The sequence below is a fragment of the Condylostylus longicornis genome, unplaced genomic scaffold (assembly GCF_029603195.1).
Source record: "Condylostylus longicornis isolate FDR11 unplaced genomic scaffold, ASM2960319v2 ptg000062l, whole genome shotgun sequence".
NCBI classification, from domain to species: Eukaryota; Metazoa; Arthropoda; class Insecta; order Diptera; family Dolichopodidae; genus Condylostylus; species Condylostylus longicornis.
Genome location: NW_026578030.1, coordinates 787,747 through 923,796, shown reverse-complemented (window position 1 = coordinate 923,796; position 136,050 = coordinate 787,747). Strand labels below are relative to the sequence as shown.

The following is a 136,050-nucleotide window of genomic DNA, read 5'->3' as shown; positions in this document are numbered from 1 at the left end:
GTAGGGGGTCGTGCAAAATTTTAAAAAATTTTCGATTTTTTGACAAGGTAAGGGGGTCGTGCAAAATTTTAAAAAATTTTTGATTTTTTGACAAGGTCGGGGTGTCGTGCAAAATTTTAAAAAATTTTAGATTTTTTGACAAGGTAGGGGGTCGTGCAAAATTTTAAAAAATTTTTGATTTTTTGACTAGGTAGGGGGTCGTGCAAAATTTTAAAAAATTTTTGATTTTTTGACAAGGTAGGGGGTCGTGCAAAATTTTAAAAAATTTTTAAAAAATTTTTGACAAGGTAGGGGGTCGTGCAAAGTTTTAAAAAATTTTCAATTTTTTGACAAGGTAGGGGGTCGTGCAAAATTTTAAAAAATTTTTGATTTTTTGACAAGGTAGGGGGTCGTGCAAAATTTTAAAAAATTTTCGATTTTTTGACAAGGTAGGGGGGTCGTGCAAAATTTTAAAAAATTTTCGATTTTTTGACAAGGTAGGGGGTCGTGCAAAATTTTAAAAAATTTTCGATTTTTTGACAATAGGGGGTCGTGCAAAATTTTAAAAAATTTTTGATTTTTTGACAAGGTAGGGGGTCGTGCAAAATTTTAAAAAATTTTCGATTTTTTGACAAGGTAGGGGGTCGTGCAAAATTTTAAAAAATTTTTGATTTTTTGACAAGGTAGGGGGTCGTGCAAAATTTTAAAAAATTTTCGATTTTTTGACAAGGTAGGGGGGTCGTGCAAAATTTTAAAAAATTTTCGATTTTTTGACAATAGGGGGTCGTGCAAAATTTTAAAAAATTTTTGATTTTTTGACAAGGTAGGGGGTCGTGCAAAATTTTAAAAAATTTTCGATTTTTTGACAAGGTAGGGGGTCGTGCAAAATTTTAAAAAATTTTTGATTTTTTGACAAGGTAGGGGGTCGTGCAAAATTTTAAAAAATTTTCGATTTTTTGACAAGGTAGGGGGTCGTGCAAAATTTTAAAAAATTTTCGATTTTTTGACAAAGTAGGGGGTCGTGCAAAGTTTTAAAAAATTTTTGATTTTTTGACAAGGTAGGGGGTCGTGCAAAATTTTAAAAAATTTTCAATTTTTTGACAAGGTAGGGGGTCGTGCAAAATTTTAAAAAATTTTCGATTTTTTGACAAGGTAGGGGGTCGTGCAAAATTTTAAAAAATTTTCAATTTTTTGACAAGGTAGGGGGTCGTGCAAAATTTTAAAAAATTTTCGATTTTTTGACAAGGTAGGGGGTCGTGCAAAATTTTAAAAAATTTTCGATTTTTTGACAAGGTAGGGGGTCGTGCAAAATTTTAAAAAATTTTCGATTTTTTGACAAGGTAAGGGGGTCGTGCAAAATTTTAAAAAATTTTTGATTTTTTGACAAGGTCGGGTGTCGTGCAAAATTTTAAAAAATTTTAGATTTTTTGACAAGGTAGGGGGTCGTGCAAAATTTTAAAAAATTTTTGATTTTTTGACTAGGTAGGGGGTCGTGCAAAATTTTAAAAAATTTTTGATTTTTTGACAAGGTAGGGGGTCGTGCAAAATTTTAAAAAATTTTTAAAAAATTTTTGACAAGGTAGGGGGTCGTGCAAAGTTTTAAAAAATTTTCAATTTTTTGACAAGGTAGGGGGTCGTGCAAAATTTTAAAAAATTTTTGATTTTTTGACAAGGTAGGGGGTCGTGCAAAATTTTAAAAAATTTTCGATTTTTTGACAAGGTAGGGGGTCGTGCAAAATTTTAAAAAATTTTCGATTTTTTGACAAGGTAGGGGGTCGTGCAAAATTTTAAAAAATTTTCAATTTTTTGACAAGGTAGGGGGTCGTGCAAAATTTTAAAAAATTTTTGATTTTTTGACAAGGTAGGGGGTCGTGCAAAATTTTAAAAAATTTTCGATTTTTTGACAAGGTAGGGGATCGTGCAAAATTTTAAAAAATTTTCAATTTTTTGACAAGGTAGGGGGTCGTGCAAAATTTTAAAAAATTTTCGATTTTTTGACAAGGTAGGGGGTCGTGCAAAATTTTAAAAAATTTTCGATTTTTTGACAAGGTAGGGGGTCGTGCAAAATTTTAAAAAATTTTCGATTTTTTGACAAGGTAGGTGGTCGTGCAAAATTTTAGAAAATTTTCGATTTTTTGACAAGGTAGGGGGTCGTGCAAAATTTTAAAAAATTTTCGATTTTTTGACAAGGTAGGGGGTCGTGCAAAATTTTAAAAAATTTTCGATTTTTTGACAAGGTAGGGGGTCGTGCAAAATTTTAAAAAATTTTCGATTTTTTGACAAGGTAGGGGGGTCGTGCAAAATTTTAAAAAATTTTCGATTTTTTGACAAGGTAGGGGGTCGTGCAAAATTTTAAAAAATTTTCGATTTTTTGACAAGGTAGGGGGTCGTGCAAAATTTTAAAAAATTTTCAATTTTTTGACAAGGTAGGGGGTCGTGCAAAATTTTAAAAAATTTTTGATTTTTTGACAAGGTAGGGGGTCGTGCAAAATTTTAAAAAATTTTCGATTTTTTGACAAGGTAGGGGGTCGTGCAAAATTTTAAAAAATTTTCGATTTTTTGACAAGGTAAGGGGGGTCGTGCAAAATTTTAAAAAATTTTTGATTTTTTGACAAGGTCGGGTGTCGTGCAAAATTTTAAAAAATTTTAGATTTTTTGACTAGGTAGGGGGTCGTGCAAAATTTTAAAAAATTTTTGATTTTTTGACAAGGTAGGGGGTCGTGCAAAATTTTAAAAAATTTTTAAAAAATTTTCGATTTTTTGACAAGGTAGGGGGTCGTGCAAAATTTTAAAAAATTTTCGATTTTTTGACAAGGTAGGGGGGTCGTGCAAAATTTTAAAAAATTTTCGATTTTTTGACAAGGTAGGGGGTCGTGCAAAATTTTAAAAAATTTTCAATTTTTTGACAAGGTAGGGGGTCGCGCAAAATTTTAAAAAATTTTCGATTTTTTGACAAGGTAGGGGGTCGTGCAAAATTTTAAAAAATTTTCGATTTTTTGACAAGGTAGGGGGTCGTGCAAAATTTTAAAAAATTTTCGATTTTTTGACAAGGTAGGGGGGTCGTGCAAAATTTTAAAAAATTTTCGATTTTTTGACAAGGTAGGGGGTCGTGCAAAATTTTAAAAAATTTTCGATTTTTTGACAAGGTAGGGGGGTCGTGCAAAATTTTAAAAAATTTTCGATTTTTTGACAAGGTAGGGGGTCGTGCAAAATTTTAAAAAATTTTCGATTTTTTGACAAGGTAGGGGGTCGTGCAAAATTTTAAAAAATTTTCAATTTTTTGACAAGGTAGGGGGTCGTGCAAAATTTTAAAAAATTTTCGATTTTTTGACAAGGTAGGGGGGTCGTGCAAAATTTTAAAAAATTTTTGATTTTTTGACAAGGTAGGGGGTCGTGCAAAATTTTAAAAAATTTTCGATTTTTTGACAAGGTAGGGGATCGTGCAAAATTTTAAAAAATTTTCAATTTTTTGACAAGGTAGGGGGGTCGTGCAAAATTTTAAAAAATTTTCGATTTTTTGACAAGGTAGGGGGTCGTGCAAAATTTTAAAAAATTTTCGATTTTTTGACAAGGTAGGGGGTCGTGCAAAATTTTAAAAAATTTTCGATTTTTTGACAAGGTAGGGGGTCGTGCAAAATTTTAAAAAATTTTTGATTTTTTGACAAGGTAGGGGGTCGTGCAAAATTTTAAAAAATTTTCGATTTTTTGACAAGGTAGGGGGTCGTGCAAAATTTTAAAAAATTTTCGATTTTTTGACAATAGGGGGTCGTGCAAAATTTTAAAAAATTTTTGATTTTTTGACAAGGTAGGGGGTCGTGCAAAATTTTAAAAAATTTTCGATTTTTTGACAAGGTAGGGGGGTCGTGCAAAATTTTAAAAAATTTTTGATTTTTTGACAAGGTAGGGGGTCGTGCAAAATTTTAAAAAATTTTTGATTTTTTGACAAGGTAGGGGGTCGTGCAAAATTTTAAAAAATTTTTGATTTTTTGACAAGGTAGGGGGTCGTGCAAAATTTTAAAAAATTTTCGATTTTTTGACAAGGTAGGGGGTCGTGCAAAATTTTAAAAAATTTTTGATTTTTTGACAAGGTAGGGGGTCGTGCAAAATTTTAAAAAATTTTCGATTTTTTGACAAGGTAGGGGGTCGTGCAAAATTTTAAAAAATTTTCGATTTTTTGACAATAGGGGGTCGTGCAAAATTTTAAAAAATTTTTGATTTTTTGACAAGGTAGGGGGTCGTGCAAAATTTTAAAAAATTTTCGATTTTTTGACAAGGTAGGGGGTCGTGCAAAATTTTAAAAAATTTTTGATTTTTTGACAAGGTAGGGGGTCGTGCAAAATTTTAAAAAATTTTCGATTTTTTGACAAGGTAGGGGGTCGTGCAAAATTTTAAAAAATTTTCGATTTTTTGACAATAGGGGGTCGTGCAAAATTTTAAAAAATTTTTGATTTTTTGACAAGGTAGGGGGTCGTGCAAAATTTTAAAAAATTTTCGATTTTTTGACAAGGTAGGGGGTCGTGCAAAATTTTAAAAAATTTTTGATTTTTTGACAAGGTAGGGGGTCGTGCAAAATTTTAAAAAATTTTCGATTTTTTGACAAGGTAGGGGTCGTGCAAAATTTTAAAAAATTTTCGATTTTTTGACAAAGTAGGGGGTCGTGCAAAGTTTTAAAAAATTTTTGATTTTTTGACAAGGTAGGGGGGTCGTGCAAAATTTTAAAAAATTTTCAATTTTTTGACAAGGTAGGGGGTCGTGCAAAATTTTAAAAAATTTTCGATTTTTTGACAAGGTAGGGGGGTCGTGCAAAATTTTAAAAAATTTTCAATTTTTTGACAAGGTAGGGGGTCGTGCAAAATTTTAAAAAATTTTCGATTTTTTGACAAGGTAGGGGGGTCGTGCAAAATTTTAAAAAATTTTCGATTTTTTGACAAGGTAGGGGGTCGTGCAAAATTTTAAAAAATTTTCGATTTTTTGACAAGGTAAGGGGGGTCGTGCAAAATTTTAAAAAATTTTTGATTTTTTGACAAGGTCGGGTGTCGTGCAAAATTTTAAAAAATTTTAGATTTTTTGACAAGGTAGGGGGTCGTGCAAAATTTTAAAAAATTTTTGATTTTTTGACTAGGTAGGGGGGTCGTGCAAAATTTTAAAAAATTTTTGATTTTTTGACAAGGTAGGGGGTCGTGCAAAATTTTAAAAAATTTTTAAAAAATTTTTGACAAGGTAGGGGGTCGTGCAAAGTTTTAAAAAATTTTCAATTTTTTGACAAGGTAGGGGGTCGTGCAAAATTTTAAAAAATTTTTGATTTTTTGACAAGGTAGGGGGTCGTGCAAAATTTTAAAAAATTTTCGATTTTTTGACAAGGTAGGGGGTCGTGCAAAATTTTAAAAAATTTTCGATTTTTTGACAAGGTAGGGGGGTCGTGCAAAATTTTAAAAAATTTTCAATTTTTTGACAAGGTAGGGGGGTCGTGCAAAATTTTAAAAAATTTTTGATTTTTTGACAAGGTAGGGGGTCGTGCAAAATTTTAAAAAATTTTCGATTTTTTGACAAGGTAGGGGATCGTGCAAAATTTTAAAAAATTTTCAATTTTTTGACAAGGTAGGGGGTCGTGCAAAATTTTAAAAAATTTTCGATTTTTTGACAAGGTAGGGGGTCGTGCAAAATTTTAAAAAATTTTCGATTTTTTGACAAGGTAGGGGGGTCGTGCAAAATTTTAAAAAATTTTCGATTTTTTGACAAGGTAGGTGGTCGTGCAAAATTTTAGAAAATTTTCGATTTTTTGACAAGGTAGGGGGTCGTGCAAAATTTTAAAAAATTTTCGATTTTTTGACAAGGTAGGGGGTCGTGCAAAATTTTAAAAAATTTTCGATTTTTTGACAAGGTAGGGGGTCGTGCAAAATTTTAAAAAATTTTCGATTTTTTGACAAGGTAGGGGGTCGTGCAAAATTTTAAAAAATTTTCGATTTTTTGACAAGGTAGGGGGGTCGTGCAAAATTTTAAAAAATTTTCGATTTTTTGACAAGGTAGGGGGGTCGTGCAAAATTTTAAAAAATTTTCAATTTTTTGACAAGGTAGGGGGGTCGTGCAAAATTTTAAAAAATTTTTGATTTTTTGACAAGGTAGGGGGTCGTGCAAAATTTTAAAAAATTTTCGATTTTTTGACAAGGTAGGGGGTCGTGCAAAATTTTAAAAAATTTTCGATTTTTTGACAAGGTAAGGGGGGTCGTGCAAAATTTTAAAAAATTTTTGATTTTTTGACAAGGTCGGGTGTCGTGCAAAATTTTAAAAAATTTTAGATTTTTTGACTAGGTAGGGGGTCGTGCAAAATTTTAAAAAATTTTTGATTTTTTGACAAGGTAGGGGGGTCGTGCAAAATTTTAAAAAATTTTTAAAAAATTTTCGATTTTTTGACAAGGTAGGGGGTCGTGCAAAATTTTAAAAAATTTTCGATTTTTTGACAAGGTAGGGGGTCGTGCAAAATTTTAAAAAATTTTCGATTTTTTGACAATAGGGGGTCGTGCAAAATTTTAAAAAATTTTTGATTTTTTGACAAGGTAGGGGGTCGTGCAAAATTTTAAAAAATTTTCGATTTTTTGACAAGGTAGGGGGTCGTGCAAAATTTTAAAAAATTTTTGATTTTTTGACAAGGTAGGGGGTCGTGCAAAATTTTAAAAAATTTTCGATTTTTTGACAAGGTAGGGGTCGTGCAAAATTTTAAAAAATTTTCGATTTTTTGACAAAGTAGGGGGTCGTGCAAAGTTTTAAAAAATTTTTGATTTTTTGACAAGGTAGGGGGTCGTGCAAAATTTTAAAAAATTTTCAATTTTTTGACAAGGTAGGGGGTCGTGCAAAATTTTAAAAAATTTTCGATTTTTTGACAAGGTAGGGGGTCGTGCAAAATTTTAAAAAATTTTCAATTTTTTGACAAGGTAGGGGGGTCGTGCAAAATTTTAAAAAATTTTCGATTTTTTGACAAGGTAGGGGGTCGTGCAAAATTTTAAAAAATTTTCGATTTTTTGACAAGGTAGGGGGTCGTGCAAAATTTTAAAAAATTTTCGATTTTTTGACAAGGTAAGGGGGTCGTGCAAAATTTTAAAAAATTTTTGATTTTTTGACAAGGTCGGGTGTCGTGCAAAATTTTAAAAAATTTTAGATTTTTTGACAAGGTAGGGGGTCGTGCAAAATTTTAAAAAATTTTTGATTTTTTGACTAGGTAGGGGGTCGTGCAAAATTTTAAAAAATTTTTGATTTTTTGACAAGGTAGGGGGTCGTGCAAAATTTTAAAAAATTTTTAAAAAATTTTTGACAAGGTAGGGGGTCGTGCAAAGTTTTAAAAAATTTTCAATTTTTTGACAAGGTAGGGGGTCGTGCAAAATTTTAAAAAATTTTTGATTTTTTGACAAGGTAGGGGGTCGTGCAAAATTTTAAAAAATTTTCGATTTTTTGACAAGGTAGGGGGTCGTGCAAAATTTTAAAAAATTTTCGATTTTTTGACAAGGTAGGGGGTCGTGCAAAATTTTAAAAAATTTTCGATTTTTTGACAATAGGGGGTCGTGCAAAATTTTAAAAAATTTTTGATTTTTTGACAAGGTAGGGGGTCGTGCAAAATTTTAAAAAATTTTCGATTTTTTGACAAGGTAGGGGGTCGTGCAAAATTTTAAAAAATTTTTGATTTTTTGACAAGGTAGGGGGTCGTGCAAAATTTTAAAAAATTTTCGATTTTTTGACAAGGTAGGGGGTCGTGCAAAATTTTAAAAAATTTTCGATTTTTTGACAATAGGGGGTCGTGCAAAATTTTAAAAAATTTTTGATTTTTTGACAAGGTAGGGGGTCGTGCAAAATTTTAAAAAATTTTCGATTTTTTGACAAGGTAGGGGGTCGTGCAAAATTTTAAAAAATTTTTGATTTTTTGACAAGGTAGGGGGTCGTGCAAAATTTTAAAAAATTTTCGATTTTTTGACAAGGTAGGGGTCGTGCAAAATTTTAAAAAATTTTCGATTTTTTGACAAAGTAGGGGGTCGTGCAAAGTTTTAAAAAATTTTTGATTTTTTGACAAGGTAGGGGGTCGTGCAAAATTTTAAAAAATTTTCAATTTTTTGACAAGGTAGGGGGTCGTGCAAAATTTTAAAAAATTTTCGATTTTTTGACAAGGTAGGGGGTCGTGCAAAATTTTAAAAAATTTTCAATTTTTTGACAAGGTAGGGGGTCGTGCAAAATTTTAAAAAATTTTCGATTTTTTGACAAGGTAGGGGGTCGTGCAAAATTTTAAAAAATTTTCGATTTTTTGACAAGGTAGGGGGTCGTGCAAAATTTTAAAAAATTTTCGATTTTTTGACAAGGTAAGGGGGGTCGTGCAAAATTTTAAAAAATTTTTGATTTTTTGACAAGGTCGGGTGTCGTGCAAAATTTTAAAAAATTTTAGATTTTTTGACAAGGTAGGGGGTCGTGCAAAATTTTAAAAAATTTTTGATTTTTTGACTAGGTAGGGGGTCGTGCAAAATTTTAAAAAATTTTTGATTTTTTGACAAGGTAGGGGGTCGTGCAAAATTTTAAAAAATTTTTAAAAAATTTTTGACAAGGTAGGGGGTCGTGCAAAGTTTTAAAAAATTTTCAATTTTTTGACAAGGTAGGGGGTCGTGCAAAATTTTAAAAAATTTTTGATTTTTTGACAAGGTAGGGGGTCGTGCAAAATTTTAAAAAATTTTCGATTTTTTGACAAGGTAGGGGGGTCGTGCAAAATTTTAAAAAATTTTCGATTTTTTGACAAGGTAGGGGGTCGTGCAAAATTTTAAAAAATTTTCAATTTTTTGACAAGGTAGGGGGTCGTGCAAAATTTTAAAAAATTTTTGATTTTTTGACAAGGTAGGGGGTCGTGCAAAATTTTAAAAAATTTTCGATTTTTTGACAAGGTAGGGGATCGTGCAAAATTTTAAAAAATTTTCAATTTTTTGACAAGGTAGGGGGGTCGTGCAAAATTTTAAAAAATTTTCGATTTTTTGACAAGGTAGGGGGTCGTGCAAAATTTTAAAAAATTTTCGATTTTTTGACAAGGTAGGGGGTCGTGCAAAATTTTAAAAAATTTTCGATTTTTTGACAAGGTAGGTGGTCGTGCAAAATTTTAGAAAATTTTCGATTTTTTGACAAGGTAGGGGGGTCGTGCAAAATTTTAAAAAATTTTCGATTTTTTGACAAGGTAGGGGGTCGTGCAAAATTTTAAAAAATTTTCGATTTTTTGACAAGGTAGGGGGTCGTGCAAAATTTTAAAAAATTTTCGATTTTTTGACAAGGTAGGGGGTCGTGCAAAATTTTAAAAAATTTTCGATTTTTTGACAAGGTAGGGGGTCGTGCAAAATTTTAAAAAATTTTCGATTTTTTGACAAGGTAGGGGGTCGTGCAAAATTTTAAAAAATTTTCAATTTTTTGACAAGGTAGGGGGTCGTGCAAAATTTTAAAAAATTTTTGATTTTTTGACAAGGTAGGGGGTCGTGCAAAATTTTAAAAAATTTTCGATTTTTTGACAAGGTAGGGGGTCGTGCAAAATTTTAAAAAATTTTCGATTTTTTGACAAGGTAAGGGGGTCGTGCAAAATTTTAAAAAATTTTTGATTTTTTGACAAGGTCGGGTGTCGTGCAAAATTTTAAAAAATTTTAGATTTTTTGACTAGGTAGGGGGTCGTGCAAAATTTTAAAAAATTTTTGATTTTTTGACAAGGTAGGGGGTCGTGCAAAATTTTAAAAAATTTTTAAAAAATTTTCGATTTTTTGACAAGGTAGGGGGTCGTGCAAAATTTTAAAAAATTTTCGATTTTTTGACAAGGTAGGGGGTCGTGCAAAATTTTAAAAAATTTTCGATTTTTTGACAAGGTAGGGGGTCGTGCAAAATTTTAAAAAATTTTCAATTTTTTGACAAGGTAGGGGGTCGCGCAAAATTTTAAAAAATTTTCGATTTTTTGACAAGGTAGGGGGTCGTGCAAAATTTTAAAAAATTTTCGATTTTTTGACAAGGTAGGGGGTCGTGCAAAATTTTAAAAAATTTTCGATTTTTTGACAAGGTAGGGGGTCGTGCAAAATTTTAAAAAATTTTCGATTTTTTGACAAGGTAGGGGGTCGTGCAAAATTTTAAAAAATTTTCGATTTTTTGACAAGGTAGGGGGGTCGTGCAAAATTTTAAAAAATTTTCGATTTTTTGACAAGGTAGGGGGTCGTGCAAAATTTTAAAAAATTTTCGATTTTTTGACAAGGTAGGGGGTCGTGCAAAATTTTAAAAAATTTTCAATTTTTTGACAAGGTAGGGGGTCGTGCAAAATTTTAAAAAATTTTCGATTTTTTGACAAGGTAGGGGGTCGTGCAAAATTTTAAAAAATTTTTGATTTTTTGACAAGGTAGGGGGTCGTGCAAAATTTTAAAAAATTTTCGATTTTTTGACAAGGTAGGGGATCGTGCAAAATTTTAAAAAATTTTCAATTTTTTGACAAGGTAGGGGGTCGTGCAAAATTTTAAAAAATTTTCGATTTTTTGACAAGGTAGGGGGTCGTGCAAAATTTTAAAAAATTTTCGATTTTTTGACAAGGTAGGGGGTCGTGCAAAATTTTAAAAAATTTTCGATTTTTTGACAAGGTAGGGGGTCGTGCAAAATTTTAAAAAATTTTCGATTTTTTGACAAGGTAGGGGGTCGTGCAAAATTTTAAAAAATTTTCGATTTTTTGACAAGGTAGGGGGTCGTGCAAAATTTTAAAAAATTTTCGATTTTTTGACAAGGTAGGGGGTCGTGCAAAATTTTAAAAAATTTTCAATTTTTTGACAAGGTAGGGGGGTCGTGCAAAATTTTAAAAAATTTTTGATTTTTTGACAAGGTAGGGGGTCGTGCAAAATTTTAAAAAATTTTCGATTTTTTGACAAGGTAGGGGGTCGTGCAAAATTTTAAAAAATTTTCGATTTTTTGACAAGGTAGGGGGTCGTGCAAAATTTTAAAAAATTTTCGATTTTTTGACAAGGTAGGGGATCGTGCAAAATTTTAAAAAATTTTCAATTTTTTGACAAGGTAGGGGGTCGTGCAAAATTTTAAAAAATTTTCGATTTTTTGACAAGGTCGTGCAAAATTTTAAAAAATTTTCGATTTTTTGACAAGGTAGGGGGTCGTGCAAAATTTTAAAAAATTTTCGATTTTTTGACAAGGTAGGGGGTCGTGCAAAATTTTAAAAAATTTTCAATTTTTTGACAAGGTAGGGGGTCGCGCAAAATTTTAAAAAATTTTCGATTTTTTGACAAGGTAGGGGGTCGTGCAAAATTTTAAAAAATTTTCGATTTTTTGACAAGGTAGGGGGTCGTGCAAAATTTTAAAAAATTTTCGATTTTTTGACAAGGTAGGGGGTCGTGCAAAATTTTAAAAAATTTTCGATTTTTTGACAAGGTAGGGGGTCGTGCAAAATTTTAAAAAATTTTCGATTTTTTGACAAGGTAGGGGGTCGTGCAAAATTTTAAAAAATTTTCGATTTTTTGACAAGGTAGGGGGTCGTGCAAAATTTTAAAAAATTTTCGATTTTTTGACAAGGTAGGGGGGTCGTGCAAAATTTTAAAAAATTTTCAATTTTTTGACAAGGTAGGGGGTCGTGCAAAATTTTAAAAAATTTTCGATTTTTTGACAAGTTAGGGGGTCGTGCAAAATTTTAAAAAATTTTTGATTTTTTGACAAGGTAGGGGGTCGTGCAAAATTTTAAAAAATTTTCGATTTTTTGACAAGGTAGGGGATCGTGCAAAATTTTAAAAAATTTTCAATTTTTTGACAAGGTAGGGGGTCGTGCAAAATTTTAAAAAATTTTCGATTTTTTGACAAGGTAGGGGGTCGTGCAAAATTTTAAAAAATTTTCGATTTTTTGACAAGGTAGGGGGTCGTGCAAAATTTTAAAAAATTTTCGATTTTTTGACAAGGTAGGGGGTCGTGCAAAATTTTAAAAAATTTTCGATTTTTTGACAAGGTAGGGGGTCGTGCAAAATTTTAAAAAATTTTCGATTTTTTGACAAGGTAGGGGGTCGTGCAAAATTTTAAAAAATTTTCGATTTTTTGACAAGGTAGGGGGTCGTGCAAAATTTTAAAAAATTTTCAATTTTTTGACAAGGTAGGGGGTCGTGCAAAATTTTAAAAAATTTTTGATTTTTTGACAAGGTAGGGGGTCGTGCAAAATTTTAAAAAATTTTCGATTTTTTGACAAGGTAGGGGGTCGTGCAAAATTTTAAAAAATTTTCGATTTTTTGACAAGGTAGGGGGTCGTGCAAAATTTTAAAAAATTTTCGATTTTTTGACAAGGTAGGGGATCGTGCAAAATTTTAAAAAATTTTCAATTTTTTGACAAGGTAGGGGGTCGTGCAAAATTTTAAAAAATTTTCGATTTTTTGACAAGGTAGGGGGTCGTGCAAAATTTTAAAAAATTTTCGATTTTTTGACAAGGTAGGGGGTCGTGCAAAATTTTAAAAAATTTTCGATTTTTTGACAAGGTAGGGGGTCGTGCAAAATTTTAAAAAATTTTCGATTTTTTGACAAGGTAGGGGGTCGTGCAAAATTTTAAAAAATTTTTAAAAAATTTTCGATTTTTTGACAAGGTAGGGGATCGTGCAAAATTTTAAAAAATTTTCAATTTTTTGACAAGGTAGGGGGTCGTGCAAAATTTTAAAAAATTTTCGATTTTTTGACAAGGTAGGGGGTCGTGCAAAATTTTAAAAAATTTTCGATTTTTTGACAAGGTAGGGGGTCGTGCAAAATTTTAAAAAATTTTCGATTTTTTGACAAGGTAGGGGGTCGTGCAAAATTTTAAAAAATTTTCGATTTTTTGACAAGGTAGGGGGTCGTGCAAAATTTTAAAAAATTTTCGATTTTTTGACAAGGTAGGGGGTCGTGCAAAATTTTAAAAAATTTTCGATTTTTTGACAAGGTAGGGGGTCGTGCAAAATTTTAAAAAATTTTCGATTTTTTGACAAGGTAGGGGGTCGTGCAAAATTTTAAAAAATTTTTGATTTTTTGACAAGGTAGGGGGTCGTGCAAAATTTTAAAAAATTTTCGATTTTTTGACAAGGTAGGGGGTCGTGCAAAATTTTAAAAAATTTTCGATTTTTTGACAAGGTAAGGGGGGTCGTGCAAAATTTTAAAAAATTTTTGATTTTTTGACAAGGTCGGGTGTCGTGCAAAATTTTAAAAAATTTTCGATTTTTTGACAAGGTAGAGGGTCGTGCAAAATTTTAAAAAATTTTTGATTTTTTGACTAGGTAGGGGGTCGTGCAAAATTTTAAAAAATTTTTGATTTTTTGACAAGGTAGGGGGTCGTGCAAAATTTTAAAAAATTTTCGATTTTTTGACAAGGTAGGGGATCGTGCAAAATTTTAAAAAATTTTCAATTTTTTGACAAGGTAGGGGGTCGTGCAAAATTTTAAAAAATTTTCGATTTTTTGACAAGGTAGGGGGTCGTGCAAAATTTTAAAAAATTTTCGATTTTTTGACAAGGTAGGGGGTCGTGCAAAATTTTAAAAAATTTTTGATTTTTTGACAAGGTGGGGTAGGGGGTCGTGCAAAATTTTAAAAAATTTTCGATTTTTTGACAAGGTAGGGGATCGTGCAAAATTTTAAAAAATTTTCAATTTTTTGACAAGGTAGGGGGTCGTGCAAAATTTTAAAAAATTTTCGATTTTTTGACAAGGTAGGGGGTCGTGCAAAATTTTAAAAAATTTTCGATTTTTTGACAAGGTAGGGGGTCGTGCAAAATTTTAAAAAATTTTTGATTTTTTGACAAGGTGGGGTAGGGGGTCGTGCAAAATCTTAAAAAATTTTCGATTTTTTGACAAGGTAGGGTAGGGGGTCGTGCAAAATTTTAAAAAATTTTCGATTTTTTGACAAGGTAGGGGGTCGTGCAAAATTTTAAAAAATTTTCGATTTTTTGACAAGGTAGGGGGTCGTGCAAAATTTTAAAAAATTTTCGATTTTTTGACAAGGTAGGGGGTCGTGCAAAATTTTAAAAAATTTTCGATTTTTTGACAAGGTAGGGGGTCGTGCAAAATTTTAAAAAATTTTCGATTTTTTGACAAGGTAGGGGATCGTGCAAAATTTTAAAAAATTTTCAATTTTTTGACAAGGTAGGGGGTCGTGCAAAATTTTAAAAAATTTTCGATTTTTTGACAAGGTAGGGGGTCGTGCAAAATTTTAAAAAATTTTCGATTTTTTGACAAGGTAGGGGGTCGTGCAAAATTTTAAAAAATTTTTGATTTTTTGACAAGGTGGGGTAGGGGGTCGTGCAAAATCTTAAAAAATTTTCGATTTTTTGACAAGGTAGGGTAGGGGGTCGTGCAAAATTTTAAAAAATTTTCGATTTTTTGACAAGGTAGGGGGTCGTGCAAAATTTTAAAAAATTTTCGATTTTTTGACAAGGTAGGGGATCGTGCAAAATTTTAAAAAATTTTCAATTTTTTGACAAGGTAGGGGGTCGTGCAAAATTTTAAAAAATTTTCGATTTTTTGACAAGGTAGGGGGTCGTGCAAAATTTTAAAAAATTTTCGATTTTTTGACAAGGTAGGGGGTCGTGCAAAATTTTAAAAAATTTTTGATTTTTTGACAAGGTGGGGTAGGGGGTCGTGCAAAATTTTAAAAAATTTTCGATTTTTTGACAAGGTAGGGGATCGTGCAAAATTTTAAAAAATTTTCAATTTTTTGACAAGGTAGGGGGTCGTGCAAAATTTTAAAAAATTTTCGATTTTTTGACAAGGTAGGGGGTCGTGCAAAATTTTAAAAAATTTTCGATTTTTTGACAAGGTAGGGGGTCGTGCAAAATTTTAAAAAATTTTTGATTTTTTGACAAGGTGGGGTAGGGGGTCGTGCAAAATCTTAAAAAATTTTCGATTTTTTGACAAGGTAGGGTAGGGGGTCGTGCAAAATTTTAAAAAATTTTCGATTTTTTGACAAGGTAGGGGGTCGTGCAAAATTTTAAAAAATTTTCGATTTTTTGACAAGGTAGGGGGTCGTGCAAAATTTTAAAAAATTTTCGATTTTTTGACAAGGTAGGGGATCGTGCAAAATTTTAAAAAATTTTCAATTTTTTGACAAGGTAGGGGGTCGTGCAAAATTTTAAAAAATTTTCGATTTTTTGACAAGGTAGGGGGTCGTGCAAAATTTTAAAAAATTTTCGATTTTTTGACAAGGTAGGGGGTCGTGCAAAATTTTAAAAAATTTTTGATTTTTTGACAAGGTGGGGTAGGGGGTCGTGCAAAATCTTAAAAAATTTTCGATTTTTTGACAAGGTAGGGTAGGGGGTCGTGCAAAATTTTAAAAAATTTTCGATTTTTTGACAAGGTAGGGGGTCGTGCAAAATTTTAAAAAATTTTTGATTTTTTGACAAGGTAGGGGGTCGTGCAAAATTTTAAAAAATTTTCGATTTTTTGACAAGGTAGGGGGTCGTGCAAAATTTTAAAAAATTTTTGATTTTTTGACAAGGTAGGGGGTCGTGCAAAATTTTAAAAAATTTTTGATTTTTTGACAAGGTCGGGTGTCGTGCAAAATTTTAAAAAATTTTCGATTTTTTGACAAGGTAGGGGGTCGTGCAAAATTTTAAAAAATTTTCAATTTTTTGACAAGGTAGGGGGTCGTGCAAAATTTTAAAAAATTTTTGATTTTTTGACAAGGTAGGGGGTCGTGCAAAATTTTAAAAAATTTTCGATTTTTTGACAAGGTAGGGGGTCGTGCAAAATTTTAAAAAATTTTCGATTTTTTGACAAGGTAGGGGGTCGTGCAAAATTTTAAAAAATTTTCGATTTTTTGACAAGGTAGGGGATCGTGCAAAATTTTAAAAAATTTTCAATTTTTTGACAAGGTAGGGGGTCGTGCAAAATTTTAAAAAATTTTCGATTTTTTGACAAGGTAGGGGGTCGTGCAAAATTTTAAAAAATTTTCGATTTTTTGACAAGGTAGGGGGTCGTGCAAAATTTTAAAAAATTTTTGATTTTTTGACAAGGTGGGGTAGGGGGTCGTGCAAAATTTTAAAAAATTTTCGATTTTTTGACAAGGTAGGGGATCGTGCAAAATTTTAAAAAATTTTCAATTTTTTGACAAGGTAGGGGGTCGTGCAAAATTTTAAAAAATTTTCGATTTTTTGACAAGGTAGGGGGTCGTGCAAAATTTTAAAAAATTTTCGATTTTTTGACAAGGTAGGGGGTCGTGCAAAATTTTAAAAAATTTTTGATTTTTTGACAAGGTGGGGTAGGGGGTCGTGCAAAATCTTAAAAAATTTTCGATTTTTTGACAAGGTAGGGTAGGGGGTCGTGCAAAATTTTAAAAAATTTTCGATTTTTTGACAAGGTAGGGGGTCGTGCAAAATTTTAAAAAATTTTCGATTTTTTGACAAGGTAGGGGGTCGTGCAAAATTTTAAAAAATTTTCGATTTTTTGACAAGGTAGGGGGTCGTGCAAAATTTTAAAAAATTTTCGATTTTTTGACAAGGTAGGGGATCGTGCAAAATTTTAAAAAATTTTCAATTTTTTGACAAGGTAGGGGGTCGTGCAAAATTTTAAAAAATTTTCGATTTTTTGACAAGGTAGGGGGTCGTGCAAAATTTTAAAAAATTTTCGATTTTTTGACAAGGTAGGGGGTCGTGCAAAATTTTAAAAAATTTTTGATTTTTTGACAAGGTGGGGTAGGGGGTCGTGCAAAATCTTAAAAAATTTTCGATTTTTTGACAAGGTAGGGTAGGGGGTCGTGCAAAATTTTAAAAAATTTTCGATTTTTTGACAAGGTAGGGGGTCGTGCAAAATTTTAAAAAATTTTTGATTTTTTGACAAGGTAGGGGGTCGTGCAAAATTTTAAAAAATTTTCGATTTTTTGACAAGGTAGGGGGTCGTGCAAAATTTTAAAAAATTTTTGATTTTTTGACAAGGTAGGGGGTCGTGCAAAATTTTAAAAAATTTTTGATTTTTTGACAAGGTCGGGTGTCGTGCAAAATTTTAAAAAATTTTCGATTTTTTGACAAGGTAGGGGGTCGTGCAAAATTTTAAAAAATTTTCGATTTTTTGACAAGGTAGGGGGTCGTGCAAAATTTTAAAAAATTTTTGATTTTTTGACAAGGTAGGGGGTCGTGCAAAATTTTAAAAAATTTTCGATTTTTTGACAAGGTAGGGGGTCGTGCAAAATTTTAAAAAATTTTCGATTTTTTGACAAGGTAGGGGGTCGTGCAAACTTTTAAAAAATTTTCGATTTTTTGACAAGGTAGGGGGTCGTGCAAAATTTTAAAAAATTTTCGATTTTTTGACAAGGTAGGGGGTCGTGCAAAATTTTAAAAAATTTTCGATTTTTTGACAAGGTAGGGGGTCGTGCAAAATTTTAAAAAATTTTCAATTTTTTGACAAGGTAGGGGGTCGTGCAAAATTTTAAAAAATTTTTGATTTTTTGACAAGGTAGGGGGTCGTGCAAAATTTTAAAAAATTTTCGATTTTTTGACAAGGTAGGGGGTCGTGCAAAATTTTAAAAAATTTTCAATTTTTTGACAAGGTAGGGGGTCGTGCAAAATTTTAAAAAATTTTCGATTTTTTGACAAGGTAGGGGGTCGTGCAAAATTTTAAAAAATTTTCGATTTTTTGACAAGGTAGGGGATCGTGCAAAATTTTAAAAAATTTTCAATTTTTTGACAAGGTAGGGGGTCGTGCAAAATTTTAAAAAATTTTCGATTTTTTGACAAGGTAGGGGGTCGTGCAAAATTTTAAAAAATTTTTGATTTTTTGACAAGGTGGGGTAGGGGGTCGTGCAAAATCTTAAAAAATTTTCGATTTTTTGACAAGGTAGGGTAGGGGGTCGTGCAAAATTTTAAAAAATTTTCGATTTTTTGACAAGGTAGGGGGTCGTGCAAAATTTTAAAAAATTTTTGATTTTTTGACAAGGTAGGGGGTCGTGCAAAATTTTAAAAAATTTTCGTTTTTTGACAAGGTAGGGGGTCGTGCAAAATTTTAAAAAATTTTTGATTTTTTGACAAGGTAGGGGGTCGTGCAAAATTTTAAAAAATTTTTGATTTTTTGACAAGGTCGGGTGTCGTGCAAAATTTTAAAAAATTTTCGATTTTTTGACAAGGTAGGGGGTCGTGCAAAATTTTAAAAAATTTTTGATTTTTTGACAGGGTAGGGGGTCGTGCAAAATTTTAAAAAATTTTTGATTTTTTGACAAGGTCGGGTGTCGTGCAAAATTTTAAAAAATTTTCGATTTTTTGACAAGGTAGGGGGTCGTGCAAAATTTTAAAAAATTTTTGATTTTTTGACAAGGTAGGGGGTCGTGCAAAATTTTAAAAAATTTTCGATTTTTTGACAAGGTAGGGGGTCGTGCAAAATTTTAAAAAATTTTCGATTTTTTGACAAGGTAGGGGGTCGTGCAAAATTTTAAAAAATTTTTGATTTTTTGACAAGGTAGGGGGTCGTGCAAAATTTTAAAAAATTTTCGATTTTTTGACAAGGTAGGGGGTCGTGCAAAATTTTAAAAAATTTTCGATTTTTTGACAAGGTAGGGGGTCGTGCAAACTTTTAAAAAATTTTCGATTTTTTGACAAGGTAGGGGGTCGTGCAAAATTTTAAAAAATTTTCGATTTTTTGACAAGGTAGGGGGTCGTGCAAAATTTTAAAAAATTTTCGATTTTTTGACAAGGTAAGGGGGTCGTGCAAAATTTTAAAAAATTTTTGATTTTTTGACAAGGTCGGGTGTCGTGCAAAATTTTAAAAAAATTTTTGATTTTTTGACAAGGTAGGGGGTCGTGCAAAATTTTAAAAAATTTTCGATTTTTTGACAAGGTAGGGGGTCGTGCAAAATTTTAAAAAATTTTCAATTTTTTGACAAGGTAGGGGGTCGTGCAAAATTTTAAAAAATTTTCGATTTTTTGACAAGGTAGGGGGTCGTGCAAAATTTTAAAAAATTTTCGATTTTTTGACAAGGTAGGGGATCGTGCAAAATTTTAAAAAATTTTCAATTTTTTGACAAGGTAGGGGGTCGTGCAAAATTTTAAAAAATTTTCGATTTTTTGACAAGGTAGGGGGTCGTGCAAAATTTTAAAAAATTTTTGATTTTTTGACAAGGTGGGGTAGGGGGTCGTGCAAAATCTTAAAAAATTTTCGATTTTTTGACAAGGTAGGGTAGGGGGTCGTGCAAAATTTTAAAAAATTTTCGATTTTTTGACAAGGTAGGGGGTCGTGCAAAATTTTAAAAAATTTTTGATTTTTTGACAAGGTAGGGGGTCGTGCAAAATTTTAAAAAATTTTCGATTTTTTGACAAGGTAGGGGGTCGTGCAAAATTTTAAAAAATTTTTGATTTTTTGACAAGGTAGGGGGTCGTGCAAAATTTTAAAAAATTTTTGATTTTTTGACAAGGTGGGGTAGGGGGTCGTGCAAAATCTTAAAAAATTTTCGATTTTTTGACAAGGTAGGGTAGGGGGTCGTGCAAAATTTTAAAAAATTTTCGATTTTTTGACAAGGTAGGGGGTCGTGCAAAATTTTAAAAAATTTTTGATTTTTTGACAAGGTAGGGGGTCGTGCAAAATTTTAAAAAATTTTCGATTTTTTGACAAGGTAGGGGGTCGTGCAAAATTTTAAAAAATTTTTGATTTTTTGACAAGGTAGGGGGTCGTGCAAAATTTTAAAAAATTTTTGATTTTTTGACAAGGTCGGGTGTCGTGCAAAATTTTAAAAAATTTTCGATTTTTTGACAAGGTAGGGGGTCGTGCAAAATTTTAAAAAATTTTCAATTTTTTGACAAGGTAGGGGGTCGTGCAAAATTTTAAAAAATTTTTGATTTTTTGACAAGGTAGGGGGTCGTGCAAAATTTTAAAAAATTTTTGATTTTTTGACAAGGTCGGGTGTCGTGCAAAATTTTAAAAAATTTTCGATTTTTTGACAAGGTAGGGGGTCGTGCAAAATTTTAAAAAATTTTCGATTTTTTGACAAGGTAGGGGGTCGTGCAAAATTTTAAAAAATTTTTGATTTTTTGACAAGGTAGGGGGTCGTGCAAAATTTTAAAAAATTTTCGATTTTTTGACAAGGTAGGGGGTCGTGCAAAATTTTAAAAAATTTTCAATTTTTTGACAAGGTAGGGGGTCGTGCAAAATTTTAAAAAATTTTCGATTTTTTGACAAGGTAGGGGGTCGTGCAAAATTTTAAAAAATTTTCGATTTTTTGACAAGGTAGGGGATCGTGCAAAATTTTAAAAAATTTTCAATTTTTTGACAAGGTAGGGGGTCGTGCAAAATTTTAAAAAATTTTCGATTTTTTGACAAGGTAGGGGGTCGTGCAAAATTTTAAAAAATTTTCGATTTTTTGACAAGGTAGGGGGTCGTGCAAAATTTTAAAAAATTTTCAATTTTTTGACAAGGTAGGGGGTCGTGCAAAATTTTAAAAAATTTTCGATTTTTTGACAAGGTAGGGGGTCGTGCAAAATTTTAAAAAATTTTCGATTTTTTGACAAGGTAGGGGGTCGTGCAAAATTTTAAAAAATTTTCGATTTTTTGACAAGGTAGGGGGTCGTGCAAAATTTTAAAAAATTTTCGATTTTTTGACAAGGTAAGGGGGTCGTGCAAAATTTTAAAAAATTTTCGATTTTTTGACAAGGTAGGGGGTCGTGCAAAATTTTAAAAAATTTTCGATTTTTTGACAAGGTAAGGGGGTCGTGCAAAATTTTAAAAAATTTTTGATTTTTTGACAAGGTCGGGTGTCGTGCAAAATTTTAAAAAATTTTCGATTTTTTGACAAGGTAGAGGGTCGTGCAAAATTTTAAAAAATTTTTGATTTTTTGACTAGGTAGGGGGTCGTGCAAAATTTTAAAAAATTTTTGATTTTTTGACAAGGTAGGGGGTCGTGCAAAATTTTAAAAAATTTTCGATTTTTTGACAAGGTAGGGGGTCGTGCAAAATTTTAAAAAATTTTCGATTTTTTGACAAGGTAGGGGGTCGTGCAAAATTTTAAAAAATTTTCGATTTTTTGACAAGGTAGGGGATCGTGCAAAATTTTAAAAAATTTTCAATTTTTTGACAAGGTAGGGGGTCGTGCAAAATTTTAAAAAATTTTCGATTTTTTGACAAGGTAGGGGGTCGTGCAAAATTTTAAAAAATTTTCGATTTTTTGACAAGGTAGGGGGTCGTGCAAAATTTTAAAAAATTTTCGATTTTTTGACAAGGTAGGGGGTCGTGCAAAATTTTAAAAAATTTTTGATTTTTTGACAAGGTGGGGTAGGGGGTCGTGCAAAATCTTAAAAAATTTTCGATTTTTTGACAAGGTAGGGTAGGGGGTCGTGCAAAATTTTAAAAAATTTTCGATTTTTTGACAAGGTAGGGGGTCGTGCAAAATTTTAAAAAATTTTTGATTTTTTGACAAGGTAGGGGGTCGTGCAAAATTTTAAAAAATTTTCGATTTTTTGACAAGGTAGGGGGTCGTGCAAAATTTTAAAAAATTTTTGATTTTTTGACAAGGTAGGGGGTCGTGCAAAATTTTAAAAAATTTTTGATTTTTTGACAAGGTCGGGTGTCGTGCAAAATTTTAAAAAATTTTCGATTTTTTGACAAGGTAGGGGGTCGTGCAAAATTTTAAAAAATTTTTGATTTTTTGACAAGGTAGGGGGTCGTGCAAAATTTTAAAAAATTTTCGATTTTTTGACAAGGTAGGGGGTCGTGCAAAATTTTAAAAAATTTTCAATTTTTTGACAAGGTAGGGGGTCGTGCAAAATTTTAAAAAATTTTTGATTTTTTGACAAGGTAGGGGGTCGTGCAAAATTTTAAAAAATTTTCGATTTTTTGACAAGGTAGGGGGTCGTGCAAAATTTTAAAAAATTTTCAATTTTTTGACAAGGTAGGGGGGTCGTGCAAAATTTTAAAAAATTTTCGATTTTTGACAAGGTAGGGGGTCGTGCAAAATTTTAAAAAATTTTTTTGGCAAGGTAGGGGGTCGTGAAAAATTTTAAAAAATTTTCAATTTTTTGACAAGGTAGGGGGTCGTGCAAAATTTTAAAAAATTTTCGATTTTTTGACAAGGTAGGGGGTCGTGCAAAATTTTAAAAAATTTTCGATTTTTTGACAAGGTAGGGGGTCGTGCAAAATTTTAAAAAATTTTCAATTTTTTGACAAGGTAGGGGGTCGTGCAAATTTTAAAAAATTTTTGATTTTTTGACAAGGTAGGGGGTCGTGCAAAATTTTAAAAAATTTTCGATTTTTTGACAAGGTAGGGGGTCGTGCAAAATTTTAAAAAATTTTCAATTTTTTGACAAGGTAGGGGGTCGTGCAAAATTTTAAAAAATTTTCGATTTTTTGACAAGGTAGGGGGGTCGTGCAAAATTTTAAAAAATTTTTTTGACAAGGTAGGGGGTCGTGAAAAATTTTAAAAAATTTTCAATTTTTTGACAAGGTAGGGGGTCGTGCAAAATTTTAAAAAATTTTCGATTTTTTGACAAGGTAGGGGGTCGTGCAAAATTTTAAAAAATTTTCGATTTTTTGACAAGGTAGGGGGTCGTGCAAAATTTTAAAAAATTTTCAATTTTTTGACAAGGTAGGGGGTCGTGCAAAATTTTAAAAAATTTTTGATTTTTTGACAAGGTAGGGGGTCGTGCAAAATTTTAAAAAATTTTCGATTTTTTGACAAGGTAGGGGGTCGTGCAAAATTTTAAAAAATTTTCAATTTTTTGACAAGGTAGGGGGTCGTGCAAAATTTTAAAAAATTTTTGATTTTTTGACAAGGTAGGGGGTCGTGCAAAATTTTAAAAAATTTTCGATTTTTTGACAAGGTAGGGGGTCGTGCAAAATTTTAAAAAATTTTTTTGACAAGGTAGGGGGTCGTGAAAAATTTTAAAAAATTTTCAATTTTTTGACAAGGTAGGGGGTCGTGCAAAATTTTAAAAAATTTTTGATTTTTTGACAAGGTAGGGGGTCGTGCAAAATTTTAAAAAATTTTCAATTTTTTGACAAGGTAGGGGGTCGTGCAAAATTTTAAAAAATTTTTGATTTTTTGACAAGGTAGGGGGTCGTGCAAAATTTTAAAAAATTTTCGATTTTTTGGCAAGGTAGGGGGTCGTACAAAATTTTAAAAAATTTTCCATTTTTTGACAAGGTAGGGGGTCGTGCAAAATTTTAAAAAATTTTCAATTTTTTGACAAGGTAGGGGGTCGTGCAAAATTTTAAAAAATTTTTGATTTTTTGACAAGGTAGGGGGGTCGTGCAAAATTTTAAAAAATTTTTGATTTTTTGACAAGGTCGGGGGTCGTGCAAAATTTTAAAAAATTTTCGATTTTTTGACAAGGTAGGGGGTCGTGCAAAATTTTAAAAAATTTTCGATTTTTTGACAAGGTAGGGGGTCGTGCAAAATTTTAAATAAATTTTTGATTTTTTGACTAGGTAGGGGGTCGTGCAAAATTTTAAAAAATTTTTGATTTTTTGACAAGGTAGGGGGTCGTACAAAATTTTAAAAAATTTTCGATTTTTTGACAAGGTAGGGGGGTCGTGCAAAATTTTAAAAAATTTTCGATTTTTTGACAAGGTAGGGGGTCGTGCAAAATTTTAAAAAATTTTCAATTTTTTGACAAGGTAGGGGGTCGTGCAAAATTTTAAAAAATTTTTGATTTTTTGACAAGGTAGGGGGTCGTGCAAAATTTTAAAAAACTTTCAATTTTTTGACGAGGTAGGGGGTCGTGCAAAATTTTAAAAAATTTTTGATTTTTTGACAAGGTAGGGGGTCGTGCAAAATTTTAAAAAATTTTTGATTTTTTGACAAGGTAGGGGGTCGTGCAAAATTTTAAAAAATTTTCGATTTTTTGACAAGGTAGGGGGTCGTGCAAAATTTTAAAAAATTTTCAATTTTTTGACAAGGTAGGGGGTCGTGCAAAATTTTAAAAAATTTTTGATTTTTTGACTAGGTAGGGGGTCGTGCAAAATTTTAAAAAATTTTCAATTTTTTGACAAGGTAGGGGGTCGTGCAAAATTTTAAAAAATTTTTGATTTTTTGACAAGGTAGGGGGTCGTGCAAAATTTTAAAAAATTTTCGATTTATTGACAAGGTAGGGGGTCGTGCAAAATTTTAAAAAATTTTCAATTTTTTGACAAGGTAGGGGGTCGTGCAAAATTTTAAAAAATTTTTGATTTTTTGACAAGGTAGGGGGTCGTGCAAAATTTTAAAAAATTTTCGATTTTTTGACAAGGTAGGGGGTCGTGCAAAATTTTAAAAAATTTTCAATTTTTTGACAAGGTAGGGGGTCGTGCAAAATTTTAAAAAATTTTCGATTTTTTGACAAGGTAGGGGGTCGTGCAAAATTTTAAAAAATTTTCGATTTTTTGACAAGGTAGGGGGTCGTGCAAAATTTTAAAAAATTTTCGATTTTTTGACAAGGTAGGGGGTCGTGCAAAATTTTAAAAAATTTTCGATTTTTTGACAAGGTAGGGGGTCGTGCAAAATTTTAAAAAATTTTCGATTTTTTGACAAGGTAGGGGGTCGTGCAAAATTTTAAAAAATTTTCAATTTTTTGACAAGGTAGGGGGTCGTGCAAAATTTTAAAAAATTTTCGATTTTTTGACAAGGTAGGGGGTCGTGCAAAATTTTAAAAAATTTTCGATTTTTTGACAAGGTAGGGGGTCGTGCAAAATTTTAAAAAATTTTCGATTTTTTGACAAGGTAGGAGGTCGTGCAAAATTTTAAAAAATTTTCGATTTTTTGACAAGGTAGGGGGTCGTGCAAAATTTTAAAAAATTTCCGATTTTTTGACAAGGTAGGAGGTCGTGCAAAATTTTCAAAAATTTTCGATTTTTTGACAAGGTAGGGGGTCGTGCAAAATTTTAAAAAATTTTCGATTTTTTGACAAGGTAGGAGGTCGTGCAAAATTTTAAAAAATTTTCGATTTTTTGACAAGGTAGGGGGTCGTGCAAAATTTTAAAAAATTTTCGATTTTTTGACAAGGTAGTGGGTCGTGCAAAATTTTAAAAAATTTTCGATTTTTTGACAAGGTAGGGGGTCGTGCAAAATTTTAAAAAATTTTCGATTTTTTGACAAGGTAGGGGGTCGTGCAAAATTTTTCGATTTTTTGACAAGGTAGGGGGTCGTGCAAAATTTTAAAAAATTTTCGATTTTTTGACAAGGTAGGAGGTCGTGCAAAATTTTAAAAAATTTTCGATTTTTTGACAAGGTAGGGGGTCGTGCAAAATTTTAAAAAATTTTCGATTTTTTGACAAGGTAGGGGGTCGTGCAAAATTTTAAAAAATTTTCGATTTTTTGACAAGGTAGGGGATCGTGCAAAATTTTAAAAAATTTTCGATTTTTTGACAAGGTAGGGGGTCGTGCAAAATTTTCAAAAATTTTCGATTTTTTAGCAAGGTAGGTCGTGCAAAATGTTAAAAAATTTTCGATTTTTTGACAAGGTAGGGGGTCAGAGGTTTACAATGGATGCTTATATGCTGACCATGGTGCATTGTTACCTAATCTATACAATCTACAAAGATATGTTAAATTTGCTTTATAAAAGCTCTTGTACTCTTATAAATCACATTTTTTTTCAATATTATTAAAGAAACATACTTAATTATCTATTTAATTACAACTGGTATTCTCATAACTTTGAAAATTTTAACATTTTAAATTCTTTATTATAGAAAAAAATTCAATTTTTTAAACATCTAAATTTCTAAATCATCTTCTCATTCATTTATTCCTTTTTATATTTTTTTAACAATTTCAAATATAATATTATTTTGATATGGATTGCTTGTTGTGCCTTCTGTGCTGTTATTTTAAACATATTCTAAAATATTCTCCTATTACTTAAAATGATAAGAGAATACAAAAAAAAAAAGAAACACAAACAAAAAGGAAAATTAAATCAAAAAAAAAAGAGAAAGAAAAACCAAAATAAAGAAAAGACTACGAGAAATAAAACAAAAAAAGAATAAGAAAAAACACAAATACTCTCAAGTATATTTAAATTAGATTATAAAGCAAAAATATGTCAATCAAATGTTTCCTTTCTATAACAAAAATACCAGAGCATACAATAAAGAATACATACTCCATATTATATCTCTATGAATGTAATGTATGTAAATGCAAATAAAATATGGGTTTTTAAAGAACGGAATGGAAGCAAAAGCAACCAGTTTTCTCATTATAATTCATAAATCTAATATAGATACGAGTACAAACATAATGTATATAATGACAAAAGAGGGCTATAGGATACAACAAGAAAATTATATGTATAGAGAAAGGGAAAACAGGCAAATTGAATTGAGAATGAGAATGAATGGAGGCTACAAGATATATAATATACAATTTATACATTATAAGACATACATACGTTATATGTATAGACACATAATATACATTTTGATAAATTTAAATAATAATAGTCGAAAGGAATTTTAAAAGATATATAGATACTATAGGACATTTATTTGCTTAATTTGATTGTGCATATGTGTTTGATGAGAAAAGATTTACGATTATTATTAAGGTTTCTATTATTATGTTATTATATGTATAATAAAAAAAATGGAATAATATGAGGGAAAAAGAGAAAAAGAAACCGACTTGGATAATAAAATTTTTATGGAATTAGGTATTATTAAAAACCAAAATAAAATTATAATAAGACTATATTAAATTTGTATTTAATTATAAAATAATTTCGTATATTTTATAGAAAAGGATAACACAAAATGTTCTTTTGAACTTGTATGAAGATGCTAATTTAACTTAACAATTTAGTGTATATACGTGTCTTAAATTGTATAATAAAACTATTAAATGAGCTAGATTAAATCCTTGAACTTAATTGAAAAAAAATTTAAAAATAATTTGTTATTTTTGCAATTTTTCGCACGCTTATATAGAACATTAAACCTATAATCCTTGTGTTAAAGTCTTTTTGGTTTCTTTGTTAAGAAAGTGTATGATACGGATTATAATAGTTCACACAGATTTTTATAGCAATTTAAAAATTAGATACAGATTCTGAGATTATTTTAAATAATAATGAGCTTAAATTATATTGTATGCAAGTAGGCGATATTAAGCAGTATGGATGAGTATTGAAGTAGGTGTACGTAACATGCACACACTTAGTTTTTAAAGAAGACTAAAAAAATATTTGTAGGTTCACTATTTTATTGTGAGTTTTTTTTTTAATTTTAAAAGCACAATATTTTTTTTAACGAAATATTCTTATTAGTAAGTCTGTTCCTTTACGTCTCCGTTTACAAAATTTCAATATAATAAATTGATTTTTTTTTCATTTTAAACATATAGATCCGATTTAAAAGATTTTATATTGTAAAGGAAGATTTTGTGTGTCGAATCTTAAAAATGCTTTAATTTTTAATAATTTGCTAAAACCATGTGCTGAAACCGAATTTCTAATCAACCAAATACAGACAGTCGGATAGTTAACTTTTCTATTTGAAAATATTATCATAGAATGACAGCTTGTCAAGTTACATTTTCAGTTAAAATAACAAGTTTAAATTCTATACAAAGTCTTACCGTGTTCATCATCTGTATCATTAGATTACATCATCTATCTGATAGATCAGATTTTATTACTGTTGAATATATTTTTACGCGGCCTTTTTGACCAAACAATTAAGAGCTTTTTTCAGATTTTTTTTCTGCTCATTTTTTATGGTAAGGTTTAATTTCCAATATTTCGGTTCTAATCAGGAGCATCACCGAGAAACATAGTTGTATATTGTCATTGTAAATTGGAAAAAGGGGACGTTATTTTCAACTCTTACTCTTAATTTTAATTGTAATAAATTATATACAATTTTTTTATAATGAACTATAATGCTTCATTAAAAATTCCTCACTGATACTTAAAATCACACTACTTTTTTTTAAAAAACATGCATGAACAAGAAGAATAAGACTCCAATTTTTTTCATAAATATGCAGTTATAGATAAAGTATTCCAAAAAATAATTCTTTTTTTAGTACACTACATAAAGAAATTTATACAGAGTAGATTTTAGTATACCAAAGAACTAAATTCACAATTTTTTTGATATTTCTGGCAAAGGCAAACAGCTACAATGAAAATTATTAAATTAGAAAATATTATTCAATATATTATTAAATATTTAAATATTTTTAAATGATATTCATTAATTTTTTTGTATTAGAAATTTGAATTACAAATTTAATTTGAAATTTTTTTTTCTACTGTGTAACACATGCAATTACACAAATATTAAATTGATGTTGAAAAATTTTTGGCAAATTTAATTTCTCTTACAAATCTCCTCATACATTTTCTTGCATCCTAGTAAAATTATGAAAAAAAAAACAAAACTGAATACAATTAATATATACGTATATATACACGTATATATATATATATATATATATATATAATACGTCATATACTTAAAATATTAAATGTTTATTTATAGATTATTCATAAAAAAAAATTAAATTTCTTATTTTTAATTTTTATTTTGTTCTGTTTCTTTTGTTTTCTTATACTTTTAAGGATTTAAATACAATGATAACGGTATAATAAAATCATTTATTATTGTTGTAAATGTATACATGTATATGTATGTATATACATATATTGAAAATATACATTTGGGTAGAAAAAAAAAATTAATAGAATACTCGAAGGAATAGGCATTTTTTTTTTCTTGAAACTTTCAACAAGGAGTAAAATAACAAAAAAAAATAATAATAATAAGAATAAAATAACATAATAAATAAAACAAAACAAAGTGAAGCAAACAAAAAGAATAAAGAATTATTTGTGTATTTATGTTTCTTGGTTAAATAAAAGTAAGAGAAGGAAATCAGATTTAAAATTATGAATTATTCTAATTCTTATTATTGTTTTTTGTGATTGAATTGGGTTTTCAGTTCAAATTACGAAATTTTATGAATTGAAAACACAAAAACAAATATGTATATTAAAAAATTTGTATTTAAAGAAAAGAGAACTTGTTGCAAGAATTTAATTTCTCTTGGTTTTTTTTATGGTATAAATGTTTGGTAGGGTATAGTTATACTTTGTTGTTAAATTAATCTTGATAAAGAACTGTAGTAGAAATTTATTTTACAGAATAAATAAGAAATGGAACAGATTTTCTCATTTCTTCTTACGTCGACCCAAAGAATCCTTGGTAATTCTCATCCCTACCTTCATCAAGACTGTATCCAGGCCACTGAAAAATATTGACAGTATAGGAGTCATCTTTAGTTGCGGGACCTCTATCGAAGTCACAAAACTCCTTCCTAAGTATCTCAATCACACGTGAGCCACCGGTTCGCATTGATATAATAAATGCTTCATCGATTCATCCTCTTGTAGACAAAGATGACAGATTTCATTCTTGATCTTAACCATACTTTTGAGGTGGATAATCGATAGGCAGTGTCCAGTAAGTACGCCCCCCAAATACCTCAAACCTGGAGGAACGAGTATGGCTAAATCCCAGCCCCCTCCCTCCCCCCCCCACGTTCAAATACGACATACATTTCTTGGAATGAGATAGGGCTGGGTAATTGTCTCAATTATCGACCTTTGACTGTTTCTCCCAATCAGTCAAGAAGCGCAGTACCGTTGCTACTGGCATACAACAAAATCATTTAATATTAAACGTTAAGCAAACGCAAAAGAACTTGGAAATAATTAAAGCACTTAAATTTTTTTCACTTTATTTAAAAAAAAAAGGCATTTCATAAAAAATATATTTTTCAAAATCGACAAGAATTTTTGTAACCTCAGACGTATACCCGCATCAAAAACAATAAAAAATTAAATATAAAAATTATCCTTGTTGTTTTATTGAAAATACTTTGTAAACACAAAAACACACTTATTAAAGGTATTAAAATTTAAAATAAAAATCCTTTCCAAAATTTATTAAAATTTATCTAAATCATAAAAAATGAACACAATGTACTAAAACAAAATAGAAAAAGAAAAATAGCAAAGTCACAAATTTTAATTTTTACATTAATAAAAAATTATAGAAATTTTATAACAAATTTTAGAAAAGTTAAAAAGGACTCTTCTAAAATTTTGTTTACAAAAAAAAAAATTAATCAAAATTTACCTCACTAATTAAATAAATTACAAATAAATTGATGTAAATGTCTGCTTAACAATACCTACATATTATGTATGTATATATATATACTTAAAAATTTACAGGTTATACAAGAAATTTATTAAATTGAAAATAATTAATTTATTTATATGAAAAGTTAACAAACAATGGTAATTTTCGGAAGTATATAAAAAATTTTGAAAGAATATATTCATATATATATATATACTTGTATCTATATTTCAAAATAAAATATAACAATGAATTTGACTTTAATGTTGAGAGATTTTTGAAATTAATTGCACGATTAATAAACATTATGAATGAATATTATTGTTGTCTACTTCTTATTTTTACAAGTTTCTAATTAAAACAAAGCTCAAAATTATTTTAAATTTTAGAACAATATTAACTGTAAGGCAATTAATTCCTCCAATTGTCAAAATATTTGAAAAATTTACATTTTGTGGTTTTTGATGATTCTTTAACATATTTTTAAATATAAATTTTAATGTTATAAAATTAGTGATTTAAATTGTTTTTGTTAAAGCAAAAACTAAATTTAAATTTTTGCCCTTTATTCATTTGAAGAGGAGCGTATACAAAACCTCATTCACAAAAATTTTATTAAAATTTTTACTTAATAAACGATGAGAAAATTCTATCATACTGCAATTCTTATATACTATTATAATTTATTATCTTTTAGTATAGTCTTATTCTAACTTTTCTTTTTAAGACATCATATATTCTACTTTCATAATCTTAATACATACTTATTATCATTATTATAACTACAGTAAATCCTGTAATGCAGACAAAAAACAATGATACTAAAGATTTTTAAGCAAAAATTCATATAAGAATATTTTCGATCTTTTTTTTGTTGAAGAGAGATATGGGCGTAGGAATTTCCTTCTTCTAACTACCACAGCCAGTCATGTCTTATTGTAGCCCTCCCATATCGCACTTACACTACTCCCATCCCATAAGCAAATACCCGGATATATCTCTCAGGGAGTTGAACGCGAGCTCCACAACACTGAGAGAGCCTCGCCTATACTATTTACACTTGGGGGTCAGAGGAAGATAGCCATACAGAATATGTATGGCCGTCTCCTTATCACTCCCGCAGAACCTACAGAAAAGGTAGTCCGATTTGCCCAGTTTGTACAAGTGATATTTCATCGGATATATTTTAAACACAGAAAATAACCTGATATAAATATTTAGCAACAAATTAGAATTGAGACTAATAAAAAGAACCATACTTTTACGCATTCAAAAACCCAATTACAATATTGCAAATTTCATTGATATTCAACAAAATGTGAAAATAATTTAAAACAAAAACAACTTAATACCTTAAGCATTAAAAAGAATTGCAAAGTTCTGGTATATTTTGGAGTACATTTTGCAATTTAATGGCATAACAGTTGAAAACAGTATAGAAATGGTAAATATAAACTAAATTTTAAGTAGTATACAATATGAGTTTTTGTGATAGAAATAATGAAATGCTGAGCATTATATCCTATTTGCTAAATTTTAAACATCTAAAAAAATATTTTGGGTCAGTCTAGAGAAATTCAGACAATGGAAATCAATAAAAATTTTTTTTCTTATTTCAAAATTTCTGAAGATCTCTTTTAACAAAAATTTATCAAATTTTTCCTTAGACATTAAGACTTAAAATGGCAATTTTCAGACTTAAAATTATTTATACTTAAAATATTTAAAGAAAAAAAATTTTGTCTACTTAAAATCTAAAATCTATATGTAACTATAAATATAAAAATTTAAATTGAAATCCACATAATATAGACGACATAATTTTGAATTTTTTATTAACCTTAAACGTAACCATAAATTAAATATTTCATAAAATTTATCAATACTTATCTCTGTTTTTTATAGGTTTTTTAACTCTTTAGTAAAAAAAATTTCCTTTATCAATAAAACTTTTTAATAAGAAAAACAGTAAGAAGAAAACTTAAAGAAAAAAAAAAACAATATAACCACTTAACTTTATGACAACTTTCATAAAATATATTGAAAAATTTATAATATAAAATAAATTTTAATAGCTAATAAACTGATTTTTTCTTTATAGAAAAAATTTGTCATATTTCGGGACCAAAAATATAAAAAGAAAAATAAAAGAATTTGTTATGAAAAGATTTAAAACAAAGAAAGGGTTAAAAAAAATTCTAATAATTTGTTATTTTTTCAATTTATCTTTTTTCACCTGATCCCTACACCATCCAAGATTCCGTAGTGAATCAGTACTAATCTAGTGGGCGAAAGTGAACAAATTCCTTATTAAATACCAATATTATTTCTTCTATTTTTATTATAGAAATCAAAGAATGAAAAAAATTTTATGGAATCTTTTGTTTTTTAGAAAAATTAAATTAATTGGAATGAGATAAGAAAAACATATTTTATAGAAAATATGCCTAAAAGTATTAATATAATTTTGAATATTATTAAAAGAATATTAAAGAATTTGAAATGAATTCAATTTTTTTCCCGGTTCAAAAGTTGAAAATAAAATTCGTAAAGAAAATATTCACCTCGAAGGCTATTCACGAGAACAATTTAAATAAAATTTTAATTCAAAAACAAAATTGAAATAAGAACGTAAATAATTGCATATTTTCAGGATAAAAGAAAAATTAACTTCTCATTTGTTATGTTGCTTTATTGCGTTATTAATTCTTTCCCTTTATTTTGTTTTTTTTTTAGAACAAAGTAAATTTTGTTTTAAAAATAATTTTTTTACAAAAAATAAAAGTCAGAAAAAAATTTAAAAATAAATAATTTTTCTTTCAAAAAACAAAAAAAAATTTCTCTTCTCTTTTTTTGATTCAAAAAAACTTTTTATTAATTTCAATTTTTTTTTTTTTGCTTAATTTCTTTCATTTTTCTTTTGTAAGTCAATAAATTATTTTAATTGGAATTTGTAAAACAAAAACGAAAAATAATAATAATAATATTTTAATCCTTCTTATATAATAAAGAATAATAATGAAAATAACACCACAATTTCCACAAGTAAATATGCTATTGGTATCGAAAAATTCAAGAAAACAAAGACGTAAAGCAAATAATTTTCTAATGCCTGGCTTAAATTGTATTGATTATGGTCGAATTAATGAAATTAATACATTTTATTTATTATGTCAAGATCAACGTGATTGGTATCGTGATCCATATAACAAATTACAGCCAATAAGTTTTTTTCAAAGAGCTACCCCAAAACATGGTGAAATTAAAAGTCCAAATACAATTTATTGTGAACAACCAAAACATTGGGTTATTGAATCACAACCGGCTGTATATCCATTACCCGATTATATTAAAAATTCCATTTTACCTATAACATTACGAGGACAATATGATGCAATGCCATGTAATAAATTTAGAAGATAAATTATTATTTTTAATGAAAATTCAAATTTCAATTTAATTTTGAATTAAATACTTCAAGAAATCATCAGGAAATTTTTGAATTAATTACTCTGTTCCTATAATTAGCAATTAATAATTAGACATGCATAGACACACATAGCTATTTTAAAAATTATTTAAAAAAAAAATTAGCTATAATCGAAATTTAAATAAATATTTTTTGTATAAAAATTAAATTATTAAATTTGTTTTAATAAAATTATTAAATTTAAAATCAAATTGTAAAATGTCAAAAAAAATTTGAATTGAATACTATTTGTAGTGAATTATTTCGGCAGAATTGTTCAATAAACAATCCAAAAGAACACTAAAATCGATTTTGATTTCTGAAAATTTTCAATCAAAGAGTGTCAAAATTATGGGATTTATCAATTTTCCGACAATGTGAAAAAGTTGCAGTCCATGATGGCAGAGCTGGTAAGGACTACACCTATTTTAGTTGTAAGTCCACTAACATTCTAATAATAAATTAATTCATTCATCTCAAATATTTGATATCCCATTTGAGGCACCACAAAATTTAACCACCACTTACTCTTCATGTGGCTACGATACTTTGCCAAATTCTTATCCACTATACCAGGATCCACATGAAGGATTAGGTGATATCTTCTAAAAATCTTAAACAAAGCTTCGTAGTCTGAAGTTAAGCTCTCACTCTCAATAAATATTTTAATGCTTAATTTAATCTTTCCGTCATGGTGCACGTTATAGGCCGCATCATGCAAGTAGCTCGAGTACAGTTTCATATTATCGTAAATCACCCAATCCCTAAATCAATAGAGTACGTATATGTAGTGCCAACCTCCTCGACAACATTTTTAGTCTTGCGACCTATAAGAGGCAATAATGGAGATTGACGAATTTTTATGAGGAGAACTGACTAGAGTTCAATTGAGGAGGAAGATCAGTATTAATGAAAATATTTTATTATCTATACCAAAAATTATTATATTAACACATACATACATACATATACCAATATATATAATAATTATTTTTATATATTTATAGATGTGATGTCATCATTATGTAAAAATCATTTTCTTCAACAATTATATCGTAAAATTGATGGAGCTGTATTATTATCCCAAAATGAAAGGAATTTAGATTGCATGATTACATTTCAAACGCATTCAATATTACAACGTTTTATGTTACGATTTGATTTATTACAATTGGATTGTAATGATCATTTATATGTTTATGATGGTGCCCATGCTGTTGGTTCACATAAGGTTAGTATAAATATAAATGTTTTTTTTTTTTTGTTTTTTAATTAACAAGTCATATTATTTTTATATATTAATTTAATTTTTTTGGAATGTGCTCCAGTAATCATTTTTAATAATATTTTGAATATAAAAGAATAATATAAGCAATTGCAGACGTTTAAAGAGTTGATTTTGTTAGAAAATTTGTTATGATTTCAAAAATTTATACTTATTTATTTAATGATTATACCTTCGTGAAGGGTATATTAACATTTGGCATGGTAAAATTCTATTTTGATTTAGACATATTCGTCCTTTCGTCCGTCCATCACTCGCAGTAACTCAAAAAAGAATAACACAATCGACACCAAATTTTCACAAGTTGTTTCTGTTTTGCCAAGGACGGCTGCTATTGCAATTGGACCAATTCGAACAACGGGTTCGAGTAGTTGCAATTCAACTCAATGAGGATATTTTAAATATTTCAAAAATGAATAAAGATATTAGTATCAAATTTTATAAGGTTCATTTTACATATATTCCAAAAATTTCAAAGAAGTGACTGCATTTATTCAGGTAAATGCTACAGAATTGCAAAAGCTAAATTTAAATATTGAAGTTTGGCAGCAATCATGGGTTAATATCTTCACATATCCCTAAAGTTTCTATAGAATGCTTTCACAGATTCGATTCATTGCTACGCAACAATGAAAGGTGCAAGGTATATAATCAGTTGAAAACCAACTGAAACGTTTTTACTTATTTTCATTTTAGTTTGTCCGAATAATAAAAACTCTTAAAGTAATGTCATTGTTCTTATATAGTGAACTCATAAGTCATAAGATATATTTGATGAACTAATTATAATGCCGAATTTATTATTTTAAAATTTTATATTTAACAATAAATCATCATACCATTCCATTTATTCATTTTTATATTATAAGGTCTTCAAAAGTGGTCCCATTATAAAATCATTATATAACGTTTATGTAAATAAATTTTTTTCTTTTTCAACATTGAAAGCAAATAAAACTCAGACATGGTCATAGAAATGAAAAAATATAAAAAAAAAATCTAAATGGAAAATTATTTAAAAAATCAAAACAAAAATTAAAAATAAAATAAAAAAAAAAAAAAAAACAAAACTTAAAATTTTTGGCTGATGGACACTTTTTTTTTCTCTTGTTCTTATCTTTTATCCTTTATTATATTCTTTTAAAAATATTAGATGATATCCTGATATTAAAAGCCTGATGAAGGTTTACTTCACAAAAAATAAAAAGAACAACTAAATCGTAAACTATTTTTTTTTTTAATTTCTATTCTTTCTTTTACCCAAAAAAAAAAAAAAAAATTGTACCATAAATGTACAATTTCACTTTATTGTTAATGGTCCGCTCATTGCTCTTTTATTTTACTGTATAAATGTATAACCAAGCGTATATATACATTTATTTAGCATAACAATAGAATTTGCATTCTTATTGAATGAAATCTCTTTTACTGTTATACACTACTCGTATAAAATATCAAATTTTGTGTGTTTTACAATTTTAAATATTACAAAAAAAAAAACATATTATTTAAATAAAATAGAACTTTAGCTTAAGAATATATTTTTAAAAGTAAATAAGACCAGTGCTTATGTATACACAATATAGTGGACAATATAAAATTTAGTTTCGCCAGATTCTTTAATAAAAATTTTTTATTTGCTGTTAAGTAGTAAAAATCTATTTGCTTTGAATCTCTTGTACTTATATAAAAGATTTTAAAATTAATATTTTGAATCATATAGGAATAAGACTCAATGGCAAGAGGAGGGACAAATTTGACAAGTGCATTCCAATTTATATTTTAAATTATAGAATTGAAAATATATTAATACACATAGGCTTTTAATATATCACAAAAAATACAACAAAATCCTTTCAAAATCCGTATAATGCTTTCCGAATAATATTTTCCAAAAACTAATGTTCTAATAAATTCTCATTATTTCTATAATTGAACAACTGTTAATTACGAGTATAATTTTCTTGCCAAACAATATTTTATAATATCAAACTTTAAGTGATTAGATTATACCATTGATTATTTACTTGAATATGTTTGAAGATGTATATGAAATCGACCCTTTATAAATTTTGATTATCCAAGTATTTATTTTTCTCGCAAAAATATTTAATTAAGTACTCCAAGAACCAGAGTTCAAATACAATAATAATTCAAGAAAAATTTTCACTGAATAGCGCAATATATTTAAAGCTTATAGCTAATTCATTATATTCAAGTAATGAAATTCAAGTTCATTAAATTCAACTTCAAAATTAATCCAATTGAAACTAAGATTCATTGATCGGTTCACAGACAGTAAAGAAGCTTTTGTGTAATTGTGAAGCAAAAAAGCTTTGTGTAATTACTATATCTCACTTGTTTTATGAAATACTGCACTCTTAATTAGATTTTAAATTTTTATTAAAATAAAATTTTATAAAAATAATTGATTTATTGAAATTGATTTCGAAAATATTGTAATTGAGATTTAAGAATACCCACAAATTTATTGAAAAATAATAAAATTCAAAAGAAGAGCATACATAAATCGGAAACGTTTTCTATGTTCCGTAATACATGAACAACACAAAAAAAAAGAGTAAATGAAACAACAAGAAAAAAAAATAAGAAAAAAATTTGTTCCATTTTTATTTTATTTTTCCATTGTTCCCATTTTTTTTTTATCTCTTATTTTTCCTATATATTCCAGATTATCCTCTTTTTCTAAACATTTTTTTTTTACAAAAAAAAAAAAAAAAGCTAAATCTCAAAATATAACGATCCTGGTGCATTATCCCAAAAAAAAAAAAAAACATAAATGCAAATATAAACTTAAATAATAAAAAAAACAAACGAAAAAAAGTAGAATTCATAATGTCATCTCTAGGATATGCGTACTTATCATTCAATGGGCGAACAAATATGTTATAGCTAGTTGTGGGACTGACTATGACTTTAATTGCGCTGGTTTTGTTTTACAAACGATTACAAAGTTGGTGGCAAATATACTTGAACTAGTTTCTATATCTATTTAAGTTGTATGGGAACTATCACATTGAGTCAAGAAATTTCAACGATTTTTATACATATAACAGCCCCTATAATATATTTGCTCGCCCGAAATTTCAAAAATATAGCTTCGATAATTTCTTAGATAATTTCTGAATCTAACTGAAATTTCTGAACAATTTTTGTACTGTCTCCATCACATCCAATTTTAATATGGTTCTGACACTTACTATTAAAAATCATTTGTGAAAATTTGATAAGCTTAGCTCAATTCATTTTTGAGTTATAGTTGGGACGGACGGAAGGAAGGACAGACACGAAAAATATGTTCAAATCGACTCAGAATTCGACACTGCACTATACGTTACAAACTAGGCGTTTGCGTTACAAACGGTAAGACAAATTTATAATGCCCTTCGAACATACATTCGTACGGGTATAAAAAGTATTTTTTAATATGCACATATAGAAAATATTATGCAAAAAGTGCATAATAATAAGAAAAAAATAAATTTTTTGTTTGTGAAAAATGAAAAATTCTAGAGTAAAGCTGGGTATTTTTGTAATATAAAAATTTTTTTCTTGTACATTTTTTTTTTTTTTGGATATTAAAATAAGATTTTCCAAAAAGCAGCAAAATCATTTACTTATTTTTTTTTCTATTATATCTTTACAATATGTGTTTTTTTTTGGAAGACACGTTTATCAAAATGAAGGCTATCATACGTATTATACACAATAATGGTGATTGTACTTTTCTTCAATAGATACGTTGTGTTTTCTTTGTTGTTATAACAAATGGAAAATCAAATCTAGTGTGTAATATAAGAAAATATAAATATATGTACATATATGTATGTTTATGCAGATGTGCATTTACATAATATTACATAATATCTATTTCATTTCCTACACATTTAACTAATTTTCTTCCAATGTTAAGAGAATATTATACAATATACAATAAAAAAAGATAAAATGGCATTAAAATATCTTATTCTTATATTCCGACTTTATTTTTATATACATATCTCTTAATAATTTTCAATATATGTACATACATGTATATACTTAAATGTTTAAAATACAAAATCAATTGAAGAATATTTTATTCTTATTTATATAAAGTTTAGCATAATGATTTGCAATGTTTAAGTTGAAGTGAAATTTTTTCTGTTTCTTCATGTCCACTTTAAGATGAAAAAAACTTAGTTGTTCTTTAATAGGGAAAGGTATAGTAATAGTGAGATGTAGTGTCTAATTGTATTATATAATAAAATAAGTGAGATGTGGAATGTAAGTGTTATAATAAAGCCCTAGAGCAATATGATACACCCATTGTTTTTGAAGAATTTTCAGCTCACTAAAATGAATTGCTTCTAATAATATACAATTTTGCTTTAAATTGGAAACCATGAATAAGTATAGACAACGTTGTCCAATATTTAAAAATTGATATTGAAAACACCTAAAATTCGTAATCTCTGCTAAGAAATCAAAAACTGATTGAAAAATAAAGGAGCATTTAAGCTCTTTATCTATTTCTTATTTATCAGCAGTAATATGACGCGCTATAATTAAAAACTATGTTGGATTATTTGTCCTTTGCTTCTACATACAACAAAAGTAATTTAAAAAATTCAACAAATATATTATTCGGTCTATTAGATACAATTTAAAACTTGAAATATTTATAATAATTTAAGATATTAGAACACAAAAGCTTTCTTAATACAAAAACGAAGACCGCAATGAACTAAATAAATTTAAAGAATTTTAAAGAATGTCATACTTGCAAATATTCAAATCAAAATTTCTACAAATAAAGCTTGTAAAATTATGGAAAATTTCATAAATAAGTGAATAGGCTGTTAATATTTTCTTAAAGTATTAAATAAAAATACAGGGGGTTTAACATAAAGTGGCAAATAAGGCTGATTCTTTGAACAATTTCCAGCAAAAAAATTGTAAGGGGGAGGGGTGCAAATGTACTCATTTTCGAGCTATAGTCTGTTAAAAAAGAAAGGTATCCATATAAATAAATTATTACATTTTCGGAACCATGCGCATTACGGGGGGGGGGGGGGAACCATGGAGTAGCGATGTATATGAAGATAAACTGTTCTTGTTTTTCATTAATATCCAAATATTGATACAAGTATATTCATGCATTTTGTGTATAGCTACTTCAATAGCGTCATATATTTGTACAGCATGTTTTGGTTATTGAAGTTTAAAAAGTTAAAAATGAATCGTCGAAAAATGACATTTAAAAAAAAAAAAACAAAATCAAAAAGCACACATTTTGCTTCTTATTTCATTTTCATCCTTTTATTGAACTTTTATCTACATGTACCTAAACACAGATATAATGTACATTATTTACGTATGGTTAAAAATTATTAAAAAGTTAAGCATAACATGCACACATTTATGCAACCTATTACTTTTATGCAACTCATTGTGTTACATTTTCTTCTTCTTCCATCTTCTTTGAGTTCTTCTTATTTGAAATTTTAAATAAACATAAAATTCTTAAATGAAAAATTACTTTCAGTATACTATTATATAAATTTGTATGTATATGTTTATACTACATCTACGTAAATATCATTTTGTATTTATAATAGGGTGAATCATAAAAAATATACTTGATAATTTAAAATAATTTTTAAATGAAATTTATTATGAATTCTAATTAAATTGTTAATTGAAGCTTCTGAAACTGAACCAGTTTGCATCACACTATCGATTACTTGTATTTATATACATTCACAAATTAATATTGAATACAAGTGAAATAGAATTCAATATATGTAGATAAGTGTGAGATTTTTAAAATATTTGCGTATCTCTTCACAGGTCATAACTTCCAGATCGTTAGACTTAAGATTCAGGCTCCCAATAAATTTTAACAGGTCCGTCATGCACAACAATTCATGAGAATCCAAGTTCAAAACCTCGAGAAATTCGTATCTAAAGCGAGCTAAGCCATCACACTCAATTTGGACATGAGTGGAGTTCTCTGTATTCCGGTTACAGAATTTACATCGCTGCGTATTTAACCTGCAAATTTTTTGTAAATAAGAGTTAAAGGGTGCACACTTAATGACAAACCACGATAGAACCCTCAGTGAAGAGCAGCTCCGTCTTACAATGTCAGGAATGTCCGCGATCAGTCGGCCAAAGAAGTCTTTGGACATCGATAAGTCCGCACGGACAGCCACGATTTCGGCCTCTTCACTTCCAGGTATTCCTGTATAGTCAGGAGTCCACATAAAAGTGACTTTGTTATTGACGCTCAGTCTTTCCAGATTGTTGAAGCAACTCCAGACTACCTTATAAATAGTATCCTTTCTTGCGATATAAACAATATAAACACTTTTTTGAATTAAAATTCGTACACTTAATGCTTCGTACACAGCTTTTCTAAGCTCTATTATTAAATGAATTCACCCTATAGAGTTTGTTCCATTTAAAACAATATGCATCTACATGCATACATATGTACATTGTATAATACGCTATTGTCCTGTATAATTGCAATGTACAATTAAATATCGCGTTCTTTATTATCATATTAAAATAATGGTTCCATTGAGTTTTTTAAAATTATATTGAAGCTCCCAGTACATTTAAAAATTTTTTTTATATTTTTTTTAATGTTGTTCACAAATTATAATAGTATTTTTTTTTTTTTTGCTCATCAAAAGCCTCTCTTCCCATAGTATTGTTTGCCATATATTATACAAGAAAGAGAAGAAAAGAAGAAACGCCTTGACTTTTATATTCTCGATTACAAATATTACAGTTCGTTGGCCATTTTCAAGTCCTTGTTGCACAAAAAAAAACATATTCTCTTTGATTTTTTTCGTATTTTTTTTTTGTTTCTTATAACTTTCGTCTTTTTCTTATAATTGAACAAAAAAAAGAGGTTCTTTTGCACTTAAAGAAAATTTCAAAAACTGCAATAGCATATTTATGTGAACATTATAATAGAAGAAGAGAGAAAAAGAAATTATTTTTTTTTTTATAATAATAATATGAAGAAAAGAAAGAAAGATATTTTCTTAAACTTCAGGAACTAATTTAAATTATTTCCGGACACTTAATTTTGTATTCTGAAAATGATGTTGTAATATTTGAAAAAAAAAGAATAAAAAAAAAGACAAAAAATAGTCGATAAGTATTAAAACATTCCCATCATGTCGATGAATAGCTTTTATGTGACATATGAGAAGGAATTTTTCACCAAAAATTTATTAGAAATACAATTTTGTATTTTTAATATTGTGGCTAATATTATATGTTTAAAATATAATTATAGAATAGGGGACGTATTGGATATTTGGTAAATTTTAATATTTATTTTCTGCTCAAATTTATATACATATTCGAACATCGAAACAATGTAAAATGAGATTTGAATACTTCTAGACTTTTTTATATATACATATTTATATAAATACAGGGTATCAAAGTTCATTGCTATATGCCATTGTATAGGCCCTCATGAGTAGACAAAACTTTTGTATAGAGATAACCTTCACAGCTCAAAAAGCTCGAAGTTGCAGTGTCTTAACGTTAATTTCGACTGATTTTTTTATTTTTTTTAAATTTTAGGTATAACTCGTGGATGTGTAAGACAAACGCATTAATAAATATGATTTGGAAAACTCAGAGTAAGGGATCTCTTAAGAATATCAATATTAGCTATAATCTGTTCAGATTTTGGAATCACATGACTTTAAAGTTCGAAAAAATTTGAAATTTTAATTTGAAATTTTTAAAAATTAAAAAATGGTGATTTTTTAGATCACGTAACATTGGAGCTTATTCCAATTTTAACAAAGCTGGCAACCTTGCTAACTGCGCTTCAATTTGGTATATGAGTCAACACGCTACCTGATCTGGTTTAGGTGTTATTTAAAAAAAATAGAGCATTTTTATTATTTAAAAAGTGATTAATTTTTTTTTTACTTTTTATTATTATCACATTATTTTCAATGACTTTGAAATAATGCACAACAACCATGCAAAATGGTGTTATACAAATGGTAAAATGTTCTGTTTTGCAAATGTTCAACTTAACAATCGAGATTCCCTTGCATTTGCTAAAGTAATGGCCTGAAGAATATCATATGGTACCTCTCATTGATACACAGCCCTGTAAGTCAGTTGGGATTTCAGTTAAATGTTATGTAATAACATACTATAATAAAATAATGAACCGATATATATATAATCTCAAAATGGATTCTATTTTAAAATTTTTAGCAAAAAACTTTAAATTTTTCAAAGTTTGAAAAAATTTTGAAGTTTTTTCCTTTTATGATATTAAAACTGTATTCGCTTGACTTTAAAATCCAAACCTCAAAAAATACTTTGCCACAAAATGGACATTCTTTCAATATTCATAAACATATTAGTTAAATATTCTAATTTTAAAATAAGTGAGAAATATTAACATATTCTTTATAACATCTTAAATAAAAATTAGGGTAATGAAATGAAAATTCTAATAAGAATCTTTCATCAATACTATTCAATTTATTTCGGCTTAAAGCATTTTCGCATAATACCAAAGCCTTGAGAATTAACGTTAACGATAACCTAAGTCTTATTAAGTAAAAATTATAATTAGATCCTTAAAGAAAGATATTATGTATATTAATATCGTTAATGAGGCAATATTAAGAAAAATAATAATAATTCGAAAAATATATTAAAAATTTTCAATTAAAATGTAAATTCAATTCATTTTTATAATGTATTAAAATTATTATTGAAGACCATTAAATGGAAATTATAAAAACAATGATAAAATATATAAAAATTCTTTAATAAAAAAAAAAATATTTTAATCCTTTATTTTTTTTCATTTTCATTTTTGTTTTTAATTTATATCCTTTTAATATTATCTATTATAATACCCTATTAACATTACATAGTAATAATTTTCTTTTTCGCAATTAAAAGCTTTCAATGCTATTTTTACATGAACATATTTCTCATATATATATATATACATATATATATATATAAAGTAAATAGTTTCATTAATTTCGTATTGGATCAAATTCTTTGAATATATTTTCATTATAAATATATTTATTATTATAAATATATTAGTACTTAAATATATCCTTTATTGGAATTACATACATGCATACGAGTATGAAGTATATTTATAATAAATCCTTTTTTTTTAAATTGCTCATTTCGATCCTCAAATTACGAACTTTTTTTTTTATACAAAATAAATATTGTTAACATGAAATTACTACTTAGTACATACATACATACATAATTATATATATATATATATATATATAATATGTATTTTACTGCTACAATTATTATCTACTATTTACTCTATATTAAATCTATTATAATACTCTTTTTCTAGTTAAAAGGATTAAGGATTTACACGAAAATAAAATAGAAAATACGTGACATTTTTTTGTATAATACTATTAAAACCGTTATTAGCCATCATCATCGTCATTGTTATTACAATTGTTGTCGTTGTCATTCCCCCGTTATAATGATTATATACAAAGAGAACTACACATCACATACATACAGTGAAAATATTATTATATATATAGAACAATATTATAGATGTATATAGGAATTTATATTTAATACTAATATATGAAGTATATAACTACTCTAAATCTGTTCGAAGAACACAAACAAAATTAATTTATTCAAAAAAGGAAAAGAAAAAAAAAAGGATAGAAAAGAAAAATTTTGAAAATAAAAAAAATAAGAAAAAACCAAAAGAGAGGACAAATAACATTTAAAATTTTCGAATTGAATTTTTTGGTTTTGTGTTTTGCTTTGGTTTTATTCACTTTTTCTTGTTTTTGTTTTTTTTTTTTGTATTTGCTTGTTAAATTTTATTTTTCTCGTTATTTTTTGTTTTCGTTTTTTTTCGGTTATTTTGTTTTTTTTTTTTTATTTATGGTACGGGAAAAATACTTTAAAGTTTAGTGGAATTTCCCCATAGGCAAGGAATCATGGTAATGCTAAAAACAATGTGAATATTTCAGGTTTCAAATTACAAATACACCAAAAAAAAAAATAAAAAATAAATTTTAGAATAAACCATCCATGCTAATATTAGGATTACAAACTTTAAGACTGACCAGCAATCCTTAAATTGTTAAATATACTAAAAAATAAATTTATTATTAAAAAATTTTTTTGTAATTAGAATTTGAATTAAAATATGAATTAAAAATTTAATAACTTAGTCGCTGGAATTCGGTTCGTATTTTCTACATTAAATACTGTGAAAAGGCTTTTTAATAAATTATAATTCTAGAATTTTTCTAGAGGCTCTTACTTAATCAATTAATTTAAAATTAATTATTATGAAATAAACAGTAACAGCTCGAGAAATGTACAACAGTAAAGTATAATACATAGGTCATATGTAAGAAAAAAGATTCTAGTCTTACACATTTGACTTTCATGTGACCTTCAAGGCTTTGACAATTTAAAAAATTAGGCTTTTAAGGATTACATAAAATTTTAATTTTGAAGATGTCTTCCCTTTTATCGTTTTTAATACTGAAAAGTTTCTTGTCCGATCACATTTAGGCTATGACTTCACATTTGGAAAAAAAAGTCTTTGTTGTCATTTGCAGTTCCTTATTTTTTTTTTCCTAAAAAATTCTGGCGTATGCTCTTAATACAAAATATTTTAATATAAATTTTTTTTTTGCCGTTATAAAAAACATAACAATTTATAAAATAACGATTTTAACCTTTAAAGGGTTAAAAAATAAAATTTTTCGGAACATTTGCAAAAAAAAAAATTTAAAAACAAAACACCAAAGTTGAGAACAAAAATTAAGCGTGCAAAAGTTTTGTCCTGTGTATTTGGAGAAAAAAAAAATTTAAATAAAAATTATGAATTCTTTTGGTTTTTTTTGGTTTTGTTTTTTATTATGATTTTTTTCCGTATAACTTTTAATTTCCCAATTTCCAAAACAGGTTTCGTAATTTTTTCCTTCTAAAATTTGCTTTTAACATTCAATAATTAATTTTATATTCGAATTTAAAAACCAAACAACTAAAAAAAATAGCCCTTGCTTTATAAATTATTGTTAAACTAAACTATTCATCCCGTCCTTCCACTTTTTTATACATATAATATTATATGAACATATGATATATGTCTTCCCCCAAAATTTGAAAAATAAAGGCTAAAATAAAAAGTGAACATTCCTGTTTGTCTTGCTAGCCAGAAGTTTTACTTCTTGTTATTCCCATTCTTTCTATGATATTTTTTTTATAAAAAATGTATCTTTTTTACTATCTACCACACTTATTATTCATCACACTTATTATTCACCACACTTATTATTCACCACACCTATTATTCCACCACACTTACTATTCCACCACAGTGCTTATTATTAATCAGCAAGTACTGCCAAAAATTCAAATGAAATGAATAGCAATACAAAATGCATGAAAGTAAAAAAAAATATGACATTATCAAACATTTTAATAAATCTTTCCTACTTCATTTTTAATTGAACATTGATGTTTGAAAAATATCATCACTTCTTTAAAAATTTTTTATTTAATTTTAAAGAACACGCATTTAACCAACAGCGGTAAAATAACCTAAAATCCTATTTTACCAGTGGTGGATGTTTTTAATATCATTTATTTTCGCGTGTGTCTGATATTAGAAGCAAAATACTGAACACCTGATTTTGCCTTTTTGCTGTTGTTCTGATGGGAACTCGTAGGAAATTATCAGCTTCTGGTGTTGACCGATTCCGTTCTGTTTTTACAATCACACGGAAATAGAATTTTAACAAAATTTTACTTAAAACCAATTTTGTTTATTACACATTTCATATGTCCAACTTTTTACAACATAATTCATTGGTTTCATTAAAATATTTTAAAAATAATTTAGAAAATTAAACCTTGTTTTTAGTTTCAAGATTTTAAATTTCTAGTTGAAATCTCAAAATTATGTTTTTTTTATTAAAAACCATTATTAAATATTTTAGTAACGTATACACATACATACATGATATAATAATATACACAAAGTACATCCCTGGTGTAAAACAACATAAACTAAATAAAACATGTGTACATTGTTTATGTATGCACCTGTTTGTGTGAACATATTTGAATTAAAACCTCAACATAATACAGTTATGCAATTTTTTTTGACTCTTTTGAAATCTCCAATAACAAAAAAATTAGTTACATGTATGTATGTATATAAAATATGTTTGTAATTATTATGTATGCCTTTGAAACGTACGTTTATATAGAAACAATGTAAGAACAAACGAAAAATATTTTGTTTTTGAATTTACTTTTCCTCTGATTTAACCACATAAATAAACGCCAAGTCCTATGCGTCAAAAAATTTTGTTTGAAAAGAAAGGTAAAAGCTACATTACATTATTATATAAAGGTATAAATTCACGTCCATACATAGGCTATAATACCATATAGTTCAGTTGACAGTTGTACCTAACCTACATAAGTATTGTATTTACATACATATGTGTATGTGTGTATAGTTTTTGTAATTTTAATTTCTCATATATTTTTGGACAGATTTGTGGTTACAGGGCCTTTACCCACATGCATAATATAATATGTATGACAGGGAATCTATATACCCTTTTTCCTTTAATTTTTTTTTTTATTTTTTCTTTATTATTGGAATCGTGTTTTTTTTTTTTTGCTCCCTTATCTCTTTTGTACCCGTTCCAATTCCTGTTTTTTTTTGCTTTTTCTGTAGGTATTTTTGTGCACCCGCTATCTCATATTGGTTGAATGTTTTAAATGTAAAATTTTTTGTTTGTATTTTTTTTGTTCTTAATTTCACTACTCAACCACACTAAGTCCTTTTTTTGTTTAAAATTCAGTTATACTTACAACCATACCTATGTAAACTCATATAAAAAAAAAATGTTACTCCTTGTTCTCTCTTTTTTAATCGCCAAAACATAAAAAAAAAGCAGGGAAGTTTTTCATTTTTGCTTAAAAAGCTGAAAAATAAACGGGCCAAAAATATATGAAAACTCTTAAAGGACAAACAGATTTGTGTTGAAAAACACATTTAGCAAAAAAGAAAAAACTAAAAAATTACTTTAATTTCACAAATACTTTATATTTTTTTCTGTGCCCCAATATTTACTATCTATGCATAGTATGTTATGTACACATATACTTATTATTACATACCTATTTTGATTTTATGTTATAACTGCTTGCCTACTCTATATTTTGCCTTTTACATTTGCACATATTGCTGTATATACAACAATATGTGCAAATGTAATGTACATTTTACATATGATATAATATATATGTATGTGTCACATGCTCATACATTTGATATATAAAATATAAAAATAAAAAAAAATTAAAATAAAACAAGAATAAAAAATAAAATCCCCAGAAATGGAACACCGCTTAAGGTAAGACACATAATATGTTTAAATATATGCACAAATACTATTCTGGTTATATTCAATTATAATATTATATATATACTATATTATAAAAACAAAATATGTATTAAATTTATATAGGAACTATAATGCTCATGTATAAAATATATAGGAATAAAAAAGAATTAAAAATTAAAATAAAAATTATAAAATTAAAAAAAACCAAACACAAACACAAATAATATTTTAACTATTCCAATATAGTATAAATATGAGTAAAATATTATTTATTACTCTTAACTACTAACACTGTACATATAGATATATTGATTAACAAATAAGCGTATAACAAAATTTTACACATTATTTCTAATTTCTTTTTAGAAAAACAACTTTTCACGAATTTATTAATCATACCCCTGTAGCTCAGTTTATAGGGCGTCCACCTAGAAAGCGGTAGATCACTGGTTCGAGACCAGTTCGAGGACAAATAAATTTTTTTTGATTTTTTTGCATTGACTGGGTTTTTTGATCACGCTACTTATTTGTTTCCACAGGAACTTTAGATACATCTTACACAGTTGTTGATTAAATTTGCGTTTACAGTTCTGATTGCGAGAGATCTTATTAGTCAAAACTGCACCACAATAAAACTACAGAAACAGCCCTTCCAACAAAAATTCTAGCTTCAAAAAATTTGATTTACATATATTATAAAATATACGCAACAAATATACTTAAAAAAAAATTATATTATTACAATCAGTATGAAGTTTAATTTTCCGATCTCCGAAATCAAGCTGGAAAATTATATGTAAAGTAGTTATAATTCTCTAAAAATAATTTCAAACATTTAATCCAGGAACAGATTAAAAATTATATTATAGTTCATTTATATACTCATATCTTTAAAATTTTATTATCTTTATCAAAGAAATGTGTATCACAAATTATAACAATATATCAGTATATTTAAAGTATACGTTTACTCTCCAACGCAAGTTCCTATATATAATTAAATATAATTAAATATTTTTATATAAATAATCCTAAATAAGATTATTTTTCAATAAGCAAAACTATTTTTTCACTGAATAGCTTATATTTTTATTTTTATTTATCATATTTATTTTTTAATTTAATAAATAATAAATTTATAATTATCTTTTATAAGAAAATTATAAATAAATCAGCACAGATTTCATTATTCTCATCAAATACGTATATATTTAATATAAAAAAAAAAAAAACAAAAAAAGACTAATATTCATAATAAATTTATTATTCATACATACAAACATACATTAATAAAAATACCATACATAAATATATTTTTTGTTAAAACTTCATTTTTTTATTGTTTTCTTCCAACACAAAACAAAAAATTCAATTCATTTAAGATGGAAAAAAAAAACAAAAATCAAAATGAATCAAAAACGAATTTTTTTTATTTCATTGGCCGTCAATAATGAATAATAAAAATCTAGAAAAAAATCAAAATTTTTCCTTTTCATTTCAATTTTTCTTACAATCAATCTTAACCCAAAAGAGCAAATAATCACATAAACAAATAATAAAATGCAGAGGAAAGACAAGAAACGGAAAAAAGGAGGAAAAAAACAAATCCTTAATTAAGAAATATTTTCTATTTCTATTATAGGATCAAATCAATCTCCTTAAGAAGCAAGCACACATCACATCAAAATTAAAACTCATCATCTCATCATTTAAAAGAAAACAGAAAAGGAAAGCCTTAACATATTTTTTTTCTTCTTTAAGATCGCTTATATTATTCTCTATAATCACTATGCACACAGACATATCGTGCATAAAAATTTGTATATACGTTATTATAATAAAAATAAATAAATTAAAAACCAAATAAATACATAAAACATACATTTATACGAGTATAAGAATACAACATACAAAATGTGTGTAGTATGAACATGTGTAATTTTTATATTTTTTCCCTATTTTATCCCTTTTTTTTGTTGTTGTTGTTGTTTCAATATTGCTCATTTATTGTTTATTTTATTTAATTTATAGGCCGATTTATCATGCCGTAATACAAAACAATCAGTTGGGTCAATTTTCACACGAACAAATTTCGTAACATTAAAATATGTCACCGATAATTGGGGTACTGATGCAAATGGTTTCAAGTTAGTTATAACAGCAGTCAAGGATTCAAGTAATTATATAATCATTTATTATATTATTTTAATGTTATTCTTAACCTAATACATAATTATATACATATATAATATGATTTAAGGTACAATACAAAATTTAATTAAAATTTTCTCTTTTATTTCTTATCTTTTTTTTTTTTTTAGAACATTCTTGTAAAGATTTTCGTTGTGAATATCGTGATTTTTGTATTCATCCAGATTTAGTTTGCGATAATGTTAATCATTGTGGCGATAATTCTGATGAATCAGCTAGCAATTTATGCCAAAGTAAATATTAAAAAAAAAAAAATGTAAAAATTTTTACTTTTTTTATCATTTAATTTTTTGTTTTTAGATCAAGAACAAACAACGCTACTTGGTCTTGAATTAACTTGGTTTGTTTTAATTGCTGTCAGTAGTTTATTAGTTATATGCGCATGTATAGTTGGTTGGACAATTTGTTTATGTCGACGAACACCAAGAAATCAAAATCAGAATTCAATACAACGTAATTATAAATTAATCAATATAATTTTGTTATAAAAGAAAATACTAATTTTTTTTTTCTTTTAAATCTATTTTTATAAATTGATTTATATAATAGTTCGACATACAGCCGAAACAAATGGTTCATCGAAACATTTACATGGAACATTACCACGTGAACATACAGCACTGCCACCGATTTCGGGAAACTTGTATCACCCTGCGGGACCATTAGGGTACCTCCGCATTCAACACAAATTATTGATGATGGCCAAAGTCCGTCCCATTTGGTATCTAATAAATTTAGGCAATTAGGTCCTGATTTATCACAAACAACAACAACAACAACAGCATCAGCTAATTCGAATGCTCAAAAAGATGAATGGTTCGTTTAATTTGAAGTTTATTGAGATATAGAAAAATAAATGCATACATACATAATATATATGAACGGAGAAAAAAAATATATATGATTAATTAAAATTTACCAATAAATTTAAAAAAAAAAATTATTATATACTTTCCATATATAATATTTTTGTCATAATAACATAATATTAAAATTATATTAATGAAGACGTAAATAATATACTCAAAAAAAAAGACTTAAATTAATATTTCTTTATCAATTAAATTATACTCAAAAGTACGATACTTACTTATAAGAAATAAAATTAATTAATCGGAAATTTTAAAAGAAATCTGAGATAATTACAGTTTCACAGTTAAAAAAAATATTTAAAGCATTCATTCTCCCAAAAATTTAAAAAACAGTTAACGAAATAAGTATTAAAACATGAAGTCTTTTCCAAAATTATATTCAATAAAATGTTTTCTAAAATTTTCAACAAATATTATTTTCTCTTAAAAATTATTAAAATCAAACAAAAAATTTAAAAAAAAATTCTTTTAAAAATGGAAAATGTTTTCCCGAACTCGACATAAGCCGAATATAATTGACATTTTTTTATAAAATTAATTTAAGTTTTTCTTAGAATGAGCAAAGCAATAAACATTTTAAATTTAAACAATAAATTGATAAAAACAAAAAAATTCATGTAGTTGGAAATTATTTTTTCTTCATTATTAAAATTCTAATTTTTAAATAAATTTTTGGGTAATTCAATCAAAACATAATAGCAACAATGCAAAATCAATAATAATTTTAAATAAATTAAATAATTCAACAAACTGTTTGCAAAACAAAAAAGAAAAATATCAAAGGAGGAAAAACAATATTTACAGTATTCAAAAAGGTACGTATATATACAATTATTTGCAAATATTTAACATATTATATAAAATGTATAAAAAATCATTTATTTCTTAAATATATGTATGTACATATTTCATTACCAAAATATTATACGATGTTATTAAATTATATGTATACAAAATAATATTTTGAAGATTATGTACATAATTATAATTGGACTTAAAATTTAATAATTCACCACAATGACACAATTCTTTTGGTTTATGAGCAAGCCTAAATTTTATATAATTTTGTAATACTAACATAAAAAATTTAATTGACATATTTCCTCAGATATTCAAATATCGTGTTATAATATAACTTCATAAAATTATTAAAAAAAATTGAAAGTAAAAGTGAGAATTTTACAAATTTTAAAATTGATTATAAAACTAATAGCAAAGTTAACTCAAATATTTTTTAATTACTTTAAGTAATTAACTATACACCCTACAGATAGTTAAATATTTAAATAAACTACAATAACAATATTTTGCTTCATTGTATACATGTTTTCACTAATTTTAATGGCCATATATAATAATGGCAAAATATATATATATATTTTTTAATTACATTACTCAATCAATTAAATTTTAAAACAAAAATTTATGATAATATCTATATACAAGCAATTTATAAATTAATAATAACAATAATACATTTTATATATTGCAATAACAAATTAATAAAACAATATTATTCAACATATGTATAAATAAAATAATAATAAAATATTTTAATTTTTCAGAATTCATGAAGTCTTCATTAAAAAAACAACAAACCAGAAAACCGCTTCAATATTTCTCAAAAACGATATTCGATTTAAAACGTAACATAAATTCGAAATTACAAAAAACAAAAACATTTGAATTATTATATAACAAAATAACAATATATATATATATATAATTCGTATGTATATCGAATATATATATATATATATATGTATTTGAATAAAGAAACCAAATAAAATACAAAAAATCATCAATAATTTTGTAGAATTAGAAATATTTATAAAAACAAAATAATAATAAAAAAAAAAATTAATTATACAATTAATAAAATAAAAAAATTAAAATTTAACATCATATCAACGAACGTTTTTTAAAAATATTTTGACCACGCAGGGTGTATTATTATTTTTGAGAGATTTTACTATAATAGTAATTTGTGTACCCAAAATAACAACTAATTTATACTAACTGTTATAAAACTGTAAAATAAAACAAAACAAAAAAAAAACAGTTAGGTCTCTCAATAAGATGGTAATCGGATAACCATCATTACTTTTTTGTAAATATATAAAATTAACATGTAACTGTAAATGTATATGTATATTAATAAATCAACATATTTTATTAATTATTATAAAAATATTATTATTACTCATGCATACATATAGTATATACACATCTATACATTTACATCATAAAATATCTTTTTAAAAATAAAATTATAACATTAAGAAAAAATTATTAGAGAAAAATAAATATAATATATATATACATATTTCTTTTTTTTTTTGATCTATTATTTTTAAAAAAAAGAAGAAATTACATACTATTAGACATTAATTGAATTTAGAATAAAAAGCAAAAAAAAAATTAATTAATTAAAATTGGTTATAAAATTTTAAAATTTAGAAATTAATTATTATTATCACAGAAAACAAAAATATCAAATTGAAATAAAATGCAAATGTATAGATTTTGTCATTAATTATATGAGATTAATTTTCTTAAAATAATTTTGTTTTCTTTTTTACAAAATACTACAAAATTTTAATAATTTTTATTTTTCATTAAAATTCCTTTCTTATTTTTACTTTTATGTCATAAAACTATATAATGTATATTATTTATTTGCAATAGAACTCAATTTTTTTTTTGGTTATCCAAATAAATGAACTCAATTTCATATTGATTTGAATGCAGATCATTTATTAATTGCATTATACTTCTGCTAACATTCTGCTAACATCAAATGTTATTTCAACGAACTTAACAGATTTAATCTGAATTCAAAAATTTGTTGATCAATCGTTTCCATTTCTCATCGTTATCGTCAATACCTACAATATATAAAAATAATTTTATTATATTAAAAATTATTTATATTCTTGATAAGAGATAAACAAAATAAAAATACAAAAATAACCAAAATAAATGTTAATTGCAATCAAAAAAAAATATTCCCATAATGGTTAGAAAATCAATTCAGTTCAAATAATATTTTCAAATGTAGGTAAATATAAAAATCAAAACTACCATTACAAAATATACAAATTAAAATTAATTATAAACGAGTTCAATTGTAATTTTTAATAATTTAAAATCATTTTGTAATATCATTTAATTATGAAATATATTTATTATACATATTATATTTCTTATATTATTTCTTATGTATTGTAGATTATTATATTAGATTAATAAAAAACAATATTAGTAAATAGTTAATATAGTAAAAATAATATCGTAAAAAATAAATTATCATGTACATCTACAGACGGATCATAAAACTTTTATAATGTAATAATGAGAGAAAAAAATTTAAAAATTCTCTTTTTCAAAAAAAAAACACATTGTTCATCATTAAATAATAAATATTAACGTAAAAAATGTAAAAATGAAATGAAAAACGAAAAAAAAAATTGTTATTTAAATAAATTTTTTTTTTTTTTTAACTAAACAATATAAAATTGTAACACTGTTGATCTGTCTAAATATAATTATAAAAAATAAATTAATTATAGTAAAAATTTACTAAAATAAATATATAGTGAATTAAAAAAAAATTCTTTTTTTTTGATATTATATAAAAAAAAAAATTAATACATTAATTTGGAAACAAATATAGAAAAGAAAACATAAACTATATAGAAAAAAAAAAGATTAGTATATAAAATAATAAAAAATCTTATAAAAATAGAAGAAAGAAAAAAAATTCAGTTAATATTAAAAATTATAATAAAAATCAAAGCGAAAAAAACAAAAAAAAAACACTATAAGTGTTTATAAATCCAAAAATCATTTAAAAATTAAAAAAAAAATTAATATAGAAAATTATGTATATATATATATGTATGTATATACATATATACACTCATATATAAAGTACTTTTTCTGAAAAATTTATTAAATATTATTAAATATTAAAAATTTATATAGCAAAAACAAGTAAAAAATAAAATTAAATTTAATATACAAAAACAAAAAATCATAGCATTTAATAGAAGTTGATAATGAATTGAAAAAAATAATGAAGAAAATAAACTATCAAAAATTAATAAAAAACAAAAAAAAAGCATAAAAAAAATTTAATTATTATTAGAATAAATTAATTTAATAAAAAAAAAAGCAAAAAATATATATATATAATACAATAATATCAATAAATACAAAAATAAAACCTAAATGTTAAATATGAAAAGAAGACAAACAAACAAAGATTAATATTACAACAATATTAATAAATAAGAGCAAAAAGAAATATCAAGTATTGGAAATTTAGATGAAAAGAAAAAAAAAATAATATTAAAATAGTATGAGATTAATATTAAATAATAATTAATAATAACAAAAATTTTAAACTTATAAAAAAGTAAAATAAAAATTATTAAAAAAATTTAATTTAATTTGCAAGAAAAGAACAAGTTTACAAGTTTATATAAAATCAATATAAAAATTCTATATCAAAAATTAAAAAAAAAAAAAAAGGAAAATCTCTATATTGCTTTTTCAAAAAGAAGAACAAAACTAATAATAATAATAATGATAATGTATAAAAATAAAAATATTGATTAAAATATAAAATTATGTAATTTTGAAAAATAAAAATTTTGGAAATAAACAAAAAAAAAAAATTAACTTAAAATTCTTACAGAATAAAAGACACAAGAAAAAAAGAAAAAAATTTGAAAACTTTTTAGAAAATTTTTAACTCGAATGAATAGCTAAATTTTTTTTTACATGAGTTTTATTAAATTCATTTAAAGAGAATTTTTAAATACTTAATATTTAATTTTTTGTTTTAAAACCCAAACCGAGACTTCATCAAAAGATTTTCCAATTTTAAATAAAATATTTTCAAATTCATGATGTGTGAATTTTCTTTCCAAATCTGAAATATAAGATCTTAACATCCAAAAAAGATTTTTCACTTATTAAAATTTATTCACTTATTATCTATAAATTTTAAGATCTTACAATTAATATTCTTTAATTTAAATGAGAAGCGCGCAGTGTAGCAGTATTTTGGGATTTTTGGGAATAATTTAGAACTATGTATTTTAAAATTTTTAAAATGTGAAATAGAGGAAATACTTAAGTATTCATAATAAAATTTATTTCATACCAGTTTTCTTGTTTAATATTACCATTTTATTTATTTAATAAATTCTCTTTTTGAAAATTAAAAAAAAAACTTAAATGATGAAAAAAAAAAACAAACAAAAACAAATTCTTTAGAACAAAAAATTTCATTAAAGAATAAACAAAATTTTAAATTGAAATTTTTAATATAACAATAAAAAAAAAACACAATATTTATTAACAAAATTTAAACAAAATTCAAAAAGAAAGCAAAAATATATACAAAACTTGTTTAACTAAAACTTCATTATGAAAATTACAAAAAAAAAAAATAAAACTAATAAACTTTATAATTATATTGCATTGAAACTTAAAAATAAAAAAAACAAATGTAAAAACATAAAAAAAAAATTAATTTAAATAAAAATCCAAAATTTTTGAAAAGCGCAAATTTTCAACAGACATTAAATAAAGAATACAAACAACAAAAAAAAAAAATAAGAAAACTACAATTAAAACAAAACTCAAATATTTTTTCTTTTTTAATATTCATATTTAATACAAATCTTTACATATACAAATATACATAACGTACATATTGTATATATGTATAAATACATAATTATATTATGTAAAACAAGGGAAATACAAAACATAAATTACGAAGATGACAATACTTTAAATGCAAATATTAAGAAAAGTAAAAAAAAAAAAAATAAGAATAAAATAATTACATTAAAAAATTATTAACATTTTAAGGCAAAACATGAAGATATAAAACAAATACACCTACAATACAATTCATAAATATACAACAAACATAAAATTCATAAATATACATACAACAAAAACAAAATTCATTCATCAATCATTCAAAAATCAACATCATACATAAAAAAAAAAAAATGTAATAATAAAAATAAATTTTCAAAACCATCAAAACACCGCATTTAAGAATAACAAAAAAAAAAACAAAAAGAAAAAACTGTTTCTAAAATATTAATAAAAATTATACTTATATACACTTATATAATAAATAAAAATATACAATGATATATACTCATACAATATACATTTGGCAATTTGCCATTAATTTTTTTTTTATTCCCTATTTATTTCTTTTAATACCTAATTTTTCAGTAAAAATAAATTAATTTATTTAAAATTCTTAATAATAAAATTTAAACTTAAATTTTATTTTGTTACAAAAATTGTGAAAATTTTACAAAAGAAGAAAAAAAGGAAAACAATTATATAAAATGTCAATTATAAAATTAAAATATTTAATTGATTTCGAAATTTTAAATAACATTGATCGTTATATTAAAAATATTGCTTTTTTAATTTAAATTTTAAAAGAAATTTATAAAATAAAATGTTTAAAAATTTAATAACAACAAAAACTAAAAATTAAAATTTTTCCAAAATAAAAAATTTGTTGAAAAAATATTTAAAAATTTAATGCATACTTTCAGGCGCTATGCAAAAATATTTTTCACAAAAAAATTTATAAAAACATCAAAATAAAAAAAAGACTAATTTTTTTTTTATTTCTTTGGAAAAATCATTAATTTTGTTTTTGCAACAAAAAAAATTTTAAAAAATTAAAAATTTAAAAGAATATAAAATGCAAATATGTATTTCTTTTATTATTATATTAAAACAGTGAATAATATAATAATTTCGAAAAATTTGTTTTTGTTTCAAAAAATAAATCTCTCGAATTTAATAATTTTAAGAAAAAATTAAAATAAACGTGCATATAAAAAAACACTTTGTCTTTTTTAAAATGTAAAAAAAATATTTCGAAAAAAAAAATTAATATATCTGTCACTTATTATTTAATTAAAAGTTACATATTATGTACAATATATTAAAGCTATTAATATACATAATGTATTAATAATTAATTAACATAATGATAAAAATGTAAAAATTGACAATTATTATTTACAAATACTTGTATGAAAGAATATTTAAATTACATATATCTTACTGAAATAAATTATAAAATTGAAAATGAGAGTAATGAATTTCAAAATGAGGATATTTAACCCATTATTAACTATATTAATTACTGTATATTGATCAAAATTTATTCAAAAAACAATTCAGAAAGGAATTGTCCGATGAAACTTTAAAACCTGGGCAAATATTGGTATACTAGGAAATAAAGGGTTAATTTCAGATTAAAAATATATTAGATTTTTATTAAAAATTCCCATTTTTAAATTTATTATCAACATTTAAATTTCTAATAATCTTATTTTAAAATTAAAAAGATATGCAATATTTTATATTATAATTTATTGTTTTAATTAAAATTTTTTATTTTTTTGTTTGTTGTAATTAACTATAAAATTAAGGTTTGTATTTTTAATTCAAATTTGTGATTTTTTATTCAACTTGCTTATAAAAATATTATAAAAATATAGTAAAATGAAAATATTTTATTACTAAAATGAAAAAAAAAAGAAAATATATTAAATTTGTTAACTATTTTAAATAGTAGAATTAAATATTGAAAAAAAAAAACGAAAAAATGATGTATAGAACACTCTTACATTTATTCGAGTTGTATTCAACTCTTTTTTTTTCTCTCTCTCTCTCTCTCTGAAAATTTGTTGTGAATATAATTAAATTCATTTAATATTTTATAATTATACATATATATAAATATATTATACAAATATTTTCGAATTTATAACTGTTATTATTTATATATAATAGTTAATAAATTATGCATTCATTCGTATAATAATCTAACACCAAAAATAAGGAAAAAATAAATCCAAAAAAAATATTGAAAACTTTTTGTTATTAATAACATCTTTTATAAATTTTTATTCTTAATATTACATTTTATATTATATTCAATATTTATATTAATTTAGATATTATAACAGAATGTTAAAATACAAATTATATCCCAGATTAATTTCAATTGATATATTATATACTATATTTTTTTTTAAATCAGTTTCATAAAAAATTACAAATATGAATTTTACATACCAACCTTAATTACACGGTATGTATGATAACTTATAATATACAATTATGTATACATAATATTATTATTAGTATTATGTATATATGAATGATAATCATATTACAATAGTAAGAATTCTAAAACGACCATAGTAACGATCTGTCTATTATGAATTAAAAGAAAAACAAAAAATATAATTAATTATATATTCATTCAAAAAGAAGAAAAAAACAAATTATAATGGTAAACTATACAATTTTTTAAGAAAAATATATGAGAAAACCAAAAAAAAAATATATATATATATACATGTATTCAAAAAACAAAAAAGAATAAGAAAAATCTTCTGTTTTTTTTTAAATACGAAAAAAAAAACTTTACATTAACTTCCAGTATTCATAAATAATATACACATACATACATACATATACAATTATACATAATAAGAAAAACAAAAAAAAAAAAATGTTTTACACAAAAATATTAAAAAAAGAGGAAAAAAGAAACGAAAAATTACATAATATTTTCAAATTCAATTATTATAGATAACAACATTTTTCTTATTTCTTTTTGGCGCAATTATTCAAAAAAAAAAATTAAAGTAATAGTTAAAAACGTTTTAATGTATAATTAAAATTAAAACAAAATGAAAATATTAAAAACGTGTATTTGAAAAACATTAAATTGCAAAAAAAAATAACAAAAACAAAAACCAAAATGAGATTTGTTAATTTTCTTTTCAATTTATTCCCTATACAATCTACATAATAAATATAATAATTATAAATAATACCCTTATTTATATTATTAAAATAATTATAATTTAACATTTAAAATCAAACCCTAAAATCTTAATATATAATAATTTTAATTTTAAGTTTTTTTTACCATAATAATAAAATATAACTTCAATAGACAAAATAAAATAAACTTAAAATCAATTTAAAAACTTATTTTTCATATCTTCTATAGACCTTTCTTAAATTCTTAATTTTGTACAAAAAAAAAACATCATTATATTATTATAATGTTTTCTATATTAAACTAAGTTTTCTCAACAATTTTTCCCAACTTTATATTAAAATTTTACTCCATTTTAGTATTTCCAAAATCAATTCTTTTGAATATCTTAATTCATGTACTACATGCAAAATAAATTAATTAACATTAAAATTCTTAGATTCGTGTAATCTTGGAACTATTTATTAATTTATATAATGGAACTATTTTATTTTTAATATTTTGTAATTAAAGGATGTCAAAAAATGTATTTTACAAATATTTTGGCAATTTACAAATAATTTAATATTTAAATTCATTTTCATTGAAAAAACATTTTAATTCAAAAAAATTCAAATCTATATTTGTTTTATATTCATAATATTATTATACATAATTTTCAATATATCATTTAATAAACTATAAAGAATGGAGTAAAAATTTTTACAAAAAAATTATTTTATAATAAAAAAAATAAAAATTAATTAACAATACCACAAAATAAAAAATTTGTTTACCACAAAATAAAATATAAATATCAATAACAATATTAATTCTAAAATATTATTAAAGGCTATTTTGATAAAAAAAAAGTGTTCAATTTTTTTTCTATCAAATCTTACTTTAAATATTGTATTACAAAGACAAAATATATAATTTTAATTTAAAAACAAACAAACAAAAAATGTTACTTTTTAAAGCAAAAATGTTACTTTTCCGTGTTCTGTACAATTATTTATTAAAATATTTTTAATTAATAATAATGAAAAACAATATATAAATTAAAATTTAAATGAAAAAAAAACCCATAAAATAAGTTTAATAATTTAATATAATAGTTTTGTAATATACAAGTAATATAAAGTAAAAAACAAAAAAAAAAATAAAATAAATTAACTATTTATATACACAACAAAAAAAAAAAAAAACAAGAAAATTATTATTTTAAATAAAATTAAGAATAAAAATAATATAATTAATAATATTCTATTAGAATCTACATGTATTTATTATGTTTTTATATCTTAATATGAAATAAAATACGAAAATGTATAAAATATAATTTTGAAAAATATATGTATACATAGTAAATATTAAAAATATATATACATAGATGTATATACATATATCCACATATTTATAAAATTACATAAAAAAAAAATAATTCAATTTTTAGTAAACGAAAAACTAAAATTAAAATATAAATAGAAAATTTCAAGCGATCATAATTGAAAGATAAAAAAGGTAATTTAAAAAATTAGAAAGAAAATTTTAAAATTTTTATTTCCATTTAAATTGATTTCACTTCCTTGTGTATGTATATACATAATTATATAATTCATATTTATATACATACAAAATAATATGTAACAGGCTTTTGGCTTAACAAAATTGAAAAAACAAATATGCAATTTTATTATTATGTATTATTATTATTATTATTATTATAAAATTAGTAAAATTATAAAGAAAAAATTTAGAATGTTAATAACTTTTGGTTTCTTTATAAAATTATTTTTGGTTTTATATAAAATTAAAATAATTTTATAAATAATTTGAATTACTTATATTATACCGTACCGTAAATTATTATTTAACTTAATTCAATTCAAAATAAAAAAAAAATTAAATTCTCAAAAGATTTTCAAAAAAAAAAGAAAATGAAATCTTCAAATCCTCAAATTTATTACACTAAAGTTTAAAAACTTTCAAAGTATTTCTTGAAATATGAAATAAAAATTTTAAAGTAACAAAAAAATCATATTGAAAAATTATTTAAAATTTATTTTTACGCACCTTTTAGTTTTATAAATTAAACTGTCCAAAAAATATTATAATTGAACGATTCTAAAAGATTATTTTTATCTCATGAAGAATTCAAAAATAGTTCTTTTCTCCTTATCATTATTATAGCATTAAATACATAATTAAAATTAAGTCCTTTATCATTTTTCAATATTTTAAACAGCTTTTTGGAATCTTATTAATCTCAATCAAATATTTGAGAAATTGTTTAAAAACTACATACCTACATTTATATATTAAAAAAAAAAAAGAAAAAAAAATTAAGAAAACCGATGATGAAATTTCATATGAAATCATAAAAAAATTGCTTAGCTTTGTGTTAAATTGCTGTTGAATGTATTGAACCTAAAAAATAAAATTCAAAAAAAAAAAAACAAAATTAGTAAAAGTATTGAAAACAGAAAAAGAAACAATTATATATAATAAAAAATTAAAATTCCAAAAAATATAATTATAACAAAACAAAAAAAAATTAAAAATTAATTTAAAAAGGAAAAAACTGGTAAAATAAATAAAGAAAAAAATTTAAAAAAAATATATATATAAATATTGTTGAATTTTTATTTTACATTTTAAATAAGGTACCTACCTACCAAGCCATGACTTGAATTAAAATTTCTTACTCTAAAATCTTTGAAAACATGCACTGAAAGCTCGAAATCTTAAAAATCTTTTGGCACATACTTAGAAATCAGCAGGAACTGAATATTTTACTCTCTCATATTTGTAATAACAAGTATATTATATGTACATATGTAATTGTTCCATATGTAACAATTTTCTTTTATGCTCTTCTTCTAACTTATGGTATTCTTGTGTAAACTTTAAAAATTCCTTTAAAACTTTATTCCTATAGAAGCCATAACTGTAATTTTCAAACATGCTATTTTTGCACATTTTGCAGTTTATATTAGATCCCAGTCACATATAACTGAATTATTGAAAATCACAGACGCCATATTTCCTTTTCTTATTCACGAAATACGAACATTTTTTAAGCTTTCCATTATACATAGGTAATGAGATACTCTGTACATATCTCATACATATGGTCATATGTATGTATTTATGTATATAGAATTAGCGTCCAATTAAAAAACTACTGTTGAATAATTTGGAGCAAAAGGTTTTTGTTTCTGTAAGTGGATCTTTTGAATTTCTATTTTTCCAGTAATAATAAAAAATGCTAGAACGGAGCAACAATTATATGTACATTAATACTTATGTTCAAATTAAGTACAAAATGTATAAAATTTTAATAAAATTAAATACTACATACATGTATACGTACCAATTCAAAATTACATAATTATGAACGTAATGTAATGTGTCCATCATTTATAAACATGTAATAAAAATTTATTTTAATTTAATAAACAATATTCTAGATAAAGCTCATGATGATGATTCTAGATGAAATTCACAAATATTTAAATTTGAATTTTGAAAACCAACAAAAATTCATTGAAAATTCCAAATTCTCAGTTGAAAATTAAATTCATAAATGACGTCAAAATATACCATTAAGCTATATAGGCGCTATCTACTTTTCGAACTTGTTATTACAAACAAAATTCAATTTTACTATGTCTCCAGGTCATGTAATATAAAAGAATACGTGTCCATATGACATATAACTGTCGTTATATATTTGTGAATGTCAAAAAAATTTAGATATTATTTTGAATTGGTCAGATTTGATTATTTAGGTAAAAAATATTGGGCAGATTTCAAAATAATTAAATAAAGTAAAAATCTAGTTACTAAAGAAAAATATCGAATAAAATAATAAAGATTTATTGTTTGATTAATACTCGTACCTATATTTAAATCAATTCCATGCATTGTTGAAATTTATAATAGGTCTGTCTCGTATAAGAAACTTTTTAAAAACTATAAAAGTTGGAAAATGAGAGAAAATGATGACGTTCAAAGTTTAAAGTCTGTCAAAAAATATGTTTTTCTTGGTTACGTCAAAAAGTTTTATTTTCCAAAAAAAATTTTTTTCATCAACAATAATTTTTTTTCAAAACTTTTTAATTAAAAGTAAACAAAATTTTCGGTTTTTTGTAAACCCAAAAGTATTTGTTTATATTTGATAATTTTTTTGAAATTTGTCGTTTATCAGCTATTTATAAAGCTTTCAAAAGTTTTTTCAACTTTTTCATCTGGTTTATTAATTTTCCAAATGAGAATATTTTTCTTTTTGTGAGAAATTACATCATTGTTTCTCTTTTTAAAGTTTTTTCAAGTTTTATACCGGACAGATCTAGTGTGTACCCTATATGAATTTTGAATACATACATATATCGTCGCGGAAAATCGCTCTTGTCCTGTTTTCACCTTAACTTTGATTACATTTCAGATTTTTATCAGATTCAGATTTAAAATCAAGATTTAATATGGTGCATAATAGACATTGTCGCGCACATAAACAATCAAACTTTTCATTTTAAAAGTTTAGCAACTTAAGGTATGGTTATGGTGTGTAACGTTACCTAACCTTAAAATTTAACTGTAAGCTCCTTACATCTCTCATTGTACATTGTATACCAGTTCTAGTTAAAAAGAGTGCTAAAAGAAAATATTTGCGTGCTAAAGCCATTACTTTGCCTGTCATTGAAATTTCATACGATAGTTCTTTTGCATATCTGAATATATTCCCTATAATCTACGAAATTTTACAAAAATATACATATATTCTACATGTACAACGTACAATGATGCACGTTTGATAATTTTATATATGTGTGTACATACGTTGTACACATATGTATGTAAAAGTGGTTGTATGTAAATACATATGTATGTACTTTATTGTTTTTTCCATTTCATTCTACTTTATCCATTTATTTAGCTTCAATAATGATTTATAAATATAATTACATAAAATTACTACTTATTTTCTCAAAACTAAATGTGAATACTTAAATGAATAAATTAACCAAGTGAAATTTTGTAGACACGATAAATAAAAAATTTCCAATTGAATGCACAAGATATTTACAGAAGTTTGTTTTGCGCGTGTGAGAGAGTAAAATTTTCTATATTTTTCTTAATTCGACGACTGCCTGTATACCTAATGAAATTTGCCATAGAAAAATATTAACATACATACATATGTATGTATGTAATTAGATTCCCTTTTTTAAGAGTTTACTCCATACAACATACATTGTAATGTTATATGTAGTAAACCTACTTACATATATACACAAACATATGTATACATAATATATTTAAGTTTTCAAAACAATCCTCGTAGAAATTAATTTGAGTAGATCCCAAGGTACAATTAATATGTACAGTCCATATTATATTGTGTAGGTACCTAAGTATACTATTCTTCAACTTTTCATCAAAATGGGAGCGATTGGTTTTTGCTATGAGTTATAAATGAGTATATTAATTTTATTCCTGCTGTCCATTTTATATATGTACATATGCTTCCCGCGTGTTTTATTTTAAATTACACTAAATTAATTTTTGCCCCTTAGATTCCATTAATGTTATAGAATACATTTTTTTAGGTTTTTATATTATAACAATTTACAATATGTAGAATATTTATTTTGTCTTAAATGTTAAACAAAAATTTGAATTAACTGTGTTAAAAGATTTTTTTATTTTTACAGTACTTTATTATTTATATATTTTTATTATAAATGATTTTATTCTTTTTAATTTAATTCTATATTATTTTTTTTTTTATAATTTTTCATGTGTATATATATATCTATATGTATATATATTATATAATTTCTTCTGTGATTATTCTTAAGATTTAAATATTTAAATAATTTAACTAAGAAAAGATATTTACTTTTCATTTTAAAACATTTAATTTTATTCATGTATAAATTAAATTTCTGATTTAAAAGATTATTTATATTAATTCTTAAAGCTAAACTAATTTTGATTATTTTTTTTTAATCTTCTTTTTTTTTTTAATTTCAAGTAAAATTTTTAATTTATTAAAACAATAAATCCGAGTATACAAATTTTTTTAATTTATAAAATGGCAATCTCTGAGATTTTAATTTTTTAAATAATGGAATTTTTTTTTAAATTTTGTCAATATGTAAATAATTTAGTCGAAAAAAATGTAAAACAAAAAAAGTTATCATTAAGATAAAATATCTTAGACCTGCAAGATGATATCTAAGAGTTAAGCTAAACGGGGCTATGTTTTAACTGCAAAAATCAAAATGTCTTTTTTCCATTTAATTTTGTTGTCCTAGAATTTTAACATTCCAATTTTTTTTTTTTAATTTTAATAGATATTAGAATAATTATTGCATTTACTTAAATTATTTGATTTTTTAATAATTACATATTAGGATTAACTTATTTTTTTCTTTTTTTTTTCTATTCTTTAGCTTAATATTGCTAAATTTAAAATTTAAATTCTTACAAAATTACTTTTACATTATATATGTATGTATTTTGATTCTATTTAAACTTGATTTGATATAATGTTGGGAATAAATATCGCCATTCTTTAAGCCTATATATAAACTAAACGGGCTACAAAATGACCATGAATTAGCTTAGCTCAGTTTGCAGTTGATTTTCAATGAAATGGCAGTTTTTAGAATTTTAATTTATTCAATATTTTTGTTAATTTAATAATTTAGTATGTTTATTAATATTTTAGATTTGATCATTTGTTAAGAGCATTTTGGTTTTTATAATTTTGTAAAATTAATCAATTGTAATGAATTGGAATAAAAAAAAATGATATTATAAACTTTTTGTGAACTTTATGAAAGTTTAATATAATGAAGTTTTTTTAGAACCTAATAATAATTCTAAGCACTTAGTTATGAATTTAACTAATACTATGAGTTCTTATATAAGGGAAAAATATGTTAATTATGTATTATAGTAATTGGTAATGTTATAAAACTAAGTACGTTTATTAGTAAAAATTTAAAATAAATACATCAAAAATAAAATTTATTTTGTTTACTGGCTATTATTAAATAGTTTTCCGAAAACTGCCATAAATAATTTCGGTATCTTTGTTTAGTGAGTTTTGTACAAAAAGTCTTTTTAAGTTTTTTCTTATATAAATGTAAGAAATATTTTGAGTTAATTTTTTACAGTTCTATTCAATCCTATTAATATCTTATTTTATATATTATAATTTCTAGTGTATTTACATAAAAAATAGATTCATAAATAAAAATTATCTTAAATTACTAGCTAAAAATTTTCTTGATATAGTAAATTACTTGAAAGAAAAAAAAACCTAACTAAAACTATCATGCACATAAGCAATTTGATTTGCCAAATGTGATTGAGGTTCATATTGCTGATGATGTTGCAAATGAGCAGCAGCAGCATGTTGTTGCATTTGATATTGCTGGGGATAATATGCTTGTTGATGAGCAGCAGCTGCTAGATATTGTGAATGAGGCTGAAAATTAAATTGTTGAGGATGATATTGCTGAATTTGTAGTTGTGGTGTTGGCGCTTGTAAATGAGCCGTAGCCTGATGATGATTATATTGATGTTGAAAACTATGATAATGTTGTTGTAGCTGATGCTGCTGAAAGCTTTGCTCAACTTGTAACTGATCTGCTTGTTGTCCTAAATCTAGAGAATGAGTTAATTGGAAGGGATGATGAAGATGATGACCATGATGTAAATGTTGCTGTTGTGCTGTGTATTGCGGCGGTGGTGGTGGTGGCGCATGTTGCGGATGATGTAAATGCTGTGAATGATGTTGTTGATGCAATTGAGGATGTTGTGTTAGGGTAGGTTGTAATTGCTGCGGTTCTGATATTCGATGTGGAAGAGGATCATTTAGTTTTCTTTCTGGAAGAGATGGTAAAAGAACATGATGTTGAGGTTCTGGTTGCGGTTGATGCGGCGATATATGCTGTTGTGCATTATTTTCATTTTGAACACTATGTAATTGTTCATACGACATTGTTTGTAAGTGCACTTGTTCTTTCTCATTTTGTAATTTGCGTTGCTCCTGTTTGAGTTCTGCATACTGTAATTTACGTTGCTCTTGCTTAAGTTCTGCATACTGCAATTTGCGTTGCTCCTGCTTTTGTTCGGCATACTGCAATTTTCGCTGCTCTTGTTTTTGCTCTGCATATTGTAATTTGCGTTGTTCTTGCTTTTGCTCTAGATATTGTAATTTACGTTGTTCCTGCTTAGGATCTGGATACTGTAATTGGCGTGGTTCTTGTTTGGGTTCTAAATACTGTAATTTGCGAGGCTCTTGCTTGGGCTCTACATACTGTAATTTGCGTGGCTCTTGAATGGGTTCTACATGTTGTGACTTCCGTTGCTCATGTTCTGCATACTGTTGTTGCTCAAAACTTTGGTTTGCTCTCGAATCCCTATTAGAATGAGTGTCTTGGAGATGTTGTATTGGAATTGGTTGAAGCATTAATGATTGTTTAGCCTTTGCCTCTTCTTCTTTTGCAGTATTTATTTGTTTGGGGGTTTGCTCATTATCTTTTAAATTTGATTCAATTTTGTTATTTACTTCTTTTTCAGGATTTTCTTTTTTTACAACACTGGGTTCCTTTTTAGGTTCAGACTTTATTTTTGTCTCATTTTGACGATCAAGATCTTTTCTTTCTGCATCAGTTTTATTCTTATTTAAAATTGTATACAACTGGGACGTTTCCATTTCGCGTTTGTTAGAATCAGGATTCTGTGTACAAATTTTTTTGTGATATCTTAAATTCTTAATGTGGTTGAAATATTTAGAACAAAAATCGCATTTGTAAGGTGGAACCTGGTTGTTATGAGCATTTCGTTCGTGTTCAATTTTTTCGTATTGCTTTATAAAGCGTTTTGAACAAAATTGGCAAGCAAATCGTTTATCACCAATGTGGAATTTAATATGATTTCGTAATGAATTTTCTTCAACGAAGGAAGCGTTACATAAATGACAACGAAATGGCTTTTCGCCGGTGTGAGTACGAACATGTCGTTCAAGAAAGTAACGATGTGAAAAGCTTTTTCCACAAAATTCACAGTTTAATCCAGCACTATGAATACGTTCGTGAGCTCTAAGTGAATCTTTTCGTAAATAAACTTTTGAACATGTCCGACATGAATAAAAACCATCTTTGTTAGGAACTAAAGGTGCAGCTTGTGCTCTTGAGGTGTTGCCGGAGCTTTGTGTTTTACTTTTATTTTTGTTTGAATCAAATACATTATTTAGCTTTTGTTGGAAACTTCTGGGATTAGGCTTAAACATATCTAAGCCGACTGCCCTCATATCATTTTTATTGCATTCTAAATCAGACCCTGGTTCAATTTTTATTCGTGGCATGCCGAAATTGAAATCATCTCTTGAAATCTTTTGGGGACTTCTTTTATTGGCGCCGGATCTCTGTGAGTTATTTGATTTTGTTGGTCTATGCTGAGGTGGAAGCGGTTCCCTTAAAGGAATCATTGGCTCGGCAAGGTATTGGAAGCTTTCATCATATTCGTCTGGTTTTTCTTTTTTAATGGAATGATTTAATAACGTTTCCCCTTCGGGAGTTGTGCGTGGTGCATTTGTAATTGCAGAATTTTCTGTTAAAAGATTCTTTATTATTGGGAAGTCATTAATATCACTAGCATGAAAAGAATTTTTAAATAAATGTTCGCTGAAGCTTTCACCATTGTCTTCTCCGGGTACAAAATGTTCTTCTGTTTTATTATTCATTAAATTCAAATTATATTGCTCAGGCTTAATTTCAGATAGCCTTACATTATGAACACGGATCAAGTGTCTGGAAAGATTTTTTTTCCATTTGAAAGTCATAACACAAATTGTGCATATGTATGGCCTTTCATCTGTGTGTACCTAGAACACATGCAAAGAAAAATAAAATTTTTGCAATCACATTTATAAATTTATTGTGGTACTTACCTTTAAATGAGTATTTAATTTCCATTGTTTTGTAAAGCCCTTATCGCAAGTAGGACATTTAAAATTTTTCTCGGTACACTTATGAATCAAATCAATATGTTCCTTCAATGATTTTGAATATTGGTATGATTTATCACACATATGACAATGGAAACGGCCATCATTAGATTTATTCCAATTTGCATCCAAATGCATCATATTTTTATTATGACCATTCCAATTTGATTCGACACTATTATGATTTATTTTTTCATTATGATCATTACCATCATTTGAATTTTCAAAATCATAAAACATTCCAATATCTGGAACGCACTCAATCGTATTACCCTCGCCATCTTCTCCATCGTTATCATTATTTCTACTGTCATATCCGCTGTGATTTCTAAATGTTTTGTTGCCAATAAAATTTTGATGGTGGGTGGATATTGACCTATTATTAGTAACGTCACCATTACCATTAATGTAATTAGAATGTATATTATTTTTTTTAAAATCAAAATTTTTAGAGTTTTCAAAATCATAATCATTATTTTCAAATGAATCATAATCAGCTAATATTGGATTTTTGTCTTTAAATTCTCTCTCTTCATATTCTTCGTCACTTTTGCAATCACTTGAAGCATCAGAATCAAGTTCTTCTACTTTAGGTATTAAATGTTCAACCATATGTTCAATGAAAATTTCTAAATTTTCATGATCATCTTGACAAAATTTACATGTTAATGTATATTTCCCATTTTCAACAAAAATTTCGCCACATTTCTCGCGAAAGTCGTCATTTGCCAAGGGTTTAATAAATTTTAAGCAATCGAATGCCCTTGGGTCAATTTCGTCAATTGTGGTGGTAGGGGGGCTGACCACAAGACTTTTTTCTGATAAATTTTCCTCAAAATTCATTATTTTTTATATTATTATTAATTTCATTTGTTTTTAGTATTTTTTTTACAATGATATTTTTAAAACACATTCGATGAATATATTTTTTTTTAATTAATAAAAAAAAAAATAAAATACAGGTATGTTGTTGTCAACAATTTTTTTTCAACACTAAAAAGATTGAAGAAATGTCATATACTCATATCAATCATTAATTGGGGTGCGTTTTTCTTTTTTTGTTTCATATTCATTTTGCTTTTAAACAAATGTCAATTGAATTTTTATTTGAATATTATTGGAATTTATTGTATTGCAGTTTATTTGAATTTTATAAAATTATGATTAATTATTTTCTTTTTCTATTAATATATGTATGTCACTAAGTATATATTTGAAAATTAAACAAAAATTATATTTGTTTATTAAGAATATTTTTGTTTGCAATTTTTAGGTATGACAAAATATGGCAGCACTGTTGACAAAAAGAAATTTTTTTAAAAAATCATTTTAAAATGTCAATGTCAATTTTTTATGACATTTGATTGCTGAAAAAAGCTGATTGAGCTGAATACTAAATACACACTTACACACAATTTTGTTGTCAAATAATAAGTTAAAGCAAAACAACCATGAGCCACTTTTTTATTCTATTTTGTTTTTATATGATGTTTGGTTTTTATTTTCTTCTTATTTTATAATACTTTACGAAAAAAAAAAATTAAAAAGCGGAGTAAATTGAGTGTGGAAAGAGCAGTTTTAAATCAGCTCTGTCAAATAAAAGTTCGTAGAAAATTTTTGGGAACGGAATGTTTGAAAAAAATTTCAATGTTTTAAAGTGAAATGATCCATTGTTGTTTATTATTATTATTTGAAATTCGAAACAAATATAAATTTTTAATTTCTACAATTTTTTATAAAAGATATTTAATATTAAAAATATAATTTTTTAATTTAAAAAAAATATATTTGAATAAAATGCGTTTATTATTATAAAAATAAGTTTTTTTTTGAAACATTTCAAATAAAAGGCAACAAGAAAAAATTTTAAAAAAGAAAAAACAAAAATGTCGTCATTGAGAAATTTTGAATTCTATCAAAATGCAACAAAGTGTAATTAGAGACATTCCGAAATAGAAAATTGAAAATAAAAAATATTTTACAATTTTATCGTTTTTCATTATGTTTGAAGTAAATTTGTAAAAACTCTTGGTATACAATTATCTTGCATAAAATTTGACAACGTGGATTTCTTAACTATAGTAAATTAAATATTTTTTCGTTTTTTTGTGTTTAAATGAAATGGAAGTCAAATAATATGAATATTTTGTGACTATTTCACTCACCATAAATATTTTATAATTTTTATACATGAAAGCTGAAAAATAAAATTATCGACAAACAGGAAATAAGGGCATATATACATAAACATACCAAATTCTTATGTACTACATATAACTAGATACAAGTTATTCTAATTTTTCTTTTCTTTTTATGTAAAACCAAAAACAACAAAAAAAATAAAAACAATAAAAGCAAGAGCAACGATTCAAAACATAAGGGTACGCCTAGAGATTTTTTTTTTATTTTGATTTTTGGGTGAAATATAGTAAAACAAAAACCTTGAATGAATGTGCCAAAATTATAGAGGCAGCAATAAGGAAACAAACAGAGAAAGAAAAAAACTATGTTCATATGAAGATATACCGAACGTAATAAGGGTACCTACCTACCTACCTAAAAAAGAAAAAAATAAACAACATAAAAATATATGTACATATGTATGTATGTAACTATATATACAGCTAACAACTCAAAATATACATAGCCTCTTTCGGATATAAAAAATTGTTTTTTTTTTTTTTTTTGTTTAATCAGAATATATTCCAATTTTTGATTTTGAGATTTTTATTTATGAACTTGGAATTCAAAAGTTTATTCAATTTTTCTGATGTTTTAAATTTTGTGTTAAATTGAAAATAATTTAAAAAAACAAATCAAAAATATAAAAATATGGCAGGACATATTGTTAAATGGTGGAAACATAAAATTCTTGGTGGATATCATAAATTTTCTGGTAAGTTTCTTTCACTTATATTTTAAATAATTTTTTAAATTTAATTATTTTTTGTTTATATAGGGTACAGGTTTAGTTTCTATTTAAGTTTTGTAATATTTTTAACTTAATTATAGTAATTAATATAGTAGATTGATAGGAAATTTAATTTATTTTTTATAATCAATAAAATTCATAAATATCAACAAATTTTTGAGGATTACAATGAAATGCAATACAGTGTAATTATTTACTGTTACAGCACTGCTATCATTGTTAGAATTAGTTGATTTTTTCTATTCTTTTAGAATTTAAATTTTAAATTAATAAAAGTTTAAACACATTTTTCAATTGCAGCCCCACGTATTGCTACATATAATCTTCATCTAAGTATATTGCTACTTTTTTTAAATAATACCTATATTTCCTTAATTTTAAATTTTTTATGCTTATAAGCAATAAAACCAACATAAAAATGTGATTTCTTAAAATTTCTTATTATTTAAACGCTAATCTGGTAAGAGTTTAAAATAGAGGGTCCAACTTTTACGAATAAAACTACTTACGATTCAGTAAAATCACAATTTTACTGATCATTTGGAATCAAATTTTCAACATTTGCTTATTTTAAATAACTAAAAAGGTAGGTACCTAATTCGTGTATTCCTTACAATTTATTTCCGAAAGATTTCTTAATGTTTTTAATATAAAAATTATTGACAAGTTAAGATTGTAAATTTTTGAAAAATCTCTTATAAGTAATTATTCGAATTTTTTGATTAAACTTTATAAAAGTAAAAGGTATATGCATATAATATCTACTTAAAATTTTGAAACATCGTGAAGTTGAATATTTATTTCGAAATAGTTTATGATTATAGTATGTACCTACTTGCTACGACCGTTCACTGTTTGACAAATTATTAGGTTTGACAAATAAGTAGTTCCTTTAAAATTCCCATGGGAATATATAAAATTAATCATATTTTTATTATATTTGCTTGCTACCAGACTTTAGGTCCGGTCCTTGATTTTCTATAATCAGTATGTAAAAATTTCTATGGATTAACTAGATACAATATTAAGCAAAATATTTTCAATTGGTGATCTCCTATTGCAAAAAAGAGATTTCTAAAAAGATTCTTAAACTCTTACAATCGAAGGCTATAGTTATGTCATAAAATGTAGGTTATTTATAAGCACCTATTTACTTCATTAATTCCTTAGCAATTCATATTAACGATATTATTGTGTAAAATAATATGCGTATGTATGTATGTATGCGTCTACATTTTTTTGTTTTACTTGAAATATACTGTTGGCCGCGTTTTTACATGAAATTTATAATTATAATAATTGGTAAATCTAGCCTAACTTCTACTTAATTGTATCTGGAATCAGAATGTACATAAGAAACGCATAATATATGCATCCCAATTGGAATGTGATCATATCTATTAAGACTACTTATGCATACTTTCATGCATTTTTAATTTACTTACCATATTTTTTTTTTTTTATAATTATGCAACATTTTTTTATTATTGTTATTATTTTTATACATTTTATTAAAATATGTTTAAATATTATATTAGATAGCCAGGGTTTAAATCGGGTTTAAATTGTATAATTTTAATGATGATGATGATGTTGACGACGTTGATGATGATCATGATTATGATCAAGAGATTGTAGCGGCAAAATTATAAATTATCATAAGAAGATATATTAGTGATGCTATTGCACTTTGCCGGCCATCTTGTAATGGATGCCGCTCTCTGATGATGATGATCAGATGTAGAGTCTTCTTTTATATGAAGTTGTTTTTTTTTCCTGTTATTTTTTTTTTTTCTTCAATATTTTATTTTTTCACTATTGAATAGCATACAAATTGTAAATATGTATAATATGTTTGAATATATAAGTTTGCATGGTTATGCATTTGTATATAGTTACAGAGGGTATACTTGCCACTAGTGAGTTGTGAACAATTTCTTCTTCATATAACGTGTATTGCATTGTCATGTATGTGGGTATGATTGTATATATATATATGTATATATACATATATAAAAATTTATACCCAAATGCTAATCCGACCTTTATTCAGTTTTCTAGGAATTTTTCTTGTTCTTTTTTTTTCTGGGTTTTTCTTTCGTTTTCCATCAAAAAATTCGAATTTTTTTTTTTTATTGTCTTGATTCTCTCTTTGAGTCTTTGCTGCTTTTGATGATGATCGCTCGTTCGGTATTCAGTTGAAAACGTTGCTTCTTTTAATTTTTTGTTTTCTTATTTTCTTTGATTTTTGTTTTTGTAAATAATCTGCTGGAGGTATTTGTATATCTATCTGTTTGCTTGTATCTTATGAGAGGAGAAACTTGGAAATGTGGAATCGAAATTTTGAGGTTCTTAAAAAAAAACAAAATTTTTTTTTTTTTGATTTTTTGATTTTCAGTTATTTTCAGTCAGGCAGGATTGACATGATTGTATGTGAAAAGGTTCGATTCCAGCTTATTTTGTTTTTTGTTATTTTCTGAATTATAAGAAGGTCTTTTCATAAAAAAAAAATTTTTTTTATTCTTGTTAGTTTTTTCTTTTAATGTTTTTGTTTTTAAAATTTTTTTTATTGTTTGTGTTTCTAACAGGTATCAAGAAGAAACTCGGGGGTAAAGAGTCAGTTGAGTATAGATGAAGTTTTTTTTTCGTTTTTTTTAAAATTTTGAATTCTTACCTTTTGTTTTCGGTTTTTTTTTTTTTTTAATTTGATTGTTAAGTTTGGTTTCAGGAAATATGAGCAAGATGAATATGAATGTCTGTATAGTTGAGTTCATGTGTAGGCACATATATACAGTATGCATATATATGGATGGTATTCCTGCATATACGTAGAAAATATGTAATTTGGTGTACAAGTTGAATGCAGTGATTCATAATCAATGTTGCCGTCATAGAAATAAAAAAAGGCGTAATATTAAATATGTATATCTGAAAATTTATGAGTGTATATTTGAATCTCCCAAAAGATTGATGTGTCATCTCATATAAGAGCAAACCAATTTTGTACTTACGCCATCTCATATAAGAGCCAGCAAATGAGCACAGTAAAGAGCAAAAATCATAAAAAGTCTGCTATTGTATTGCTAATTAGTTATAAAAGTCAAAAATGTATTGTTTTTGTTTTTCGTTCCGTTTCTCTAGATATACTTAATAAAAAAAAAAATTGTTATGATAAAATTTCTCTAGATATACTTAAGTAGGGACGGCGTCACTGTTTATAATAAATTTTATTTATAAGCATTGATAAAAACTTTAATTATTTAAAATTTTAGGTATAATTGTCAACGATTTGAGTATGAATTTTGCAAATTTTATTTTAAGTGGAATTTTTAATTGTTTTTTTCTTATAGTACAATTATTTTTTTCTTATAGTACGTGTACATTTCACAGTGATTAAAATAATTTTTAATTGATATGAGATTTTAAATAACTCACTTTTGTCTCATAATAAACCTGAAAATATACAATGAAATATTAAACCAAAAGTGATTTTATGAACCGGAATTATGGTTTATTTTGAATAATTCTAAGATTTATGTTTAGCGCACCTTTGCATCAATAGTGTTCTTACTCAAAAATTTTTGTTCTCTCGAAATCAATTTTTTTTTTGAACAAATAGGTAGTTATACTTAATATTTTAGATTTTTTAAAAGAAATATATTAAAATTGAAGTCCACTCAATACGTGCTCATAGTTCTTCGAGTTTAGTAATTAATGTGACATTGGTTGATTGGCAAAATCTTAATTGTATTTACAAAGAACTATATATTCCGAGAATTGCGCCTAAAAATATGGAATTTCAAGATAAAAATTTTCTTAATTTCTTCAGTTAGAAAATTCGTATACATATATATGTATAATGAGCTGCAGTTATAATAATGAATATTAAAAATTGCAAGTGTTCATAATGAAAGTAATTATTAAATTTTTATTTGAAATATAATAATTATTTACATATGTATGTAGATAGATAATTATGTCAAGAATTTTAAAAGGAAGAAGTATTAATTTTAAATAATTTTTGTAGTTTTCAATAATATACTTTATATATGTATGTATGGAAGTATGTACCTAGACTACGTACTTATTTTCGTTTCTTAAACCGCTCTCTTTAAAAAATGAACGAAATTTCTATTACGATCAACTAAATAAATATTGTACGTAGTAAGTACATACATACATATGTAAGTTCATAAGTTCGCGCATATGTTGGGTATATATGTATAAGTATTAATGTACGTATGTACGTATATTTATAAGCACATATTATGTACGTATATTTTTGTTTGTATTTTGTATAAAAAAAAATCTAAGTTAACCTTATAATTTCAATGAAGCATAACACTATCATCATTGCCATCATCTTCATCATCATCATAATCAATATATGATTATATTGAAAGGATTCGGCATCATGATCTTCTTAGAAATTCAGGAAAAAAATTATATGTAAGTATATATATATATATATATATATATACATGGGTATATAGAATAAGAATAAAAATTTATAAAACGAAAAAAAAAAAAACTGAAGAAGACCTAGAAATTTTTAAATTACAAACCAGAATTCTTCTTGTTTTTTTACTCCTTTTTTTTCTTTATTCATCTTAAAAAAGTTTTAATTTTCTTTTTTTGTTATTATTAATTTTTTTTTCTGTATTTTGTTTCTATATTTTTTAAAGCTATTATTAATATTTAGCGGCGTACCACAGTGTTTTTGTTTTTTCATTAAAGTTCTAAGTAAGTTTACGTTTTTTATCTTGCCCTCCTCCTCCTCCTCCTCACCCCACATCATTCTTTTCTTAAATAACCCAAAAGCAGTTATTATTTATACTTATTTTATTAGTAACTGCTTTTTAACATTCAATCTGTTCTAAAATCAAAAACAAAAAAAAGAAGTAGGTATTATTATTTTTTTGCCTCTTTCATCGTATTTTGAAAATACAATAAAAAAAAGATAAAGAAAAACACAAAAAAAAAATCGAACCTACAAAAAAAAAAAATGAAATAAAATTCAGAGTGTTGATTATAGGGATCTCTTTGCCGCGCTTTGTTTCATTCGCCACCACAAAAAAAAAAGAGAAACAAAAAGAAAAGACTAAAAAAATAAAATAAAACAAAAAAGTTTTTTATTTTAAAGCGGCATTATAAATTTTGAATCATACATTCTTTCAAAAAAAAAAAAACTTACAAAACAAAAAAATTTGGGTACTCCTATACAATTTTTCGAAATTGAAATATTCGAAAAATTTCATTATTAATAGGTCAAATGAAAATTTTATTCAATTAACTTTAAAAATTTTTAGAAATTACAAAAACAGTGGCACAATCCTAATTAGAAATTTGTTATTCTTGATTTTCAAATCAAAAATTCTGCTGTGTCCAAATCCAAAGTTAATTTTCTTATTTTATTAAACTCTTTTATCGTAAAAATAATAAAAATTAAATAGAGTTAATAGAGTTCGAAAATAATTTTTTTTTTTTGCCTAATAAAATGAAAAACGTTTCAAAAATTATGGAATTGATGGCAACACTAATTCGCATAATTGTGGAGTATTCATTTAAGTATAACATTGTAGGGAATCATTTCAAGATTTTATTCTAAAAATGTTCGATACTATTAAAGTCACGCATTTCAAGATATCCGTGTTCTAGGTAAGATACTGAACATTTCAGAAGGGGAGCGGGACAGATTTTATTAGGTCATAACGTATAATAATAGTCGTTTGGATTGTAAAAATCTCTAGCATATGCATGTATGTACAAATTTAAAGATTTCCAAAAATATCAAATGAATTTCTTTTAACGTAAATTAAGAGCAATGAAAAAACTTTAAAAAATTTAATTTTATTAATTCAAATTTTTTATTGAAAGTCTTTTACAATTTGTGCAATAAAAAGAAGTTAAATTACATTTAAGTTAATTCAACCGTGTTTCGGATAATTCAATAACCAAATTCATTCACAATTATTTACAATTATTCACAATTAAGTCGGGTAGAAATCGAATGAAATCCAGAAACCACAAGTACAATGCCATTATTTTTGTTTTTAAATTTCTACTTTTCATCTTAAATCGAAATTTTGTACTACCCCCCTTCGCTCGCTGTAAATTGTACAATTCTATAAATTTTTGCTTTTCTTTTCTTGTTTTTTTTTTTTCATTTTACTATAGATTCAATATCTTTACCTACCTACCTACATAAATATATTGTGTCTATAGATTCATATGTACATACAGATATGCAATATACTTATCATAAAATATAAATATGTATTGGAACTCATTCAAAAGCAAAAACGGATAAAAGAGAAAAAAAATATTTCCCTTCCTTCGATTCATTTTTGTTTTTGTTCATGTATGATTTTCTGATTTTTTATTTTTTATTATGTTTATTGTATTTTTTTTTTAAGTTCTTTTGTAATATCTATACCTACAGATATTTTTTTTTTTTAAATTAACTTGCCGGCCACATTTCAAAAAGAAAAACAAAACTGAAAAATTAAAATGAAAAAAAAAAAAAGAAAAAAATTTCTCTTTGAACACCGCGCGCTATTCGCTCGATTCGTAATCCATTTACATCATTTTTTATTTTCTGTTCTTGTTTTTATTATTTTTTTTTTTAATTTTTTCTTTATTTTTTATATATTGTTTTTCCATTTTTATACCGCATTTTAAGTATATCTAAGATGCCTACATCTTTGTATCTTAATAATAATAATAATAAAATATAAAAAAAGAAAAAGAAAAAGAGAAAGAGAAAAAACGCAGAAAAATGTAAATGGAAAAAAAAAACGGGCGACCTTACTTTGTATTTTGTATATTAGTTTCGATGTTTATAATATAAAATGTAGGTATATGCTAGTCAGTATCTTCTTATACGGTTTTATTATTATAATAATCTATTAAATTATAAAGTACAGAGTGTTTACTCATAGTTTAAGAATAATTCTACTTACTCATTTTATGAAAAGAAATTATCCGAGTGAAGAAAATGACAAATTTTAAACGATTTTAAATTGTAGAAGTCAGGCATGCGAGAATATGTTCGCAACCTATTCTAAACTCAAATACGGTAACTAAAATTCTATTATAAATTTTGGATCGTAACGCATTCCAAATACAACAAAATCTACATAATAAGTAATTGAAATCTAAAATTTTATTCGTCAGAAAACAGTGTTTAATCCTTTGCACTCGTATGTCACACTGGAGGTGACAATACTAATTTACTCTACAACTCATATGCCACATTGAAGGTGACAATACTAATTTATTACTCTACGATTTCGTATGTTATTACTGGAGGTGGCAATGTTAATACATATCTATAGAAAATAGCACTAAATAACTGTAAAATTCATTTGCGTTGTTCGAGAACTTATACAAGTTGACATACAACAACCTTAAAAATAAATCGAGTGCAAAGGGGATTGAGTTCAAAATCGATTCTAGTATTTAGAAAAGTAGAAAACTCATTTTTTACTACATTTTCGAAAACATATTACACACTTACATACGCATACTGACATACATATAAGTATTATTTTTAGATCGTAAATAATATAGATTTTGTTTTGTTGATTGATAGCACAGTATATTTAGCAGGGTCATGCGCTATACTTAACACGTTCTGCTTGTAATTACTGTCATTACAATTTTTGCTCAATTCTTAGTTTTGTTTAAATCTTTATACACAAATATTTTAATATATTAAAACAAATTTTATTCGGGCACCTTGTATATTAGTTCAACTTATTTGTTTCACTTAAATAACATGAAGACGAGAACTTGTGCGATTTGCCTCATTTTTTTTTCTATCGTTCCGTTGTTATTCATTTCGAGTTTTTTTTTCTTATTTTATTTTTATTTTTTTTTATTTTATCTTTTTGTTTTCTGTCATTTTTGTTCAATTCGAATTCGACCTTTTCAATTTGTTTGCGCGCGTATATGTACATTTGGTATATGTATTATTAAAAGAGCGATTCAGAGAAGAGAAGTAGAGATTCTCATCAAGAGGTAAACATTGGGTTATAGATGCAACTTACTTTTATATATACCTACCTGTATTGTTTGTACCTATTACTTACATAATTATGTATGTGCATTTATGTGCATTGTATTAAAATTTGAATACTCATGTTGGTCTCTACGTACGTACAAATTTTGAAAGAAAAAAAATTAAAAATTTAAAATTAAAAGAATATTAAATAAGAACAAAAAAAAACTTAAATAAATTTTTATGTTTTTCACTTACTTAATATTTAAAAACCTTAATAATATTATATTAAAAGAGCCTCCGAATGCAACAAATATTAGAGGATTTTGCTAGAAGATTTTCATAAGTCAGAGTTTAAAATTTTAAGAAATTGAAAATTTTACTACATATAATAAAGATTTTTACTATTATTATAGGAAAATATATACGTATATAATAAATTTTGTACCGAAGCCATCTAGCTTGAAGTAAATATTCTATACGGAAGCATTTGCCATACACAACAAACAACAATTTCGCTACACAAGTATTGATCAAACTTGAAAGAAAATTGTTCATTTTATAATTATATAACTTGGGTTTATAAGTTAGGCCTTTCACTGAAATCTCTTCTTATGGACAGTGAAAATTTGTTATCTTTTAAGGTCTATTATGAGTGTGTACCTTACAAACTTATAAATGTCCTTAAAAATTTACGATGTTTTGGCATAATTGAATCGATTCAAAAGTTTTGTAAAAAAATAGAGTTTAGTAGAGGTTTCTTAGAGCACTCAAACTAATAACGTAATTGTAGTACTTTAAAAAGTAAGTAGAAGAAGTTTTATAGCTTGGTGAAAGTGAAAATGTGAGAGTGGCTGTACGAACTCGCTCCTGGTAACATATAAGTAGCGTAATCTAATTGATTTTGATTTCAATAAGTACTTATTCCGTAAAATATTATAAACGTTTAAGACTCAAAGTTTTAGAGCTTAACTTAGTAAACTAAGAACATAATTTCTTTTTCATATTTTCGGACGGTCATTATTTGTTAAATTGTATGGCAATATTACAGTACAAAAAAAAATTACATTTATTTTCTTCCATAAAGCAGAAATCCACTCAAACAAAGTCCATATGTAAGTAAATATGTACATATATGTACATATCCACATACATGACTATTAATATTCCATTTGATATTTCCAGACGTAATTACAACGTAACTACTTACTTACTCATTCAATGATATTTCAATTTTTTGTTTTTTTTTTTGTTTTAGAAAATATTAAATAAAAATTTTGTATCCTGTCTAGGATTTTAATTTAACATAGTAATTATGTAGATGATACCGTATATGTAGAGAAAATGTAAGCTGATGAATTTCCGGAAGGAAGAAAATATCTTTGTAATTATTTTTGAATTGGCTATTCCGTTAAGTTGTTTGTTGTTGTATTTTTTCTATTGTCACTTTGATTACTATTAAAAAGTCAGCAGATAATTTTTTTTTTTTCTGTTTTTGTTTTAATTATTTTTATTTCTTTTTCCCTTATGTAAACTTTTTTTTTTCTTTTAAGAGCTGTTCATATATGCGATTGCAGTAATTGCAAATTGCAATGCAACATGTTTCACATGTTTGTTTGTATACTTAATAAAAAATTCCTTTTTATTCTCTTTTCATAAGTTGTTTTTGTTGCATAGATGCCTACATACATGCATATTTAATTACATAAGCACATATGTGCATCATCTTCTGATATCTTCAATCTTTTTACATAGGGAATTTTTTTTTTAGTTTTGTCTTTATTCTCTTCTATTATTTGGCTTCTGATTCGGCTCAATTAAAATATATTTTGAGTTTGGGTGTCTCTTTTATCTTTTGCGCTCTCGTTTTTTTTTTTATTTTTTTTTTATTGTTTCAATTTTTTTTCTCATTTTTTTTTTGCTTTCAACAACTTAGATCGAATCGAATTTGTTCTTAAATTTATATATTATAAAAAAAAGGAAAAACAAAAGGAAGAAAAAGACAACATTAACAAAGTTAAATAACAGTTTAAGAATATAAGAGAGAGAATGAAAATTGAATGAGAAAGAAGAAAAATATACATATATAAAATTGTATTAATCTACTAATTTGCAATTAATTTATTTTTATGTGACAATTAATCGTTATTTCAGTATAATTTTCCATTAATACAAATGTAATGTACATTTATGTATGTCGACGCTAATTAATTGTTAAGTAAATGAGGGGGAAAAAAATTTTATTTCAATTTTTTCTTTTCAATTTCTTGTACTAATTAAAATTTAATACAGCAATTGCAATTCAAATATAAAATGAGAAAAAAAAACGAAAACGAAAAATTAAGTTGTGATTGAGTGAGATTATAAATGTCAAATCAAGAGAATTTGAGTGTTAAAACATATTTTAAATTGAAGTTTAAGTACTGAATTTTTGTTTTGCTTTTCTTAATTTCTTTTTAGTTGAAAATAGTTTTAATAAGAGAATTACCTGCATATGTAGCTATATATGTATATAGCCACATAAACATACTAAAAAATTCTCTTTTATTCTGTTAAAAATACCTAGTAAAATTTTTTGAGTGTATTATAATAGTAGAATAAGTAATAGAAATTCTACTATTTTGATGTTAATTAGAAAATTTTTCTTTGTACTTAAGTATATATTTATACATATACTTATATAAATGTATACTGTACTAGAGATATAGTGGAATGGAAGTTAGAAATTTTTGAATAATAACTAAATATACTTAATTTTTCAAAAAATTCATGCTAATAATACGGTTAAGAGACAAGGGACTTTTGAGTAAGAGTTTGTTATTGTTACATTTTTTGTTTCTGTGTATAAGTTCGATATAGCTTAGGTACAGTGTCGAATTACTATGGGATGGAAAATTTACATTTTGAATTCTTCTAGTAATATAAAATATTAATGGAAAACTTTCTATCAAAGGTTAAGATTCCAATTATATTTGAGCTAAAAATTAGCTAAAATTAGCTAATAACGTATTAGCTAGCCGAAAATTATAGCTAAAAACCTATGTATATTAAATAAGGGTTAATTGTAATGGTCTATCTATAATCTGTCACTTGTGCTCCGTTTTTTTAATTTTATTAGAGAAGAAATAAGTCCTAATCTTTTCTGCTCTTACAGAAATCGGGAATTGGTTTTTATTTTGGACCTATACTTAGTAGTTTATTTTAAAAATTAGCAATTTCACTTAAAGAGAAGGAAAGCAGAATAAATATGTGATTCATGATACGTTTGCTTTATTAAAACAAGATCTAGTTGTACTTATAAGAAAACTAAAATTTATTTAGTATACAAAAATTCAATTTTTTATCATGAGTAGTGTAGAAATTGTTTAATATCGAAAACAAACTAATTTTTTTGGCGCAAAAAGAATTTCAATATCACTAAAAATATAGTGTATTCAAGCGTCCATCAAGATTTTTATCAATATTTTCAAGCATATAATTCTCATAGTTAATCAAAACAATTGAATTTATGTACACATACCGCATATTATTGTGGTTATAAATTTATCAATAATAACATTCATTCATTAATTATAATTAATTTAAATGTTAAGGCAAATTTGTTTTGTTATTTTTAAATAACAAGAATTGTTAAATTCGAATAATTTATTTAAAATTTTATAGAAAATTTAATTTGTTTACTTTTCAAATAATTGTGATAAATTAATATTAAATATTAAAAATTTCATATGAACCCTTATATTATTAAATAAATCAACACGTGTTTGGCAGATTTTGTTTGTAATAAGTATTTGCTTTTTTAAAATATTGAAGAATTTTTCAATTCAATATCAGTGGTTTTTAAGATTCGGTTCGATTTGAATTACTATAGTAATATGAGGGTAGATTATCTTTATATTTAATTATTATATTAAATAAGTATATCATGTATAACCGCATGACATACTTAATATTTGTTTATTAACCACAAATTTCTTAACCACAATTTATTTTCATATTGCAGTAGGTATACGCAAATATTTGTGAAATGATTTCGGAAAATTTTAGAAATATAAGTAAAACACTCTTTCTATTTGTTTTTCCAAAATTATTTAAGATTTATAGTTTGTGTAGTGGCTAGTTAACAATTAGTTTTATGTACATATATTGCATGCGCATATTATTTAATTATTCTTAAATAAAGCATAATCACCTCTAAACCCCAAAATTTTTAGTATAAGTACATAAATAAAGACAGTATTAAAGCTATGAGACTTTGTGTATCAAGAAAAATCTATTTAAACAAAATGGCATACTAAAAATAATTACTTATACGAAGTCAGTGGGAATAGCATTCGTTTTAATTTTATGTGTGCGTATAACACATTTTATCAAAATTTTTCAAAAATTCTAATAATTATTACTAATATAATAATTAATATAACTCAATAAAATAACTACAAAGTCAACGATGATTACTATGTCATTATTAGCTTCAATATATGATGCATTCGGTCTATTTGAATTAATACATAAGTAAAGTTAATTTTATAGACTTTAACTCACTCCAGTCTATGTTTTTATGTAATAAATAATTGGGTTATTTACTTATACAATTTCATGTAGAAAATTTTTTTTCTAATCTACCATCATTTCTGTCTTAATAATTGTTATGTCTATACATACATACCAACATATGCTACACTTGAGGATAAGTAATTAGAATCAATTACATTCTACATACTTGTATGTGCTTATTATTATTTCACACCATTAAAAAGCAATTTTTAATATTTTAAATTTGTAAATTCCTTTTAAAGGTATAAAAAAAAAATCTTATGACAAGAATATAAGAGATATAATTATTACCTCTGGTATTTTTCTTATATTTTTTTTTTATCCATAATAATAATTATTGTAGCACCGAGTGAATAACACCAATAAAATCATGTTAAAAGCCTATTATAAATGTGCTTGAATATAATCAAATATGGTAGTTTGTACGTCTATATATATCTACATAAATATCTTTATATGAGTGGGTATAAATCCATACAATATATTATGAATATATTTGTATTGATATTTAAATTAATTCAGAATTCAGAACATGCTTATTATAAAAACTACAAATTATATTAATATTTAAGGTTATGCACATATATTAGGTATTGGCCTATAAGATAGAGAAATATCACATTATTGGAATACATTAATGATAATTTTAAAAAAGATTCACACTACTTATATGATTATCACAATTAAGACTACTATATTTCCTCAAAAAGAAATTCATTTAAGTATTTCGGTTATTTTCGATAATTTACTTTACTAGTTGGCTGTTTGATATGGTTGATATGATTGGAGGATTCTTCAACAAGTAATTGACTGCGATTGAGAATTCAAAAGATTATCAGAAAGTAATTATGAACTTAAGTTTCAATTAAATCATTAAAACATGTTTCCATTAAACTGAAAAAAAACGAAAAAAAATTATTTTATAAGTATAGAAAAAAAAGTTTTTAAAAGAAAAAAATTGAAGAGAAGAAAAAAGAAAAATGTAGAATAAAAAAAAACCCGAGCATTCTCATCTCAAATGAATTTGTTATTTTTTGTGCTTTCATTCTTCTTGTTTTTCATCATTTCATCATTTCATCAACATCATCATCGTCATCAATTTCGGTTTTATCTCTTTAAGAAAACTCTAGAAATGATACAAAAATATATTCGAATGTATATACATATGTGAATATGAGTTTTAAAGTTGCCAACTGAATGTAATTTAGTAAATCAGTGCATTCATTATTTGTATTTTACTTTTGTTATTCCTCGAGAGAGATTTTATTGGACCAAACAACCTATTGTTATAGTCAATTTATTGACATTTGATCATGCACTATTATTGGCTACATATTTTCTCTATTACTTAATTGCTATGTATTTGTGGAGGCCACAAAACTACTTCTCTCTTAAAAATTTTTAATCTAATGTATGTCTAGTAATCACTTCATGTGGGTAACTTCAAATTATATCCCCATATTTTTCTTTATGGCCATGAGGATTTTATATTTTGTATTTAGTCAAAATCCGTTCGTGCCACCTATACTATACGTTGGAGTCAATTCATATTGCTGTACTTAAATCTTTGTAGACTCTTTTTAGCAAGACTTGTATAGAGTGTTAGATGTGCATTTGTCGGCATTGAATAATAAAACTGTATTTTAACAGAATTAAAAATTTACTTTCCTACACCATTTCACGGAAATGATTAAGAAAAGATTATAAATCAAATATTTCATATAAATTTCAATTTTTCATAAAGAATAGCCTCAGTTTTTCGACTAATCGTTACGTCACAAGAATCGTGGGACAGCATATGCTTAGGTTTTCATTTGATTTTTACTGCTTAGACCTTCGTAGTTTCTCCTTCGTATATTGTTCTAAATACTATAAGTAAATAAAATTTTTTCTTTCTGTGGACCCGTTTTTAGCCCGTTTAATAATAATTTCTAGAAATACTGGTAGAAGTTATTCTTGCCCATTATATACTGCTATTTCTAGCATTGTGTAAAATTGGTATTTTCACTTTATTATCATTTTGATTCAGGAATGAGACGACGGTCCAGTAATTTCTCTTTTTGTTTGAGAATTGTCGATAACTCTTTTTCACATATTTAAACTTTTACTTACATACATACATATATTAACATATTATTATACTCATGTGTATTTATCTTCCTTTTTCATCTTAATATCTACTTAAATTACAAATTTACTTACATACTTATTTTTCATTTTTTTTTTTTTTCATAATACTATTTCACATCTTTTGCTTGCGCTATTCTTTAAATCTTTGAAATGCGCAAATGCATTAAAAGAAATAAAAAAAAGCATAAAAGAGAAAAATACAAAAAAAAAATGAAGAAACGGCGGCACTTCTTTAAATAAAAAGAACAACAACAATAAGAAAAAATTTTTTCTGAGTTCCAAGACTTTGAATTTAAAAATTCAAAGTTTTTTTTTTTTTTTAATTTTTTTTTTCAAGAAAAATTTTTTTCTTTCATTTTTTTTTTCTTCTATATTTTTCAACAATTTAAAATCCGGTCTTACTGGTTAAGCACGGGTTTTCTTTTCAAATAAAAAAAAATATATATTTACAGTGTAGTTAACTATTTATATGTATATATCTGTATTTTATTATGTATACTTATATGAATGTTCAAATACAATGCATGGTATACTTATAAGTATAACACATTTATACTAAATTTACTCCATTAAAATGAATATACGACCATAACATTTTATGTATGTATGTTTGTGAGTTTATTTGTTGATATACCGTATTTGTAAAGGATATTATACTTTATATGTACATACGTATATGCTTACCTACCTACTTATACCTATATAAATATAAAAAAGTTCGTGCATATTGCGGTTTGTTCAAATAATAAAATTCATATGAGCTTTCTGCTGTTGGGTACCTTTATTGCTGCTGCTGCTGATGATGCTGCTGCTGCTGTTGATGTTGTTTAATTTTTTGTTTTTCTTTTACAGTATACGGCTTTTTTTTTTTTTTGCTTTTTAATAATAAAACAAGTAAAAACGTTTCAGTCGGTATGAATCGATTGAATTATACCCTGCACCTTTCATTGTTGTATAGCAATTACTCAAACCTGTGAAACCATTCTATAGAAACTTCACGGATATGTCTGATCTATAACTGAACACATAAGTTTCGTGAATCTGACTTTATTATTTTTTCAAATATTTAAAATTAGTTTTTGGAGTTGTATGGCAGGTACCCGAAACTGCCAAGCAATTCCACTAAAACTTCGCAAATATATCTGATCTATAATTGGACACACAACTACCAAGTTTCATGAATCTAACTTTATTACTTTTCCAAATATTTAAAATAAGCTTTTGGACTTGTATGGGAGCCACTCGAACCGGTCAAGCAATTCCACCAAAACTTCAGAAATATCTTTGACCTATAATTGGACACACAACTGCCAAATTTCATGAATCTGACTTTATTATTTTTCCAAATATTTAAAATTAGCTTTTGGAGTTGTATGGCAGGTACCCGAACCTGCCAAGCAATTCCACTAAAACTTCGCAAATATATGTGATTTATAATTGGACACACAACTGCCAAGTTTCATGAATCTAACTTTATTACTTTTCCAAATATTTAAAATAAGCTTTTGGAGTTGTATGGCAGGTACCCGAAACTGCCAAGCAATTCCACTAAAACTTCGCTAATATATGTGATTTATAATTGGACACACAACTGCCAAGTTTCATGAATCTAACTTTATTACTTTTTCAAATATTTAAAATAAGCTTTTGGACTTGTATGGGAGCTGCTCGAACCTGTCAAGCAATTCCACCAAAACTTCAGAAATATCTTTGACCTATAATTGGACACACGACTGCCAAGTTTCATGAATCTGACTTTATTATTTTGCCGAATATAAAAAATTTGCTTTTGGAGTTGTATGGCAGCCACCCGAACCGGTGCAGCTATCTCATTAAAATTTTTAGAGCATATGTAGAATATAATTGGACACATGTATACAAAATTCTATATTTGTACCTTTACTAGTTTTTGAAATAATTAAAATAAACTCTTTGAGTTGTATGGCAGCTACCCGAACCCGTTGTCCGAATTGGTCCAATAACAATAGGGTTCGTCCTTGGCACAAAAGAAACAACTTGTGAAAGTTTGGTGTCGATTGCATTATTCGTTTTTGAGTTATCGTGCGATCGGACGGACGGACGGACGGACATGTCTAAATCAACGCAGAATTTTACGCTGAGCAAGAATATATATATATGTCCATACCGCAGATGACTCCTTCAAGTAGTTACAAACTCCATACCAAAGTTAATATACCCTTCACGAAGTGCAGGGTATAAAAAAGAAAAACTCTGTTATTTGTTTGGTTTTATTCAGAAATAATAAATTCTCTTACATGTTCGTACCTACATATATAATTTTGTATAAATGTACATACCTGTATATAAATATGTACACGTACATTTATAAAAAAATAAAATGTTTTATATAAAAATATATACGGTGCCTTGCCTAGAGCCTGGGTACCGAAAAAATTCCAGAAAAATCTTTTCATTTTTTTTTTTTTAAATTTTGTTTTGAGTTTTTTTTTTTTGTATGAAAAACCACAGATTTCAGAAAATCTTTCATCTTAAGTGAATTGTGTGTATTGATTGTATTGAATAAGCCTTGGTTTTTGTTTTTTTTTGAATACCAACCAGCATCAAACGCCAATATAAATCGCTTTGATTTTGCTCAATAAGTTTACTTATATAAATAAAACAAAAAAAAAAAAAAGAATAAGCAAAGAAATGGATTGAAACGATGACAATACACATTAAATTATGTGCCTATACATATACTTATATACATATGTACATAGGTGTTTACCTACTATATAGTTATACATTAAAATAAACCATGTGCATTGAGTATTTTGCTACTTATATAGCATATACTGTAATATAACATTTAATCATACAACATTATAACAGCAGTAACCAATAAACTGTAATGATACAAGGGGAAAGACAAAATCAAAACTTAACAATCATAATTATAAAGTAAAGTCTTTTTAAAAACTCTTTAAAAAGTATTTTTGTTTGATTTTCGTAGTAAAATTGTGAGTATACTAAGAATAAAATGTTGCCAATGCTACTGCTATTGCTGCTCTAATAATAATATTTCTTCTTACATTCAACTATTAAATGTGTTGCTCTTAGAAGAAAGATTATAACAATAATAATTATTATGATCACGATAGTAGTGATAGCAATCGGCATATCAAATTAATTTACAGAAAATTTACAAAATTAGTTCAAAGTATCATACTTACCAGTTAAGCAAAATTTTTTTTTTTATTTTTCAAAATAAACTTATGTTAATCCAAATTATTAAAAATTTTGTTCTCGCTTGATGATATTTAACGGAATTTGGTATGAGAAAATTTCATATCTCACTAGTTTTGTTATTTATTAAATTTTTAATAATTAATACATACTTCCTTAGATTTGTATACTACCTATTCAATAAGAAATTATAGATTTAGTAAATAAATCAAATTGATATTTTAAATTTTTGATAGTATAACAATAAAGAATATAATAAATGCCTAGTACTTAATTGTTAATTAATACATGTACTCAATTAATTTCATTTACTAATTATTTACTATTTATTCTGGTTCACTGATTATCGTCTTTGCAATTTACATTTAAGTAATCATCACATCACATATAATGCGTAATTTTTTATTAAAAATATTGTAGTATATTTACTATAATAAACAATTCTTAAAAAGTTGAATGAAAATATTATTTATTTTTTGTTTTTGTGTACTCATTTTCTTTTTAACATTCTCAACTCTCTCTTTCTCTTTGTTTCTCTTAAAAAAGTTTTTCTTTATTATTTTGTTATTTTTACGTTAAGTTTATTTACAATTTCATTTGATAATGCCGACATGACGATGATGTGATGGTGATACCAGTCGATTCTGCTCTTCTGTTTATTCTGATTTTTATTATGTATGTATAGATATGTAGATACATACATATATATGTGTGCATATCTATATAAATCTCTACGTACATAAATATATAGGGTTTTGTACAATATTTCCATAAAAATTGTATTTTATATTGTATGTGTGTATATGTATCATTTTATATATAATGTATATTTAAGAATACAAGAGGAAAATATGTAATAATTTTTTGATACTAAAGAAATTTAGTATAAATCAAAATGTTGTAAAATAATGTATTTCCCTTTAAGTAATTTACTGTTGTATTGAAAAAAAAAATCATTGTTATAATGAATTAAATTTTATGATTGCCACTGTATATCCAAAAATCGGAAATTCTGTACACAGATTTTTGAATAGATTAATACTGATATTGCTTAAGCATATAACAATTATTGTTTTCTAAGAAGGTATCATAATAAGAAGTTGTCTAATTTTATGGGTTTTCTAGAAAATTTGACAAATTCAATAATGTAATAATTTATCAAAATTAAAATTTTGCATAAACATAGGCACTGGAAGAGTTTTTTTTAAAGAATATAGGATCAAAATGGTGTTCATTTTTTTCCTGAAATGATTTCTTATTTGTGAGGGAATTGTGTAAAATTCTGCATTTAGTTTAAAGGGGTAGTCGCAGACATACACGCCGAATATGGTTAACAAATGCTGTTTGTAGTATATCAATATGAGTATATTAATTATTGTATGTGTGTATATATACATTACTTCAATTATCGTATTAAGTCATGCGTTTTCTTTCCTTAATGGTATATACGTCGTGCGTACTAAAACTTAGATTCCTATCAAAAATTATTCAAATTTTAATATACTTATGTGTTTATTGTTTAATAATAAATTCGCACTTAATTTTTATTATATATTTAAAAATATTCAAATATATATACATACTTACTTGCATATACATTGTATGTGTAGATTAAAAAATAATCTGGTCTTATTTTTTTGGTTTTATATTTTCTGTTAATTGTATACATATTTTTTAATATGATTTAAAAATTCTATAATATTACTGGGAATTGCTATCAATTTAATATTGTATTTTCCTTTCCACAATTTTTAAGTAATTAATAAATCTCTTTTAATCTCTAGATGATTTTTTAATGAGTTAAACACAATAATAATGTTCCCGCATATAGTTTGTCATATTTTAAATTATACTTATGTTTGTGCAATGTAAATGAATAGTAATGTCTATTAAGAGTAAATTATGTTATATTGTACAATGTATATTATTGATAAACAGTTGAATCTTTTTACAACGATGATCGAAAATTTCATAATTCTTGTTAATAATATAGAATTTTTTTTTATAACGTAAAGAGTTTCTATATATGTACTGCCAAACAAGTTGTTCAATTAGGCAAGTTTGTATATTAGATATAGAGATTTGTTCGTAATAAAGATTACGACTGTTATTAGCTATTTCTAACTTCCTTATAAATACTGTCTTTAATTTATACTTTTGTAATAACATGTTGATAAATTATAGCTAAAAGTTGATATTTTCTGTTCAAAGTTTATTAATTGAGTAAAAGTATAGTAGACACTAGGCACCGATGATAATTTTGAAATCTCAATTTTCTATGCTTTGAAATAACTAAAATTATCAAAAAAATTTTTTATTGTTATTATATGTATAAAAATTAATGAAAATGATGTTGCTGCTATTGGTTTCAATTCAGATGATGATGATCATGACGATGATGAAAATATTATGAAAAAAGCGCATATCATAACTTCTTCTCTCTTATTTTTTATGCTTTTTAAATCTAGTTTTCTTTTATTTTTCTTTAAAATTATTATTATTTATACTTGAAAAGATTTTTGATGAAAATTAGAAATGATAACTAATTTTCTATGGTTTCTTTATAATTTTAAGAAAAATAAAAATAAAATAAAAAATGAAGCAACAATAAAACAAAAAAGCAACAAAAAAAAAATTAAAATGGATTAAAAAGTAATTATAAAAAAATAGAAAAAAAAAAAATGTTGGCGTTTATAATTAATGTACAAAAAAGAAAAATAAAATAAAAACCTTTTCCAAAAGATTTTAATTTAAATCAGAAAAACACCAGAAAAAAAAACCCCGACAAACAATACTAGTATAACAACGAATTTTTTTTTTTTTTTTTATATACAAAACAAGTTGAGAAGAAAAGGCAAGATTATGGGTCAAAGAAACCTCATTAAATCTTATGGTTCATTAGGGTTCAATTTTTATTTAAAAAAAAAAATTAAGTATGAATATAAAAAATAAAAGTATTTCTTGAGTAATTGTTATAGTGACGGTGATTTATTTAATTTTTTTTAGAAAAAGATTTTATTTTTTGAATTTAATACAAATTCACTACTTAAATGAATTAAAATTTTCGAGTATTAAATATGAAATAAATGGAAGAATTAAGAAAAATTAATAATTTACATTCTATTAATTATCTTAAGTATTAAATAATTATATAAATTATATTTTAGTATGTGATTGTATATATAAAAGAAATAAAATGTTTCCGTAATTATCGAAGTGGTGGGTTCCATAATAATTAAAGTGATGGGTTCCGTAATTAAAGTATTGAAATGGTCAATAAATCATGTTACACTTTTCTTAGATTAAAAATGAAAATAGTGAAAATATACTTGTGTAAATTGTGCCAGTAATCTTCATATTTATATAGTTACATATTTATGTAAGCTTGACTCTTACTATGGCTTATGATACTATATAATATTTTAATCTATAACATAGAAATTCAATGATTCTTATAGATGGCTTCTGCGAAAATTTTGTTAAATAAATATCTGATTTTTGCATTTGATTTCAGGATATCGTGTCTGACTTTGGAAAATTGTGACAGAGTTTTCGATTGCAATAAAGACTCCGATTTTAATTTTGACTCTTTCACAAACTCTAAATTCGACTTCGATTGTGATTTCAACCTTAAACTGATTCGGGCTTTGACTTTGATTCTGATACTGCCATTGATTCTGATTTTGACTCTGAATTTCACTGTGATTTTGATTTTAACTTTGACTCCGGTTCATATTGTGACACAATAACTTTCACTGTAATTTTGATTCTAACACTGACTCTGTCTCTGACACTGATTCTGACTGATTCTCTGACACTGACTCTAATTTTGATTTTAAATTTGATTATTTAAAGTAACTGTCTTTGGCTCTAACTCTAACTTTGTTGTTAGTTCTGATTCTCATTTCATCCCAACACTATCTATATTTTTCTCTTCTCCCATGCAATATAAACTATCAATGATACTATACAGCAATATTTAGCACATAGTCTATATACTGTGGATAAAACATTATACAATAGATTGATAAATAAAAAAAACTTAAATAAAAAAATTATATATACTTACATACATTGTATGTATATGAATTTCAAATTTTCTTCATTCTTTTATTAAAATGTTCAATTCTATTAATATTTTATATATATATATATATATATATATATATATATATATATATATATATATATATATACTCAATTTTTGAATTTTATTATTCAAATTGAATTTTATCAAAGTATTATTCAAATTTTATAGAAATGTTATGGTGCAATCATATCAAATTTTTTGTTTTGCTATTTTATATTTCGTTTTTTTTTAATTTGGGATTTCATAAATTTAATCAGAAATTTGAAAATTCCATTTGATGATGATGATTCATCTACATAATAAAGTACATACATAGCTACATTGAATTCTTTAGCATTTTGTTATTATATAGTTAATTTGAAACGTGAATTTATTTTAATTTTTTTCTTATTTCAAATTTTCGATTATTCTCTATTTTTTTTTTTTTTAAAATTATTAATTGATTTCAGAATCAATGTACGTATAGATTATTCAATGAAAAACAAAAAAAAAAATTTTCGATATTGTTAATGGAAATTGAATTTTGCTTTTAAAATAATTTATATAAGTAAGTAAATGGATTTTTTTTTATTTCTGAAAGTTTGAATAAGAATAAATTTGAATTGGATTTGAAAATTTCAAAAACATATTCTATTCTAAGAAATTTGTTGTTCAGTCTTTGCAGAGTTTTGTTTTCATTCACACAAAGGTTAAAATGTAGAAATGAAACCAAATACAACTGATTAATAAATATTTCTGTGAATGCAATCTATTCAAAAATCTTTATTAAATGTACAGAAAATTTTATACTTAGAACTAATTTGTACATTAATAACATATTTCGATATGTCAGTTTAAGAAAAGCTGACGAACATTTTATATCACTGAGCTAATTAGAAGTTGAGACAAAATTGTTTAAATTATTAAGAAATTGCACCTCAAATTAACAACTGTATAAGGCAGAATTTACACATATCAAACATTACTCAAGAACTTTGTTTGATTTGATTAAAATTACATGAAAATTTGATATTAAAACGATTTTGTTTGATTATCAACGAAACCCCTACAATTTGTTATCAAATAAAATCCATTAAATCCAATAATATTTGATGGTTTAACCCTAACTAACATTAATTTTCGATTTATTTAATATTCTTACTTGTACATATAATTTATTATCACCGGTAATGGTTAGGGAAAATAATTTTCATAATAGATTATGTATTGTTATTCAATTGAATATTACAAACACACTTACTTATGTATGTATTGAAATTCTTTGATGTTTTATTAACTATTGTCGGTCAGTTATCAAAAATGTAAAATGAAAAAAAAAATTATCAATAAATGCAAGTATAATAATATTTTGAACTTATAAATATTATGTAAGTTCAATGCAATTATTAAAAGCTTAAATAATTATCTTGTATTTATTTATAAGTATGTCATATATAAGAAGTCATAAGGTCTTACAATTCAGTTTTTTTTTTTCTATATATGGCGCTACTGTGTTATCAATTATTTACTTTTTAAGACTATGTCAACAATAATAAACATTTAAGTATAGCACTCGTATATATACAATAATGTTCTTTTAGGAAATTTAATATTTTTTTATTGAGTCACATTAAAATAAATTTTGCCGGTTTGTTTTCATTTATTTTAACAAATAATTTGAGTGGTATTATAACTTTCGAACACCCTACCCAGTAATATTTATTTACGTGGTAAAATAATTATAAAAAGAGAAAATTATAGAAAGGGACAATATTATTAAAATTGTATTTGTGTGTTATAATTATTATATTTTGTATATATAAAACTGTTAACTTACACTTGAAAAGTGACATAAAAATGACACTATGTTTAAGTAATTGTTATTTGTATTTTGAGTGAATTATTAATACCAAGATGTCATGTCATGAGTACAAAAATTTATTTTGCCATATTTTATATGAAATATTAAAATTATGTAGATGGCGCTTATATTTTTTTTAATTTTACAATTAATTTTTTTTTTAGGTTAATATTAACATTAGCATATTTTAAATTTATTTACTGTTTTTTTTTCTAATTCCATTATTCTTTTTAGTATCAAATTTCAATTTTAAATGTGCATACTTAATTTACAATAAATACTCTAGAATCTAGATTTTAAGAAAATGTGTTTTTTATTCCTCTTGCTATATTTTGTCTCTTTCTTACGTACATTTATACATATATATATATACACAAATCACTTAATCATTTTGTGATACAAAATTTTTCTCATTTCAATATTTTAATAAATAATTGTATATATATATATATGTATCGCATATGTAAATTTAATTAAACCTACCGCATTAAACGTAATCTATAGGAAAAATTAAAAAATTAAAAATTAAAAGTTAGAGAAAAAAAAAACTTAAAAGCCTTGTTTTCATCTTAAATCTTTTAATATTTTAGCGCTTTATTTTTTCCCTCTCAATTTTTTGTTTTTATGTAAGCGGCGACAGCGGCGGCGTAAGAAGTTAACAAAAAAAAAAAATATAAGACAACAAGAAAAAAAAAAGTTTTCTGCAACCTGTTTGAACCTATAAAGTTGTCTGTAACACACAGAATAGTGTCTTTTTTTTTCATTTTACAAAAAAAAAATAAAATAAATAAATAAATAAAAAAAAAATGTTTATTCTTTGCCGATTCAGAAAAATCAAAAAAAAACCAAGAGCAAAAGAAAGAAAGAAAAAAACAAACGCTAAAGCGGCTAATTTCAAAAGAAAATTAATTAACATACTTAAATGGTATGAAGTTATTTCTTAAGTTTTTTTTTTTCTGGTATTTTTGTTTTTTGTTTTTTCATGATTGTTGCTTTTGTGATAATATTCTTCTCTTATAATATCTATATACACGATTCACCTTAAAGGTAAAAATACTGAATTTTTTATTTGTCTTATACATAAACTATATTATTATTTGTTTGTTGCGCTATATGTTTTCTTGCCTATATTTCCAAATTCTATCTATACACTATTGAGTATTATAAGTAAAGGTATGTTTAGTATAAGTCTTAAGGCAAAATATAATATTTTGCCTAGTAAAAATTTTTATTTGTTTAATGATCACCTGAATTCTGTAAAGTATAAATATATATGTACGTATGTTTAAGATATAGATAGACATAAATGTACATGTAGATAGTGAATTTGGGGGGATAATGTATCGCGACCTAAAAGATCTATAAATGTACCCCCTTCCTGCCCCCCCCCCCCCCTTCATTCCATCCCCACTATTGTATATTATAGAGGAAAGTACAATAGACATACATATACGTAAATGGATAAGTGCAATATTGTCACAGTAGGAAAATTAATTTTAAATTTTTTTCCTTCTGTCACTCACATAATACTGCTTTAAATTATGTTCCATTAAAAGATTGAAGTTGAATTTTCACTTAATTTTAAATTTTGTGAAGTTTTTTAAAAAACAAAATCTTTTTCTTTGAAATTTGAATATGAGCAAATTTTTATGTTGTAAAAAGCCTGTGATTTGGAAAATTTTTAATTTCGTCTAAACATATTTTTTATCTTTCTATCTTGTCGAATTTTTGCCTCACAAATTTGAGTAAATATAAAATTTTGACAATTTCAAGATTATTATATATAAAAATTTCCTAATAAAGCGAAGAAGTAAAGCTAAACCTTTTCATATCAAATGTGATTCCTTATTTTAATTTGCCCATGGATAAGTAATTTACCAACCATCTAATAAAATCATTATCTCCCTAAAGGTATGCAATAAGAAAATAATATATGTAATAGAGATGAAATGGAGATAATTAGAATAAAACTAGTTTTTTTTTTTTTAATTTAAGATAAGTTTTTAAATTTACATTACAATAAAATTATTATTAAATACACACAATCAAGTCACACATTAGTCGCGTCACTTAAAATGAATCATTGCTACTCAAAATGACAAACCTTTTTCAAAAAAAAATTTCGATATTCGAAATTTTATAATGAAAAATAAAATCATTTTCAATAATATTCCATTACCTCAAAAGATGCGACTATCAGAAAACATTTTTTTTCTTCAAAAATTTTAAAATCTACAAAACTACCCTGACATTCAAAATGCAGCATTAATACAGTATGTATTGCATTTGTGATCCATATATTGCAAAATAACAAATTTATATAATGTAGCAAGATCTTACGGCTTTTTCTCTAAATTCTAAATAAATTTGCAATTATTTTTTTAAATTAAAAATCAATTTTTAACCAAAATTTTTGGTATTCTTATAGTTCCCATGCTTTTATAATCACTAGTATTAAAAACCAGTAATAATTCGGAGCATGGGGGAAAAAAATAAATAAAAGAATATTTTTTTTATTAAATTTTTAATTGTAAATTTTATAGCTTTATTTTATTCACTTTTATTTTATTTTTTTTATTTTCTTTCAATTTTTATCCGAAATGATTCATTTAACAATTTTTCTTTTTAAAAAATGCAATTAAAAAGAGAATAGTTGAAAGAGAATATATGACACGTAGAGCAGGGAGGGAAGGAGGGAGAGAGAAATTATTGTGGTGATTTTGTATTAATCGATTTGAATAGCTTTACTTTGTATATTAAATTGTAAAATGATATTTTCAATTTATTGTTATTTTTTGTTTATTGTCAAAGTAATGAGTAAGTAATTTACAATTACAATAGTAACTGAATAAAAAATACTTAGTTACTTTATAATATTACTTCATTTTTTTTTTATGAGATTGACATTTAAAAGACAATTTGTAATTAATATTTTACGCCAAAAATAAAAAAAATGAGAAAACACAAAAATGTTATATGTGTATATTTTTAATTAATATGACAAAATAATTTAATTGATTGACATTATGATTGAAACAGTCATTTTTATGAAATTTTATATATACCAGCATTTAAAATAGAGAAAAGATATCTTTTTTCTTCTTCTTCTTTTTTTTTTGTTTGTTTGATGTTGCCGCCACCGTATTTAAATTCTTTTGTATAATAAAATTATTGAATTAAATTTATAAAAAAAATAAAATATTTTTTTTTTTTAATATTTCAATCATCATGACTTGTTGGATTTATGTGTAGATATTGAAATTCTATAATTATTGATGTGTAATTACATACATGTATGTATGTATGTGATTAAATGATTATATTATGGTTTTGTATTAGAACCTGTCTTAAAATTGAATGAAAAAATGCAAAAATAAATATTTGCAATTTTTTATTTTTGTTAATAATATAAGTATTAAATTCTATATGAATTAATAACAGGGTATTAAATAACTTTATGCGGTTGCGATATTATTAAAAATTATTGAAATATTTTCAAGTTTCATTTCAATTAACAAAAATAATAACAATGTTAACAATAATAATATTATATGTAGATATTGCATATATGAATTAATTTTTATTTATTTTGTATTACGAGTATGTCAGTATTGCATATACTTATATAGTATATGCAATAATTAATTAAAATGCATAAATTGTATTTAACTGTCTACGAAATGAAAAATTCAAATAATTAATAAATACGTAATAAATGTATTAATTAATTATTCAAAGTTTTATTTAAAATTTTCAATTACATTTAATTGTCTCATACTTGTTTCATACATGTCTTTTACGTTTAGTGACTTATACAATATGCCTAAATAAGTTTATGAGAGAGATTTATATAAAATATAATTTTTATTTTATAAAAATTTATTTGGGGTTTATTGTAAAAAAATATCATCTTAATTCGAGAATTTTAACGTAATTATTTATTTATTTTTATTATTATATTAGAAATGTTGTTATTTCGAAAGCAAAACATCATACATATGTATGTACATACATATTAGTCATATTAGTTTAGTTGGGCCTCCTATAATGTAATTTCACTTAACGTAAAAATTTTTCGGTCCCAAAAATTACGTTATAGGAGGGATTGCTGTATAGAAAAAAAAATTAATTAGCATATTCCCGATAAAAATCACTGAATATAAATTTCAAAAAATTTGGAATTTGAGAACCATAATCTTATTACCATAAAATTTTTAGTTAATTTAGCTTATTTTGGTTTGCTTTTTTTTCCTATTCCTTTTTTTTTTAATACATAAGAGAAAAAGCGCAATAAAGCTAACATTTTCATCTTTGATATTAATTTTCTAGTTTTTTTTTGTTTTTATTTTCAAAAAGAATTTTCCAAAAAATAGAAAAAAAAACCATTAGAGCCCACTTGCTTAATTTCAATTATCATGAGGGGAGAAATGAATTGAAAGCGTAATAAAAGTGATTCTCAAAAAAAAATAAGAAAAAACAACAACAAAACACTTAAAATTCAAAAAATATGTACAAAACACACAAAACATACATAAGCATACTCCATATATATGCTATGTGCTCAAGTATATTTTTCTATCAACAAACATTCACGCGCTTATTTTAATACCATCGAAAATAAAACAAAATCTCTGTTAAATTTTCTTTCTATCATTTTTTTTTTGAGTATGTATGTTGGTACAATAGGTACCCCCCTTGGTACCCTCTACTTTTTACAAATTCACAATTATGAAAAATAAACCCTGAATTTTTTTTTGTTTATTTTTTCGTTTATTTTTTTTTTTTTGCGTTTTTTCTTGTTTCCTTCCAACACGCCACTTAAATTGTAATTAAAAATCATTTACAATTTTAATGAATTCATCTCTTTTTTTGTTTTACTCTTTCTTTTCTTTCTTTTTTGTTTTTACAAAATTATTAAATAGCAAAACAGAAACCAAAAAGAAAAATAATTTTTTTTTTCGTATTATGAAAAAAAGGAATAAAGAGAGAAAACAACCAGAAAACAAAAACAAAAAATAGATAGAAATGAAAAAAAAAAGAAAAAAAAACAGAAACAAAAAAGTTGTTTTCATGTAGAAAGAAAATTACGAAAACAAAAAATAGAAAAACAACAAAAACAAGAACATCAAACAAAAAAAAAAATATTTTTTGTTAGTTTTTTTTTTCCTTCCTTTGATAATTTTCAATTTTCCTTTTGAAGTTTTTTTTTGCGTTTATTTTTATTTTTTTTTTTTTTTGGGATTCTCTACTCTAATAAAAATTTCAAAAGAATTTTTTTTTCGCTTTTAAATTTTTTTTTTTTATTTTTATTATTTTTCTTTTCTTTTTTATGCAGATCAAATCTGAAATCATTGTGAATAGAAAAATTCCTTTAATCTCAGGCATAACAAAAAAAAAAATATGAAAAAAAAATAAAGAATTAAATTAAAAATATGAGAACATTAAAAATATAATTTATGTGTGGGAAAGAGATAGAAACAAAGAATTTCCCTGTTATGTCCCAAAAAAAAAAAAAAAACGAAAATGTGTGTACAAAATCATCATTAGAAGAACAGAAAAAAAAAATGGCATTAATATTGCCATATGGTCATTTCTTTGAGAGGAGAAAGAGAAAAATAATTAAGTAGTAATTTTTTTTTTTAGCAAAATAAAAGGATTACGATAAAGTACATTTGGATTAAAATTCAAATCAAAATATGACGTATGTAATATTCTTTTTGACATATTATGATAGTTAATATAATGATTGACAGTGCAAGTAATAGCAATAGTGTGTTGATCCCTGTATTCATCATCAATAGCTCTACAGCCCGGACTGGGTCTTGACCTCCTCTAAAATTTGCCTCCATCGGTCTCGTTCTTGCGCCAGAGTTCGCCAGTTTAGTGCGCCTATTCGCCTGGCATCGTTATCCACGCAGTCTCTCCATCTTAATTTAGGTGTCCCTGGTCTTCTGAACCCTTCAGGTCCGTTTTAAATTAGACATATCTGCAAATTGATCTTATACGATGGTGTATATTTTCTAATACGTTTTTTTCGAAAAACAAAAAAAAAAATCCAGTTTCGTGACTCTTTCATAGTACCGACGATTTGTTTTAAAGAAAAAAAAACAAACCCGGACTAGTAACTGAAAATTTTGTAAGTAAAATATGATTGGTATTTTAAAATTCTTTTGAATTCTCAATGAAAATGAGAATTCCAATTGAAAAAGTGACTTAAAATAGTGTGTTAAGTCAAATATTAAAGCAATGAGGCATTAATATTACAGAATGAAGTTTTCAATAATATAAGAGAATTAGAACAAAATTTTGGATTTCTTTCTGCAAATGAATTAATGGAACAAATTTTTTTTTCATTTCATTAATCACACATTCTTACCACCATATTAGCCAAGCAGACATACGAAACTCTAATAAAATGTATGAAATTCGATTTTACATTAATTGTAAAATGTAAACAATTTACAATTGCAATGTCTTGCAAAATTTTTTTATTGCAACAGAAAAATTGCACTCTAAAATTTAAGAATGAATTTTTTTTTGAAAATGGGGTGGATAAAAATTTTGTTTATTTTTTTTTTTTGAAATTTTTCTTATATTTTAAGAAATTCTTCTTGTGTTATTCACTTAAGATTAAACACTTAAATTCCTTTCAATAATTATTTATTTATTTTTTTTTATTTTGCTTTTGTTCTCTTTGGAAATTATTTAGAATGCTTAACTAAACTACAAAGTGAAAAGTTGAAAGTGATTTTTTAGAAAAAAAATTTTTTTTGTTTTTGATCTTAATTTTTTTTTCGAATACAATAAGATATCATCACAAATTATGTATATATGTATGCACGTATGTACATAATTGAATATGCTATAAATACATCAATAAATAAAAAGGACAGAAAGACCTTTTTGATGTATGATTACATGTAAAAATTAGATTTCTTATGACAATAAAGTAACACTTACATATGTTGCTGATGTACATATAAGTATGTATGTATGTAAATGCTTATAGTCATATAAAATTGATTAAACAATTTTTTTGTTTTTTAATTTTAGATATCAAGAATTTTTGTTTTAATGCGGCGGCATCTTTTGAATAAAGAAAATATACATATATATGTATGTATAAATATACATACGCTTACTTAATCGAAATATTGAAATCTTAAGAAAAAAAATATAATTAAATAATTTTTTTATCTATATTCAAAAGAAAATGAGTGATTTAAGTGTACAACTATGTAAAATATTTTTTCGGCTAAAATATTTAATGTAGAAATATAAAAATATTTAAATTGAATTTTTGTTTTTTTTTTTTTGTTGATTTATTTGAACGAATATTTACAGTAAACTTTCTATATATTCGTAATGAATATTTTGGAACTTGTCAGTCTTACGAAACTGATTATTTGCCCAGTAATGAATGTATAGAATTCCAATTTTATTGTAGGGCGGTAAAATGTTATTCTTCATAAAAGTTTAATAATATTGTATTTAAAATTATGCAAGGTGATTCAGAAATGTATGAGGCATTGTATATACCATTGAGTATATTATTGACTATATTATAGATCGAAAATGGATTAAATTTTTACTCTGCAGTAAACGCTAAATCTGAATTGTGCGAAAAAAAAAATACAGGGATTTTAAAAAAATTTCTGAAGATTTTGACTTGTCTATGTCATTTGAGAAATATAGATTTTATGTAGAAGTCACATATATTGCTACAAAGGAATGAACAATGAACACAGGAGAAAAAAAATTAGAAACCGATTTTTTTTTTAATTATAATTCCTACATAAGAGCAGCATATATGGGATATTCAATTTTCAAATAATTATTAACAAGATTCTCATAAAGTTCAAATTTTCATTTATTCTCATAAAAATAAGAAAAAATTAATTTTCTTCATACATTTCTCTAAGATATTTTATTACCCCTTTCCTTTTGTAATTAATTGGAAAGGGTAAAATATGTAAAAGATATAAAATTGTTTTTTTTTTTTTAATATAAAATTTTATAATTGAATGGGCCCTTTTATTAATGAATTCAGTTCTCATAACATGAGTTAATAAGTAACAAAAATAAAATTAAATTACACACATAGTTATTTTGGTTTGATTTTTAAGTACATAAGAAACCACATAAAAAACAAAACAAGAAAAAGAAAAAAAAACCCGAAAAATGAAACAACAAATTCATTTGAAATAATAAAAATCAAATTAAATTCAAATTAAAACAAAAAAAAATGGGGAAATCAAAATGAAATTTGAGAGCTTCGTATTTTGTGCTTTTTGTCTTTTTTTTTTGCTACTGCATTTTCTATCACTTAACAAACATGACATGATTTATTATTTTTTTTTCTCTTTTCATTAATTGAGATTTCAAATTTTAATTTTTTTTAACATTAGAAAACTTGTGATTTATGGTAAAATTATATTGTTCAAGATTACAATGTTACATAAATGTCGTTATAACTTGCTTGTAACATATATGTGACGTGTATTACAGTTACTTTTCATATCAGATTTGTTATACTTAATATGTCAAAAATACATTTTTTAAAAAATTGTCATTTATGATATCATGTAACATTTTCAGTTAAAATTGATATTGCGTATAACAAGTATGAATAACGTGCCATCGGAGTTGTCATTTATGCTGCCATAACTGTCATATTGGCTGTCATTTTGATATTATGACAGAAATACTTTTAAGTACTTATATTATAATATACTTACTGTTATACTTACTGTTATATATATATCTTACTATGCGAGTACATACAATAATAAAATTCTCTTTTTCCTCTCTTATAACGTTGTCAATGTTAATTAAATTAAGAGCATTTACATTAAATCACAGAAAGATATTAAAAATTAGAATTTTTTTTTACATTGTGTTAAATTTCATTGTAATAATACATACATATGAACGTACGCTTGTGATTACGTCACAATTTTTAATGAAATTTTTAAGAATTTGGATCATGAGAAAATTTTTCTTACTCGTATATTTTATTTTGTTTTTTTTTTTTATTTAGTAAAATTTGATGAATGCTTAATTGAAATGGCTTTTGTAATTTTTTATTAATTGACGAAATATTATGTATATATACGTATGTAAATGTATGAATATAAAAATTTACTTGTACACAATAAACATGATGTAAAATTATGTACAAATTAAGAATGTAAGTATTTTATTATTTATCATGGGAAACAAAATCAAAATTGTGTACTTTGTACTGAAAAATTGAAAAAAAAAAAGAAATTAAACCAAAAAAATTAAAGATGACATTTACTACGAATTTTTCACAGCATATACTACTATTTGTTTGAATATAAATATGCATGTAAATATTTTATATTTTAGTTTAATCAGAAGGATTAGATATTTTATACGATAATTTTGAATTAACTAAGTTCGCGAGATACGACATCTTCTCTATATAATACGACATTTTGAGTTACGGCTTGATAGAAATTTGGACTATTCTTAATCCACTTGCGACATTATTCCTGTTACGACATTAAACATTTTTTTTTTTGTCAGATTTTACTATCAGAATAAATTTTTTTTTTTGAATAAAAATCTATATCGAATTTAGTTAAACGACAAGTTTAAAGTAAATATTTCAATAATGAATGCTCTTTAATTAAAAACAGTTTGTTAAAAATTCGAATCTAAAAATTAGCTATAATAAAAACTAGTTTGTCTAATTCACTTTTATGTTTTCATATATTTTTTTTTCTGTCACAAGCGACAATTCGAGTAACAACATAATTTAATTGCTGGAACTAAAATCAAAGAATTCCTATTTAACAAGAAGTTCGACTCGTTATAAATCGTTAATTTTCGCTTACTTGTCACTTCCATTATTCTCAAAATATTCTATTTTTAATATGAAATAAGTAGATGGTAATAAGCGTTGTCTAATTCTTCTTTATCTATAATATCTTCTAATAGATATACTTTGCTAAAACTGTCTTATATTTCGGCTGTAGTACACTTAGGGAGAATGTAGTGTATAGCGTCTTAGATTTAAATATGTTTTAAAGGCATGTATAAATTAAAAATTAATGATTCCAAATCGAAACCCCCCAAAAATTCAACCTCTTTTTCTATATAAAAAAATACATGACAAATTGCAAAAAAAAAAAAATATACCCAACAGTAATTCGTTCCGCCAAATTTTTTTTTATTAAAAATAAATTTTTTTTTTCAAAAACAGCAAAAAAAATCAAAAGTAAAAAAATAAATAGCTTTAAAAATATTTAAAGAAAATCAAAGAGATTATCAGATAAAATAAATCGTCTTATAATTATGGCTAAATATCAAAGAATTTCGAAAATTAAAATATAAAAAAAAACATCTGTGCTAAATAATAACTATGATTTTATTCATGATTTCTGAATTTTATTTATTTTTATTTTTCCCCTTGTGTATCACATAATATAAATCTCTTTTTTATATTTTTTTCCATTATTTTTTTTTTAATTTAAAATTAATCCTAATCTAATTAAATTAAACTAAAACAACACACACCAAAATTTTTTCATTATTAATAAATTATAATCGGAACTTTAATGTTTATTTTCTTTACGAAATCTTTAGTATTTTTCATTTCATTAAGTAATTTATTAAAAAAATAAAAAAAGTCATAACAAAAAATAGAAATTTTTTTTGTGAAAAATCCCTCTCTTTTGTACTACCTACATGGACAGGAACGAAGTATTTAAAGAACATTATAATAATTCTTTCAACAGGCGAATAAAAAAAATAAAAAAAAATTATTTAATCTTTTTCGTTGTTCTTGTTATTTTGGTCAAATTATTTTCTTGTTTTTTATACTTAATAATTTATTAAAATTCCACAAGGTTCAAAAGAAATTCTCGTTTTTTGTTTTTTTTTTTTGTTTTTGAAAGCGCACACCAAAACGAAAGCATTCCAAAAATATAAAGTTAAAATTAAAACGGAACATAAATGTCACATGAAATGTCAAATGTTTTTCAATAAATTATAATGAATGTGTGAAATTATTAATTTATAATGTGTGTATGTCTTAACTTTTCAATTGTTTGAAATAAATTAATGTTATATTTCAGTGTTTTTGAAATTTAAAAAAAAAAAAGAAAACAATTATAAATTTATAGATTTGTTACAGTTAATGGTTAAAGAAAGTGTGAACGAATAGCTATGTATTTTCGAAAAAAAAAAAATATTTTCGAAATTTTGTTTTATTTTCGTAATTTAATATACAATATTGATGTTATTTACCTACATATACATGTATATAAATGTACATTATGTATGGATATACAAATAAATTTTAGTGTCTTAACTGTTGAAACATTGTTCATAAAATCGTATTCATTGATTATTATGAATAATAAGAATTGAGAGAAATATTTGAATTGTTTTCGGATTTATGTCAGACATAAATTGAAATTTGATTTGAATTTTATTTTATAGTCAATTTAATATTAATATAATTTAAAAATGGTCTCATGAATTACTACCCGAACTAGCTGATTTTCGGTATGAATTACTACCCGAAAATCAGCTACCCGAACCGAGACTCCGATCATGTCCAATTTAAATAGGGTTCTGGCACTTACCACAATAAATCATTTGTGAAAATTCGGTGAACTTAGCTCAATTAGTTTTTGAGTTATCGCAGGGACGTACGGACAGACAAGGCTAAATTAACTCAGAATTCGACGCTGATCAAAAACATACACTTGAGTCTATATCTAACACCGTTATTTTTTAGCGTTGCAAACGGTAAGGCAAATTTAGTATACCCTTCGAACATACGTTCGTACGGGTATAAAAATTGTAGAATATGATATCTGTAGGTTTTGAGTAGAAAATTTTTATTCATATTAAATAAATAAAATGTTTGTCTTTATTGAAAAAAATTTTACATAAAATTTGGTACAAGATCATTTACGTTAGCAGTTTTTTAACCAAGTGAATATAGAAAACAAAAGTGTATACTAAAAATTTTTAGAAATTATATTTAATTTGGTTAAATATAAAATTTCTTTTGGACATGTTGTCACATGAGATTTAATTCTTATGATACAAATAATTAAATAATTGAATTGGAAAACTTTAATAAATTGTGAGGTACTCGTTAAAACTTCAGGTCCAGTCGTGTAGACTATCAAATTTTGATGAAATTTTTACAATATCATCTGGCATCACTACACTATACTTACATCTACGAGTACATATTATATATTTTTTGCAAAATAAATAAAATATTCATTTTCTTATATATATTTGTACATACACACATACGTAAATTAATTTTGATTTGACTATAGAAAAAAGCTTTTATATTTTTCCCTTATAAAAGAAATCTAATTTTGTTTTTAAAAACAAAAGAAAAAAAAAAATTGTCAAAAAAAAAATTTCTTTCAACTATTTGGAATATGTGCATAAAAATTTGTTTTTGTTGTTGTGGTTTCTGTTTGTCATTTGTTTTAATTTTCGTTTTACAATAAATATAGCATAAAGAATAAAGAGGATTTTGATATCCTTGTTCTCATTTTCAAGGAGAATAAAAAGATAAAAAGAAAATTAATAAAAAATTTTTGGTACATACATAAAAAAAAAAAAAAACATTGGTTGAGTTGCTAAAAATTAGGCAACCGTCTCATATACATGTGAGTGATAAAAGAGGGAAATAAAATGTGCAAACAAAAGGCAAAAGAAAAACAAGAACAAGAAACAAGAACGAAAATTAATTTAAAATGAGAATTTATCATTTTCGACTTCAAATAGAGTTGGAAAAAAATTTAATTTTTTTTTTTTTGCTTTTGATCATTTTTTTTTTTTGAAAAATTTTCCTCTCCCATTTTCTTTTATCTTCCTTAAATTTTCGTGTAAATTATTATTTTTTTTTTCTTTTATTTTGTTTTCGTAATGTTTTGACCAAAAGAATTTTTTTTTTTGTGAGAAACAAATTTGCGTTGGCGCTTTCAAGTTTCAAGATCAAAAGAAGGAATTTTTCATATGATTTTTTTCATTATATTTTTGTTTTTTTATTATTTGTTATTGTTTTTTTTTGTAGTTTTTGTTTTTTTCGTCGCTTTTTAATTTAATGTAAACACTAGAAGCGAGAAAAAATATTTTTATATACTTATCATTGCATACATGTACGTGTTAATAAAACCTAATATATACATAATGAATGTATATACGGTACTTGTATACTCATAATGTAGTATGTACTTGTCATAATATTTCCCTCGTCATAAAATATTGTGTACATAACCACAAACATGTGTAAGAGCGGGTGATTTCAATAGTACTTACACACATATATAATATAATACAGCCTTCCGTATTTTTATTTGTGCTATACAATATGGTATAGCGAACTATTTTAATAAATGTGTTGCGTATATACATGATATATATACGTACATATACGTTATCATATAATTACAAATTTCGGAAGAGATTCATTCAATTTTCTGTTTTTATTTTTCCATATATAGATGAAATATAATCCGCGGATATGCAAATTATATTGTGATTGTGCATTCATACAATCAATGTTTCATATTATTGTAAAAAGAATGTTTGTACAGGGGTAAAACAAAAAATTTAATTGAAATTTTTTATAAATTGCAAAAAAAAAAAATATAATGATCGATTTACCCAACTATATAGTAAGATAAATTAAAAAAAAAAAAATTAATTAAAAAATTTAATATGGGATCAAAAATTTTTTACTTGATTGGAGTTGGTTTTAATTTGTTTTACAATTTTCAAGAAACTTTTAATATAAGCTCATTGGAACCACGAAAATTTTTCTAAATTGTAATTAATATAGGAAATGTTTTTTAATTAGTCAACCCTTAACCGATTGCTAAATGTCACTTACAAATATATTCATATGCGAGTTAACCTAAATGGTTGTGTAAAATCGTGAAATTGCTATTTATACACTTACATATTTCAAAGTATTTTAGGAGAATTAACGGTATTTTGAAGAAAATCCACTGACTTGAGTAGAATTGGCACATACTAAACCTATACTAAATAAACTGAATCTATTAGAATTTGTAAGATATGTAGGGTTACACACATAGACATAGACAGCTTGCCTAAATATAATTGTTTTGAATTTTTCTAGCGTGGAAAAATTCATTTACGTGCATTTTTAAATTTTGTGCGGCGACATAATTCCCAATGTCAAGTAAGTATGCGATACAGTTGTAGATTATTAGGAATGCAAAAGATTTTATCACATTTTTCAAGATATTCTATATTAAAATCACTTTTAAAAATTTTCGAATGACGTTAATATTAAAATTATAATTAATTTCGAATTTTATTTTCGAGTATGTAATATGTAGTTACTTTTCGAAATGTGCTCATATACTTAATATTTACTATAAAAACAAATTTTTAAATGGAAAGTTTAATTTAACACTTTAAATATTTTCGAGCTTTTATTATTAAAATTAAAAATTCTCTCTTTTATGTTAGAGTAAACAGATGTCTTTTAAAATCTTAATGCTAGGAGATATTGTACATTTAGTAATAAACTCAAATGCTTTTAAGAGATAATTATTATTTTTTATGATTACATATTTTGATATATAAGTATGTAGAATACAGTGTTTTTGTAATTTGATAGTTTCAAGGAAATTATAAGTCAGTATTCGCGTTTATTATGTATCGAATCTCTTAATATATTTTTTGTTAATTTGATAGTTATTATATAAAATCGCACATGTTCCTAATAATTACTTACAGCTCATTTGCTGAACACTTCATTATTGATAATTCATTCTCTAGTATAAATTCACATTATAATTATTAAAATATATTTTTTATGCCAAGATTATTAATTATGTGTGTTAATTTTGATATTGCAAAATATGGAGCAATTACTCTGGTGGAAATCTTAAAATTGACAATGTTATAACCTTATTGGAAATTAAAACCATAATTATTATTTTTTTTTCTTAATTATGTATTTTGTTATTTATTAACGTAATACATTATTATACTGAGTAATATACACTGTCATATTATTAAAAAATTAGAACTACAAAAAAAAAAAAAAATAATATTAATTTTAGGATTCCAATTACTATTGCTTTTTCTTAACCGAAGATAATAATTATTATTCACCAGAGAAGGAAAATGAAGAGGAAAAAATGAGTTTTCCTTAATAAAATTTTTGTTTTGTCTTTTTGCGTCGTAATTCAAGTAATATAGAAAAAAAAAAAAACAAAATTACTTGCAGGTGATTAAAAAATATGGCACACGATAATTAAGATTTCTTTCAACTTTATTAAGGTTATAATTTGTGGAGTTATGCAGTGAAAATAAAGATTTTTGTAAATTAGTTGAAAAAATCTGGTATTTCAGGTGTAATAATTAAAATATTTAGGTATGATTTAATTAAAAGAATCTAGATCCTTGAATTTTTTAGAAGTGGAGCATATTTTTGTGTTATCATGGGTTTTTATTACTAACGAGTTTACAAATAATTATTATTAAATTTGTTATAAAGACACTTGAGCACTAAAGATTATGTACAAAATTATGTACAAAAAAAAATCATATGAGTTTGTAATACAAAATAATGATTTTATAAATTTACATTTCATATTATTTTTAAATTATCTTAGATTAAATTATTTTAGGCTTTGTATACTTATATAAAAATAACATATTTTTCCTTTCGGTGTGGTCCAAAAAAAACCACAATTTCAAATACATAATTTACTAAGAAAAAACAAGACAAAAATTAAGATGAACAGAATAAAATAAAATAGTATATGTATATTGAACACATTGTAGGCATATGACAGTGACGGATTTAGAAATATTTTAAAAATTTTGAGTTGAGGCATTTTACATACCACAATAAATTAGTGGAAGTTTTCAAAATATATTTCTTTATTATGTGAGTTGACTTAGTTAAACTATTTAAATAAGATATTTTATTTCCAAGCAGCTTATTCCAAATTAAATTAGACTACTATAATTATTAAAAAAAATTAAAATTTAGTAAATTCATTTCATTTATAAAAAATGAAATTAGATTATCGAAATGCATGATAAGCACATGATATTATGAATAACTAATATTAATTGTAGTAATTTTCTGCAAAACCAGTTCTAAATATATTTTTCACAGTATATGTATTTCTCGTATACGTTTTGAAAATTACATTTAAAAAATTAATTCCGAAAGAACGCAACCTGGGGCATTTACTAAATTAAAGAAATTTAACGTCAACTTTTATAAAATTGTTGAATGCATATAGATCCTGAACTTTTTCAACAATTTTATTTGTACTGAGTTATTTATGCACTCGTATAAAAAGTGAATTTCAATAAAAGACATCATTCCCATTTTGATATAGACGCCCATAGTCTTGTTTGCGGGGTATTATACAAATTCGGCACTGTACAAAATATAATATTATATATATATGTGTGTATGTATTTTTAAATATTTATTTAGAATAAAACAAAAAGATATCAAAAACAAAACCATAGAATTAGTGTATAATAAGGAAAGAAAAATAAAATAACAAAATTTCTACATACAGGAAACTGATAATATAAAATAATCTGGAGATTGATCTTGTATATATTTATTTCAATTCTTTAAATTTCTATAAAATCTATATATACATACATGTATGTATATATGCATATTTGATGTCCATACACACATATGTGTATAATATAGCATATAAAAACCTTGAAGACTTAGTTGTATTGTTATAGTTGCCTAATTTTAATTTTTCTCAATATTTATTTTCTTATTTTGGAATTTTATTTTTTTACTTATTTACTTGTGGTATATAGAATGAATAATTTCTTTTTGGCCATTATATTGTATTACAAATTTGAAAATTGAGGAAATTATGTAAATGTTTTTTTTTTTTATTGTTTAGTTTTTTCTTTTAAATTGCAAAATCTTTCATTATAAAATTGTGAGCTTACATTATCATATACTGGTAAATTACTAAAAAAATTTGACTATTAATGTTTTGTAAAAGATTTTGATTATGTCAAGATTGAAAATTATATGCACAGGGGTGCCCGAGAGTTGAGTATTTTACTGGAAATTGTTTTCCTTCATAATATAGAAGGTATCGGACATGAAATCTTGAAATTTAATTCAAAATTCATGAATTTTTATCTTTTCAGCAATAAACCGTATTGGCAAGAAAAGCGTATTTCATTCCGTTTTGTTATTGAAATATGATTAAGAATTTTTTGTAACAAATCTTACCAATAAACCATAACCGATTTCCAAATTAATGCCGACTTTCTAGTCTTATTCTCGTTCTCAGCAATCTCAACAGGAATAAAATGAAGCGAAAACTTAATTTGTAATTTTAATAAAATTACTGGAATAAAAACATTTATTTTAAGCGAAACCTCTAAGCTCTTAATGAAATTTAATTTTCGCAATTTTTTATTATGCAATAATTTTAAAAGTAAGCTAATAAAAATAGTTTTACTAAACTAGAAATAAAAATGTTTTGTTTTTTCCTCGTAATTCATTTAATAATTACGACAAATTTCTCATTTAATTTAACAAATTACTTATAAATAATCGCTAATATTTTTATAAGTTTTATGATAATTAAAAATTCATAAAGTTTAAGCGCCAATCAACACAGAAAAAAAAATCACAAATAATTTTGTGAATAAAAAATACTCTGTTAATAATTTTTTTTCTTTTTATTCGTATTTATTTTGAATTTTCCGAAATAAACTGCAATGTAATTGAAAAAAAAAAAAACTTATTGAAATTTTAATTATATCAAGAATATTGATCAGCATGATCGGTTTTTTTTTTTGTTAGTTTTTCTTATAATGTGATGATTTCCAGATGGAATTTCTAATATGGTATTTAAATAAACAATTCCATATACTCACTTAACTTTTAGAACATATAGAGATTCATTTGTAGATTCCATAAATTTCATAAAATCTCAAGTTATGACAGGTTGTTTTTTTGGAAATTGGAACGTAATTTATATATATATACATATAAAATGTACTTACAATGTAGGTTTTATAATAATTTATTAAAAAAATGAACTAAATTGTAAGAGAACTACATAATAGGTGGTTAATTAAAAAAATATACAAAAAAAATAGTTTATTATTATAAATTTTTTTAAAGAATTTTCTGTTTTTTAGATTTAAATTGTAGTCAAATTTTTATTTATTCAATAAAAATTCTTTTAATACTTATTCTTTAAGTTTACATTGATGAAAAAAACAAAATCTGTTTATTTATCACACATCTTTAATATTTTTTTTTTTTTTTTTATTATAGTTCTTCAAGAATGTCCCACCGATTCCGAAGAATTAATGTACCATCAAGTGAGAGCACAATCATCATGTAGTGCTCCACCAGATTTATTATTAGTTAGCGATAGAGAAAGTAATCATCAACAACATTTAAAATCCCCAATATCAAATGGAACATCACCATCACCTAAACGTCTTGAAAATGTACAATTACAACAACCACAAAATACTCATAATCATCATCATCAACATCATAATAATAATAATAAAGAAAATACAAAGAAAATAATTTCATCAAATAATGAAAATTCAATAATAACACCACCTTTAAATGGAGGTGATTATCAAAATAATCAGAATACTACACAAAATCATCGATCTAAAATTGTTAATAGTTTAGGTGAAAATCAAACTTGTGAAAAATTAAAAGACAAAGTTAAGAATTCTACTGAACAGGAAATTCATTTGGAGGTAATCAACATTTGATTTTATTATTTTTTGTTTCTGTTTTAAAGTATTATCCAATCGAACTTTGTCCCTTATTATAACATTTTCAATATATAAGATAATTTAATTTTAAATAAAAAAAAAACATTCAATTTATTAATATTTTTTTCTTATATTGTTGCAGGAATTTACTTGTGATGTTTCTGTTGAAGGTGGAAAATCTACTCAACCAATACAATTCTCATTTACATTCTATGATTTAGATGGACATCATGGTAAAATTACAAAAGATGATATTGTTGGAATTGTGTATACAATTTATGAATCAATTGGAAAATCAGTTGTTGTACCACATTGTGGTAGTAAAACTATAAATGTTCGTTTAACTGTATCACCAGAAAGTAAATCAAAACAAAATCAAAATAAAATTACAACAGATATTGTTACACAAAATCATCATAGACAACATCGTATACGACCAAGAAAATTAATAAAATCTGATGATGAAGAGGAAGAGAGTGGTAGCGAAAAAGATGGAAATACAAAAGTTCGTAATCATGTACATCAAACACATCATTTTAAAAAAAAATTAAGTGAACATAAAAGAAAATTAAGAGCGACAGAATCTAATAAAAAAGATAAAGAAAAAGAATGCTGTTTTGAATTAAGTGAGAAATTAAATCATTTAAAAATTGAAGCACAAGGTAGTGGCAGTACTAGTGGTATCGGTAATAATAATTCAGTTCAAATAAAACAAGATAAGGAAACAATTGACTCAAGTAATTGTAATAATTTAATAAACATTGATTGTAATGATAAGGAAGAAGAGGAAACATCAAAAGAAAGTGATGACGGTGATTTATTACAAAATAATTTGGCTATTCAAAAATGTGTTAAACATAGAATAAAATCAGGTCGACGAATAAAAAAAGAAAAGGTAATAAAATTTTAGAGAAATAAAAAAAAAAATAAAAATATTTATTTTAAATATTTATAAAAGCATTCCGAACATCATAATTCTGAAATGCGTCGAAGAAGTTTATCTGTTGGAAATGAATGTAACTGGAGAAAAAGACAAGATTTAAAACCTTCTCGTTTAACTTCTGGTATAAATGGAACAAATTTCGATAATGGAAACAATATTGGCCAGGATGTAGTTGATGGTGATTGCCGTGTAGAATTTCGAAATAATGGACTAAAACGTAATGAATTAATTGATATTATAAGAGAGAGTATGGAAAAAAATCGCTTGTGTTTCCAATCGAGCGGGTTAGTACTGTGAAATAAACCTTATTTTTTTTTTTCAAAAAATTAATTTTTAATTTAATTTTTATTTTAGAAAACCTCAAGCAAGTGTTAGTCCAATGCGACATCATCAATACCATCGTCAAAGATCTAATACTGTTTCTAAGATACCTACCGCGGTAAATAATCATATTTATGATGTAGCTGGTGAAAAAACACAATCCTTACTTGGTGGTAGTCCTTCAGTAGCTAATAATAATAATCATTCCTCAAAACATCATTACCAACAGCATCAAATTTATAGCAGTCCTCAAATGTTGTATCATCAACCAACATCAACATCTTTCCAACATTCACCGGGATCAATCACAAATTCGCCATTGAATGGTAGTAATAATAGTGGACCGCACATTCCAATTTATCATCAACAATTAGCTATTAATCCTGCTATATTATCTGCTGTGCAAAATAATATACAAGCAAATTTAGAAAAAACATCGCACACAAAACAAAATTTATGCGGTTATGATTCATTTTTACATGCGAAAATGTGTAGTAATAGCACAAACAATGGAAAAGGCTCCGGAAATACACAAAACTCACCTAATCATTTTCATGTTCCTAATAATCTTCATCATAGTAATATTATAAAACCACTAAAATCATCACGACAATTAATGAAATTATCAAGTCCTTATTTTAATGAACAACAACAAATTTCTTTAATAAATCTCAAACATAAAAACTCATCGAACGTTCAAGAATCTCATTTACAAAATATACAAGGTTATCAACGTTTATATGGCTCAAATCAAAGTAATGCCACTACAACTACTACTACAACAGCAACAACAGCTAAAAAATTAAATACTGCTTTATTAAATATTATAAGTCCACAACTAACTGCTGAAGAGAAATTATGTCGTACTATTGATCATGTTGAAAAGTGGTTAAACGAGCACGGTGCCAGTATTACTAATATTTCTGATGATAAGTATAGTAAGAAAGATGTTAAAAATTATGATAATTTATTATATGTTAAACTAAATGAAAAATTTGCTCAACAACAAGAGCAACAGAAATCACAGCAAACAAATTCAAATAATACAGTGTCAGACAATACAAAAGGAAATTTAAATAATAACATTGGAGATAATAATAAGGAAAATATAAAAAAGATTTATCATTATCATCAAAAATTATTACAACAGCAACGTAATAGTACAACTTCATCCACATCAAATAAATCTAACAGCAGAAGTAAATATATCACTGTCGCAACACCAACCGCGTCAAAAGTTAATCAACATCAGCAATCACAAACATTTCAACAAACTGCAATCGACCCAATTGAATGTGAAAATCTTTTAAATACGGCAACATCAGATGAAGAAGAAGTTGAAGCAAATTGTATTTCCGCTGCAACAACGCCAGTATCACCAGTTTTAACACCGAATTCTCCAAGTCAAGAAACTCAAGTTGGAAACGATGGAACTCCAATTATTGTTGAAGCTGGCAATTGTAATCAAAATGAAAATGTTAATAATGACCATACCGCAGCTCCAACAGGTACATCAATAACAGGGGATAATAGTTGTAATAATAGTTCAAATTCATTATCAATGATTCATAGATACGTTCACGAACATATTCATCATCACTATCATCATTTTGAAAACAAAGAAGACTGACCTTTCTAATTCTAATCTTAAATAAAAAAAAATAAATTATTAAAAGAAAGGTTTTTACTAAGTTACAAAACAATAATAGATACATAATATTATATTCAAGAAATATTATTTTGTCAGAAAAAATTTTAAGATATAAAACTTTTTTATATTATTCCTAACAAAAATAAAAAAATATAACTAAAAATTTCGCAAATGATATTCTTACTATATTACAATTAATTGTATAATAATCTTCAATTATAAATGTAGAAAATAAATATTAATCTAAAATCTCTTGCACTCAATTCCATCGCAAAAAAAGAAAATCATTTAATATTCAAATTTGTTTTTATTTTAATCAAATGCTATTTTCATATTATTGATATGCAAAGTAGTTCAATACTTTTCATATTACTATTCAATTTTTTATCAATGAAATTTTATTAAATCAACTTCTTTTGGAATGCACAATAAATAGTAAAAGTTTATGAAAAATTAAAAAAGTATGTTTTTAGCGAAACTCCCATATTTCTATTTTACTCTTTAAAGACTTTCATTTCAGTTTAAAAATTTTAAAAATACGTTTTATAAATGAATTAATTTTCCACACCAAATTTAATCATTATGCTAGAATAAATCAAAGAATATATTTTCATTTTAAATATCAAATTCTAGCCTATTATTGTAAAAATAAAAATCAACAAACTTTGATTATATTTAGATATAAAACCATTATGTATTTAATTCTACAAATTTCTCATTAAATTAATAGTTTTTTTTTAATAAATATTTATTTTGCTTTGTTTTAAAAATTAGCTTAATAAGTTTAATATCTAATAAAAAAATCTTCTAATTTAATTTATTCTAACTTTTTACTTATATTATATTAAGTTTACAAAACAAACAGTTAACATTAATAGCAAATTTTCTTTTAAATTAAAAAAAAATAATTAAAATTAAAAAAAAATAAGAAAAAAGTTTATATTTGTAATAATGAAAAAAAAAATATATATTTACATAATACTCAAAACAGAAAATTCAGATTCTGCAGGTTAGGCTATTTTTGCATTAAAACATTACATTATTATAAATATAATTTATTGCAAAAATAATTTTAATTATTATTTTTAATAAGTTGAACTATATATTACTATTATTATATAAAACTATGTACAATTAATACATAATTTTTGTCGCTAATATCGTATACGAAATAAATATTGAATGGCGTAAAAAAATAAAACAAATATAATATAATAAGATAATAAAAAAATTCATTAATATAATATATCTTATTTTAAATTGTAAATTTGAATAAAAAAATATACAAATAACAAGTAATTGATAAATTTATACAAAAGACAAAAATTTAGCGACATAATTTTCTTTCCGTTTATAAGGTTAATGAAAGTAATATCAAAAAATTTAAAATAAAAAGAGAAAAATTATTCTTGTTTCTTAAATTTTCTTTTCATTTTAATCAAAAAAATTAATTGTTAATATTTTATGTTAATGAAATTTTTTTTGCACTTTTAATCACAATTTTATTTTTTAATATAACATGGAATTCGCTGCCATAAAAAGCGTAGCCTCCTATTGGAACAAGCTTGAATGGAACAGGTTTAAGAAATGTTAGTTAAATAAGTAAATTTCAGATATATAATAAAATAAATGTGCTTAAATTAACTTCAAAATAATAACATATTCATTCTTAAATAATTAAAATAATTCAGTTATTTTCATACATCATTTTTAATTTCAAATTTAATATAAAATAATTGGAAAAATAACAATCTTTCACTTGCAACTATATTATATAATATACAAGCTTTCATTGTTCTTTATTATGAATTTCACTATACATATTGATATTAAGAATCAATTATAAAATTTATATTAACATATTTTGGAAAACAAAAAAAAAATAATGAAAATAAAAGAAAAGTAAAAATTTTTAAATTATAAAATATAGTAGATAAGATTTACAATTTTATATAAGTTCAAAAATAAAAAAAAAGTTTATATTAAAAAAATTAAAAAACAAAAAAGAAACTATTATATGAAAAAGTTTTTTTAAATAATTGTGCGCTTTCTTTTTAAACAGAACTTGTAACCTGAATCATAAAATAACTAAATATTAGAAAAGTTTATTTTAAATTAAAATAATTATTTTTCTTTAATAAATAGCATTATATATATCACATAATAAATATATTTAAAATTAAATTTGTATATCAAATTAAATATCTAAGAAGCAGTATTTTAATCAAAACAAAATAAAAATTATAAGCATTTTTTCGAATTTATATAATACATAATTTATATATAATTTTTTAGAATATTAACTTCAAATAATAAAATTAAATTTATATACTATCAAAAATAAAAAAAAATGTTTATAATTTTCTGAAATAAGTACATTTTGAAATTTCCTTCTTCTTTTTTAATAAGTATTCACAAAAACAAATCAAATTTTCTTATAATTAATAATCAAATTTAATTGATTTAAATACTAAATTAAATGTAGAAATAAATTCGAACAAAAAAAAATGCATGTTGAAGCATAAACTAGCTTAAAAAGTTAACTAAAAAGAGAATGTTGTTAAAATATAAATAATTTATAAGCAATTTTTGAATCTATTAAATTTTTAAATTTATTCTATTTAAATTAATATTCTATTTTAAATTAAAATTTTATTGTTTATAGTTTTTAAAATATGTATTTTCTATTTTATAAAAATTGATCAGATTTATTAATAAAATAATATTAAGTTCTCTTTCAGTTTACAATTTATTAAGTAAATGCTTCACTACAAACTAAGTGTTCCAATAATAAATTAAAAAATATCAATTTAAAAAAAAATCGTATACATACTTATATTATTGAATGAAAATATATACAAATAGATACAAAAATAAATATATGAATACATGAATATGTAATTATCCATTTATATAGTGTCTGTACCTTCATATTTAACAATTATAACAATAAAATAATAGTTCAATTTTTTTTATACATATACATTTTATAAATAATGTATATGCATTAATTTCATTTATTAAATAATTTTATTAAAAAAAGACTGATTTCAATAAATAAAAATGGTAAAAAAAAAAAAAAAAACACTTTACAAAAATATAATTAAATATAAATACTTGTAGTTTTAATAAATTCTTTATCAAATAATTTGAAATTCTTTAACATTGGACCCAACGTTTTTACCGTATGTTTATGTCACAAGAAAGAATGGACGTCACTTATATTGTAGAAATAAAAGAGTTCTAAAAATCTCTTTATTTTGTATTGTAAATTGGAAATTGTGATATGTGAATTAAGAGCAAAAAATTATCTGTGTATATCGTATTCAGTACGTATTGATGATGATCTATTGAGATTTATATACTTCAGTCTTATAATAACATTTATAATATTTTTATTTACTATGTACATACACAAAAATGTTAGAAAATTTCCTCTCTTGAATTTTGAAAATCATTAATGGAACAAGGCTGAGAAGAGCATTAAATAAAGAGAATGAAAAAAAAAGTTTCATTTTAATTTTTATTTAAAAAAAAATATTTTAATTTAAGATCATTAGATCAATAGAATATATAGTACAGTGAGTTCAAAATGATTTCCTTTTTTTGAAAAAAAAAAAATCTAAAAATAAAATAATTTATCAACAATTTAGAATAACATTTGGCAATGCCATCCTATTGTTTATTTTTCGTCACAAAACAGAAACAGAAGGAAAAAGAAAAAACGAACATGAACTTTGAAAATGAAAACAATAACATAAACGATGGAAAATAAGTTGATCAAAATAATTATTGGGTACCAAATTATTTCTATTTTTATTAATTATCTATTTCTTGAAATACTAATTAAAATGCACTTAAAATACACAATTATTGAACTATTAATATATACATATGTGTGATTTTATTATAGTTATTTTGTATTTTGTGAAGTTCCGAAGCAAAAATATTATGTAAATTGCACAAGGAGAGATACTAGAAGACACTATGATTATAATAATAGCCCATAAAAGGTATGTTTGTAACGCTCTATTGTTATAACGTCAGAAAAAATTTAAGAATTTTACATTTAGTGAGTGATCGTGTATCTCGTTATTTTACTCGCTTTGTGAGAAAAAAGTAAATGACTCATATTATTATATTTACATGTACACATAATGTAGTTTTTGAATGAGAAGAAATTTTCCGTTTTTCGTACCTTATTTTTTCTAAAATGTATATAAAATTTAATTTTTATTTAAGTGAGATACACGATTAGGCTGTGAGTATTTCAAAAAACAATTTTTATTGTTGCAACAAAATTTTGTTCGCTATTTTATAATATTTTAACATTTTCAATACAAGAATACTATTGAAAAAAAAATGGATTTGAAGATCAATGTAGCTTATGAAGCAAGAATCCTTCATATTTATGATTATGTTATTTTGAAGAATTAGCAAATTTTGGTATCGTATTAATTCATTACTTTATTAAAATAATTATAGACTAAATGCAACAAAAAATGTTCAAATTATTCAATTGATTTAACACATTATAAACGAATTATAAATAAGATATACCATAATTTTTTAATTTTCCAAAACGAAAATTTCCTCAATTACATACGTATGAAAATTATTTCGGTATAAATAAAAGTATATGATCGGGCAATCGTCTTTATACAAGGTCAATTACTGATTAATTTTCCTTTATATTCTTTGCATGTGTTATACCGAGAAATAGAACAATATTAAAAGAAAATTCATTTTGGTTTTTTGATTAGTAAAAATCAGAGCATTGAACAAAGTGGTTTATAAAATTATTAAAATAAAAAAAAAAAAAGAAAGTTTGCAAACAAATTTTAATTTTTTGTTTTTTTTCATCATTAGATTTGAAAAATTTAAAAAAGATATGAGAAAATGGAATATTTTCAGAGATTAGATTGTGCCGAATGTTTTAATAATACTTTACCAAGAAAACGTGTTGTAAATACTGAACTTAAAGATGTTAATAAAACCAAATATGGTTCAACTATAATTGCATGTTTTAAAGTTTTGCATTCCGAATCAGATCCAAATATTAATTATGAGAAGGTGAATTTTAATTATGTAATTAGTAAATTAATAATTAAGTAACAGAAAAAAGTAAATAGAATAGTTTTCTGATTCTTTAGAAAATTAAATTTTATTATAATTACGAAATATATTTTAATATGCCTATAATAAATAAAATATATATGTATATATATAAAAGAACAATGGAATATAAGGAAAAATATAGAAGAAAAGTTTCGGAAAAATTACGTTTTATTTTTTTATTTTTCTTGAAAATAGACGTAGACAAAGGAATTAAAATTTATAGTTTTTTTTTTGTATGTTTTTGTTAAAAATTTATTTGTACATAAGTAGTTTATTTAGAGTAATAAAATTGTATTTTGTTTAATTTTGTTAAAGCAATTAGTTAAAAACATTTTCATTTATATCTTATGGTTTTTAAGTATAAAAAAGTTTTTAATAGATTGGTTCTTTGAACTAGAAATATAAATTTTGCTTATACATATGTATGTGTGTATATAACGGGCATCTTCTACGCATTTATGTAAGAAATTGTTTTAAAGAATTTTAAGAATAAGAATTATAGTATACATACGTATACAGTACATTTTTTTGTAGATACAAGCAATATTTGAAAATTGTTTTATTAACGGTAATTTTAAATTAATAATTTACATTTAATTAATAATTTAACAAATTGTTTTGAAGGCGTTTTTCTATATTTTAATCATCTGCGAATTTGGACTCATGTATGTTAATTTTAATATCGGTTTTATTTATTTTTAGACTTTTCAACAATTGCTAAAAAATTATTTTGCGCACATTTATCGAATTCAAAGAATTGTTCTATTAAGAGATGAATCAGGATATCACAGAAGAGATAAATATTTATTTTTTCATTATTTAGTGGAAAGTGCTAATAGAAATTTCGCCAAAATGTAAGTTAATATTAATTATTCATTAAAACTTAAACTAAAATGAAATTTAAAATAAAGAAAACAATAATTTACTTGATACAATACAAATGACCAAATGAACTACTTTCTGTTTTATCATGATGTACTATAGAATTAATAACTGAATTATAATTAAATGATTGAATAATTCAATTAATTACATTTGTACTTTCTATTATAAAGTTGATAAAGGACACAATATTGAAAAACTAAAATTTTATTTTACATAATAAATTTATTATTATTTTTTTATTAATCAATTGTTTTAAAATTTTTCATTTTCAGGGTTTTACGAGAAGGAATTCGTGGAACATGGAAAAATCAAGATTTTTCATTATCTTTAGCACCATTTTGGTTACAGCCTTGTTTTAAGTCATATATTAGAAATAGTTTCCCAAGAAATTGTGATTTTTTCCTCGAAAGAAACTATTTGGGAAAATTAAATGATGACTGTTTAACAGAAATTTCTAAATATCTTCCATTACGGGATCAAATAAACTTAATGAAATTATCAAATCGTTTTGAAGTGATAATTGATTCAAAAATTAAATTTACTGAAACAGATTATTTATTTACTGATAAAAAAGATTTATACTATTTATTTTTAAAAAAAGGTTATTCTTTTAAAGAGGTTATATTAACTTCAGAAAATGATCATGTATTATTTCTATGTCATTTATTAAGTAAATTTTGTAAAAATTTAAAAATTTTACGAATTCAAATATATTTAGAAAGCGATTTTGCACGAATTCTTGAATTTCGAAAAATTTTATATCGATTTGAAAAGTTGGAAATATTTCAAGTTGATGCTGAATTTGATCAAAATAAATTTTGGAAACAAACATTTCGTTATTTACCAGAAAGTATGAAAGTTTTAATCGTAAATGAAGTTGGTGATGAAAACTTCGTGGAATCATTTCCATTTATTCCATTAAGTATTGATAAAATTGTTTTTACAAAACTGGCTGGGTTAACAGATATCTCAAAGATATTGCATGCTGTTGGAACATTGAAATTTTTCAAGGAAGTTAATCGCCCCAAAAACTTTACAATATTTTATACTGTTACAGAACGTTTGAAGATTAAATTGCAAAATGTAAGTTTCAATGATAATATTATGTTTTTTATGGAATTTCAAAATAAATTTTCTTTTTAGAATCCAGAATTCTTAGAAATATATGATGAGGGTAACATTATCTTAATAGAAGACGCCTCCTTTTGGACATCTAGTTTCGACTGATTTAATGTTGCTTATATATTCATGTGCAATGTGTACATGATTTATCTGTGAATATTAATCTCACAATATGCGTTAATTTTTATGTATGTGATTTTTAGAGTAAACTATTTTTATAAATTACCTATAAGTTTATAAATTTTTTTATTAGGAATTTTTTTTAGTGTAACATTATTATAACCGTTCAAAATTCTAAATGGTATTTGTAAAACGTTAAAATTAGATTTTATTTAAAGTATAAATTTTTATATGTATTTAGTAAGTGTACTTATACTATTCAAGTATTTTTTTTAGGTATAAAATAATAATAAACAGAATATATATATTTACTAAAAAATTCAGTCCATGACTCGGATTTTTTAGTTTCATTAATTGTATTTAGTTTTGAATTTAAAATCTCTTTTAATATTTTCTCTTGTTTAAAAGAAGCTGTTTGAATTTCCAGTCGTATACTATCTTTTAATGATATATTTTCATCTTTGATTGTTTTAGTAACATTTTCTTTAAAATCTTTTGCGACTAAGCCGAATTTTGTATTGTGATAGAAATGGCCAATTGCAGATGCTATTAACGTAACTACAGATGCCGTTAATGTTCCCATTAAACCTAAGATTTTAATAAAATTTGAATGCACTTTTTCTTTTTCGTAGGAATCATTGATTGCAGTTGTTAAGTTATTGAAAAGTTGACGTTCCATTTCATCAGCCGTATTAAATTCGATTTGTTTTTTTGTTTCACTCTTTAATAAATTCATTTCTTCTCTTACTAAGGCTACATATCTTTCAGTACCACGCATTGAACTAGCGATTTCATTATGATTTTTTTGTATTTCTTGTCGAATACTGTTTAAATCATTTAGAAGTCTTCTTTTTTCATCACCAGATTCCTTTAATTGATCCTAAAAAATTGTTTCTAAATATCTTTGACATCGCCTATCTGTATATGATTTATACCAACATAATATATTGGTGTATTTTATAATATAGCCTACCTTAAATAGCATTACTTTTTCTTGCGCCTTTCTCACGTCGTCTAAATGTGAAATTTCTTCTATATACAACATAAAATTATTTAGAATTTGTTTAACAGTGTTAGGTAGTTTAAATTGAGGTTTCGTATTTTCCAAATTTGAAGGTACTTCCAGTACAATATTGGCACCTAAAAGCAAAATTTTGTTATTTTCATCAATACTTAAGTATTTTAAAAAATTCTATACTTTTTTTGTTTACGCAATATTTCATATTTTGATTGAAGTAGTAATGGTCGTGCTGGGAAGAGAGCAAATCCATTGCATTTCCTTTCCAAATATGAATACTCCTATTGTATGACCATATTTTGGATGTATTAAAGGTTATTATTCTTGCCGTATAAACAAACATGATTTGTATTTATGTAAAATTATACGATGTACCCCAATTTAACTTGAATTGTCAAATCACGAGCTTCAATTGGCGTTAGATTAAAACAATCAAGAAGTTCAAAACTTTATCTATTTTCCGAAAATATTTTTTTTTCCATGTTTTTATAAACACCGATGTTTTCTGTCAGCCACTCATTTGCAGAAACAGAAATTGAGATGTCATAATAAACATAAATTTTAGGTTAAGTTTGTTGGAAAGTAAATATAAAGAGACTTTGTTGCTACACATTTTTAATCAACAAATATTAGTTAAGCATATTTTAGAACTGTCAAACACTTCAATGTTTCGCCGCTGAATTCAAATACAATTGAAAATTTGAAATTTTTTTTTGTTTGTTAACGGTGAATTTCACATATTGAGTTTTCTCTAAATCCGAATAAAATTTAAAAAAATTTGGTAGCTGTAAGACGATTGTATATTATTTTAGTCTCAAAAATATTTTATTAATTTAAGATAAAAATGAACAGTTAACCATAATTCCAGAAATTGTTTGTTTATATATGTATTTTGTGACTTATGTGTCAGTGGTTAAATAATTATTATAGTAAAATTACTAAATTCTCAATTGCTTGACAAAATCCGAAAATGTTTAAGATATTTTAATTTTACGGCTTTATAGTAGTTTTCGAAAGTTTTAATAGAATTATATTAAAGAGTTTTTAGCATTATACTTTAAAATATTATAAGAGTTAGAATAAAACGCAATATTTCCTCTTATAATTGGATTCATGTAAGTAAACATAATATATTTCTCGTTTTACAGCTTTAGTACTTCATTAAGAATACAAATAGTATCATAAGCAGATAGTATCATAAAAATATTTTAATAAAAATTTTCAGAAAATTTTAGATATATTCTACTTCTCTTAGTACTTCTCTTAGTAATTAAATAATTTTTAAAATTTTTTTGGTTAATTTATCCAATCATTTCTCCATTGTAATGGTTCGACACCGGGCTCGTGCTATTACTGGCTTCTTCACTTGGAAATTGTTCGATGAAATATCACTTGCACAAACTTAGCAAATCGGACTCCCTTTTGTGTAGAATCTGCCGGGACCATGTAGAGACGGCCATACCGTTCTGTGTGACTAGCTTGCGCTAACCAACATGAGGTAAAGATGATTCGGGCGGGAGCCTTTTCAGTATTGCAGACCATAAGTATAATTCCCTGAGAGATATTTCCGAGTATTTATTTGGATTGGCTGTGGTGGTCGGAGAGGAGGTGCTTCTTTGCCTTCATCTTTTTTTTAGTAACCTACAATCTATTTATTCTATGTTTATATAAATTCCAGTAAAACTGAACTAGGAGTTGGAAAGAGTTGGGGAAGGACTAATTACATCAAAATAATCAAATTTTTATTTTTTTTTTTTGTGGTTTATGTCAAATTATGCTAATCAAATTTTAATCTTTTACCTTGAATTTTATATTTAATTAATTTAATATTTCCTTATTTTTTGTGTGTTTTACCTCGAAAATTTTATTAAATTTCATTTTTTATATTTACCTTTTTTGGTAAAATTTTGTTATTACTTTTTTTTTTATTGCTTACAATAATTATATATTCCGATGACTTTATGTAATAACGTGGTAGTGTTATATATGTATATATTTTGAGAAAACCATAAGCACTTTACGGGTCATTTATTCATTATAAAATACTTGTTAAGCCCTTTTGATATCGTCTTTATCATTATCAATGTAATCATTGTCTTTATAATGAATGTAATAATAATAATAATCATTATCATCATAATCATCATCATCATCTGTTATATCAGAATCGAATCTATCATGTCTTTTCTATTTAATCTTATATTTTTTACGGTATTTGTATGTATGTTTTACGGTAACGTGTATGTATGTATGCATTGTATCATTTACATGTTATACGAAAAGTTTCTTGCTTTATTCTTCTGTTCTGATTCCGTTTTAATGTAAATTATTTTAATTTCTTTATTTTTTATTTTTTCTTTTCAAAAATTATATAACAATATAAATAAAAATAATAACAATAATAATGATATAAAAATCTTAATATAGTGAAAAAAAGGGTTGAAAAGTTTCAATGTCTTTATATAATACTGTATAGCAATTATTATTACTTAGCTTCCTTTAAGGTATGAAAATGTTTTTTTGTTTTTGAATTATACGGGAGAATACATGTATATACATAGTCTTGTAATACTTTGTTATTGTGTTTAGGGTTGATGTTATTTAAAAGAAAAAATTTTGTAATTATGCTTTACATAAACAATAATATAAATACAGAGTATTAAAGTAGAAAAAACATTTATCTGAAATAAAAAAATAAAAAGAATAATGACGACGATGAAGGTGACGACGTATAACAATACTTTATATTTATATACAGGGTGATTCAGATTGCATCACTATACAACATTGTTTAGAGTATATCAAAAATGTTTAAAATTTTTGTTTCGGAGTGAGTGGCTCCTCTCAGAAGTTTCTGGAGATTCCGAGATTTTAAGAAACTTTCAGAAAACAATTCGCTATTTGAAGAGAACAAGGATAAACTGAGCATTACCAATGGTATATAATGTTACTCCCCTTGTTGGTATGTTTGGCATGCACCGTGTATGTTTGATTTAGTTTTGTTAGAAGACACAAAAAATAATATAACAAAAAATAAATTTGAAAAATTTAGTAATACACGTTATGAATATAACACATTGTGTATATACATACACATATTAGTTATTATATAACTTTAAAATAGAAAAACAACGAAAAAAAAGGATATCCCCGTAAGACTTTCAAAGGACTTAAAATATAATTTGCATTTAAATGAATTTTCTCAGTTTATTTTTATTTTATTTAAGTTTGTTTTTTTATTTCGGTTTTTTTCTTAACTAATTTTAAAGCACTAAACTACTTGTTGCCCCCGTTTATAAACGGAAGAGAACAAAGAAAATTTTTATTTTAAATTGGATTCTTATATTTTGTACATCTTCTCGTTTACGCGTATACGAATATGAAATTTCTAATTTAATTTATTGAATAACATTGGCTGAAGAAGATATTTATAGAATATGATCACGTGTATTGTAAAATTTGAATTTATTTCCAGCTGAAATTATTCTACATAGATTATAAAAATATTATTCTTTTGTTTTACAACCACACATAAAAAGAAATATTCTTTAAAAATGCTAGAATACTTTAATATTTTAAAGAGAACTAGTTTCCTATATGGTGGCAGTAGGACCTAATATTGAAGAATTGATAAAAAAATGAAAAAAAGCAAGTAGTGTTATAAGCAAATTGAGAAATAAATGGAAAATAAAACTTAATCAAAGTAAATCTGTACATGTAAATTTCATAAACAAAAATTTAGTAAACCCGACCTTAATCAAATTTGAATTGCGTTAGAGTATATTAATCCGAAACACAGAAAAATGTCTAGGATATGACATTGGATGTCAAGATCAGATGGAAAGAAAAATTCTAATTCTAAAAGAAAACAAATATAGAAAAAACTATTGGCTTCAGGTATTGGTCTACAATCAAATAATAAGGCCTACATGGACGTATAATATACAGCTGTGGGCTATGGGGTTATACAAAGCAAATCAAGCAAACATAGATTTTCCAGATAAGTTGCTTCGTATTATAGTGGATGATCCTTGATATGCGCACAATAGTAACATTTATAAGGATTTGGGTGCTCCGATGTAAGTGCTGAAGTAAGGAACTGTGCCATGTAAATATAAAGCCTATAGACTTATAGAGGGAAAGGTTAGGGTAAAAAAACTAAAACGAATGAAACCTCTCGATTTAGCTTTAAGTGTTGATAAAGCACTTTCATAACATTCCTTAACGGAATTTAGACACAAAAGCACAATAAAGTAAAATTAATGGTTAGTCTAGTAATAATTAATTTGACTAATTTTAGAATATTATAATACTATTCATAGACCTGACAACGATTTGAGCCCACTTATTCCTGTCTGTTGATGATTTTTGGCACCTATATGGAAAAAAAAATTGCTCAAAGAATTTAATTAAAATGTTATATTGTACATATAAATTATAGATGGAGCTACAATTACCACGTCCGTGGACAAAATTTCTAAACCTTGGAAAAACCTTCTTATATGTATAAGTAGATCCTTCCTAGAAATGTAATTCCGTAGAAGAAAATTTTTACCTATCTTTCACCCTCCAAAAATTGTATAGTCCCTCAAAGACCTAAAAATTCTATTTTTTGGCTATTTATTTTAAAAAAACCATAAACATTTTTCAAATTTTGCAAATGCAAATAAGAGAAGTATTGCATACTTCTTCTATAGGGACACAGCATAATAATTGAATATTGAAAATGCAAAATGGTCGGTAAAATTAGCGGTTGTCTAAATCCCACTTTTTTTTTCAAATTTTTAATATCGTTTTTCTTCTATACATTGCTCACGCAATTAATCATTGAGTCTGTGCATTATATTAAAGTACCTTTCAAGTGCTTTTTTTGCTTCATCCTAAATGTATGCAATCTTTAAAATATTTTGATATTATGAATGAAAGTAATTAAAAGCAGTGTTTTCCCCTGGTTCAAGGGAAAAATACTTCTTTACAACCCATTGGTTTAACCCAATTTTATTCTACTTATTTAGAATCCATAATAAAATCATAATAATAGTACATTCAATGTTGTACTTTAAGACAAAGTGTAAGAAATTTGTTTTAATAAATTATTTAGAAAATTTTAAAATAATGGCTGTATTAAATTTATTTAATTTTGTTTAAAAAACTTTTTTAATAATAATGTAGGTATTAAAATAACAAAAAAAAAGAAAAGAAAAAATTTAACCTAATTTTTCCTTTATAAAATTTTTTATTTTTCTGTTGTTCTTTTTTCTTAGCTATTGTTTAATTTTAAGAATATATTCTATATAGGAACACAGAATATAAATTTTATTATAAGTATGTATATGACCATAATATGTATGTATGCATGACCGCATACGTACATACATATTTTATATTTTAATTTTAGTACAAATTTACAATGTTCTTTTTTTTTTTTTTTTTTACTTATTTTGCACAATTTTATGTTTTAGAGCTTTATGATCGTAAAAATAAAAAAAAAATTATGTTTTTTTTTTCTTGTACTTGCTCATTTTTTTTTTGTTTTTTAAATGGCTTTTAATTTTATATTATCCTTTGTTTAGGATATTGAAGTACGTATACTTTTCATCTAAGATATTAAATATATAAAGTGAGTCATTTAGCTATTACTACATATATACATTAATACTATGCTAGAATATTTAAAAATACAAAAATAATTCATTTATAGTACAGTACGTACCTCTAAGATTTTTGTAAAAAGACTGTGAAGAGTTTCTATATGTATATAATATAACTTTCCACTTAAACAATAAAATATTTTCCAAGGATATCAGAATAGAACGATAATAATAAAACATTTTTCTTCAATGGGGAGATTTTATTGTGTTACTAGGCTATGTACATACATTTACATAGATATTTATTATTGAAATATAAAGTTATATAATTTTAGTCTTAATTTCTAAAATGTTGTTGTTTTTATATTATATTTAAAAATTTTTTTACTCTTTTTTTTTTTGTTTTTTTTTGTGTCTGCTAAGTTATTATTTATTGTCGGATGCCAGTAAAACTAAGTATAATATTTAATTTTAATTTTATTGTTATACTAGATTCAACTAAACACTGATATTTTTTTGTTGTTCTTTTGTTTTTTTTAATATTATTTTATGTTTAATTTTTATACCGGTATACAAAATTTAGTTTGAAATAGACATAGTGTTAATTTTTTCTTGGTACATTTTTAATATTTTATTAAAATAAAAAATTAGGAATTTGGGGTAGGAAGGTTATATCTAGGTACAGGTCTGTTTAGATTTGTTTTTCATATTTAATATATTTCTATCAGAAAATATAGTTATTATAATGCTTTAACTGGTCCAAAAAATCTTAGAATACCGAAATCTTGTTAATGCTTTTTTTTTTATTTTTCTTGCATTCTTAAGTGGTTTGTAATGCGCAACGCAACGCAGCAGTGTAGGTAACCAACCTCAGATGTGCAAGTGGAACAATGTGTAATACGACAAGGAAGTTGTGGTTAAAGCTAGACTTGCGTCGCACAATGGATCTAATATCTCTTCGACAGCAGAATATCGGCGTTGTATTAGAAGATCGGTATTATAATGATGGGTTATTGTCTGATTGGCAAACATGCAAGGAGGATGAGCCGCCTTGTAAATTGTTTCTATAAAAGCTAATGCGCTGAAGAGGACGTTTGCGAATTCCAGGTACTCATTCTTTGAGCTTACTTCTTCTGTCGTTTTACGGACTTAGCGAATGTAAATATTAGGAATCTTAGCCGATTTCTGGGGAGTTTTGGGACTAATTAAAATGGCGGAAGGGGAGGAATTCGACTGTACCACAACGGACTTAAATGGCCCAGAGTAACATGAATTTAACGAATATTTAATTAATTAATTTAAATTTCATGTTTATAAAGTTTTGTTTTTTGAATATATCCTATAGTTGACTGAATTAATATTGTATATATATTTATATTAGTTCACTAAGTTGTAATTGAGAATATTTTTATATCGCGTATAAAAATATTGTTGTATAATAATAAGTGAAAAGGAGAAGAAAAATATAAAGGGAATTTATTATATTCTTTCGTGGTTTGTGATAAATTAATCTTTAGGGATTCAATCTTTTGTAAACAATACAACAACAATAAGAAAAACATAAAAATGAAAACAATAATAATAATAATAATATTGATAATATGCAAAAATTTTTTTAATATAATTTAAGAGTGGAAGAACAATATTTCAGATTTTCATTTTTATTAAAAGCCTTGTACAAAAGTATGAGTACATATTATTTAAAGTTTATGAAAAATTATAATATAGGTGTATAATTCTATATATATGTATATGAAATATTGAAAAGAGGATTTTCAAATATAATATGCCTATATAGATCTATTGTGCTTTATTGTTAGACCTAGGGTTTTGTTTTTTTGTAAATTAACATTGAATTATTGTATAATTATTATCGTAATAATAAAAATATTAAGATAAGTACTTTAAAAAGTTTAAAGATTTTATAAATATTTAATCTTGAGGTTATTTTAGTATATATACATATATAATACATTATATATATTATATATATTTGTTATATATTCAGAAAAAAATATACATATTTGGTATGATGCTATTGTTAATTTCGATTATAAAAATAATTTCATAAATCAATATCTTATATATTATTTAAATATGAAAATATTTAAGTAAATTTTTATATATATGTATATAATGCATATATATTTGTATATAGAAAACGATATGCATTAGTAGATTAGTTATTTTAATATGTTAAATATTGCATTATTTATGTATTATAATAATAATAATAATTGGATATCAATTTAAATATAATATTGTTAATAGATGGGAAATACCATACCAATGTACAAACATATGCGAAATTTACATATTTATATATACTTGAATATATATGTAATTGGTTTTGAAGGTGCAATTATCAACTAAAGAATTCATTATAAACTTATTCCTATATATACAAAACAAATATTATCTATTTTATTTAAAGGATATTATACATGTAGATTGATTTAGTTTGGTAAAATATCTTTATACGATCACAATATTTAGAAGGGAAAATTATTCATTATTTTAAATACTATATATAAGATTAAATACAATGATGTTATACTTATATATATCAGTTTTTGTTTTGATTTTAAATATAGTACAAATAAGTTTTTTTTATAATTATATACATATACGTACTTGCATATGAATACAATATATCCGGTTACATTATACTCTCATTATTATTATTATATACTTATAGTTTTCAAATATATTACAATTGTACTTTATAATACTTCCAGATTACTTCATGAATTAATAAATTTGTTGCATTAATGATTATATGTATACGTTTAAATGGTAAAATATTATGATAATAAATATTGGAATGAATAGGGTAACATTTCAATTCCAAAAATATGTATAGCGGTATAATTATAACATTAATATGTGCGTATATGTATAGAAAATAAATGGCAGATTAATTTTAATATTTAAATTGCGAACAAGGAAAAAGTACATATTATATAAATAATTGGTTTGTAGGTGTACTTACCTATACACATGTATGCAATGATGAATTTTCTAAGTACAATCCGATTTTTATCTTATGATGCAAAATATATTTCATGTGAATGTCGCAATAACGCATATTTCATGTATTCGTATTGATCATTATTTTAAATATAGCATATAATATTGAATTATTTGAATATTTAGATACAAATAATTTTTAATTCTGCGATTGTCTCTTTTATTTTCATTTGTAATAATTATGATTGAGGAAGATACAATATACCAAATTATTATTATTTCATATATGTATAGGGTTTTATTCTAAATAGATTAATTTATTATTATCAAATATTTGAAAAATAGTTACTTTTTTTTGTTATTGCGGTTTTATAAACTGTTTAAATAGATATTAATGTAAAATATATTGGTAAGTATCTACCTATATATAGTTAACATAACCTTTTGTTATTATACAAACATATTATAAAAATTAGTGTAGGATTATATTTACAATAATACTAAAAAGTGCTTTTAATTTAAATGAT

General features: G+C 24.6%; 5 protein-coding genes across 6 annotated transcripts; 3 read left to right on the top strand and 2 right to left on the bottom strand.

The window, feature by feature from the left end:
• Positions 1-33,065: 33,065 nt before the first annotated feature.
• LOC129612169 (uncharacterized) lies at positions 33,066-51,647 on the top strand. Its single transcript, XM_055525682.1, has 6 exons — positions 33,066-33,450; positions 34,524-34,747; positions 50,293-50,437; positions 50,583-50,705; positions 50,773-50,925; positions 51,022-51,647. The coding sequence occupies exons 1-6, from the start codon at positions 33,066-33,068 to the stop codon at positions 51,216-51,218; spliced, it is 1,227 nt and encodes a 408-aa protein (XP_055381657.1). The 3' UTR covers positions 51,219-51,647.
• A 14,544-nt stretch (positions 51,648-66,191) lies between these two features.
• Positions 66,192-71,143, bottom strand: LOC129612160 (zinc finger protein 1-like). Its single transcript, XM_055525665.1, has 2 exons — positions 70,163-71,143; positions 66,192-70,096 (listed from the first exon to the last, which is right to left on the bottom strand). Exons 1-2 carry the CDS (start codon positions 71,060-71,062, stop codon positions 67,526-67,528), a joined length of 3,471 nt encoding a protein of 1,156 aa, XP_055381640.1. The 5' UTR covers positions 71,063-71,143; the 3' UTR covers positions 66,192-67,525.
• A 1,791-nt stretch (positions 71,144-72,934) lies between these two features.
• LOC129612161 (protein naked cuticle) lies at positions 72,935-118,858 on the top strand. The gene is made up of 5 exons (XM_055525666.1): positions 72,935-73,115; positions 115,321-115,766; positions 115,927-116,679; positions 116,743-117,011; positions 117,082-118,858. The coding sequence occupies exons 1-5, from the start codon at positions 73,052-73,054 to the stop codon at positions 118,676-118,678; spliced, it is 3,129 nt and encodes a 1,042-aa protein (XP_055381641.1). The 5' UTR covers positions 72,935-73,051; the 3' UTR covers positions 118,679-118,858.
• Positions 118,859-122,273: 3,415 nt separating this feature from the next.
• On the top strand, positions 122,274-126,127 carry LOC129612162 (uncharacterized). 2 transcript variants are annotated; one of them, XM_055525667.1, is made up of 6 exons: positions 122,274-122,495; positions 122,613-122,712; positions 123,569-123,772; positions 124,520-124,671; positions 124,975-125,785; positions 125,846-126,125. In XM_055525667.1, the coding sequence occupies exons 3-6, from the start codon at positions 123,599-123,601 to the stop codon at positions 125,927-125,929; spliced, it is 1,221 nt and encodes a 406-aa protein (XP_055381642.1). In that variant the 5' UTR covers positions 122,274-122,495; positions 122,613-122,712; positions 123,569-123,598; the 3' UTR covers positions 125,930-126,125. The 2 variants fall into 2 exon arrangements, with proteins under 2 accessions (XP_055381642.1, XP_055381643.1); XM_055525668.1 differs by lacking the exons at positions 122,274-122,495; positions 122,613-122,712; positions 123,569-123,772 and adding an exon at positions 124,183-124,277 and having other exon boundaries at positions 125,846-126,127.
• Positions 126,128-126,195: 68 nt separating this feature from the next.
• LOC129612163 (uncharacterized) lies at positions 126,196-127,473 on the bottom strand. Its single transcript, XM_055525669.1, has 3 exons — positions 127,143-127,473; positions 126,918-127,084; positions 126,196-126,824 (listed from the first exon to the last, which is right to left on the bottom strand). Exons 1-3 carry the CDS (start codon positions 127,303-127,305, stop codon positions 126,204-126,206), a joined length of 951 nt encoding a protein of 316 aa, XP_055381644.1. The 5' UTR covers positions 127,306-127,473; the 3' UTR covers positions 126,196-126,203.
• Positions 127,474-136,050: the final 8,577 nt, after the last annotated feature.

Excerpts from the sequence above, each read along its gene's own strand:
- LOC129612160 (XM_055525665.1), bottom strand. The coding sequence starts at position 71,062 with ATGAATTTTGAGGAAAATTTATCAGAAAAAAGTCTTGTGGTCAGCCCC. Across the intron at positions 70,097-70,162 it reads AATTAAATACTCATTTAAAG|GTACACACAGATGAAAGGCC; the intron begins GTAAGTACCACA and ends CATGTGTTCTAG.
- LOC129612162 (XM_055525667.1), top strand. The coding sequence starts at position 123,599 with ATGGAATATTTTCAGAGATTAGATTGTGCCGAATGTTTTAATAATACT. Across the intron at positions 123,773-124,519 it reads CAAATATTAATTATGAGAAG|ACTTTTCAACAATTGCTAAA; the intron begins GTGAATTTTAAT and ends ATTTATTTTTAG. Across the intron at positions 125,786-125,845 it reads TGAAGATTAAATTGCAAAAT|AATCCAGAATTCTTAGAAAT; the intron begins GTAAGTTTCAAT and ends TTTTCTTTTTAG.
- LOC129612169 (XM_055525682.1), top strand. The coding sequence starts at position 33,066 with ATGAAAATAACACCACAATTTCCACAAGTAAATATGCTATTGGTATCG. Across the intron at positions 50,438-50,582 it reads AACAGCAGTCAAGGATTCAA|AACATTCTTGTAAAGATTTT; the intron begins GTAATTATATAA and ends TTTTTTTTTTAG. Across the intron at positions 50,926-51,021 it reads AAATCAGAATTCAATACAAC|TTCGACATACAGCCGAAACA; the intron begins GTAATTATAAAT and ends TTTATATAATAG.
- LOC129612161 (XM_055525666.1), top strand. The coding sequence starts at position 73,052 with ATGGCAGGACATATTGTTAAATGGTGGAAACATAAAATTCTTGGTGGA. Across the intron at positions 73,116-115,320 it reads TGGATATCATAAATTTTCTG|TTCTTCAAGAATGTCCCACC; the intron begins GTAAGTTTCTTT and ends TTTTTATTATAG. Across the intron at positions 116,680-116,742 it reads GACGAATAAAAAAAGAAAAG|CATTCCGAACATCATAATTC; the intron begins GTAATAAAATTT and ends TATTTATAAAAG.
- LOC129612163 (XM_055525669.1), bottom strand. The coding sequence starts at position 127,305 with ATGTTTGTTTATACGGCAAGAATAATAACCTTTAATACATCCAAAATA. Across the intron at positions 127,085-127,142 it reads ATATTGCGTAAACAAAAAAA|GTGCCAATATTGTACTGGAA; the intron begins GTATAGAATTTT and ends TTTTGCTTTTAG. Across the intron at positions 126,825-126,917 it reads AAAAAGTAATGCTATTTAAG|GATCAATTAAAGGAATCTGG; the intron begins GTAGGCTATATT and ends ACAATTTTTTAG.